At 46.5% G+C, this 130,825-nt stretch overlaps 3 protein-coding genes, 1 long non-coding RNA gene, 1 other non-coding gene and 2 pseudogenes across 5 annotated transcripts; 4 read left to right on the forward strand and 3 right to left on the reverse strand.

Moving 5' to 3' along the window:
• Nucleotides 1-9,658: 9,658 nt before the first annotated feature.
• On the reverse strand, nt 9,659-9,844 carry LOC112131274 (U2 spliceosomal RNA). The gene has a single exon (XR_002913378.3). It is a non-coding gene; the product is annotated as a U2 spliceosomal RNA (small nuclear RNA).
• A 10,410-nt stretch (nt 9,845-20,254) lies between these two features.
• On the forward strand, nt 20,255-22,143 carry LOC100433611 (serine/threonine-protein phosphatase 4 regulatory subunit 2-like; annotated as a pseudogene).
• A 1,752-nt stretch (nt 22,144-23,895) lies between these two features.
• On the forward strand, nt 23,896-30,866 carry LOC134761100 (uncharacterized). Its single transcript, XM_063722435.1, has 3 exons — nt 23,896-24,684; nt 24,796-24,836; nt 24,926-30,866. The coding sequence occupies exons 1-3, from the start codon at nt 23,930-23,932 to the stop codon at nt 25,207-25,209; spliced, it is 1,080 nt and encodes a 359-aa protein (XP_063578505.1). The 5' UTR covers nt 23,896-23,929; the 3' UTR covers nt 25,210-30,866.
• A 271-nt stretch (nt 30,867-31,137) lies between these two features.
• Nucleotides 31,138-74,762, reverse strand: LOC100446843 (succinate dehydrogenase [ubiquinone] flavoprotein subunit, mitochondrial-like; annotated as a pseudogene).
• A 1,110-nt stretch (nt 74,763-75,872) lies between these two features.
• Nucleotides 75,873-79,908, forward strand: LOC112132608 (serine/threonine-protein phosphatase 4 regulatory subunit 2-like). The gene is given in 6 exon segments (XM_063722436.1): nt 75,873-75,879; nt 77,940-78,012; nt 78,095-78,448; nt 78,450-79,218; nt 79,221-79,260; nt 79,514-79,908. Coding segments are annotated over 6 exon segments (1,638 nt in total).
• On the forward strand, nt 77,615-82,671 carry LOC134761101 (uncharacterized; the record flags this gene model as incomplete). Its single annotated transcript, XM_063722437.1, is given in 4 exon segments — nt 77,615-78,012; nt 80,479-81,147; nt 81,647-82,061; nt 82,063-82,671. Coding segments are annotated over 3 exon segments (1,431 nt in total), but the record flags the coding sequence as incomplete, so codon positions are not given.
• A 12,191-nt stretch (nt 82,672-94,862) lies between these two features.
• Nucleotides 94,863-107,071, reverse strand: LOC129058301 (uncharacterized). Its single transcript, XR_008523388.2, has 3 exons — nt 106,814-107,071; nt 104,273-104,364; nt 94,863-97,069 (listed from the first exon to the last, which is right to left on the reverse strand). It is a non-coding gene; the product is annotated as an uncharacterized LOC129058301 (long non-coding RNA).
• Nucleotides 107,072-130,825: the final 23,754 nt, after the last annotated feature.

Here is a 130,825-nt window from a genome sequence, read left to right on the forward strand (position 1 = left end):
CCTCGTTCCCCGTAGGTGTAAGTGTTCTACAAATCACGGCAGCCCTTAGGGGATGATTCATCACAGTAGCAGAGTGGGAAGTTGGGTCTAGAAGGGCCAAAAAGCCAAAACACACAAAAAGCCACAGCGAAGATAGGTCTGTGGGTTAAAACTCAAGGAAATTCCATGTCTAGAAGACAAGGCAGTCAGTATGACAGAAATCAGGGAAGCAGGTGAAGCTGCAGATACAAGTCACCCTCAGCAAGGATGCTAATCTGTAACTTCTGCAGAGACGGGCTTGTCTATAGAAAAAAGGCATCTTCCTGGAACATTCACTGTAGTTATCCAAGACACCTCACTATCAGCAGACCCAAAAAAGGTGACCGGGTGGTTAGGCCCAGAGGGACACTCGCAGGGGAACGCAGGGCATCTACAGGATAAGTACAGCTTCTACGGTCTCACCAACAGCACTTCTTTGTTACTGGGATGCAGAGGAAATGATTATAAAAGAATAAATTTAGGCCGGGTGCAGTGGCTCACGCCTGTAATCCCAGCACTTTGGGAGGCTGAGATGGGCGGATCACCTGAGGTCAGGAGTTTGAGACCTGCCTGGCCAACATGGTGAAACCTCATCTCTACTAAAAATACAAAAATTAGCTGGATGTGGTGGCGGGCGCCTGTAGTCCCAGCTACTCGGGAGGCTGAGGCCTGAGAATCACTTGAACCCTGGAGGCAGAGGTTGCGGTGAGCCGAGTTCGCACCATTGCACTCCAGCCTGGGCGACGGAGCGAGACTCCGTCTCAAAAATAAATAAATAAATAAATAAATAAATAAATAAATAAATAGAAGGGTAGAATTGAATCTGGGTGTGAAGTTTGAAGGAGGGAATGTACATTCTCAATGGAGAGGGATTTTATGTTAGAGCTGAAAAGACCCTAGAGAACATCAAGTCTAACACTCACTTAGCAGTGAGGACACAGGCTCTGAGAGGTAGAGCGGGTGACCCATGAACACACAGCAATTGAAGGATACAGCGGGTGACCCATGAACACACAGCAATTGAAGGATAGAGCGGGTGACCCACGGACTCACAGCAATTGAAGGGTAGAGCGGGTGACCCACGGATTCACAGCAATTGAAGGGTAGAGCGGGTGACCCACAGACTCACAGCAATTGAAGGGTAGAGCGGGTGACCCACGGACTCACAGCAATTGAAGGGCAGAGCGGGTGACCCACGGACTCACAGCAATTGAAGGGCAGAGCGGGTGACCCACGGATTCACAGCAATTGAAGGGTAGAGCGGGTGATCCACGGACTCACAGCAATTGAAGGGTAGAGCGGGCGACCCACGGACTCACAGCAATTGAAGGGTAGAGCGGGTGACCCACGGACTCACAGCAATTGAAGGGTAGAGCGGGCGACCCACGGACTCACAGCAATTGAAGGATACAGCGGGTGACCCACGGACTCACAGCAATTGAAGGGTAGAGCGGGTGATCCACGGACATACAGCAATTGAAGGGTAGAGCGGGTGACCCACAGACATACAGCAATTGAAGGGTAGAGCGGGCGACCCACGGACTCACAGCAATTGAATGATAGAGCGGGTGACCCACGGACTCACAGCAATTGAAGGGTAGAGCGGGTGACCCACGGACACACAGCAATTGAAGGGTAGAGCGGGCGACCCACGGACTCACAGCAATTGAAGGGTAGAGCGGGCGACCCACGGACTCGCAGCAATTGAAGGGTAGAGCGGGTGACCCACGGACACACAGCAATTGAAGGGTAGAGCGGGTGACCCACGGACTCACAGCAATTGAAGGGTAGAGCGGGCGACCCACGGACTCACAGCAATTGAAGGATAGAGCGGGTGATCCACGGACTCACAGCAATTGAAGGGTACAGTGGGCGACCCACGGACTCACAGCAATTGAAGGATACAGCGGGCGACCCACGGACTCACAGCAATTGAAGGGTAGTGACTGCAATTGGATTAGAATCTCCATAACCAACATACAAATCCAGGGCGGCTACTCTACTCTCTCTCCCCCAACTCCCTAACCCTCTAATATACACGTAAATACCATGCCGAAGCTGTGCTGCAACAAACCCAGACGTGAGAAAAGTATGTTATTGAATCTTGGGAATTTACATATGGGGATTGTATATGGCCCTGTCTTGATTTGCCTGGTTACAGGTGTTGAAAAAGTACTTTGGCCAGGCACAGTGGCTCATGCCTGTAATCTCAACATTTTGGGAGGCTAAGGCAGGAAGATTGCTTGAGGCCAGGAGTTGAAGACCAGTCTGGTCGGCACCCCATCTCTACAAAAATAAAAGACAAAATTAGCTGGGTGTGGTGGCACACGCCTGTAGTCCCAGCTACTCGGGAGGCTGAAGCGGGAAGATTGCTTGAGCCCAGGAGTTTATGGTTACAGTGAGCTATGATCCTGTCACTGTACCTCAGCTTGGGCAACATAAACAAGACCCCTACTCAAGAAATAAAAGAAGCCGGGCGCAGTGGCTCACGCCTGTAATCCCAGCACTTTGGGAGGCCGAGACGGATGGATCACTTGACCTCAGGAGTTTGAGACCAGCCTCGCCAACATGGTGACACCCCATTTCTACCAAAAATACAAAATTTAGCCAGGCGAGGTGGTGCATGCCTATAATCCCAGCTACTCGGGAGGCTGAGGCAGGAGGCTGAGGCTTGAGCCCAGGAGGTGAAGGTTGCAGTGAGCCAAGATTGTGCTACTGCTCTCCAGCCTGGTTGACAGAGTGAGACCTTGTCTCAAAAAATAAAACATAAAAAATAATGCTGCTTTCTGCCTGCATACTGAGTCCTTCTGATTTAAAAACCACTTATATATAACTATGAATATATGACACTCTTTTTACATGTTCTATCATGCAAATGGATTTTTAATTTGGCATGTTGACATCTATCATTGCTGAAACATACAGTTCATTTTAACCTTCAGATATACACGATTGCATGAATATACAATTTTTCTCAATCGTCTTTCAGGGACATTTTGAGTGTTTCCAATTTTTTGCTATTACAAACACTTCTGTGGTGAACATCTTGTATACACGTCTCCTTGTGAGAACACGGACGGACCTCCCTTCCAGTTCAACCAGGTCACAGGCATAATGTGCATTTTCAGATATCGTCTGCAATGCCAAATTCTTTTTCCAAAATGCGTATATCAGTTTTCACTCTCACCATCAGCGTTTATGAGTTTGTGGGAGATTCTTACCTTCTTTTTCTTACATTGATTAAATTTATTATGATGATTTTTTTAGAAACGGAGTCTATGTTGCCCAGGCTGGAGTGCAGTGGCTATTCACAGATGCGATCCCACTACAGTTAGTTTTGACCTGCTCCATTTCTGACCTGGGCCATTTCACCCACTTTAGGCAACCTGGTGGTCCCCCCGTCCTTAGAGGTCACCATATTGATGCTGAACTTAGTGCAGACACCCAATCAAAGTAGGACACAGCTGCCTAGAGCTCCTGGGCTCAAGCCACCCTCCTCCTCAGCCTCCCAAGTAGCTGGGATTACAGGTGTGCACCACCACACCTGGCAAGATTCTCAGCTTCTTTGAGACCATATGAGATTGGTGTTTTTCCTTCAGAGCTATTAAAGGCGGCTGTGCTTCCTGTTTTATAGACATTTTTCCTGCAGCCTGAGGCTATTGAATTGGCACTGAGAGTCTGATGCCATCCTTGGGCCTGGTCCTCACTGGTAAAGGGTTTTTCCCAGAGTTTATGCCACCCGGTAAGAGATGGGGTGGTGGGAATCCACGCCCATGGGGTGATACCCTCGGGCCTCTAAGCCTCCCGCGTGCAGTGACAGACAGCATTTCTGACATTCAGCTCTATTGTTCCCTATTCCTGTTTCTCATTAGTTTCCTAGAAGGGAGAAAAGGTTGCCCTTCTCCAATAGGAACACTCAGCATTTTGATGACTCATCATTTTGCCTTTCATGGGCGTAAGGGCACAACCTCTTTGCTACACTGCATTCATCTCCAGAATTTTTTGTTCCTTTCCTTGAAGGCCACTCTGGAAAGCTTCCAGCATGAAGTTGGACCTGCTCGTGTGATTGGTTCTGATGCTGCTCCTCTGCTGGGCGCCACCCACCTCCTCATCCCGGTCAATTTCTCGGGTTGGAAGGGAGCTCGCCTTTCAGCCCTCCACCTTACCCTGGAAGCATTCTGCATGTTAATTATGTACCCAGACACTTAACAAATCCTTCCTTCTACAAAGTGTATGCAAAACACTTCATCCACACCCGGAAGCACTTGCCACACGTAACAGAGGGAGCGCTTCTCTCACCCAGGAACACAACTCTGCATCAAGGAGTTCAAGAACCCAACAGAAAAATACAGAACAGAAAATACTGTGATAAAGCTCTAATACCTTGATTTGAGTGACAGTTACTCTTACATTTTTCAAAATTCATAAAGTTTACATTTATGTTTAAAATTGTTACATTTATGTTAAAAATTAAACATAAAAACTTTATGTTTAATGTAAACATAAAGTTTACATTATGTTGCCGGGGGAGGGGGCGAAGGGAGGGAGAGCATCGGGACAAATAGCTAAGGCATGCGGGGCTTAACACCTAGGAGATGGGTTGATGGGTGCAGCAAACCACCATGGCACACATTTGCCTGTGTAACAAAACTGCGTGTTCTGCACATGTATCCCAGAACTTTAAAAAAAACCAAAACTGTTCATTTTGTTGTATGTAAAATATACTTTAATTTTTTTCTTAATGCAGTAAGGTAAAAGTAGGCAGCCCTAGTAGTGGCCGTAGTATAAAACGATGAATAACTGTCAATTTCCTTTCTTCCAGGTGTAGGAAGGTACATAAACACAATCAAAGATACAGGAGAATCCTAGGCATTGGAGGAATAGCAAGTAAAAACAATAGTTATAATTTGAAAATGTTATATAGATCAGGCATTATAATAATGCTTTTTACCTGCATTATTTCAATGAATCCTTGAAACAGTTTTTTGAAGTAGATACTTCTCATTCAATACATATTGACTTTCTTCTATGCACTCAGTATTGGGCTGGCTGGAAATCCAGGAGTGAGCAAGTCAGATATGGTAGCGGCTTCTTTTTTACAAAAAGTTTTGAAATGGAGTCTCGCTCTGTCACCCAGGCTGGAGTGCAGTGGTGCGATCTTGGCTCGCTGCAGCCTCCCCCAAGTTCAAGCAATTCCCCTGCCTCAGCCTCCTGAGTAGCTGAGACTACAGGTACACCACCACACCTGGCTAATTTTTGTATTTTTTTTTTTAGTAGAGATGGGGTTTCACCATGTTGGCCAGGTTGGTCTTGAACTCCCAGCCTCAAGTGATCCACTCGCCTCAGCCTCCCAAAGTGCTGGGATTACAGGTGTAAGCCACCATGCCTGGCCTATAGGAGCTGTTTCTAGGAAGCTTAAATTGTTTATTTTATAAAAGAAGAAACTGGCTGGGTGTAGTGGTTCATGCCTGCAATCCTAACACTTCGGGAAGCCAAGGCGGAGGATTGCTTGAGTTCAGAAGTTTGAGGCTAGTTAGCCTGGGAGACATAGTGAGACCACATCTCTATAAAAAAGAAAATTAGCCAGGTGTGGAGGTGCATTCCTGTAGTCCTAGCTCTCGGGAGGCTGAGGTAGGAGGATTGCTTGATCCCGGGAGGTGGAGGCTGCAGTGAGTTGTGATCGTGCCACTGCACTCATCCTGGGTGACAGAGTGAGACCCTGTCTCAAAAAAAGACAGAAGAAACCATGAGAACCTAAGTAAGTTGCCCAAGGACACACCAGGAGTTGATGGCAAAGTCTTTTTTTTTTTTAAGACAGAGTCTCACTCTGTCACTCAGGCTGGAGTGCAGTGGCGCCATCTCAGCTCACTGCAACCTCTGCCTCCCGGGTTCAAACGATTCTCCTGACTCAGTCTCACGAGTAGCTGGGACTATAGGCATGTGCCACCACACCCGGTTAATTTTTTTTTTTTTTTTTTTTTTATAGTAGAGACAGGGTTTCACCATGTTGGCCAGGCTGGTCTTGAACTCCTGGCCTCAAGTGATCTGCCTGCCTCAGCCTCCCAAAGTGCTGGAATTACAGGCATGAGCCACCGCGCCTATCTGCAAAGTCATTATTTTTTGAACCAACCTCCTTATAACTTCAAATACTTTACTCTTAACCACTGTATTAAAGCAGTGGTATTTAAATATCCAATATTCCGTCTGCTCCTCCACGTTTTCCAGCTCCCCTGCAGTTAGACAGGGCCACAGGCCTAGTTCTGGCCAATGAATCATGAGACATGACATATGTCACTTATTTGGCTGAGGCAATAAAGAGCTCTGGGTGATTCTCCAATCTCTTTTTCTCATGTGATGACGGAGAGTGCTGCATATTCTAGATGTTGCTGTCACAAAACGTGGGAAGTTCAGTCGTCAATGACCCCGCTTGACAACGTAGACAAGAACTCCTGCCAGCTCCAGGAGGAGGAGGTAGCATGAATGAAAAACAAGCTTCCGTTCTGTTTGGCCACACAGTTCATTGATGAGCCTGGGGAAGAAATGGAAATGTATTCATACATTGCTGATGGGAGTATAAGTTGGTCCAACATCTTTGGGGGTCAACCTAAAAGTTACCTAACAAAATTATAATGCATAAGCCATTTGATCTAAGAAATTCTATTTCTAGGTATTTGTCCTATGGAAAAACCCTTTACTTGTGCACAAAGATAGATAAATAAATAGATAGAAACATACACATACATATACACACAAATCACAGGTACTCTGTTAAATGTAACATGCAGTAGCAAAATAGTTCAACCTACTTAGATGTTCTTTAAAAGGGGAATGATTTTTAAAAAGATATGGCATATCTATGTAATGTCTAATATCCAGTATTTTTAAAGAATAGATTTATTCGTCTAGATATGAATCAGTCAAGATCTGTAATTAAGTGAACAAAGCAAGATGCTATGGTGTATATGTACACTTTTAATTTTACTATTTTATTGAGGTATAATTGATGTGCAGTGCACTACACAATTTAAAATAGATAACTTGATGGATTCGAGAGAAGCGCACACTGTGACACCAGATAACTTGATGGATTCGAGAGGGGCGCACGCTGTGACACCATCCCATCCCCACTATCACGTGTCCATCACCTGCAAAAGTTTCTTTGTCCATCTTGGGCGTCTCTCCCTTCCACCACTGCTCACATCCTCCAGTGCCGCTACCTGTCACCAGGCAACCGGCAATTTTCTGTCACTATCAATTAACTTGCATTTTCAAGAATTTTATATAAATGGAACGAATAGTTCATTTTCATAGCTAAGTAGTAGTCTATTGTATAGCTATAATACATTCTGATAGCTATCTGGGTTGTTTCCACTTTTTAAAATATATATATTTAGAGGGTACAAGTGTAGGCTTCTTACGTGCACACATTGCATAGTGGTGACGTCTGGGCTGTAGTGCTCCCATCACCTGAATAATGAACATTCTACCCAAGAGGTGGTTTTCCAGCCCTCACCGGCCTCCCACCCTCTCATCTTTTGGAGTCTCCAGAGTCTGTTATTCCATCTGTATGACCATATGTGCCCACTGTTTAGCTCCCACTTACAAGTGAGAACATGCAGTATTGGACTCCCTCCCTCCCACCCTCCCATCCTTCCTCCCTTCCTCCCTCCCTTCTTCTCTTCCTCCTCCTCCTCTTCTTCTTTTTCTATCTTCTTTCTTCTTCCTCTTGTCTCCTCTCTTTCTTCTTTTCTTTGCCTGAGTCTCACTCTGTCACCCAGGCTGGAGTGCTATGGTGCAATCTCAGCTCACTGCAACCTCCGCCTCCTGGGTTCAAGCGATCCTCTCGCCTCAGCCTCCTGAGTAGCTGAGATTACAGGTGCACACCACCGCTCCTGGATCATTTTTTTATTTTTTGTAGGGACGGGTTTTTGCTATGTTGGCCAGGCTGGTCTTGAACTCCTAACCTTAAGTGATCTGCCCGCCTCATGACTTTCTGTTTCTAAATTAGCTCATTGTTCCCACTTTTGAGCTATCGCAAATAAAGCTTCCATGATCCCCTGAGCACAGCGTTTGTGTGGATGCAAGCTTTCGTTTCTCATGGACAGCCCGAGACATAGAATGGCTGGTCACATATTGGGTATTTATTTAACTTTTAAGGAAACTACCAAATTGTATTCTAAAGTAGTAGCAACAGTTTATATTCCCATCAGCAGCATGTAAAATTCCAGTGGCTCAACATCCTAATGCTTAGTATAGTCTGTCTCTTAAATTCTGGCCCTTTCAATGAGCACAGAGCTGCATCTCGCTGACCACTAACGACGCTGAACATCTTCCATGCACTTAGTGCTCATTTGTGCATCTTTTATTAAGTCTTTATTCAAATATTTTGCCCTTTTTCAAAAATTTCGCTTGTCTTATTATCGAGTTATAAGAGATCTTTATCTATTCTGGATATACATTATTAGATATATGATTTGCAAATATTTTCTTCCCATCTGTGGTTTGCCTTTTCATTTTTTAAATAGTATCTTTTGAAAAGCAAGTTTTTCATTTTGATGAAGGTCTAACCTTTTCTTTTCTTTTTTTTTTTTTTTGAGATGGAGTCTCGCTCTGCTGCCCAGGCTGGAGTGCAGTGGTGCAATCTCGGCTCACTGCAACCTCCGCCTCCCGGGTTCCCGCCATCCTCCTGCCTCAGCCTCCCCAGTAGCTGGGACTAAAGGCGCCCGCCACCACGCCCGGCTAATTTTTTGTATTTTTAGTAGAGACGGGGTTTCACGGTGTTGGCCAGGATGGTCTCGATCTCCTGACCTCGTGATCCACCTACCTCGGCCTCCCAAAGTGCTGGGATGACAGGCGTGAGCCACCGCGTCCGGCCGAAGTCTAACCTTTTCTTTCTTTTGTATTCTACCTAAGAAAGTTTTGCCTACCCTAAAGATTTTCTCCTATGTGTTTTTAATGGAAATTTCATAATTTTAGATTTTACATGTAGGTCTAGGCCTTTTTGAGTTAGTTTTTGTGGATGGTGTGGGGTAAGGGTCAATGTTTACTTTTTTGCCCCTATAGATATCCAGTTGATCCAGCACCATTTGTTACAAAAACTTGTCTTTCCCCATTGAATTGCCATGGCACGTTTGTCAAAAATCAATTGGCCATATACAAATGGGTTTATACCTGGACTCTGTTATGTCAATCTATATATCTATTTTTTTTTTTATTTTTATTTTTGAGGTGGAGTCTTGCTCTTTCGCCCAGGCTGGAGTGCAGTGGCGTGATCTCGGTTCACTGCAACCTCCACCTCCTCAGGTCAAGTGATTCTCCTGTCTCAGCCTCCCGAGTAGCTGGGACTACAGGTGCAAGCCACCACGCCCAGCTAATTTTTGTATTTTGTTTTGTATTTTTGTTTTACCGTGTTGCCCAGGCTGGTCTCGAACTCCTGACCTCAGGTGATCTACCCGCCTTGGCCTCCGGAAGTGCTGGGATTATAGGCATGAGCCACCGCACCCAGCCTATATATCTATTTTTTTGCCTGTACCAAACTGTCTTGGTTCCTGTGAGTTTATAAGCTTTGAAATCAGGTAGGGTAATACCTCTAGCTTTGTTCTTCTTCTCTTTCTTCTCCTTCTTCTACTCCTACTTCTCCATCTCCTTCTCCAGGCACCAGATACTGCAACACCAGATTAATGAGTGGAATGGACAGAACAAGCTCCTATTCTATTTGCTTGCTCTAGACACCCATTTATATATTGTCTTCAGATAGAGGACATATCAAATACTAAACTAATAATATGGACTACACTTAATCTTTGCCAAAAGGCTGAGAAAGAATTGTTCTTCTCTAAAAAAACTGCTTCTGGCCAGGCGCGGTGGCTCACGCCTGTAATCTCAGCACTTTGGGAGGTTCAGGCGGGCAGATCACTTGAGGTCAGGCGTTCAAGGCCAGCCTGGCCAACGTGGCAAAACCCCATCTCTACTAAACATACAAAAATTATCTGAGTATGGTGTCAGACACCTGTAATTCCAGCTACTCGGGAGGCTGAGGCAGGAGAATCATTTGAACCTGGGAGGTGGAGGTTCCCGTGAGACTGTGTCACTGCACTCCAGCCTGGGCAACAGAGAAAGACTCCATCTCAAAAATAAATAAACAAACAAACAATACAAAATAAAATTAAAAATTGCAACCGAGCGCAGTGGCTCATGCCTGTAATCTCAGCACTTTGGGAGGCTGAGGTGGGTGGATCACCTGATGTCAGGAGTTGAAGACCAGCCTGGCCAACATGGCAAAACCCTGTTTCTACTAAAAATACAAAAATTAGGTGTGGTGGCAGGCACCTTTTATCCCAGCTACTGGGGAGGCTGAGGTGGGAGAATCCCTTGAACCCAGGAGGCGGAGGTTGCAGTGAGCTGGGATCACGCCACTGCACTTCAGCCTGGGTGACAAAGCAAGACTCCATCTCAAAAAATAAAAGCTTCTCTAGGCCCTCCATATTTCCATATAACTTTTAGTATCACATTGTCAATTTATGTAAAAAAAGCCTTGAATTTTGTTTGGGGTTGTGTTAACTCTATAGATCAATTTGGGAAATTTTGACATCTTAGCAATTGCTATTGATTGAACGTCTTTGCCCGCCTCCCAAATTTCCATGTTGAAACCTGATACCCAATGTGGTGGTATTTGGACGAGGGGACTTTGGGAGATGATAAGGTCATGAGGATAGAGCCCACATAAATGGGATTCGTGTCCTTACAACAGAGACCCAAGAGAGCTCCCTCACTCCCTCTGCCATGTGAAGACACAATAAGAAGACAGCTGTCTATCAACCGGGAAGCCAGTCCTCACGAGATACCAAATCTTCTGCTGCCTCAATCTTACACTTACCAGCCTCCAGAACATGAGAAATAAATGTTTGCTGTGTAAGCTACCTAATCTATATTGCTGTAGCAGCCCAAACAGATTAAGACAATCATACTGAATCTTCCAATTCATAAATGACATATATTTTTGCCAATTCAGAAATGTGGTATATTAATTGAAATCTTTAATTTCTCTCAGTAACATTTTGTAGCTTTCAGCATTAAAAATTTGAACATCTTTTGTTAAATTTTTTCCTGAGAATTCCATGTTCTTTAGCACTATTGTAAATTAATTTTTAATAATTATTTGATACCATTACATTATACAAATGATTTTATTTATTTATTTTTTTTGTAGAGACAGGGTTTCGCCACATTGTTCAGGCTGGTCTTGAACTTGTGAGCTCAGGCATTCTTCCCGCCTCTGTCTCCCAAAGTTCTGGGATTACAGGCATGAGCCACGGCTCCCAACCAAGAATACAAATCATTTTAATATAGCAATCTTGCATCCCGTGACGTTGACAAATTCATTTATTCGTTCTAGAAGTTTTTGTAAATTTCTTGGGATATTATACAGAAGCAATCATAAACTTTGCAAGTAAAGATAATTGTACTTATTTCTTTTTAAAAAAATTTTACTTTAAGTTCTGGGACACACGTGCAGAGCATGCAGGTTTGTTACATAGGTATACACGTGCCATGGTGGTTTGCTGCACCCATCAACCCATCATCGAGGTCTTAAGCCCTGCATGCATGAGGTATTTGTCCTAATGCTCTCCCTCCCCTTGCCCCCACCCCCCGACAGGCCCCGGTGTGTGATGTTCCTTCCCTGTGTCCATGTGTTCTCACTGTTCAACTCCCACTTAGGAGTGAGAACATGCAGTGTTTGGTTTTCTGTTCCTGTGTTAGTTTGCTGAGAACGATGGGTTCCAGCTTCACCCATGTCCCTGCAAAGGACATGAACTCATTGTTTTTCATGGCTGCATTTATTTTATTTATTTATTTATTTATTGAGACAGAGTCTCCCTTTGTCACCCAGGCTGGAGTGCAGTGGCACAATCTTGGCTCACTGCAACCTCTGCCTCCTGGGTTCAAGTGATTCTCCTGCCTCAGCCTCCCGAGTAGCTGGGATTACAGGTGCCCACCACCAAGCCTGGCTAATTTTTGTAATTTTAGTAGAGACGGGGTTTCACCGTGTTGGCCAGGCTAGTCTCAAACTCCTGACCTCAATGATCCCCCCGCCATGGCCTCCCAAAGTGCTGAGATTACAGGCGTGAGCCACTGCACCTGGCCCAATTATAACTATTTGTGATCATTATACCTTTTCTTTCTTTTTCTAATCTTATCGCTTGGCTAGGGCTTTCCCAACAATGTTGAAAAGGTGGTGAGAGGAAAGTGGAACATGATGCTCAAGTAGGGCCCTCCAGCAATCACCCCTCACCCCCCCACCCCCCCGCCAACCCCCACCTCCCGCTGCCCAGGACCACTAAACCGAAAACTCTCAAGATGAGAAAGCACCTGCATAAGAACCGAAAATCAGATGAACAATTGCAGTATCTGGTTTTCATATCATCTCAAGAAAAGAGGCACTGAAGAGGACAGGAAAGACGATCTTGAAATGCTAACATCACCCATCTCCTATCCCACGGCAGTAGTCCCACGGCACGGAGAGAATCCGTGTGCTCGGGGAGGTAGAGGACAATGATAATAGGACTTTGCACAGCACGGAGAGAATCCGTGTGCTCGGGGAGGTAGAGGACAATGATAATAGGACTTTGCACGGCACGGAGAGAATCCGTGTGCTCGGGGAGGTAGAGGACAATGATAATAGGACTTTGCACGGCACGGAGAGAATCCGTGTGCTCGGGGAGGTAGAGGACAGCGATGATAGGACTTTGCACGGCACGGAGAGAATCCGTGTGCTCGGGGAGGTAGAGGACAGCGATGATAGGACTTTGCACGGCACGGAGAGAATCCGTGTGCTCGGGGAGGTAGAGGACAATGATAATAGGACTTTGCACGGCACGGAGAGAATCCGTGTGCTCGGGGAGGTAGAGGACAGCGATGATAGGACTTTGCACGGCACGGAGAGAATCCGTGTGCTCGGGGAGGTAGAGGACAGCGATGATAGGACTTTGCACGGCACGGAGAGAATCCGTGTGCTCGGGGAGGTAGAGGACAGCGATGATAGGACTTTGCACGGCACGGAGAGAATCCGTGTGCTCGGGGAGGTAGAGGACAGCGATGATAGGACTTTGCACGGCACGGAGAGAATCCGTGTGCTCGGGGAGGTAGAGGACAGCGATGATAGGACTTTGCACGGCACGGAGAGAATCCGTGTGCTCGGGGAGGTAGAGGACAATGATAATAGGACTTTGCACGGCACGGAGAGAGAATCCGTGTGCTCGGGGAGGTAGAGGACAGCGATGATAGGACTTTGCACGGCACGGAGAGAATCCGTGTGCTCGGGGAGGTAGAGGACAATGATAATAGGACTTTGCACGGCACGGAGAGAGAATCCGTGCGCTGCGGGAGGCAGAGGACAGCGATGATAGGACTTTGCACGGCACGGAGAGAATCCGTGTGCTCGGGGAGGTAGAGGACAGCGATGATAGGACTTTGCACGGCACGGAGAGAATCCGTGTGCTCGGGGAGGTAGAGGACAGCGATGATAGGACTTTGCACGGCACGGAGAGAATCCGTGTGCTCGGGGAGGTAGAGGACAATGATAATAGGACTTTGCACGGCACGGAGAGAATCCGTGTGCTCGGGGAGGTAGAGGACAGCGATGATAGGACTTTGCACGGCACGGAGAGAATCCGTGTGCTCGGGGAGGTAGAGGACAGCGATGATAGGACTTTGCACGGCACGGAGAGAATCCGTGTGCTCGGGGAGGTAGAGGACAATGATAATAGGACTTTGCACGGCACGGAGAGAGAATCCGTGCGCTGCGGAAGGCAGAGGACAGCGATGATAGGACTTTGCACGGCACGGAGAGAATCCGTGTGCTCGGGGAGGTAGAGGACAGTGATGATAGGACTTTGCACGGCACGGAGAGAATCCGTGTGCTCGGGGAGGTAGAGGACAGCGATGATAGGACTTTGCACGGCACGGAGAGAATCCGTGTGCTCGGGGAGGTAGAGGACAGCGATGATAGGACTTTGCACGGCACGGAGAGAATCCGTGTGCTCGGGGAGGTAGAGGACAATGATAATAGGACTTTGCACAGCACGGAGAGAGAATCCGTGCGCTGCGGGAGGCAGAGGACAATGATAATAGGACTTTGCACGGCATGGAGAGAGAATCCGTGCGCTGCGGGAGGCAGAGGACAGCGATGATAGGACTTTGCACGGCACGGAGAGAATCCGTGTGCTCGGGGAGGTAGAGGACAGCGATGATAGGACTTTGCACGGCACGGAGAGAATCCGTGTGCTCGGGGAGGTAGAGGACAGCGATGATAGGACTTTGCACGGCACGGAGAGAATCCGTGTGCTCGGGGAGGTAGAGGACAATGATAATAGGACTTTGCACGGCACGGAGAGAATCCGTGCGCTGCGGGAGGCAGAGGACAGCGATGATAGGACTTCGCACGGCACGGAGAGAGAATCCGTGCGCTGCGGGAGGCAGAGGACAGCGATGATAGGCCTTTGCATTGGCACTCAGTGCTGCCCAGTCACAGTGGAAAACAACACAGGGCAGCACTCACAGACACAGCATTTACACCAGCCCTAGCAAAGGCAAATCCTCAATCTCAGTGGTGTGAACCTGAATTCTAGCAAGCCACACACTGCCAGCTAAAGGGCTCTGCGGTCCTAAATAAACTTGAAAGGCAGCCTAGGCCACAGGGACTGCAATTCCTGGAAACACCCTGGAGCCGGTGGACTTGGGGTGCACATGACCTAGTGAGACACCAGCGGGGGGAGCCAGTGGACTTGTGGTGCACATGACCTAGTGAGACACCAGCGGGGGGAGCCAGTGGACTTGGGGTGCACATGACCTAGTGAGACACCAGCGGGGGGAGCCAGTGGACTTGGGGTGCACATGACCTAGTGAGACACCAGCGGGGGGAGCCAGTGGACTTGGGGTGCACATGACCTAGTGAGACACCAGCGGGGGGAGCCAGTGGACTTGGGGTGCACATGACCTAGTGAGACACCAGCGGGGGGAGCCAGTGGACTTGGGGTGCACATGACCTAGTGAGACACCAGCGGGGGGAGCCAGTGGACTTGGGGTGCACATGACCTAGTGAGACACCAGCGGGGGCAGCCCAGGGAGTGCTTGTGTCAACCCTCACCCACCCCCAGGCTGTGCAGCTCACAGCACTGGGAGAGACTCCCTCCTTCTCCCGGATGAGAGGAGGGAGGGGGACACAGAGGACTTTGTCACTTGAGTACCAGCTCAGCCACAGTAAAATAACTCACCCAGCAGAGTCCTGAAGCTCCCCTGTTCTAGGCCCCAGCTACTGGACAACATTTCTAGACACATACTGGGCCAGAAGGAAACCTGCCGCCTGGAAGGAAAGGGTCCATCCCGGCAGCCTTCTTCACCTCCTGACTAAATAGCCCTTGGGCCTTAAATAAGTATCAGCAGTAGCCAGGCAGGCAGCACTCGCCACAAGCCTTGGGGGAGACTCAGAGCCTTACTGGCTTTAAGTGTGACCCAGCACATCTCCAGCTGTGGTGGCCACAGAGAGAGGCTCCTTCTCCTTGAAAAAAAGGGAGAGAAGAGTAAAGAGGACTTTGTCTTGCACTGGGGGTACCAGCTCAGCCATAGTAAATAAAGCAGCAAGCAGACTCCTGAAGTCCCAGATTCCCGGCCTTAGTTCCTGGATGGCATTTCGGCACCTGCTGTGGGCTGGAAGGGAATCTGCCACCCTGAAAAGAAAGACACAAGCCTGGCTGCATTTGCCACCTGCTGACTGAAGAGCCCCTGGGGCTTGAAGAAACATCAGTGGTCGCCAAGCCATTCTCGCCACGGGCCTGGGGTGGTAGCAGCCACAGGGAGAGACTCCTGCTTGGGGAGAGGAGAGGGAAGAGTGAAAATGACGCTGTCTTTAACTCGGGTGTCAGCACACCTACAGTAAAATCAAGCATCAAGCAGATTCCAAAAATCCCCAATTCTAGGCCCTAGGTCCCAAAAAGCATTTTGATATTCACCCTGATTTCTAGACCCACTCTGGGCCAGAAGGGAACCTGCCACCCTGAAAGGAACAAGACAAGCCTGGCTGCATTCACCTCCTGCTCACCAAAGAGTACTTGGGCTTTAAATAAACATCAGTGGAAGTGAAGCCATAGTTACCGCAGGCTATGGGAGAGACCCAGTGCTGGGCTGGCTTCAGGTCTGACCCAGCATGGTCCTGAGGAGAGAGGTCATTTCTTTTACTGTCTCCTGTCTCTGAAGAGAAGGAGGAAGTAAAAGCTTAAAAACAACAGGAATGAAGTCAGTGGCAAGACCAGCTGGCACACTGATGACCAGGCCTGAGGTTAAAGATTAACCCCCAACTCTAACCACATGTGCTCTCTATAGGTCTCAACCTATCACAACCCTTTCAGATGGATGCCTTAGAGTTGTAAGCCCTTAAAAGGGCCAGGAACACTTTCTTCGAGGAGCTTCATTCTTGAGAAGCAAGTCTGCCGATGCTCCCAGCAGAATAAAGCCTTTTCCTTCTTTAAACCGGTGTCTGGGGGGTTTTGTCTGCAGCTCATCCTGCTACAGTCCCAGTGCTGGTGGCCACAGGAGTGCTTGTGTCACCCCTCCCCTAACTCCAGACAGCTCGGCATGAAGAGAAAGACTCCATTTGTTTGGGGGAAAGTGAAGGAAAAGAAGAAGAGGCTCTGCCTGGTAATCCAGGGAATTCTCCCAGATCTTACTTAAGACCACCAAGGTGGTCCCTCTAAGAGTCTGCAAGAGTCATAATATTACTGGGCTTGAGGTGCCTCTAATGCAGATGTGACTGCAGTGACCAAAGACTTAGATCACAACCCTCAGTTCCCTTTGAATACCAGGAAAGCCTTCTCAAGAAGGACGGGAGGCCGGGTGCGGTGGCTCATGCCTGTAATCCCAGCATTTTGGGAGGCTGAGGTGGGTGGATCACCTGAAGTCGGGAGTTCGAGACCAGCCTGACCAACATGGAGAAACCCCATCTCTACTAAAAATACAAAATTAGCCGGGTGTGGTGGTACATGCCTGTAATCCCAGCTACTCAGGAGGCTGAGGCAGGAGAACCACTTGAACCTGGGAGGTGAAGGCTGCAGTGAGCTGAGATTGCACCACTGCACTCCAGCCTGGGCAACAAGAGTGGAACTCCATCAAAAAAGAATAAGAAGAAGAAGGAGGAGGAGGAGGAGGAGGAGAAATAAGAAGAAAGAGGAAGAAAGAAGAAGAAGAAGGAAAGAAGAAGAAGAAGAAAGGAAGAAGCAGCAGCAGCTCAGACGTGGTGGCTCATGCCTATAATTCCAGCACTTTGGGAAGCCAAGCAGGGAGGATCACTGGAATCCATGAGATCAAGACCAGCCTGAGCAACATACTGAGGCCCTGTGTCTACAAAAAATACAAAAATCAGCTGGACATGGTGGCATGTGCCTGTAGTCCCAGCTACTTGGGAGGCTGAGGTGAGAGGATCGCTTGAGCCCAGGAGGCTGAGGTTGCAGTGAGCCATGATCATGCCATTGCACTCCAGCCTGAGTGGCAGAGTGGGACTCTGTCTCAGAAAAAACAAACAAACAAAGAAAGATGGGTACACACAAGCACAGACTGTGGAGATTACAATAAATAACTAATTCTTTAATGCCCAGGCATTGACCAACATCCACAAGCATCAAGAGCACTCAGGAAAACACGACCTCACAAGATGAACTAAAGAAGGCAGGAGTGACCAATCTCAGAGTGATGGACATGTGAACTTTCAGAGAAAACACTCAAAATGGCTGTTTAGAGGAAGCTCAGTGAAACTCAAGACAACACAGAGAAGGAATTCAGAATCCTATCAAATATATTTCACGAAGAGATTGAAATAATTTTAAAAAATCAAGCAGAAATTCTTGACCTGAAAAATGTAATTGACATCTGAAGAATGCATGAGATCTCTTACCAGCACAACTGATCAAATAGAAGAAAGAATTAGTGAGGTTGAAGACAGGCTATTTGAAAACACACAGTCAGAGAAGACAAAAGAAAAAAGAATAAAAAACTATAAAGTGAGAAATAAAATAAAAACAATGAAGCACACCTACAAGATCTAGAAAATAGCCTCAAAAGAACAAATCTAAGCATTAGAGGAGGTAGAGAGAGAGAGATCAGCATAGAAAATCTGTTCAAAGAGATAGTAACAGCTTCTCAAACCTACAGAACTATACCAATATTCAAATGCAAGAAGATTATAGAACACCAAGTAGATTTAACCCAAAGGAGATGACCTCAAAGGCATTTAATAATCAAACTCCCAAAAGTCAAGGATGAAGAAAAAATTCTGAAGGCAGAAGGAGAAAAGAAACAAATAACATATAAGGAGCTCCTGTATATCTTGGAGCAGACATTTCAGTGGAAACCTTATAAACCAGTAGAGAGGGGCATGGCATATTTAAAGAACTGAAGGAAAAAAAATTTTCATCCTAGAATAGTATATCCAGTGAAAATATTCTGAGGACAGGAGTTTCAGACCAGCCTGGCCAACATGGAGAAAACCCATCACTAGTAAAAATACAAAAATTGCTTGGGTGTTGTGGCGTGCATCTGTAATCCCAGCTACTCAGGAGGCTGAGGCAGGAGAATCACTTGACCCAAAAGGTGGAGGTTGCAGTGAGCAGAGATTGCGCCACTGCACTCCAGCCTGGGTGACAAAGTGAGACTCTGTCTCAAAAACATAATAATAGGAATAATAAAGGAAAAGTGCAAAAATTCAAACAACTTAACAGAAACTGGGCAAAAGAGGTGAACCGGCCCTCCACAGAAGAGGAAATGTGGAGGAATGGCTAATGAAAACATGAAGAGGGGCTCAGCCTAACAGGGGGAGATATCACGTGACACCCACCAGACGGGCAAAAATCCCACAATCCAAGCCATGCCAGTGTTGGGGAGAATGGAGAGAAGAAGGAACACCAGGCACTGCTAAGAATGGTTGTGAAATATATTTTTGTTATGTTTGCATATGAAAGGGTGAGTGTTGTGGGTTATGAGGAAAATTACATTTCTTACCTGGGATGAAACGTTAAAACTTGAAAGCTAATGACCAGAAGAAACTTGCACTTGTGTACAAAAGAAATGCTCAAGAACGTTCCCAACAAAACACAGTCCTAAGGGCTCCCACCTGGCCAAACACTCATCCACAGGGAGATGAAGACATTCCCCGTGTTCCCCTCAGATGACGGGAGATCACGCAGCAATGGAAATGAACCATGTCAGTGTGGGTGGGTCTCAGGGAGGGAATGGAGGACAAAAATAGATATAGAGCAGATGCTCAGAGCCTTGCAGTGTAGGAGCAGCCACGCAGGAGAATTTCCTCACATCAAAGTTCAAAACTACAGCCGAGGCAACAGAGCAAGACCCTGCCTCAAAAACAAAACAAAGTTCCAAAATGAAATGGCATATTTTTTAGGGATGTAAACATACGGTGAAAGAAACGTACTATGAAGGAAAGTGTGGGAATAATACAGACCAAAGCAGGAAGTGATTCCCTCCGTAGGAGAAGGGAAGGGACTGGGACTCAGGCAGGGCCTCCAGGGAGCATCCAAAGTTATGTCTCTTCAGATTCTACTCCCTACACCTGGTGGAGGTCCTCTGTGTCCAATGTGTCAATATTCTTAATACCTTACCCATACTGTACAAATGCTTTATTTCTATTCAATATTTGGAAGACAATTATAAACAAGATGCATTAAATAGCAAGGTGGCAGATGAACATCAGGAAGGAACATCCATGAGCTTCCATCCACGGAACCTCACCATGGATACGCTTGTGATCAAGGGCCTGGTCTCCCCTCAAGACACGGTCACAGATCAGAGGCCACACCATCATAGCAGTGGAGCAGGACCAGCTGGGACAGGGTCCTTCTGTGACACCTGCTGCATCACCAGGCTGTGGGAAAGGACTCAATTGCCAGAACTCACAGAATAGCAGTATCAGCACCAAAACCTCACAGGAAAAATGGTAAGTTCTAAGTTTCTCCATTAATAGTAACTCTCAGATTAATCTCTGTCATCCGTCACTTCTCCAAGAAATAACTTTTTAGGGTGACGTGCCAGGCGCCATGTTGGAGGGTTGGTGGTAGTGGCTTGGGGAGGTGCTCGCTCTGTCGGTCTCCCTCTCTCACATGTTTCCCTGGCTCCCTTCGTTCCCCCCCACCCCACTTGGCCTGCGAGCTGGAGTGTGTGCGAGGGAGTGGGAGGACGTGGGGGCGTGGGGGGAGGAGTTCCGGTCCCCAAGAGACCCGCGGAGGGAGGTGGAGGCTGTGAGGGACTCCGGGAAGCCATAGACGTTGACAGGCTCCAGGAGGCGCTGGAAGATTTTGAGAAGAGGGGGAAAAAGAAAGTCTGTCCTGTCCTGGATAAGTTTCTTTGTCATGTAGCCAAGACTGGAGAAACAGATTCAGTGGTCCCAATTTAAAGGCTATTTTATTTTCAAACTGGAGAAAGTGATGGATGATTTCAGAACTTCAGTTCCTGAGCCAAGAGGTCCTCCCAACCCTAATGTCGAATATATTCCCTTTGATGAAACAAAGGAAAGAATACTGAAAATTGTCACTGGATTTAACGGTATCCCTTTTACTATTCAGCAACTATGTGAATTGTTAACAGATCCAAGGAGAAACTATACAGGAACAGACAAATTTCTCAGAGGAGTAGAAAAGAACGTGATGGTTGTTAGCTGTGTTTATCCTCCTGCAGAAAAAAAACAATTCCAATAGTATAAATCGAATGAATGGTGTTATGTTTCCTGGAAATGCACCAAGCTATACTGAGAGGTCTAATATAAATGGGCCTGGGACACCCAGGCCACTTAATCGACCAAAGCTTTCTTTGTCAGCCCCTGTGACAACAAATGGGTCGCCTGAGAGCACAGACAGCAAAAAGGCACATTTGCAGCAAAATGAAGAGAAAAATCACAGTGACTCTTCAACATCTGAATCAGAAGTCTCCTCAGTGAGCCCTTTGAAAAATAAACATCCAGATGAAGATGCTGTGGAAGCTGAGGGGCATGAGGTAAAAAGACTCAGGTTTGACAAAAAAGGCAAAGTCAGAGAAACAGCCAGTCAAAGGACTTGCAGCGAAGTTTCCTCAGTTATGGTAGAAGAAACAGAAGCATCATCTTCATCTCAGGATAAAGATAAACAAAGCTGTTGTACCCAGCAGCAGGTACAGAAGAGGATGAAGAAGAGGATGAAGAGGAAGAAGAAGGTATTGAGAGACCATCCGTAAAAGGGAGGAGTAAGGAGATCCTCAAATTCTTGCATTCATTGTTTTCATGAAAGAATTGTACATCATGGAACTCCTTTTAATGCCGACGCTGGGCTTCTCTCCCACCTGTATGTAGCTGCCACTGAATTTCAGGGGATGTGATTTGAACCATAGAACATCCGAATCATGAAACTTAACTGTGGAGGAATTTTGAAAATAAAATTTAAGTACAACATTTGCTTATTTTTAGAGTCTTTTATGACATCAAGAGAAATGATCCCAGAAAGAAAAAATCAAGAAAAAGAATCTGATGATGCCTCAACTGTGAATGAAGAGACTTCTGAGGAAAATAATCAGATGGAGGAATGTGATGTGTCTCAAGCTCGGAAATATTTACTACATTCTGAAGGTAATGAAAACGAAGGCCCTGAAAGTAGTGGTTCTTCTGACTGCCGTGAAACAGAAGAATTAGCAGGATCCAGTTCCAGTGAAACTGGAGAGATTCTTTCAGAATCATCCATGGAAAATGATGACGAACCCGCGGAAGTCACCGATGAACCAATGGAACAAGATTATTTAGAAACATTTAGATGCAGTATTTTACATACAGTTCTGGTTTTAACACTGTATAAAACTTTTATGTAAAAAAGTAGACCTTCACTTTTACAAGAAAAGCAGGTTGTAAAATAAAGTACTTTATGGATACTTCCTGAAAGAGTTGTACATGTAAGAACTGTGAATACCAGCTCCTCTGGGTCCTGCTTACCTTACCGCTGATTTTTCTTTCTTTCTTTCTTTCTTTGGTCTGGGCAAATCAGTGGTTTGTGTATAGATTTTTTTTTTTTAATTTAGGATTGAAGTTTTTAAACTAGAAAGTAATTATAATTTTGAACAGTTTTTTGAGATTATCACATTTACTTTATACATATGCAAGAAGCTTTTTGTCGTGTGTCTTTCTGATAGCTCAGGCAGTTTTCATATTTTGGTCATAGTTTCAACATTTTAACATGTGAATAATGGGGTTTCATGCTGGTTTCCAGATTTTATTGTTAGGCTACATACGATGGAACTTTAAGTTATATATATATACATTATTCTAAGGGGGGAAATGTTATATTTTTCTGTTTCAATAAGAGATGAATACAGTGGATACTTTTCCTATTGGTAATGATTAGTTCACCTCTTTCAGAAGACATTTTCTTTCTCTTCTAAGTAACTGAAATAAAATCTGGCCTTTGTGAAACCCTGGAAATACCACGACTCTCAACTAGAAACACCAATACCAGCTCCTCCGCGAGTTTCCAGCTCCACAACCTAACACATCAGAGGCAGCATTGGCTCCTCACGTAGATTCCAGCTCCGGGACCCTCATATTTGAACCGCAGGACCATCTCATCCCTGGATCTCCAGCTGCACCACACTCAAATTAGAACAACATCAGCTCCTCCCCAGGTCTCCACCTGCACAGCCCTCGAACGGGAACGTCAGCTACTCCCCGGGTCTCCAGCTGCACGGCCCTAAAACTAGAACATCAGCTCCCGCCTGGGTCGCCAGCTGCACCACGCTCAACTGGAACATCAGATCCCCACGGGTCTCCAGATGCAGGGCCCTCAAACTGGAACATCAGCTCCCCACCAGATCTCCAGCTGCACGGCCCTCAAACTGGAACATCAGCTCCCCACCAGATCTCCAGCTGCACGGCCCTCAAACTGGAACATCAGCTCCCCGCTGGGTCTCCAGCTGCATGGCCTGCAAACTGGAACATGAGCTCCCCGCCGGGTCTCCAGCTGCATGGCCCTCAAAACTGGAACATCAGCTCCCCACCAAATCTCCAGCTGCACGGCCCTCAAACTGGAATATCAGCTCCACCCCGGGGCTCCAGGTGCACAGCCCTCAAACTGCAACTTCAGCTCCCAGCCAGGTATCCAGCTGCATGGCCCTCAAACTGCAACATCAGTTCCACCCCGGGTCTCCAGCTTCACAGCCCTCAAACTGGAACATCAGCTCCCCGCCCAGGTCTCCAGCTCCATGGCCCTCAACCTGCGACATCAGCTCCCAACCAGGTCTCCAGATGCATGGCCCTCAAACTGAAACATCGGCTCCCCACCGGGTCTCCAGCTGGATGGCCTTAAACTGCAACATCAGCTCCCAGGCCCTCAAACAGGAACATCAGCTCCCCACAGGGTCTCCAGCTGCACGGCCCTCAAATTGCAACATCAGCTCCCCACCAGGTCTCCAGCTGCATGGCCCTCAAACTGGAACATCAGCTGCCTGCCGGGTATTGAGCTGCACGGCCCTCAAATTCAGACATGACCTCCTTCCCCAGGTCTCCAGCTGCATGGCCCTCAAACCAGAACATCAGCTCCCCGCCAGGTCTCCAGCTGCATGGCCCTCAAACTGGAACATCAGCTCCCCGCCAGATCTCCAGCTGCACGGCTCTCAAACAGTAACATCAGCTCCCCACAGGGTCTCCAGCTGCATGGCCCTCAAACTGGAACATCAGCTCCCCACCGGGTATCCAACTGCATGGCCCTCAAACTGGAACATCAGCTCCCCACCGGGTATCCGGCTGCACGGCACTCGAATTCGGACATGACCTGCTTCCCCGGGTCTCCAGCTACATGGCCCTCAAACTGGAACATCGGCTCCCCGCCGGGTATCCAGCTGCATGGCCCTCAAACTGGAACATCAGCTCCCCACCAGATCTCTAGCTGCACGGCTCTCAAACAGGAACATCAGCTCCCCACAGGGTATCCAGCTGCACGGCCCTCAAACTGCAACATCAGTTCCCCCCTGGGTCTCCAGCTGCACCGCCTCAACCTGGAACATCAGCTCCCCCCCAGGTCTCCAGCTCCACGGCCCTCAACCTGCAACACCATCTCCCCACCGGGTCCCCAGATGCACGGCCCTCAAACTGGAACATCAACTCCCCACCGGGTATCCAGCTGCACAGTCCTCAAACTGGAACATCGGCTCCCTGCCAGGTCTCCAGGTGCACACCCCTCAAACTGGAACATCAGCTCCCCGCCAGGTCATCAGCTGCACGGCCCTCAAACTGGAACATCAGCTCCCCACCGGGTCTCCAGCTGCATGGCCCTCAAATTGCAACATCGGCTCCCAACAGAGTCTCCAGCTGCACGGCCATCAAACTGGAACATCAGCTCCCCCGCGGGTCTCCAGCTGCACAGACCTCAAACTTGAACATCAGCTCCCTGCCAGATCATCAACTGCACGGCCCTCAAACTGGAACATTAGCTCCACCCCTGGGTCTCCAGCAGCATGGCCCTACAACTGGAAAATCAGCTTCCCCCCGGGTCTCCAGCTGCACAGCCCTCAAATGGGAACATCAGCTCCCTGCCGGGTCTCCAGCTGCACGGCCCTCAAACTGGAACATCAGCTCCCCGCTGGGTTCAAACTGTTCCAGTTTGAGGGCCATGCAGCTGGAGACCCGGTGGGGACCTGATGTTCCAGTCTGAGGGCCGTGCAGCCGGATACCCGGTGGGGAGCTGAAGTTCCAGTTTGAGGGCTGTGCAGCTGGATACCCGGTGGGGAGCTGAAGTTCCAGTTTGAGGGCCGTGAAGCTGGAGACCCGGTGGGGAGCTGATGTTCCAGTTTCAGGGCCGTGCAGCTGGAGACTCGGGGGTAGCCGATGGTGCAGTTTGAGGGCCATGCAGCTGGAGACCCGGGTGGGAACAGATGTTCCAGTTTGGGAGCCATGCAGCTGGAGGCACTGCGGGGAGCAGATGTTCCAGTTTCATGTCCCTCCCTGGGTCTCCAGGTGCACGGCCATCAAACTGGAAAATCAGCTCCCCAGCACACAAACCGGAACATCAGCTCCCCGCCAGATCTCCAGCTGCACAGCCCTCAACATCAGCTCCTCCTCGAGTCCTGAACTGCACGACCCTCAAACTAAAACATCAGATCCTCCCCGAGTCTTCAGCTGCATGATCCTCAATCTAGAACATCAGCTCCTCACGGTGTCTGCAGCTGCAAGAACCTAAAACTAGAACATCACCTCCTCTCTGGGTCTGAAGCTGGAAGATCCACTAACTAGAACATCAGCTCCTGTCCCGGTCCCCAGCTCCATGTCCTTAAATCAAGATTATCATCTCCCCCTGAGTCTCCATCTGAAAGACCCTCAACGCCAACAACATCAGCTCCTCCCCAAGTCCTCAACTGCATGAACCTCTAACTACAACACCAGCTCCTCCCCGAGTCTTCAGCTGCACGACCCTCAATCTAGAACATCAGCTCCTCTCCGGGTATGCAGCTGCAAGAACCTAACAGTAGGACACCAGCTCCTCCCCGAGTCTTCAGCTGCATAACCCTCAATCTACAATATCAGCTCCTCTCCAGGTCTGCAGCTGGAAGATCCACTACCTAGAACATCAGCTCCTGTCCGGCTCTCCAGCTCCATGACCCTCAATCAAGAATATCAGCTCCTCCCTGAGTCTCTAGGTGAAAGACTCTCAACGCGAACAACATCAACTCCTCCCCGAGTCCTCAACTGCACGACCCTCAAACTACAACATCAGTAACTCCTCGAGTCTTAAGCTGCATGACCCTCAATCTAGAAGATCACCTCCTCTTCGGGTCTGCAGCTGCAAGAACCAAACAGTAGAACATCAGCTCCACTGTGGGTCTGCAGCTGGAAGATCCACTGACTAGAACATCAGCTCCTGTCCGGCTCTCCAGCTCCATGACCCTCAATCAAGATTATCAGCTCCTCCCTGAGTCTCCAGCTGAAAGACCCTCAATGCCAACAACATCAGCTCCTCCCTGAGTCCTCAACTGCATGACCCTCAAAATACAACATCAGCTCCTCCCCGAGTCTTCAGCTGCATGACCCTCAATCTAGAACATCAGCTCCTCTGCGGGTGGGCAGCTGAAAGAACCTAACAGTAGAACATCAGATCCTCCTTAGGTCTGCAGCTGGAAGATCCACTGACTAGAACATCAGCTCCTGTCCGGGTCTCCAGCTCCATGAACTTCAATCAAGATTATCAGCTCCTCTCTGAGTCTCCAGCTGAAAGACCCTCAATGCCAACAACATCAGCTCCTCCCCAAGTCCTCAACTGTACGACACTCAAACTACAACATCAGCTCCTCCTTGTCTTCAGCTGCACGACCATCAATCAAGAACATCAGCACCTCTCTGGGTCTGCAGCTGCAAGAACCTAAAACTAGACCATCAGCTCCTCTCTGGGTCTGCAGCTGGAAGATCCACTAACTAGAACATCAGCTCCTGTCCCGGTCTGCAGCTCCATGTCGGTCAATCAAGATTATCATCTCCCCCTGAGTCTCCATCTGAAAGACTCTCAACGTCAACAACATCAGCTCCTCCCCGAGTCCTCAACTGCACGAACCTCTAACTACAACACCAGCTCCTCCCCAAGTCTTCAGCTGCACGACCCTCAATCTAGAACATCAGCTCCTCTCCGGGTATGCAGCTGCAAGAACCTAACAGTAGGACACCAGCTCCTCCCCGAGTCTTCAGCTGCATAACCCTCAATCTACAATATCAGCTCCTCTCCAGGTCTGCAGCTGGAAGATCCACTACCTAGAACATCAGCTCCTGTCCGGCTCTCCAGCTCCATGACCCTCAATCAAGAATATCAGCTCCTCCCTGAGTCTCTAGGTGAAAGACTCTCAACGCGAACAACATCAACTCCTCCCCGAGTCCTCAACTGCACGACCCTCAAACTACAACATCAGTAACTCCTCGAGTCTTAAGCTGCATGACCCTCAATCTAGAAGATCACCTCCTCTTTGGGTCTGCAGCTGCAAGAACCAAACAGTAGAACATCAGCTCCACCGTGGGTCTGCAGCTGGAAGATCCACTGACTAGAATATCAGCTCCTGTCCGGCTCTCCAGCTCCATGACCCTCAATCAAGATTATCAGCTCCTCCCTGAGTCTCCAGCTGAAAGACCCTCAATGCCAACATCAGCTCCTCCCTGAGTCCTCAACTGCACGACCCTCAAAATACAACATCAGCTCCTCCCCAAGTCTTCAGCTGCATGACCCTCAACCTAGAACATCAGCTCCTCTGCGGGTGGGCAGCTGAAAGAACCTAACAGTAGAACATCAGATCCTCCTTAGGTCCGCAGCTGGAAGATCCACTGACTAGAACATCAGCTCCTGTCCGGGTCTCCAGCTCCATGAACTTCAATCAAGATTATCATCTCCCCCTGAGTCTCCAGCTGAAAGACCCTCAATGTCAACAACATCAGCTCCTCCCCGAGTCCTCAACTGCACGAACCTCTAACTACAACACCAGCTCCTCCCCGAGACTTCAGCTGCACGACCCTCAATCTACAATATCAGCTCCTCTCCAGGTCTGCAGCTGGAAGATCCACTACCTAGAACATCAGCTCCTGTCCGGCTCTCCAGCTCCATGACCCTCAATCAAGAATATCAGCTCCTCCCTGAGTCTCCAGCTGAAAGACCCTCAACGCGAACAACATCAGCTCCTCCCCGAGTCCTCAACTGCAGGACCCTCAAACTACAACATCAGCTCCTCCCTGAGTCTCCAGCTGAAAGACCCTCAACGCGAACAACATCAGCTCCTCCCCGAGTCCTCAACTGCATGACCCTCAAACTACAACATCAGCTCCTCCCTGAGTCTTCAGCTGCATGACCCTCAATCTAGAACATCAGCTCCTCTCCGGGTATGCAGCTGCAAGAACCTAACAGTAGAACATCAGATCCTCCCTGGGTCTGCAATTGGAACATCCACTGACTAGAACATCAGCTCCTGTCCGGGTTTCCAGCTCCATGACCCTCAATCAAGATTATCAGCTCCTCCCTGAGTCTCCTGCTGACAGACCCTCTAAGGGAACAAAATCAGCTCCTCCCCGAGTCCTCAAATGCACGAATCACTAACTACAAACATCAGGTCCTCTCCGAATCCACAACTGCACGAACCTCTAACTACAAGATCAGCTCCTCCCCGAATCTTCAGCTGCATGACCCTCAATCTAGAACATTAGCTCCTCTCCGGGTCTTCAGTTGAAAGAACCTAACAGTAGAACATCAGCTCCTCCTTGGGTCTGCAGCTGGAAGATCCACTGACTAGAACATCAGCTCCTGTCTGGGTCACCAGCTCCATGACCCTCAATCAAGATTATCAGCTCCTCCCTGAGTCTCCAGCTGAAAGACCCTCTACGCGAACAACATCAGCTCCTCCACGAGTCCTCAACAGCACAAAACTCTAACTAGAACATCAGCCCCTCCCCGAGCCTTCAGCTGCATGACCCTCAATCTAGAACATCAGCTCCTCTCCGAGTCTGCAGCTGCAAGAACCTAACAGTAGAACCTCAGCTCCTCCCGGGGTCTGCAGCTGGAAGATCCACTGACTAGAATATCAGCTCCTGTCTGGCTCTCCAGCTCCATGACACTCAATCAAGATCATCAGCTCCTCCCTGAGTCTCCAGCTGAAAGACCATCAACTCGAGCAACATCAACTCCTCCCCGAGTCCTCAACTGCAGGAACCTCTAACTACAACATCAGCTCCTCCATGAGTCTTCAGCTGCATGAATCTCAATCTAGAACATCAGCTCCTCTCCGGGTCTGCAGCTGCAAGAACCTAACAGTAGAACATCAGCTCCTCCCTGGGTCTGCAGCTGGAAGATCCACTGACTAGAAGATCAGCTCCTGTCCGGGTCTCCAGCTCCAGACCCTCAATCAACTTTATCAGCTCCTCCCTGAGTCTCCAACTGAAAGACCCTCAACAGGAACAACATCAGCTCCTCCCAAAGTCCTTAACTGCATGAACATCTAAATACAACATCAGTTCCTCCCCGAATCTTCAGCTGCATGACCCTCAATCTACAACATCACCTCCTCTCCGGGTCTGCAGCTGCAAGAACCTAACAGTAGAACATCAGCTCCTCTCTGGGTCTACAGCTGGAAGATCCACTGACTAGAACATCAGCTCCTGTCCTGGTCTCCAGCTCCATGACCCTCAATCAAGATTATCAGCTCCTCCTTGAGTCTCCAGCTGAAAGACCCTCAACGCGAACTACATGAGCTCCTCCCGAGTCCTCAACTGCTGGACTCTCAAAGTACAACATCAGCTCCTCCCCGAGTCTTCAGCTGCATGACCCTCCATGTAGATCCTCAGCTCCTCTCCGGGTCTGCAGCTGCAAAAACCTAACAGCAGAACATCAGCTCCTCCCTGGCTCTGCAGCTGGAAGATCCAGTAACTAGAACATCAGCTCCTGTACACTTCTACAGCTCCATCACTCTCAATCAAGATTATCAGCTCCTCCCTGAGCCTAAGAGCTGAAAGACCCTCAACGCGAACATTAGCTCCTCCCCGAGTCCTCAACTGCATGACCCTCAAACTACAACATCAGCTCCTCTCTGAGTCTTCAGCTACATGACTCTCAATCTAGAACATCCGCTCCTCTCCGGGTCTGCAGCTGCAAGAACCTAACAGTAGAACATCAGCTCCTCCCTGGGTCTGCAGCTGGAAGATCCACTAACTAGAACATCATCTCCTGTCCAGGTCTCCAGCTCCATGACCCTCAATCAATATTATCAGCTCCTCCCTGAGTCTCCACCTGAAAGACCCTCAACGCGAACATCAGCTCCTTCCCAAGTCTTCAGCTGCACGACCCTGAATCTAGAACATCAGCTCCCTTCCAGGTCTGCAGCAGCACGACCCGCGAATTAGAACATCAGCTCCTCTCCAGCTCTGCAGCTGCAAGACCCTCAAACTAGAACATCAGCTCCTCTCTGGGTCTGCAGCTGCAAGACTCTAAAACTAGAACATCACCTTCTCTCCAGGTCTTCAGTTCTGTGACCCTAAATGTAGAACATCAGCTCCTCCCTGAGTGTCCAACTGAAAGACCCTCAAGGCGAACAACATCAGCTCCTCCTCAAGTCTTCAACTGCAAGACCCTCAATCTAGAACATCAGCTCCTCTCCAGGTCTGCAGCTGCACGACCCTCAAACAAGAACATCAGCTCCTCTCCAGGTATGCAGCTGCAAAACCTTCAATCTAGTACATCAGTTCCTCTCCAGGTCTGCAGCTGCTCGACCCTCAAACTAGAACGTCAGCTCCTCTCCAGGTCTGCAGTTGCAAGACCCTCAAACTAGAACATAAGCTCCTCTCCGGCTCTCCAGCTGCACGACCCTCAATCTAGAACATCAGCTCCTCCTCAAGTCTTCAGGTGCAAGACCCTCAATCTAAAACATCAGCTCCTCTCCGGGTCTGCAGCTGCAGGGCCCTCAAGGTAGAACATCAGCTCCTCCCCGAGCTAGAACACCTCTCCCACCTGGATCTCCAGCTCCACGACTCTCACAGAACAGCCACACTGGCTCCTTCATTGTCTTCAGCTCCACAACCTAAGACATCAGTGGGAGCACCGGCTCCTTCCTGGACGTCCACCTCAACGACTCTCATAGACTTAAAAGGCAGCACCTGCTCCTCCCCAAGGCTCCATCTCCACCACCCTCAGATTTGAACAGCGGTAGCACCAGCTACTCTCCAGGTCTTCAGCCCCACGACCCTCCCTGAACAATCCCTTCTCATGAAATTCAGCAGTCAAGAAATCTGCAGCAGAAGTAAATGAATAAATGTTTTGTTTTCAAATCCATATCTCTTTTATGTTCAGGAGTTAACTTTTCTACTTTCCATTAGCCTTGCAATCTACTTATGTCCAATGTGAAACAGAACACACCATTTGAAATCACGTTTAAAAACAGTAATATTTTTAAATAAAATCATCACACAGCTGTAGTCACGATCTTATTTCTCTCTGCCTTTGCAGAAGTCTTATGAAAATTCCAACTATGAATTTACTTTGTTGAGACTCCCAGAATACACATTCATCCCAACTCTTACTCCCCTCCTTAAAATCTTTTCACATATTCCCATCACCTGAGCATAAATGCCAGCTCCCATCCACAGCCCGAAGTGCCCAGCACGGCCCTGCCCTCTGCCCTGGTCTATGGTCTCCCCTCTTAAATGCCAGCACCATCCACAGCCCACAGTGCCCAGCACAGCCCTGCCCTCTGCCCTGCCCTCAGCTCTGGCCTAAGGTCTCTCCCCTGTGCTGTTCCCTTCCTGCCGGACAGGCCTCTGTCCGTTCCTCAAAACACACAGGCTCAGGCCTGACTCCAGGCCTTTGCCCTGCTGTGCTCTCTGCCTAGGGTGCCTTTCCCAGGCTCTGCATCCTCCTCTCAACCCACTGAGCTCCAGCCTGCTGGTCGCCCCTCAGGTGGATGAACACACGGTGTCCTCTTGTCCCGCCAGCTTTTGCACAGGCTCTTCTCTGTGACAGACACACACCCTCTCTATCGGGGTTTACTCTCTGAATACCATTCATCCTTGGAGTCTCCACTGAAATATCGCTCCCTGCCCACACCCCTCACTTGGGCTTCACCTTGGTTAGGTTGCCAACCCCCGTCTCCTGACTCCGGGAAGCTAGATGCTCTCCTAGCACTCGGAACTCGCCCATCGCCACATTTTGCACACCCGTGGTTACTGTGTTAGCTTGGTGCACAAGTCATCGCGGTTTTTGCCATTACTATTAATGAACTGCAGCACTGGCTCCTCCCCATTTCTTTTTTTTTTTTTTGCCATTACTTTTAATGACTGCTGCACCAACCTATTAGAATCATTTATAGTTATCCATCCATCATCTGCCTTCCCCTCTAGAAAGGATTTTCATGAGAATAGAGGCCAAATCTACTCAAATCACTCCACCTTCCCAGCACATGGTTTGTCAATAATCATTTACCAACTGACTGATAGAGCAATGCCTTCTCTGTTGCTGGGATGAGGCATATGACACGCCCCTTTGAAAGTCAATTCCATGGACAGTTGGCATTTGCTCTTCACTCCTGCACCCGTGGCGTGGCTGGCCTTAGGCTGATCTAGTCTGGCCTTGACTCCACGCTGACGATGGGAACCATGTCTGCTCCACACACCTCTCATCATGCAGCCAGAGCCGCCGTTCCCTGGGGCACGCGCATCTCATGGGGTAAATCAAGAGCCTTAGAGGGCAGGCCTGGCAGTGCCCACACATTCCAGGTTTCTGCTTGTGCCGTGTCTGTGAAAATCTCGTTGGCAGAAGAAAGTCACCCAACCACGAGCAACACCTATGGGATGGATAAGTCCATCCACCCTCCCTTGGGCCCTGGCAAGGTTGTGGCTATGTCATACTCTTACGGGGGGAGTGAAAAATTGAGGCCCAACATTAAATCACCCACGCAAGAAATGTCAGCCTCTGTCCCCACGCTGGAATCATTCTTCACCAGCGGGTTTGCCTCAATTCCCTTTGCAATGGTGTCTGCAGGTTTAGGCCAATGCTGTTCCCCGTGGAGGACAGAGAAGCCTCCATGGGCCTCCGTCTGTTGGGAAGAACAAGATATTAGCTTGGTGCAAAACCACCGCAAGCCCCAGGGGGCCCTTGCACCATGAGACAGGAGAGGGGCAGAGAACTGTGGGAAGTCAGGAAAGCTTGCATCCCCAGCCCCTCCCGTGCATCCCCAGCCCCTCCCCTGTGACCCCAGCACCAGCCCTCTCCCCTGCTTGCCCCATCTCTGCTTTCTTTTTTTCATGTTCTTTCTTTTTTTTGAGACAGGGTCTGGCTCTGTCACCCAGGCTGGAGTGCAATGGCACGATCTCGGCTTACTGCAACCTTCACCACCTGGGCTGAAGCAATTCTCCCTCCTCAGCCTCCCCAGTGGCTGGGACTATAGGTGCATGCCACCACACCCAGCTAATTTTTTTGTTAATTTTATTTATTTATTTATTTATTTATTTATTTTGTAGAGACAGGATTTGCCATGTTGCCCAGGCTGGTCTCAAATTCCTGAGCTCAAGTAATCCTCCCAACTCAGCCTCCCAAAGTGCTGGGATTACAGGCGTGAGCCACCGAGTCCAACCTACTTTATTTTTCTCTACAGTACTTGGAACCTTCTAATGTACTAAGGACACGTGTATTTTCTTTCTTTTTTGTCTTCCCTAGAACAGGAGCTTAATGTGGGCAGGTATTTTTGTTGATCTCATTTATCACCCTATCCCCAGTGCCTGGAACAGGGTCTGGCACATGAATGGTGTGTTCTAAATAAATATTTTTAATAGATAAATAAATGAAATATCCCACAAGAGAAAGCTAGTATCTGGAACTCACCCATCAACAGAACCTAACAGCCAAAGACCTTTAGCCTGTCTCTGCCTCTGAACACACCCAACCCCGGAGGAGCCAGCAGAGGAAAAACAGGAACAAAGGTGGGGAAGGGAGTGGGTGATGCCCACCAAGTAAGGAACCCTGAGGCTTAGGCCGAACCTGAGCTGGAGAAGGGACTAATCTAGGAACTGGGTGTGAGATTAAAGTTTAGATTTGTCTGGCCTGGATTTTGTAACACCTAAACAAGAGTTATTCTATGTTTTTTTTTTTTTTTTTTGAGATGGAGTCTCACTGTCCCCCAGGCTGGAGTGCAGTGGCGCTATCTCAGCTCACTGTAACCTCTGCCTCCTGGGTTCAAGTGATTCTCATGCCTCAGCCTCCCGAGTAGCTGGGATTACAGGCGCACACCACTATTCCCAGTTAATTTTGTATTTTTAGTAGAGATAGGGTTTCACCATGTTGGCTTCCTGGCTCACGCCTGTAATCCCAGCACTTTGGGAGGCCGAGCTGGGTGGATCATGAGGTCAGGACTTTGAGACCATCCTGGCAAACACGGTGAAACCCCGTCTCTACTAAAAATACAAAAAATTAGCTGGGCGTGTGGCAGGTGCCTGTAGTCCCGGCTACTCAGGAGGCTGAGGCAGGAGAATCGCTTGAACTCCAGATGCAGAGGTTACAGTGAGCCAAGATCAATGCCACTGCACTCCAGCCTGGGTGACAGAGCGAGCCTCCATCTCAAAAACAAACAAACAAACAAAAAACCTTCAAACGAATGTAACAATTATTATTTTTTTAAAGTACAGCTTTAAAAATGCCCCTTACAAATACATCAGTGTTATATTAAGGCAAACCTGCTTCAGAAGCACAAAGTTAATTTCTTATAATTCCAAGAAATATGTGAACGTTAAAAAAAATCCAAACACCCAAAAAGGGATCAAACTCAAGATACTTTGTAACATTTTATTGCAAAAAGAAGGGCAGAGAACAGTCTTCTTCTTCATACCTGTTCACCGCAGTAATTTTTGCAACTCTCCTTTGCAAAGAAATCTAATGAATGAATCAGCGTACAGCCACAAATACTATCTCAGTGCGGATTCACCTAGAATACAAGCACTCACAACCACAAATTTAACTGAAGTGACAAACCAGGCCATTTTGTAGCTTCAGTATTTCTATCAGTAATATATTAATTTCTTCAAATAGCCTAATAATTTAGTTCTACTATCAAAACAGAAGCCAATCTGGGAGAACATTATAGAAGTCAAACTAATTTGAATCATATTAGTATAGGAATTCATATTAGTATAGGCTAATAATTCATATTAGCAGAGGCGGGAGGATCGCTTGAAACTAGGAGTTTGAGACCAGCCTGGGCAAGACAGTGAGACTCCATTTCTAATTTTTTTTTTTAAATAAAGAAATTTAGAGAGGAGAAGGAAGCAGATTGATATGTGTCTATCCAAGGACAAATTTTGTGTGCCTGTACAGACAACGCAACTATGAACCTTCCTTCACGCAGCTCACAATCTAGCAGCGAGAGGAAACTACGAAAACATGAGCCCCCACGGTGAGGAAAAAGGCGCACATCAGAGAAAAGAAAAATGCTGCGATGATCCAATGGCAGGAGCAGCGCGCGTCCACTTTCTTTGTTTTTTTTTGAGATATGGTTTCCCTCTGTCTCCCAGGCTGGAGTGCAGTGGCTTGGTCTCAGCTCAATGCAGCCTCAACCTCCCAGGCTCAAGTGATCTTCCCATCTCAGCCTCCAAAGTAGCTGGGACTACAGGCAGGCATCACCACACTTGTTTAGTTTTTGTAGAAACAGGGTCTCACAATGTTGCCAAGGCTGGCATCCTGAAGGGTGGGTGCGGCTTCATCCTTCAGAGATGAAAGGCAGAAGAAGCTCAGAGCCCAACGCAAAGGGGTGGAGGACAATGGCGCCTTCAGAACAGAGTGGCTCAGCTGAGACATCCAGTAGGATGCCACCAGGCAGAGGTGTGGTGCAAAAAAACAGGGTCACAGGGTGAATGCTCACATGTGAGGAGCAAACCACCACAGAACACGACAGAAACACGGTGTACTAAATCAGGCTTCAAATCGCAGCCCTGCAACTTCAGACCTACCACAGGTAACCCAGAAAGGGAGCACGGACAGCACCGCCCACTGCCTGAGGCTATGAGATGGACCAGAAACCTGTGCTTACTAACAACCTGCCTTATCCTAGAAGGAATTCAGGAAACACAAAGACACTCACAGTACAGCAAAATAAAGTAAATGTGAATCATGATGGCTGAGGAGAAAGTGAAGAGTCTAAGACTATGTCATAAAGTTTACCTCTACTCTAAACTCTCATTACTGGTGAGCCAACAATCTGACTTTAAGTTTTCTAGCAGCTAAATTGAAGAGGAAAATGTAATCAGGTAAAGGTTTATAAGATGCAAACAAAACAGAACAGCCACCACAGTTGCTGAGAACACACGCAGCTCCAGCTCCAGGAGAAACAGGGTGGCCATCTCCTGGGGCTGCCCCACAGCAGGCGTGTGAGCCCCAAAGCCAGCATGTCTCAGGGTGAACGGTGACTACGGGCTTCATGGGACCACATGCCTCCAGCACAAGCTGAGGAAATCTCCCAGGGCAATTCAAGGAACAGGGTCTCACAATGTTGCCCAGGCTGGTCTGAAACTCCTGGGCTCAAGCGATACCCCTGCCTCAGCCTCCCAAAGTGTTGGGAGGTCAGATGTGAGCCACTGCATCTGGCCCCGCATGCACTTTATAAAGAGGAGGGGCCAGATGCATCCTGAAGGGCGGGTGGGGCTTCATCCTGCAGAGATGAAAGGCAGAGGAGGCTCAGAGCCCAAGGTGAAGGGGGGCGTCTAAGAAAATGACTCCATTGGGACCACGGTGAGAGGGTCCCGATACACAGCTTGGGTTAAGCCAGACACTGATTTCAAAATATCTCAGGAATGGTGGACTCGGCACCTGTCAGGCAGTTCTCTCTCTCAAGCAGGCTCCTGGTAGATATTTAGTAGCAGCTGAAATCAAGATTATGTTCTGACTGACACTTGCTGATGGTTAAAGAGCTATATATGCTTTGAGGACCAGATGAACTGGGGCAGGACTAACGCCCTCTGGTGAAAATAATACGGGAACCCAAACACACAAGTCAGAGCGGGAGGTGTCTCCCCCATCCCCAAACAATAATGCTGACCTTGGATTTGGGTTAAGTGCCTAGCCCAGCGTGTGAGTGTTCAGTAAGTGGAAACCATCAACACCGTCATCAGGTAATGGAAAACCATCAAAGCTTTGAGCTGGCTTGTTAGCCAACAACAGTAGTAGTGTATCAGCTACTACTAATATTCACAGCTGACAATTACTGAGCACTTGCTCTGTGCCAGGAATCACGGGAAGCACCTCACATGCATTTCCTCAATACTCCCTCCCAGTAACGGCGAGGACACAAAACTGGTAGAGCCAGGACTGGAATCCAGGCAGACCACAAAGCACTCCAGTGGAGCCTGCCAAGGTGGGCAGGCTATCATGCTAATGAGGTCCAGTATTTGACCACCACTCCTAGTTCAGCAAGTTTAACAGAAAACCTAAAACTAAACCTAAAATCTAAAAATTTCAGCAAATGCATAAAAAGCAGGCTGTTAAAATGGATCATAAATCTTGCATCACTCACTGGAAACCCACTCAAAATAAACGTCTCTGAGACATGGCCTCTGAGGAGGGCACTCCGTGTGGCTCGTATCACCCTGGTGACAAACCACTTGCATCTGACCATATTTAACAGATGATGCACGGAGCCATTTGCATCCACTGTGGTCAACATTTAGGAAGTTTTAAGCTAAGATTTGCCAAACTGTAGCCTACTGGATTCCAGGTTCTCTTGACATCTCTTTCTAGTAGCCATGTCTTGCACTTCCCGAGCATAAATGAACTGAGATGCAAATTAAAAAAGGAGAATTTAAGAATAATGAAAAGAGAAAAATCAAGAAAGCACAATCACTAGTGTAGAGATAACAGAATTTCTGAATTTCCTGAAAACAATCTATATAAATGCATGTGAAATAATACACCGGCATCCGTGGCCCACACGTCACATATTAGGAACTGATGTCATAATATAAGGTAAACATGTTACTCTGAAAACACAAATCCTCACAAATCATTAGGCAGTAAGGCTGAATCCAGCACCCCCCACCCACAGTGCAGTGAGATAGTGTCTAGCAGCCATAGTGCTCCCCGCACCACAGTTCAGTCTCTGGCAACATCAGATACTTCCCACTAATAACGAGGAGGCTTTCAACATTTTCACAACATCTCAAAACTGACCCCTTTTCTAGCTTAAATGGCACGGATCTGGAAAGGCAAACTATACACAGCATCAGAAAAGATGACTGCCCCTGAGGGATTACAGAAAAAGCAGCAGTCAGGTGTTCAATGAAGTAAAATGTATCCAATGACAGCTCAGGGGAGGGGGATCAGTTGAGCTGAAACTGGCAAGAACGTAACTCCAGGGAGCTCACAACACGCAAGGACCCGGATTTCCCGCTGCCTGAACGCCAAGTATTCGCACACTGGTAAGAACACCTCCCCATAACTCCCCTGCCAGCGCCTCCAAAACCCCCAATCCTTTCCCCAGGAACCCAGTCCCAGTTTCTGCAGTTCCTGTAACAGCCACGTTCCCACACAAGTGCTGCCTGAGCTTCCCAAGCCCTCCAACAATCACCCTCCAGTGCCCTCGAAGGTCTATTCAGAGAAGTCACCAAGATGCAGTCACCGAGGAAATTCAAGGACGTCCAACTTACCAAAAGGCTTTCGGCTGTACAGAGCTAACCTTCCTATTCCCCTCCTAAACCTACAACCTAGTTTTCATTTCTCAAGAAGCCTTTCCCTGTGCTCACGCACGCAGTTGTTAGCTGGCTCGGTGAGGCACTCCAAGCAGTAACAGCGGTAGCCACAAAATAAACCAGAAGCATCTCCACCATGAAGCAGTAATAATAATTTGTCCTAATGATTCCTTTGTCCTTGGAAAATCAACTTCAGAAAGAAAGTTATCCACTGTGAGCAGGGCAGACTAGCGGCTTCTTGGTCTGGAGGCCCAGGTCCCACTGGCCCACTCACCGCTGGAGACAGCTTGCTAAAGCTCGGTGTCTGATATCACTCCACTCCTGTCTTTATCAACCCTACAACATCAAGAAGACCAAATAAGCTGGCAATCGAAACTTCAGGAAAAGCAAAACAAACATCTCCTGTCAACCCTGCACCAACTCTGGAAGGCTCCCTCCTGGAACCTCCGCCTCTCCCATCCCGCTGAGGAGTACAGGGGAATCAAGGAAGTGCCCCAGGAGCTGACGTCCAAGTGTGGTCTTCGCCTAAGACGACAATCATCTTTCTCTTTTTCCACCTCAATCCTTCCCTTCCTTCTCCTCCTGGCCTGTCTGAATTCGCATTTGCACCAGTTTCCCTTTCTCACAAACAAGAAAATATTCCCTCAGATAACTAAGCCATTCCCTGGCCATGAGTCACTACAGTTTCGGTCATTCATTCAGTGGAAAAGCGATCAGGGACAGAAGGCACCGCCATAAAGGTCACCTGGCCTGACCAGACGCCAGGTCGCTGCTTCTTCCTTGGCTGCTGACATTTTAACAGTGGTCCAGGCAGTCTGTTTCCGCTTTCCCCAAACAAGCACCCTGGAGAACCACCCCGACGGCTCCTGAGGCGAGAAAAAGGGCCTAGCCCACTGCAACCTCGTCTCCCGGGTTCAAGCGACTCTCCTGCCTCAGCCTCCTGAGTAACTGGGATTACAGGCATCCACCATCATGCCTGGCTAATTTTTATGATCTTTAGAGATGGGGTTTCACTATGTTGGCCAGGCTGGGACAATTCTTAAACTGTCATTCTTTACTCACTTATTTGCAGGAATTCTTCGTAAAGAACTTTCCCTAATCAACAAGGTTTCCCTGAATTGCCATTTGTAGAGAGAAGGCAGGATAATCGCTGATCTTCCTTCAAGTGTCCATTCCCAGTGTTAGGAGTTAGTGCCCTGGGTACCTCCAAGAGTGACCAATTACACGTGTTTGTTTGGTTGGTTTTGGCTTTGAAACCATCACTATGAATTCATGGTTTTCATGTATTAGAGACCACTTTCTAGGTGCTTGATGTGTCTACTGCTACTGGGGCAGAGCTAGGAAATGTGTCTACTGTAAAAGAACAACAAATGAGTTCACGCTTATATTTCTATTTCGAATTTAGTATATGGTTTTACACCTTTTTCTCAGAAAAATCTTGTTTTATTTTTTGACATAGAGTTTTGTTCCTGTTGCCCAGGCTGAAGTGCATGGCACAATCTCGGCTCACTGCAATCTCCGCCTCCTGATTCAAGCGATTCTCCTGCCTCAGCCTCCCGAATAGCTGGGATTACAGGCACCTGCCACCATGCCCAGCTAATTTTTCAATTTTAATAGAGATGGGGTTTCACCATGTTGGCCAGGCTGGTCTCAAACTCCTGGCCTCAGGTGATCTGCCCGCCTCGGCCTCCCAAAGTGCTGGGATTACAGGCGTGAGCCACCGCACGTGGCCAGAAAAATCTTCATTTTACCATTAACATAATTAATTAGCTTTAACTGCCACCCCACATAATTTCAAAGGATTAATACCAATAAGACGAGTGACAAGGAGATGACTGATTGAAATTTAGGATTTAGTGGCTCTATTTGTCTTTAGACTATGGCTCACTAAATCTGCACACTTGAAGTGCTGTGTTCTAGCGATGCTCTGACAACACACGAAGTAATAGGCTGCGTGACCGTCACCAGCCTGATGTGCAGTTGGGCTGCAGAAACCCGTGATGCTGCCTAGCCCAGCCAGCCCCACGTACTCCTCAGACTCAAACTCCATTCTGACACCACCAGCACCTGGGACGCTGCCTAGGGGCTTCTCCGGTGGCAGGAACACGTCCTGGAGCAGGCCAGGGGTTCCCGGAATTGACCATCCTGAACCTGTGCAGCGTGGGCTGTTGAAGGAACACACCAGCTCCCACAGTGAGCACAGGCCCAGCTGCCCATGTGGGACCCGGCTCCTGGATACCCCATGCCTCCGCCTCTTTCCTCTCTCACCTCCCACTTCCCTTCAGCTGCTGCTCAGGGCCACCTTGCAAATTTTGGTCTCAGGGTTGGTGCCTGTAGAATGCAATCCAAGGAATTTAGATTCATTCATTTCAGATACTATTCTTTCAATTTTAGGGACTATCTTAAAAACTTAGTTTGGTAATATGTAAAACACTTACAATTTCAAAGTCCAGATATTACTTCAGAGTCTATTTCGGTCTCACTTCCACCACTGACCCCTGTCCTCCACAGCAACCACTTTAGATTTTTATCTTTGTACTGTTTTAAGAAAAAGCAAATATATATTTGCATTATATGATATGTACTCTGCCCCTTATCCATAGGCCTTCCTCATTCCTCCTTCTGGTACTGAGTTCCCCACTGCACGAATTAATGTTCCTAATCCCCTACTGATGGACATTTTGATTGTTTCCAGTTTTACAAAGGCCACAGTGAAGAACTTGGTTGCAAACACATTCAGGCTGTGAAAAGAACTCTGTGTGTAAACTCCTTTCATTTCTTTGCCAGAGTTTTTTTTGAGGCAGGTTCTAGAATTGCTGAGTCAAAGGGCAAATGTCAGGTAGTTTTGTTAGACGCTGCCAAATCCTCTTCCATGAGGCTGCAACGTTCTGCATTCCACAGTGACGTATGAGAGTCCCTGTAACCCACAGCTTCACAAACAAAGCATGACAGCAAACCTGCACGTTTACCCATCACACAGTTGAGTAATTTTATCCTAGTTTCACTTTTTTTTTTTGGTTAGCATTTTTATTACCAGCTTTTTCGTGGCGTAATGCGCAGAAGGTAATGAACACATTCTACCTGCAAGCTTCTTCCCGTGCCTTTGGAATCTGCTCCTGCCGGTCTGCAGGGAACCACGGATCTGCTTTCCGTCACGTAGGAGGCATTCTCGACACCTTCTGTACACAGCCTCTACTTTATTTGGCTTCTCTTATGCAGCGTAGTGACTTTCAGATTTATTCAAGCTGCTGCGTGTGCCAACAGTCCACTCCTTCCTAGTGCTGAGGCCCCCATCACATGAGCACAACTGTTTTCTGTGTGTGATGTGTTGTTCTCTGGCTGTGCACTGCCAAAAGAGACATCATTAAAAAAAAAATCTAAATATAATGTAAACCCTGCCTTGTCTTAAGAAAAGTTTTTCTGGCAGTGGCTCACACCTATAATCCCAATACTCTGGGAGGCTGAGGCAGGAGGACTCCTTGAGCCCAGGAGTTTAAGACCAGCCTGGGCAAGATGGTGAAACCCTGTCTCTAAAAATTAGCCAGGCATGGTGGCTCACACCTGTAGTCTCAGCTCCTAGGGAGGTTGAGGTGGGAAGATTGCTGGAGCCCAGGAGGTGGAGGTTGCAGTGAGCTGAGATCACACCACTGCAGTCCAGCCTGGGCAGCATGGCAAGACTCTGTCTCTACCAAGAAAAAAAAAAATTAAGAGAAGGAAAAACAAAAGGTTTTTCTTACCAAAAATACACTTTAAGGAACAAATTTATCATATTAAGTTGGTGCAAAAGTAATTCTGGCTTTTACCATTGAAAGCAATAGCAAAAACCGCAATTACGTTTGCTCCAACCTAATATTATTTTCTAATGACAAACTTGGAAATAACTATCATTGTTCTCTAAAGACAACAGCCTAAAAATAAAGCAGCAGCCCATTTACTTCTATGCCAGTTCTTTCAGCATTTGGTTATTTAAACTGGCGGTCCCTAACCTTTTTGGCACGAGGGACTGGTTTCATGGAAGACACTTTTTCCACTGACAAGTGTGGGGATGGTTTGGAGATGAAACGGTTCCACCTCAGATCATCAGCATTAGATTCTCCTAAGTGGGGCATAACCTAGATCCTTCGCATGCACAGTTCACAATAGGGTTCCACTCCTGAGAATCTAATGCCACCACTTATCTGACACGGGGCGGAGCTCACACAGTAATGATCTGACAGGGGGCGGAGCTCACACACTAATGCTCTGACAGGAGGCGGAGCTCAGACAGTAATGATGTAACAGGGGCGGAGCTCACACAGTAATGATCTGACAGGGGGCGGAGCTCACACACTAATGCTCTGACAGGAGGCAGAGCTCAGACAGTAATGATGTAATGGGGGCGGGGCTCACACAGTAATGCTCTGACAGGGGGCGGAGCTCAGACAGTAATGATGTAACAGGGGCGGAGCTCACACAGTAATGCTCTGACAGGAGGTGGAGCTCACACAGTAATGCTCTCACGGGGGGTGGAGCTCACACAGTAATACTCTGTCAGGGGGCAGAGCTCACACAGTAATGCTCTGACAGGAGGTGGAGCTCAGACAGTAATGCTCTGACAGGGAGCGGAGCTCAGACAGTAATGCTCTGACAGGGGGCGGAGCTCACACAGTAATGCTCTGGCAGGGGACAGAGCTCACACAGTAATACTCTGTCAGGGGGCGGAGCTCACACAGTAATACTCTGTCAGGGGGTGGAGCTCACACAGTAATACTCTGTCAGGGGGAGGAGCTCACACAGTAATGCTCTGGCAGGGGACAGAGCTCACACAGTAATACTCTGTCAGGGGGTGGAGCTCACACAGTAATGCTCTGTCAGGGGGCGGAGCTCACACAGTAATGCTCTGGCAGGGGGCGGAGCTCACACAGTAATGCTCTGTCAGGGGGCGGAGCTCACACAGTAATGCTCTGGCAGGGGGCGGAGCTCACACAGTAATGCTCTGTCAGGGGGCGGAGCTCACACAGTAATGCTCTGGCAGGGGGCGGAGCTCACACAGTAATGCTCTGGCAGGGGGCGGAGCTCACACAGTAATGCTCTGGCAGGGGGCGGAGCTCACACATTAATGCTCACTGGCCGGCTGCTCACCTCCTACTGTGTGGCCTGGTTCCTAACAGGCCATGGACTGGTAACAATCTGTGGCCTGGGGATTGGGGACCCCTGATTTAAATAATCGAGGACACACTCACCTAGTAAACCATCTGCCAACAAAAAGGAGGAAAGGCACCAACATTAATTTGAACTTAGAAATAAACTACAAGGCCAGGCATGGTGGTTCACACCTATAATTCTAGCACTTCAGGAGGCCAAGGAGGGACGATCACTTCAGCCCAGCAGTTTGAGACCAGCCTAGGCAACACAGTGAGACCCTGTCCCTACAATTACAAAATAAATGAGCTGAGCATGGTGGCGCACACCTGTAGCCCCAACTACTCAGAAGGCTGAGTTGGAAAGATCACCTGACTGCCCAGGAGTTTGACGCTGCAGTGAGCTGAGACTGCACCACTACATCGATCCTGTCTCAAAACAACAAAAAAACAAACTACAACAAAATATCTGGATTTTGATGTCACAGAATACAAAGATAATTACATTTGATTTTTAGGTCAACAAATATGACTAAAGTCACAACAGTAAAATATTTTAAATGGATTTGGAAATAAAAGAAAGTTTGTTTGTTTCTATTTTATTTAAGAGCTGTGCCCAGTTTTATCGTGTCACAAGAATGAAGCAGGGACAAAGCTAAGTGCCACGCTCCCTGGCCACTGGGTTCCTGGCAAGCTCCCGGCCACCGGGTGTCAATCTCCCCTCAATGTACTCCTTCTTCCCCAGAGTGCAGAAGTGTATAAAGACAGTTATGACATGGACACATCCATGAGCTATTATACATAATTAGAAAAGCTGATTCTGTCATCACCGCATCTTGTCTCATCAGTAGGAGCGAATGGCCGGGGGGACGGTGGCACAGTCAGCCTCATTCAAAGTTTTGTCGATTACGGGTCTATATTCCAGGGTGACCTTGAAAAGAAGAGTCAGTGGTAAGTTAAGCACAAAAATGTACAAAAAGCCATCTCTTGTGTTCCTTTTGAAAAATTTTAACTATAAAAGTAGATTTACAGCATGTGAACTTTAAGGTATTTGCTGCAGTATTTTCCAATAACAAATTCAAAAATGATCTACATGCGCAACAGGGGACAGTAAATGACGGCAGATCCGTAGAGTGGAACGGAGCAATGAAAATGACACTGTACCAGACTCTCAGTGCTTTACAAAAATGCTCCCATCATGTAAAGTGGGAGAACCCTTGTCTATATGAAGACACTTGATGTTTAAATTATCTACTTCCAGTTTCTCTACTTCAAAGTAAATACTTATATAGGTAGAACATCCCTAATCCAAACATCTGAAATTCTCCCAAATCTGAAACTTTCTGAACACCAACATGACATTCAAAAGAAATGTGCTATGGAGTCAGATCTTCCGATTAGGGATGCTCAGACAGTAAGTATAATGCAAACATTCCAAAGTCTGAACAAGCCTGAAATCCAAAACACTTCTGGTCCCAACGGTTTCAGAGAAGGAATACTCAAGCCGTGTATTAAATATGCACACACAGGAAAAGGTAGGCACATATACAAAGAAATTTAAACCATAATGGGTCATCTCTGGTTAGTGAGCTCTTATTTCAATCTCTTTGTACTTTCTAAAATGAGTATGTATTTCTCGAAAAATCACTGAAACTGGCTGGGCGTGTTGGTTTGTGCCTGTTGGGGAGGCCAAGACACGTGGATCACTTGAGACTAGCCTGGGCAACGCAACAAAACCCCGTCTCTACCAAACATACAAAAACTAGCCAGGCATGGTGGCATGGTGGCATGTGCCCGGGAGGCTGAGGTGGGAGGATCACCTGAGCCCAGGGGAGGTTGAGGTTGCAGTGAGACGAGATCGAGCCACCACATTTCAGCCTGGGCAACAGAGACGAGACTCTATCTCAGAAAAACAAAAACAAAACAAAAAACCCGAACCCGGAAACATTAAAAATAGACTTGTGCTAAGCGAGTGAAGTGTGATTTCTATACACTATCAGGAAACGGTCTTCATGATAAATCCTGAAAATGACCTACTGCCTGAGTCACAGACACACTAGATGATAGTGAGGGTCCAAAGGTAACTTCCACAGACACAGCTAAGTGATTATACGACTATCTCTTTCAAGATACGAAAAGCTTCAGGGTAAAAGCTTTCTATCTTTGTTATTTCTGAATCTCAATGCCCAGCGGAAATGCGACACGGGTGAACTGCGCCTGTGTGGAACAAGGCTGCAACTCCCCTACCAAACCCTCAGCTGGCTGTTCCCAGGATGCTGCTTACCCCAACCCCCTCCTCAATTTCTTTTTTTAGAGACGGAGTCTCGCTCAGTCGCCCAGGCTGGAGTGTGGTGGCGCAATCTCGGCTCACTGCAAGCTCCGCCTCCTGGGTTCACGCCATTCTCCCGCTTCAGCCTCCAGAGTAGCTGGGACTACAGGCGCCCACCACTACACCTGGCTGATTTTTTTCTATTTTTAGTAGAGACAGGGTTCCCCTCCTCCATTTCTGCCCTTCTCTGCTTGCTCAGTGCCCAAGGGATGCTAAGGGCTGCACCACATCCCCTCAGCTCCCCTGCAGACACTTCCAGTTGGCCCAGCCCATGGGAGGAGAGGGGAGGGGTCTCTTCTGGGTTCCCTTGGCTTGGGACTGGTTTCTGGTAGTGGCTGTGTCCCCACCCCACAGATGCTGACTTTCTCGCCAGGTCCACAATCATCATCTCTTCCCCTGCCACCAGGCCTTGGACACTTGCTCCTGCCCAGTGACTTCCATCTGGCCCACACCATGGAGCAACCCTTCCTTAAGGCTCCTCTGAACCACCTGCAGGCACTGGATTCTGTTTCCAGCCCGAAGCCTGACTGCTGTCAGAGTGCCTTTTTCAGTGGTGCCTCAAATCTGTCAGGAGTTGATTTAAATCTGGCCTGCTCCTCTCCGTTCACCATCAGCAAGGCCAGCCCGCAGAACTGGGCGGGGCCGTGTGGGTGCTGGGCTGTGGTGAGAACGAGCTCCACACTGACCTTCCCAGTGCTGACGTCCACATAGGACAGGGTGTGCTTCCTCCAGTGCTCCTCAAAGGGCTTCTTCTGTTGCCCCTGGATGGGCTTGGAGTGATCGAACTCATTAATCCACACCTGAGGCCAGAAACACCATCACATTTCTCATTACTCTAACAGAGCAATACAGAAAAAACACAGGAAACATTAAAATGATCTAAGAGACAAATGCCCTAGAACTCATTCCATTTCCACTTCAGCCCAGGAGGTTGGCGCCATCAACACGTTCAGAACCCACAGAGGCCACATGGCTGGCCAGGGGTGTGCAGCCAGCAGTGAGTCCAGAGTAATCCACGTCCGCGTGTTCCCTTAGACATCCTTTATGTACCTAGGAGTTTATCAAATACTTCGTCTTTTTGCTCCATGCACTAGGAGACTACCTCAATCCTTTCTTTCAGCCTGTTTGTATTTAAAAATTTTGTTTTTCTTTTGAGACAGGGTCTCGCTATGTCATCTGGGCTGGAGTGCAATGGTGTGATCACAGCTCACCAGAGCCTTGACTTCCCGGGCTCAATCATCCTGCCTCAGCCTCCTGGGCAGCTGGTACTTCAGGCATGTACCACCACGCCTGGCTAATTTTTTAATTTTCGTAGAGACAGTTTTCGCCATGTTGCCCAGGCTGGTCTAGAATTCTGGGGCTCAAGTGACCTGCCTGCCTCAGCCTCCCAAATGCTGGGATTACAGGTGGGAGCCACTGCACCTGGCTTCTATTCTAATTAAAACTCGTCACCAACTAAATTTATGCTCCTGGTCAGGGACAGTGGCTCATGCCTGTATTCCTAGCACTTTGGGAGGCCAATGTGGGTGGTTCACTTGAGATCAGGAGTTCGAGACCAGCCCGGCCAACATGGTGAAACCCTGTCTCTACTGAAAATACAAAATTAGCCAGGCATGATGGCATGCGTCTGTAATCCCAGCTACTTGGGAGGCTGAGGCAGGAGAATCACTTGAACCCGGGAGGCAGAGGTTGCAGTGAGCTGAGATGGCACCGCTGCACTCCAGCCTGGGGGACAGTGAGACTCCATCTCAAAAAAATAAAAATAAAAATAATAAATTTATTATTATTCTGTATTCTGGCAAACACGGATTCATATACTTTGCAGGAAAGACTCTTAATACGTATAATGAGACGAGCAAGTTCTGAGCAGTGATCACAGCCATCAGCATATTCTAGTGGAGGGTAAATCAGTAAAATTTCATGGTGAATAAAAATGATTTTCCCATTCACCGTGTTCGGCTGACTGGAAAGGCTGACAGCCGCCCACACACCGTCCTGAACCAGCCTGTGTGCCTGCCTTGTGGAGCCTTTGTCCTTTTGCTGATGTGGTTTGTCCTGAACTTGCATTTGCACCGTAAGCTTCCCTTTCTGTGGTTTTTTGCTATCATATGTGAAAAACTCTTACCAGGCAGAATCCAACATGTGTGCTCTGCACAAAAATCAGTTCATCTGAAGAACAAGTGACCACAGGGCAGGCTCTATAATCAAACCACAGGGCAGGCTCTATAATACCTCTTCCAAACCACAAGACAGGTTTGAAACAGTGGCTTACTCCTTATTTAGTAAACTGGCATTTCCTCCACAGGGCACGTCTAAAACGGTGACTTACTCTTTATTTAATAAACTGGCATTTATTTCCTGGTCATGCCACTCTGGCTGCACTTCTAACCTTGGCCTTCTAACAGCAAAGCACATTGGCTTGGAGATGCCACTGCTGGCATCAGTGGATGCCGACCAAAAGCAAGGAAAAGGTCACAGTGATCCAGAAGATGGCAAGAACCCAGGGATCAAAGTTACCAGGGGGAAAAAGGCATATTTTGGATTTACTTTCTGGGAAACGAAATAAAATGCAGAGAAAATGCAGGGGTGGGGCTGAGTCCCACCAGGCGGGAGGAAAAGGCAGGTGCAGGTGGGCGTGACGAGAAGGCACACCTTGTATTCTTCCCCGGCGTGCGCGCCCCGTGACTCCTTCCGCGCCTCTAATCCATTGATGGTCTGCAGCGCACACAGCATCAGGTTCTGCAGCTCCAGGGTCTCCACCAGGTCCGTGTTCCAGACCATTCCTGGGGACACAAAAAGTTCCATCAGGGGCAGGCAGGGACCCAGTCACATGGGCCCTCCGAGCTGTCAGCCTAGGCCTGCTAGTCCATGGAGTCACTGGTTGTGGCTTTACAGCTGAGGGCCAGGACCCATCCAGACAGCAAGCATGGAACTAAGTCAGCACTGACGGGACAGACACCAGCCCACCCTGCAGAAGGCAGGGCCCAACAGTGTGCACACAGCCCGCTGTCTGCTCACCCCGGTCAAACGTCTTCAGGTGCTTCAGGTCTCCGTAGAGCTTGCTGATTTTCCCACAACCTTCTTGCAACACGCTTCCCACACGGAACATGGCAGCATGATTTTGCATTGACTGTGGCACAAAATATTATTTGTAAACTTTTAATCCATAGAAGCAGCCGTACCAAGAACTGCTTAACTTTTAGACCTGTTGTTTTGCATTTCATTTTATTTATGTAAATTAAACAGAAAAATTAGGAAATGTAGACTATGAGTTTATTACTCTGAACTTAAAAATGAAGTTTTGACTAAAGCTTCTGAATAAACAAATGTTTCTATTACATACATATCTTAGACCCACACACATCCTTTCCAGCGGGATACAGCCAGGGTCCAGGACTCCAAGCAGACTGCCTGTGAGGCACCACGTTCCATACGGCTCCACAGCTAACCAGGCAGCACTGCCTCCCCACACCCCTAGCGGGACTCCTGACGTGGGGTCTGGTGGTCAACGTGACACGAGCCAGCAGCCCTGTGGTGACACACACAAGGAGGAACTGAACAGAGCCCTGCTGGTGGTGGGGTTGGAACCGAAGGTCTTCAAGGAGAGGGAGGGCGTTGGTGGCTGGGGCCCTTGGCCCATCTGGCTACTGTCTTCTGCCTATTTTGTAGAAGCTCCTTGTACACTGAGTTCCTTCATAGTTTTACTATGACTAGAAACGTGCTATACAGTGGACCTGAAGTTTACTGTAGGTATGCTGGGAAACGGGCATCAGCTTTTGCTTCCTGTGGGACAGACAGGCACCACCTCCATGATCCCTCCTCCTCCTTGCTTCTCCCTCTAACTGTGCTTTGCTCCACTGACCCTAATTGTCTCTTCCTCTACCAATGCACCTGCATGGTTTAATTTGGACATTTCGTCTGATTTTCCTTAGACTCATACACAATCGTAACACTGTAATGCACATCAACCTAATGCTTTTTCAGGAAGAACAAATGAAAAAAATTGCATCTCAGAATCTAGTATTACATTCTTTCATGTCCTTTAGCAGCCACGTTTTCATATCCTTTATTCATATTTCTGGTTACATTATTTCAAGGCATTTTTAATTTTTTGTTTGAAATGTGAACGAGATATTTACTGATGTCTGAGCAGATTACTGCTGGCACATTGCAAAGCTACTGATTTTTACATACAAATCTCTTATCCAGACACCTTACTACATTCTTGTTTTGTTTCTGTTAGTTTTTCAGTTTCTTCTCTGGAAGTTTTTTGGAAATTATATCTGTAAATAATGGCAACTGTATCTATTCCTTTTCAATATTTACTGCCAAGACCAGCTGGGTCATGGAAACCCTAACCCAGCGGCACTAGAGGAATTAAAGACACACACAGAAATATAGAGTATGGAGTGGGAAATCAGGGTCTCACAGCCTTCAGGGCCGAGAGCCTCGAACAGAGATTTACCCACTTATTTATCGACAGCAAGCCAGTGATAAGACTTACTAAAAGTATTGCTTACGGGAAATAAAGGGATGGTTCTGGCTAGTTATCTGCAGCAGGAGCATGTCCTTAAGGCACAGATCGCTCATGCCATTGTTTGTGGTTTAAGAACGCCTTAAGAGGTTTTCCACTCTGGGTGGGCCAGGTGTTCCTTGCTCTCATTCCAGTAAACCCTCAGCCTTCCGGCGTGGGTGTCATGGCCACCACGAGCATGTCACATGCTGCAGAGATTTTGTTTATGGCCAGTTTTGGGGCCAGGTTATGGCCACATTTGGGGGCCTGTTCCCAGAAATTTACTTCATTTCTTTTTTTGATTGTTACTATTAATAGCCAGAATCAGCAGAAAAATCCCTTCCCCCAAGGAAACGCATTTCCACAGGCATAGGAAGCTCTGTTTGTTCAGTGCTGACTCCAGCAACTCACGGAGTCTGGGATACAGCAGGCACCAAGACACACCTTGTTTGGTGGGGACACTTCTAGTATTCTCACTTCAAACTATCTCAGATTTGCCATTTCTATATCCGAAGGCGTGTTCCCATTCTCTAATGCACTGGTTCCTTCTTTCCCAGCTGCCCTCCCACCCTACAAAACCACTGCAGGGCATCACTCAGCCTTCTGTGCCTTAGTCACGCTGTTCTTCTCACCGTTCCACAAAGCCTCCCTCAAGCCCAGCCTCACCTGAAGACTGAAGGGCACAGGCCTCTGAAAATGTCGGCAGGGAACCTGTTCTCTCGTGTCTAACACCAAATGCCTTTCAGAATAGGACTAAAGCAGTGGACTTCTTTTTAGAAAATACACAGAAATTCTTGCAAATAGTAGACAAGAGATCTCATTCTTGGACAAGAATCCTTGTTATTAGAGGAATTCAGTTTCTTAGACTGACGATATATCAGGTTCTCCACAGCCTCCGTGGCTAATGGCTGCCATACTGGACAGCAAACACTCAACATTTCCATCATCACGGACGGTCCTACTGGACCGACTCCCAGCAGCACAGACCGCACAGATCACTTTCCACCCACCGCCCACTCTCCCTCTCTTCTGAGTATATTTAGGGGCCGCAACAGGTCCAGCTTAAAGACATTTCCGAGCTGCTGGAAGCCAGGCGTGATGACATGATCAGTATCTGGGCCTGAGATGTAAGCACCAGTGCTGTGTTGAACTCCAGGAAACCTCTAAGAGAAAGCGGCCCTGCTGGGGACTGAGCTTCTCTGGTGGTCCACGCTGTGACTCATCCATGACAGGCAGCGACGGTCAGGGCACGGAGGTCACGCCCAAGCACACACGAGTGAACCACAGAAGGCTGTCCTGGATGCTAAGCAGTCACTAATTCTGCCCTAGCCTGCTGACCTTCTATGTGGAAAACAAGTGCACTTCTGGCCTCTTTCATGTTCTTGATACAGTGAGGAGTAGGTCCCACTGCTGTTCACCTCCAGATACTGGTGCAGCCTCGTATGTTTATCGCAGCACTAGTCACAATAGCAAAATCATGGAATCAACCTAAGTGCCCATCAACGGACGACCAGATGAAGAAAATGTGGTACCTATATACCATGAAATACTACTCAGCTATAAAAAAAGAACATAATCATGTCTTCTGCAGCCACACGGATGCAACGGGAGGTCACTATCCTAAGTGAAGTGACTCAGAAGGTCAAGTGCCACACATTCTCACTTGGAAGTGGGCGCTGAACCGTGAGTACACATGGACACACGGAATGGACTAACAGAGACTGGGGGCTCCAAAAAGTGGGAGGGGTGGGGATGAGCGATTACCTGCGGAGTACAACACACACGACTTGGGTGACGGGTACATGAAAAGCCCAGACTCCACCACCTCACAGTACATCCACACAAAACTGCACCTGCATCCCCCTAGATCTATTTTTAAAAAAACAAAACCAGTGCAGGGCCAGGTATGCAGCCAGCCTGCTCACTCCAGAGCGAGTCCAGGCCATTACCTTCTGCATGCTGAGTCACAGTTCCCATGTTCTTATGCTTCTTCCATCAGCAAATCTCAATTTGTCAAGATTCGTGAGATTCTTCCCCAGCATTTGGTTTAATTGGAGAGACTTTATCTCCTAAAACAACAACAAAAAAAGCTAGAATTTAACTTCTAAAAACCGTTTTAAAAAACCAAATGGATTTAGAACGACACAAAAATATGTAGCACAGCCGCTCAAGGAGCCTGGAAACTGTGTAAGCCTCCTGAGCTAACACACTGCCAGCCCACCCTATATCTGAGGCCATCTGTTGAGTTGGGGCCAATTTTAAAGAACAAACATAGAAGGCAAAACTGTTGGCACACAGTAGATATCCATTAAGTGATCTTAGAGTGAATAAACTAGAAATCATCTCTAAAATTAAAAAATTAAATGTAGGCCGGGTGCGGTGGCTCACGCCTGTAATCCCAGCACTTTAGGAGGCCGAGGTAGGTGGATCACTTGAGGTCAGGAGTTCAAGAGCAGCCTGGCCAACGTAGCAAAACCTCATTTTTACTAAAAACACAAAAATTATCTGGCATGAGAACTGCTTGAACCCGAAAGGTGGAGGTTGCAGTGAGCCGAGATCGCGCCACTGCACTCCAGCCTGGGCAACAGAATGAGAGCCTGTCTTAAAAAAAAAACTAAATGTATACAAATTTATATACATTAAGTGTATATAAATGTCACTCCAATAAGGGAAAAAGAAGACACCTTCTAGATGGTGGTCCCGAGGGACCGGCCACCCCACTGTCCTTCACATCAGGGGGAGGAAGGTGGCTGCTGTGTGCTTGAAAGTCACCTGCTGATTTGGACTCTTATGTGCTCTCACCTATACTTCAAGATTTGCAATTTCTTTTTTTTTGAGATGGAATTTTGCTCTGTAGCCCAGGCTGGAGTGCAGTGACACCATCTCAGCTCACTGCAACCTCCACCTCCTGGTTCAACCAATCCTCCTGCCTCAGCCTCTGGAGTAGCTGGGACTACAGGAGTATGCCACCATACCTGGCTAATTTTTGTAGTTTCAGTAGAGATGGGGTTTCACCATGTTGGCCAGGCTGGTCTCGAACTCCTGACCTCAGGTGAGCCACCAGCCTTGGCCTCCCAAAGTGCTGGGATCACGTGTGAGCCACTGTACACAGCCAAGATTTGCAACTCTTGTGTTTCCAAGATGTCATGAAAAAAGTTTTAAAGTTTTTTTTTAATAACATTATATATATATTTTCTTCAACAGGTAACACATGCAGGAGACAGGAGGTATGAAACGCAGGAGTCAAACAGGCCCTGCCCCGCCCACCGCCTCTCCACGGGACCAGGCTGTGGGTCTCTTGAGGGTCTGCTCAAATGCTTCTAGGCTTGCTGGTGTTGCTTTTCCTTTTGTTTATAATGCTTTAAAAATTGATCTTTCAGTAGAATTGACTTTTTTCTTTCGGTGGACAGTTCTATGATTTATTTTTTCTTTTTTTTTGAGACAGTGTCTCCTCCCTCTGTTGCCCAGGCTGGAGTGCAGTGGTGTGATCTCGGCTCACTGTAACCTCCGCCTTCCAGGCTCCAGCAATCCTCCCACCTCAGCCTCCCAAGTAGCTGGGACTACCCAAGTGTGAGCCACCATGCCCAGCTAATTTTTGTATTTTTGGTAGAGATGGGGTTTCACCACCTTGCCCAAGCTGGTCTCGAACTCCTGAGCTCAAGTAATCTGCCTGCCTTGGCCTCCCAAAGTGCTGGGATTATAGGCATGAGCCACTGCACCCAGCCTCAGTTCTACCAATTTTAACACACGTATAGATGCATGTAACCACTTTGGGAGGCTGAGACAGGAGGAACACTTGAGGTCAGGAGTTCAAGACCATCCTGGGCAACACGGGGAGACCCTGTCCCTAGAAAACATTTTTAAAAATTAGCCAGATGTGGTGGCGTGCACCTGATAGTACCACTGCACTCCAGCCTGGGTGACAGAGGCAGACTATGTCTAAAAATATATATATATATGTATTTTTTTGGGGGGAGGGGTGGGGGAGAAGTAGTGATGCTACAAGCATTTTTCTTTCCTTTTCATTTTTAAAAATTAAAGCATAAAGATACAGTAAAATAAACTCAATATTTTTAATGTAGGGTTTTTCAAATTTTGACACACACAGAGCTGTGTCTCTAAGTCTCAGCACAATCAGGAAACAGCCTCTGGCAACCACCAATCCCTTTTCTTCCCGAGATGTGCCTTTTCCAGAATGTCCTATCAATAGAACCACAGGTGTGCAGCCTTTCGAGTCTGACTCCACAGCATTCTGTGTGAGATGCTGCATGTGTGAGCGGTTTCTCAGATATAAAGTATAGGGTATTCTTACAAAATGTTCTTTTCTGCATTTTCAAAGAAAGAGAAGCTCAAAATTTCTACATTGCTCTGAGAGAAGTGGTATCAGTCCTCACTGCTACAAAGTGCAGGGCTATGGAATGAGACAAGCACAACCTGTGGCGTCAGGAACGATGGACCTGAACTCCGCCTTCGCGGATGATCAGCAACGGCTTGGGATAAGACGCCAGCTCTGCGTGTGCTGGCCTCCCGAGCTGTGGTCAGATCCACAGAGACACAGTGTCTGAAGTAAGCTACCCTTTTAATACTATTTGTACCTTTCTAACTACAGATATAAAAGGGGGCATGTTTATAAGTTACAGCAGTGCTAGTTTTTATTTCACTTGAGTCGATACAAAAAGCAAAAAGCACCTGTTCTATAAAAACAGCAGAAATGATGCTAAACAGTTAATGCCAGAGAAAGTTAACGGGAAGAACGTGGGCCTGGGGTCCCACCGTCCTTGCCACACAAACATCCACCAGTGCCTCATCCACCTCACAGTGTTCTGAGCACACGAGGCTGGATAACCACCGTGAAGATCTCTGGAGGTGGGAGTGATGCTAACTGTCCTGTTCTTAGTGCACGTAAGACTCACACTCCCACACACGGTATTTCTTTTCCTGCACATTATTTGACGCTATCAAGAAAAGAAAACCAGCAAGTGAAATCCAATCTGTCCATAGAGGGTGGGAATCCTGCTCACTCTAAGTCAGCCCTTCTCCTCTAATGGAGGTTCGTTGTACTTTGTTTTTAGAATGGCCTAGATTATTTTTCTAAGTACCAAGAAGTTACACATTCATTCATGCCAACTATTTTAAATATTTCATTGCAAATAAGTGATTTTTATCAGGCAAGTAATAGGTAATGAACTTCCCCTAAAAATAACAACTTCCTAATAGTGCTTTTTCTAAGCAGAAAATAATGACTGCAAAGTAATTAAACAAAAAAAAGTTTAACCCCAGAAATGTCACCTTAACTGTTAAGATCCCCAACCAGCCTCTATCTAGTCTCAACATTACCACCATATAATCTCTGGATTTCTCAGTTTAATCACTTCTAGGGGAAAAAACCCAGACTACCTCTATATGATCACTAAGCAAATTTCTAGTAACAAATCAAAGCTTTGTAACCTGGCTGGGTGCAGTGGCTCATGCCTGTAATCCCAATACTTTGGGAAGCTGAGGCAGAAGGACTGTTTGAGTCTAGGAGTTCAAGACCAGCCTAGGCAATATTGTGAGACCTTGACTCTACAAAATAATTTTTTTTTACAATTAGTCAGGTGTGGTGGTACACATCTGTAGTCCCAGCTACTTGGGACTCTGAAGGTTGAGGTGTTGAGGACTGCTTGAGCTCGGGAGGTTGAGGCTGCTATGACTGTGCCACTGCACTCCAGCCTGGGCTGACCCTGTCTCAAAAAAAAGAAAAAAGACTGTAACCTCCTGCGCCTTCTCAAATAGGCCAGGCACGGTGGCTCATGCCTGTAATCCCAGCACTTTGGGAGGCTGAGGCGGGTGCATCACCTGAGTTCAGGGGTTCAAGACCTGTCTGGCTAACACGGTGAAACCCCGTCTCAACTAAAAATACAAAAATTAGCCAGGCATGATGGCGGGTGCCTGTAATCCCAGCTACTCGGGAGGCTGAGGCAGAAGAATCGCTTGAACCTGGGAGGCGGAGGTTGCAGTGAGCTGAGATTGCACCAGTGCACTCCAGCCTAAGTGACAGAGCGAGTCTTCACGTCCAAGAAAAAAAGAGAGGGAAGTAAAGACCATATCTAAGAAGGAAGTAAGGACCATAGCTACTCTTCTTCAGAGGGAAACTTCCGAATGTACCCCGAGTTTTCCCTCTGCCCCTGAGCACCTGCTGTTACAAGCAGGTCAGAGGACCTCCAATGTCAGCATCTGCGACTGTCCCCCGTGTCCCATGTTCCCGAGGCCCTCACCACCTGTGCTCCGGCTCAGACCCAGGAGCACGGCAGGTGGAGGAACACCAGCAGGGGAGACTGATGTTCCAGACTCTTCTACCCCCTGTTCACCTCTTCATCTACGCAGGGAAAGTAGCGGCTTCCACCCACCTCACCCAACAAGGAGGCTAAGTGACTGACAAGCTCTGTGTGAACCGCAAACCACTCAAAGGTATGAATTATAAAGATCCCTCGATGTACAAGATCATTAGAAATAGGAATTATAAAGATCCCTCGATGTACAAGATCATTAGAAATAACACAAGATCATATAGGAAAGTAATTATAAAATGGAAAAAGCTGCAAATGATGTATCTATGACAGTTTACTAAGGAGGAATAAATTATTAAGCCCCTTCCATCCTCCAGCAATAGAAATTTAAAGTGCGATCTAGAAAACAATACAGTACTTTCTTGAAGAAAACATCTGTCTTTTCCTCTAAGATCTAAAGAGACAACTGCGAGGTGGGCCCCGTCGTCCCAGCCTTCTTTCCAGCTGTGGGAGAGGAGCCAGCACCATCACCTGCCCCTTGTAGCTGGTGGGAATGCCGTCCACGTTATAATGCACGGTGGGGAGGACAGGGATCGGCTCCTTCGTGACATCCACACCAGCGAAGATCATGGCTGTCTCTGAAATGCCGGGCAGGCACGTGGCCGGCTGCTCTGGAGGTAGGCGATGCAGCTGCAGGTAGACGTGATCTTTCTCAGGGCCACAGCCTCTGGTAAGACAGGACACCATCACATAAGGCAGAGAACGGCAACGGCAGGAGACCTGAGAATACGTCATCTTGGAAGAGTGTGAGTTTCAACATGTTTTGATACTGAGCAAAATTTCCCCTCATGTATGGTCACCCTGTCATCAAATCTTTTCTAAGCATCTACTGTGTGCCAGGGACAATCCTAGGTGCTGGGACACAGCTGAGAACCAGAACAAAAACTCTGCCCTCACTGAACTCACACTCGTCTCAGGGATCACAGCCTGCTGCGGCTGTCCTTGGTAAGAGCATTAGAAAGGCCTCTATGCCAAATACAGTCGTCCCTGCGTATCCGTGCCAGGACCCCCACGGATACCAAAATCCGTGGATGCTCAAGTCCCTAATATGAAATGGGAGAGAATTTGCATATAACCTATGCACATCCTCCTCTATACTTTAAATCATCCTTATTTAAAGTTTTACATTTACGTTTTACAGCAACTCCAGGATTACTCATAGTACCTAATACAATGTAAATGCTACATAAATAGCTGTTACACTGTGTTGTTTAGGGAACAATGACCAAGAAAAAAAGTCTGCATATTTGTAAGGATGCAATTTTATTTTCAATACATAGTTGGCTGAAACCACACATGTGGAACCGATGGATACGGAGGGCCACCATATTCCAAAAAACCATCTGACTTCTTTTTTTTTTTTAATATAAAAATGTAAAACCCCTAAAGGCCATACCAGCAGATATTTAGTAAGTGTCATTACATTAAAGAACACGGTCAGGTAATGAAAGAGCTGCAAATTGTCTTACTGAAAGCCAAATAACCCACACACTTTGAAAGCTGCCGAAAAACATCTGTGGGTATCAGACACAACACCCAAGGCTCACACACTGACTTCAGGTTGGGTGTGTGTCTCTCTCTCCCATACTCCATCACATACTCACACACACGAAGAGACACTCTGTTCCACAGATTTGAGAAAGAAACTGGCTAAAATTTTCAAAATGTAGGTCTTTAGGAAAATATCACAGACTAACAGACGCCTGCCTGCAGCTGAGAGAGGTGGCTGTGCACGTGTGCCTGCACCCGAAGGTGAGGGCGAGCGGTGCTGAAACTCACAGAAGCAACCCCAGCCCGTGTGCCCACTCAGACAATGCTGGTGGTAAATCACACACACCTTCCTTCACGGATCTCCAGAGTCATCGACCGACACACCACAACTCTAGACGCCAGGTCCTTCGCGACGGGGGCGTATTGCTCCATAAACCTTTCGCCTTGACTGTTAATCAGAATGCCTCCCTCTCCACGACATCGTTCTGTAATGAGACGACCAGCACCATATGTGCCTGCAAAAACCACACACATTTATAACCTAACAATTGCTAGGTCTCTATTTCAAATGCATTATTTTTTTTAAGATTTTTTTGGGGCAGAGAGGAAAAAGATATGCAGAAGGCAGTATATGCAAAACTGAATAGACAGAACAGTTAAGATACAGTAGAAAGTCTGGATAACAAAAAGCACTGACAAGGCTGACAGCTGCAGCACAGGCTGGGGCAGAGTGGCGTCCCCAGAGAGGAGAAAGGCCGGCCCACAGACCTCTGGCCAATACTCTGATTACAGCCCGGTGTACGCTGGATGCCTCAAATTTTGTTTTAATTTTTGAACATTCTTTTGCACTATGATACTGGGGTGACTAGTTAAGAATACTAGCTTGGAGAATTCATATCTAAATTACTCAAACAGTAGCAAGGACAGTAATAATGATTATTTTAGTTAATATTTACACTGCACTTGCTATGGGCAGTTCTAGCTGCTTTCCACATATTAAACTCATTTAAGTCTTACAACAACTCTGGGTAGTATGACCCCCTTTCTCAGTGACAAGCAAATTAATGCTTGGTAACATCCAGTCATGCAGCTGAGGACAGAGCTCAAACCCAAACCTGGGCAGTCCGGCGGTCTGTGCTCCAAACAGCGGCTCTGTGACTCCTCAGTGTGATGAGAAAGAGGGCGTGCCAAGCTCTCGAATTTTAACAAAGGAGATCAAAAACGCTAAACTAAATGTATTCCAAAAGCTACAATTTTTATTAGCATACAAAAAGGGCAATCTTGCTTTCAAAACAAGAATGTGATTCTTGCATCTCACCTGCCTTTTGATTTTCTAAGTTTCAATCTTCTTTTTTCTGTGGATTACTTCTCACATATTGAAGACAAAGCATGAGAAGTGGAGCTCTAAGCAAATTACAGAGGGAATTCAGGGGCTCAGTGACATTTTATTGATTAAAAACAGTAATAAAAAATACAACAGGCCGGGTGCAGTGGCTCATGACTATAATCCCACCACCCTGAGGGGCCAAGGCAGGAGGATCGCCTAAACCCTGGAGTTTGAGACCAGCCTGGGCTTAAAATGGTGATACCCCGTCTCTACCAAAAACAAAAAAACCCTCAAAAATTAGCTGGAGATGGTAGCACATGCCTGTAGTCCCAGCTGTTTGGGAGGCTGAGGTGGAAGGATCGTTTGAGCCTGGGAGACAAAGGCTGCAGTGAGTCAAGATTGCTCCACTGCACTCCAGCCTGCGTAACAGAGCAAGACCCCATCTCTAAACAAATTTTAAAAAAACAAACCTACAACAAATTCATTTCTTATTTTCATCCCTTCCAGGGATCAGAAAGCTGACACTGACAAGAGAATCAGAAGACACAGGTCTGGTTCTTTACCACCACTTCAGGGGTCTCCATCGTCCACAGGTCAGAAAAGCAACCCAGAAAAGTCCAGGATGAGTCACCTCAAACGAGAGGCAGATGTGTGTGTGTCTCTCTCTGACTCATTTTGAAGAACCACCCCCAAACTCAAGGCTTCAACTGTCATTTCTGTGTTAATGTCTCCAAATCGCACATTCGTAACCTCAACTGTCAGATGTCCCCAAGACGAGCTCATCTTCCCCAAGACAAGCTCCCTCAGTGGTCATGTGGGCTGAGCCCAACGCTGAACGTCACATGGGGTTCTGTCACGGCTGTGTCCTAACTTCACATCCCATTATCGTGGAAGCTCCATGTTCTCCTACAAAGCTATAATCTGCCTGTGCTGCTTCTTGATTCCACGGCATTCACCCAGCTCTCAGAATGCTCACTCAGTAAACCCTGATGGAGACCCTACCATGTGCTGGGCACGGAGCACCCCAGTTAATGAGAAGACCTGCCTGCCCGAGGAGCTGCTGACCTCCCTGCAAAGAGGGACACTGAACAATCCCTGCTTTACCTTTTTTTTTTTTTTTTTTTTGAGACGGGGTCTTACTCTGTTGCCCAGGCTGGAGCGCAGTGGTGCCATCTCAGCTCACTGCAACCTCTGCCTCCCAGGTTCAAGCATTCCTCCCGCCTCGGCCTCCCAAGTAGCTGGGATTACCGGTGCATGCCACCACACCCAGCTGACTTTTGTATTTTTAGTAGAGATGAGGTTTCACCATGTTGCGCAGGCTGGTCTCGAACTCCTGACCTCAGGTGATCCACCTGCCTCGGCCTCCCAAAGTGCTGGGATTACAGGTGTGAGCCACCACGCCTGGCCTCAATCCCTGCTTTACTGCTGGCATTAAGTATCACCAAGGCAGGGTTCAGGGCTCTTGAGAAATGCATAAGAGTGGCCCAAACTGCCTTAGGAGAAAGGGAATGTGGGAAAAGTCTCCTTAAGGAAACGACATTGAAGTTAGGACCTGAGAGCTGAGGAAGCTGATCTTCAAAACCATGTTATCACATAAAACTATGGAAGAGCAATGAGTAGGCACCACACACTTACAAGACACACATGAGCTGAACGCCTGCCGGGCAAGGCGTCCTGCCCTACCTGTGGGGTGGAACTGAACAAACTCGAGGTCCTGGCAAGGAAGGCCTGCCCTGGTGATCATGGCCGTGCCGTCGCCGGTGCTGGTGTGGGGAGACGTGCAGCTGAAGCAGGTGCGCCCGCAGCCTCTGGAAACCACAGAGGGCAGTGACTGCACACAGCGGCCCACGTCCAGCCTCTGGAAACCACAGAGGGAAGTGACTGCATACAGCAGCCCACGTCCACAGGGAGCAGTGACCGCACACAGCGTCCCACGTCCACAGAGGGCAGTGACCGCACACAGCGTCCCACGTCCACAGAGGGCAGTGACCGCACACAGCGTCCCACGTCCACAGAGGGCAGTGACCGCACACAGCGTCCCACGTCCACAGAGGGCAGTGACCGCACACAGCGTCCCACGTCCACAGGGAGCAGTGACCGCACACAGCGTCCCACGTCCAGCCTCTGGAAACCACAGAGGGAAGTGACTGCATACAGCAGCCCACGTCCACAGGGAGCAGTGACCGCACACAGCGTCCCACGTCCACAGAGAGCAGTGACCGCACACAGCGTCCCACGTCCACAGAGGGCAGTGACCGCACACAGCAGCCCACGTCCACAGAGGGCAGTGACCGCACACAGCGTCCCACGTCCACAGGGGGCAGTGACCGCACACAGCGTCCCACGTCCACAGAGAGCAGTGACCGCACACAGCGTCCCACGTCCACAGAGAGCAGTGACCGCACACAGCGTCCCACGTCCACAGAGAGCAGTGACCGCACACAGCGTCCCACGTCCACAGGGAGCAGTGACCGCACACAGCGTCCCACGTCCACAGGGAGCAGTGACCGCACACAGCGTCCCACGTCCACAGGGAGCAGTGACCGCACACAGCGTCCCACGTCCACAGGGAGCAGTGACCGCACACAGCGTCCCACGTCCACAGGGAGCAGTGACCGCACACAGCGTCCCACGTCCACAGGGAGCAGTGACCGCACACAGCGTCCCACGTCCACAGGGAGCAGTGACCGCACACAGCGTCCCACGTCCACAGGGAGCAGTGACCGCACACAGCGTCCCACGTCCACAGGGAGCAGTGACCGCACACAGCGTCCCACGTCCACAGGGAGCAGTGACCGCACACAGCGTCCCACGTCCACAGGGAGCAGTGACCGCACACAGCGTCCCACGTCCACAGGGAGCAGTGACCGCACACAGCGTCCCACGTCCACAGGGAGCAGTGACCGCACACAGCGTCCCACGTCCACAGGGAGCAGTGACCGCACACAGGGTCCCACGTCCACAGGGAGCAGTGACCGCACACAGGGTCCCACGTCCACAGGGAGCAGTGACTGCACACAGCGTCCCACGTCCACAGAGAGCAGTGACGGCACACAGCGGCCCACGTCCACAGAGAGCAGTGACCGCACACAGCGTCCCACGTCCGGACATCCTGTCTAGCGAGATCATAGAATCGACAGGGCAGCCCCGGGAACCATCTTCTCAGAGCTGTGTGCACACAGCCCCCTACTCACGCACACCCCACACACATCACTGGGGGCCACGCCAGTGGTGCTGCTACCCTGCGCAGGTAGGAGAGAAGCCTGGGATCAGAGAAGGGACTTCCATTTGTATTTTATTTTATTTATTTATTTTGAGATGGGGTCTAACCCTATTGCCCAGGCTGGAGTACAGTGGCGCAATCTCGGCTAATGGCAACCTCCAGCTCCCAGGTTCAAGTGATTCTTCTGCCTCAGCCTCCCGAGTAGCTGGGATTACAGGTGTGCACCACCACGCCCAATTAATTTTTGTATTTTTAGTAGAGATTGGGTTTTGCCATGTTGGCCAGGCTGGTCTTGAACTCCTGACCTCAAGTGATCCTCCCACTTCAGCCTCCCAAAGTGCTCGGATTACAGGCATGAGCCACTGTGTGTCTGACCCTATTTGTATTTTAGCTTTGTGCTGTTCAGAAGGTTTCCCCAATAAGCATATACTACTTTTATAATGAAAATTTTAAAATTTTTATGGATATTTCCCCCAGATTTACTGAGGTATGACTGATGAATTAAACAAAAAAAAAAAAAACTGTGTATATTTAAGGTGTATGACATAATGATTTATTTTGTGAACTGATGACACAATCAAGTTAATACACATCTATCACCTCATACAATTATCCTTTTTTTGGAGATACAGATGCGTAAGGTCTACTCTCTTTGCAAATTTCAAGTTATAACACAACGATAGCCACCGTACTGTATAATATTAACTCTAGCCACCATGCTGTATAATGTTAACTCTGGCCAACACTGCTGTATACTATTAACTCTAGCCACCATGTTGTATATTAGACCTTCAGAACTTCACCTTGTAATGCAAAGTTATACCTTTAATCACCATCGCCACAGTCTGCACTTCCCCAGCGCCTGGCAACCACTGTCTTATTCTGTTTCTATGAGTTGTGACTGTTTTAGATCCACATATGAGTGACATGCAGTATCTGTCTTTCTGTGCCCAGCTCGTTTCACTTAACATAATGACTGTGGGTTCATCCACGTTGTCACACATGACAAGATTTCCTTTGTTTTCATAGCTGAATATTCAGTTGTGTATACACACCACATTTTCATAAAACACCAACAGATATTTAGGTTGTTTCCATATCCCAGGTATTGTCAATAATGCTGCAATGAACATGGGGGTCCAGGTGTCTCTTTGAGCTTCTGATTTCATGCCCTTTGGATATACACCCAGAAACTGGGTTGCTGGAGCACATGGTAGTCCTGTGAATTTTGAGGAACCTCCAGAGTTTTCCATAATAGTTCTACTAATTTACATTCTCACCAACAGCACACAGGGTTCCCTTTTCTCCACATCCTCACCAACACTTGCTATCTTTTATCCTCTTGGTAACAGCCATTCTAATTGGAGCAAGATGAGATGATATCTCATTGGGGATTTAATTTGCATTTCTCTGGTGCTTAGTGATATTGAGCATTTTTTCATACATCAATTGGCCATTTGTATGTCTTCTCTGGAAAACTGTCTATTCAAGTCCTTTGCCCATTTTTAGTAGGGTTGTTTTTTAGTAGGATTTAGTAGGTTGTTTTGAGTGGGACTTTTTTTTGCTATTTTAGATACTAACATATCATTAGATATATGTTTTGGAAAATATTTTTTCCCGACCTGTAGTTTCGCTGATTTTTTTTCTTGGCTGTACTGACACTTTTTAACTTTTAAAGTGGTTAAAGTAACTGACAGTGTATAAAATTAAAGTTATTTATTTTCATTATGTGGAGCAGACAGACTTATCTATCCCAGGAATCAGTATAAACACAGAACCCACTAAAACAAGAGAGATTTTGCCAGAAAACCCCATGTGACTCTTCGGGCCGCAGTTTCCTCATCTAAAATCGGGAGAGGTAAGCTGTGAACCTGATGGCAGCCACTACCGACTACTGAGGGCCATGCGTTCTCACCCCCTGAGGCAGGTGCTGCTGTCCTCACCCTTTACAGGTGAGGAACGACGGCTGGGAAAGGCCATCACCCTCACACGGTTATATCAAGGCCTGTGTCTGAACCGTTATTCTACAATGCCTCTATTTTCCTTAAAATAAACAAACTCTAAATGAAATTTATTCATTTTTACAAAGGAAATAAAGTAGAAATTAGATTCCTACCCTGTGGCAACAACAGTGTTCTTTGCTCTTATGCGATGGATGGAGCCGTCCTCTATGCACAGTGCAATGACACCACGGCACTCCCCGTTCTCCATCAGGAGATCCAAGGCAAAATACTCCACAAAACAGCTGGTATCACATCACAGAGACTAAAAGAAAGAAAAAAAAAGGGCAAGAAGTGTTAAGCCAACCTTTAAGGTTTTAAGGTGCTATCTGCTCATGCGAACAGGTGAAAGAACTTGATCCAAATGGACCAGGTGAATCCAAGGAGATCAGCAACAGTGTCAATGACACTGTAGGAGCCCAAGAGGCATTCCATGCTGAGCAGTACAAACAAGGCAGGTGTGCTAGAGAACGCGGCAGCAACAGCTCCTATTCTGGTGACACATTTCCTACTTCTACACAACCCGAAGAGGCACTCCACACTGTCCGGTGGCAGCATGTAGCTCCGCTCAGAATCTGGTGCCAGAGTGAGGTCCACAGACCACGGGGTCACAGCCCAGATGGGAGCTGCTGGCAACACATAACCACTTAATTAATTAAAATAAATCAAAACATTCAGCTCTTCAGCTACACCAGCCACATTAGCAACAGCCCCATGTGGCTGGCAGCTACCAAAGCGGACGGTTGCAGACGAGCAGATTCCAGCGCCGCAGAAAGACAGGCACCGGACAACCCTGCCCGCCTGGACCTGCTGTTCCCTCAGCCAGCGCAAGTTGCTCTCGTAAGCCTGGGCCAGCTCCCCACGTGACAGCTCCTGCTCCGGACGGAGCCACTGTCTCCTCCCACCACACACTTCTCGATGCACTCAGCCACACAGAAGTCACTGGTGTTCTAACAACCTGCAAATTAATGATCCGTCCCCATTCATCAGAAAACAACATAGTTCGGAATATTGATTACTCTGAATCAATACTGTTCAGAATATTATTTGGCCATGCCAAAGTTGACCCTGATTACCCAGCAACTATCCTCACCTCAAGTCTTTGTCCAGTGATAAGTTAATATTAAAACAATCCATGGCCGGGTGTGGTGGCTCACGCCTATAATCCCAGCACTTCGGGAGGCCGAGGCGGGTGGACTGCCTGAGCTCAGGAGCTCGGGACCAGCCTGGGCAACATAGGAAACCCTGTCTCTACTAAAATACAAAAAATCAGCAAGGCATGGCGGCATGCACCTGTAGTCCCATGGAGGCTGAGGCAGGAGAATCGCTTGAACCCGAGAGGCACAGGTTGCAGTGAGCAGAGATCGCGCCACTGCACTCCAGCCTCGGTGACAGAGTGAGACTCTGTCTCAAAAACAAAGCAAAACAAAACAAACAAACAAAACCAATCCATTCAGGAACTCAGAGGTGGTAAAAGAGCCTTAAAATACTTGTTCTTTTTCTTTTTTTGAGACAGGTCTCCTGTTGCCCAGGCTGGAGTGCTATGAACACAGCTCACTGTCTCAAGTGATCCTCCTGCCTCAGCCTCCTGAGGAACTGGGATTACAAGCATGTACCACCATGCTCAGCTACTTTTTAAACTTTTTGTAGAGACAGGGTCTTGCTATGTTCTCCAGACTGGCCTCAAAATTCTGGTCTCAAGTGATCCTCCTGCCTTGGCCTCCTAAAGTGCTGGGATTACAGACGTGGGCCACTGTGCCTGGCCTGCCTGCTCTGTTCTTATATGCTGAGTGTCACATATCCCAAGTTAAAACCTGGTATATAAGATTACCAATTCAACTTTCCAAAATAGATGCAAGAAGTCACACATTGTCTTAGGGGCAGCTCCTCAAGGCACATGTCTGGTCCTGTCACATCAACAGTCGCTGCATGTGCCACACACCGCTGTTCTCTGTTGCTTTATTACGTAATCTCTGGCTGACTCACTGGGCACGCTAACCCATTCCCCGCTGTCACCATAAGCCCCAGCACTACATGTCCTGTCTCAGGTGGACCGGGGGTGGCCTTACCCTCCCATATAAGGTGTGCAATATTCAGTGGCTGGTCCAATCAGCCACACAGCAGCACCGATGGGCCTGCCCGCCCTTTCTGAACCTGAGGCTCTGTCCACCAAATGCATGCTAACAAATCTTCCCATCTTCAGTTCTGTTAAACGGCATGCCATAATTTTCTAGCTCTGAAAGATAAAAACAAACAAAAACCGTATTACCTTAAAGGAATCAAGATATTCACAGGTAATCTACACTAAACAACTTTAATACAAATTTGCAAACCCGAAGTAACCTATTTTATGAATATGTCAACACTTCATCAAAGACAAGTTTTTTTTGTTACATGTAATGCATAGTTCATGACAGACAAAGACTTCTCTTGTGAGCTTTTCTCATCACTGTTCTTTTGGCTGCCACATCTGCCTCCATTGCTTACATTTTTTCCAGGACTCTTGTACTAGAAACAGACCACGAGAGCACCCAGAGCCTCCCGCCCATCACCTCGACCATGGCAGTGGGGGCCTGCTCCGTCATGTAGTGGATGGCATCCTGGTCCCCCAGCCAGTCGGAGCCCTTCACGGTGTCGTAGAAATGCCACCTCCAGTTGTCCCCCTCCATGTTCCCCAGAGCAGCATTGATTCCAACCTGGAAACACCAACCACTCCTTACAAGCCACAAACAGGAGCCCCAACTTTGTCTTCCAGGCCCAAATCCACCCGCTGGGGGACTCAGAGAAAGCCAACTACTCACGCGGTGACTCCCAGTGAGGGCTGACCTCAGCAGAGGAGCAGCGAGGCCTGACAGATTCCAGATCACAACCCCTTCCCAGCTCACCCAGTGATTCCATCCCTTAGCCTCAGTCTCCTCATCTGTGTGGTGGAGACAGAGGGAGCTCCAGGAAGGGCTGACTGGAGCAGTGAGTGACAGGCTACCTGTAATATGCTTATTACCTAACATATCTGGCACAGAAAAGGTACTCCACAAATCTTTCCAGATAATTTCATTAACAAATCTTCCCAACGGCATTTACGGGCATGTGTTAAAGATTACAAGTGCTTCCTGCCAAGTAATAAACTCCATACTCAGAGTCGCACTCCCCTGTACCCCTACTTCCTTTGGTTGTGTGTGCCCATTGCCGTCTTACCCCTCAGAGAGTCCCAGAAGACAGCAGCACAGGGACAAATGAAACCCTTGCCCTTTTCTTCCCCAGCCTAAATTCTGATTCCTCCTTTTTAGATGATCTCCTTTCCTTAAGGAGTTGGGGCGGCAGGGGTGGGTGGGGAGGCAGGGGTGGGTGGGGAGGCAGGGGTGGGTGGGGAGGGTAGCAGGTGATATGGTCAGAGAAGGTGTTGGGGAGGCAGGGGTGGGTGGGGCGGCAGGGGTGGGCGGGGAGGGTAGCAGGTGAGATGGTCAGAGAAAACCCAAGTGTGACTGGAGTCTGAATTAAATGACAACAAGGCTCCCGCCCTTCAAAGTCCTCAGGGAAGAGGCTCCAGGGAGAGACCCCTGAGAGGGTGAGCTGAGTGAGTGAGGCACAGCAAGAGGCCATGTGGCTGGAGCACGGGGAGGAGGCAGGAGGCTGCCCAGGTAGAAAGTGCGAGGCTGCGCAGGACCTGCACAGAGTGGGAGCACAGTGGGGCACCTTTCTCTTACCTGCGCTGCAACAGTGTGTGACCTGGTAGGAAACAGCTTTGTAACACATGCTGTATTAAACCCTGCCTCGGAAAGGCCAAATGCAGCTCGCAAGCCTGCCCCTCCAGTGCCTACCACCGCTGCATCAAATTCATGATCCACTACTGGATACTGAGCAGAAATCTGGAAAAGAAAAATGCACCTGTCAATCACATGTTCCACTATGACAAACATGCAGACTCTTGTGACAGTGAAAGAGCTTGACAAAGATAAAACGAGCAACTGCTGGGCACACAGGGCCTCCATCCTGTCCTGGGGCTGAGCCCTGAGCAGTGCAGGGAGAAGTGGGCACATTTGCACCTGGAGAAGGGACTGACAATCAGATTCTATGAATGGTAGAGGGTTTATTCCATGGGATCAGACTGAGGACCACAACTCTACTTCAGGGCCTTGCCTATGCTTATGCCTGAGAAGGTGCCAAGGAGTATTCAGTCGCTATTGTGAGCTTATGAGAAAAGAACTTCGCAGCAAGTTACACTTTTCCAACAGAGAGAGAACAGGCACACTCAATACCAAGGAACCCACACCGGAATGGCCCCACGGTCCTATTTTCAGTAGGATTTTATCATCTACCACAGCACATACTGTTCATTTTAATTTATTGCTTTATTTGACCTAAATTTAAATCTAGTTTATAGATACATAAGAGATACAAGTAAAAATGTTCACATCTATGTTTATATTTGGACTTGCAATTAAGTAGTATTACACTGAAAATAATTTCAGCATGCATTGGATACCTATGAGAAATTGTTCTCTTATGTCTGTGACTCATATGAAAACAAACTGTATAGATCCTTACCCCCAAGCCAAAAAAATCATTTATAATGAAACAAAAAGCATGAACTTACGGAATCTGAAACTTTAGCAGATGCCCTCTTGTTCCTTCAACAGTGAAGTGAAAACCTCGGGTTCCTGTTTGCAACACTGTTGGCCACTGGAGATACAGAAGACACAGATCCAGAGGGTTAGTGTCCTGAAGGAACAAATGCTGTGGGGGACAGTAATTCAAATTTCCCCTTGCAAACTGTTCACCTTCTGATGTATCCAGGTGCTCCTGTGCATCCAGAGAGCTCAGCTGGGACCCTCTACTTAACCCTGAAGGGCAGCCCAAGGGGCAAGGAACGACTGAGCCCCCAGGTGCTCCTTTCCACCCTGACTTGGCACTCTAGAAAACCAGGATGAAGCTTGTTTCCAAACAGGATACTCACTGACTCAGATACGAAATGAAAAAGGCACACTTCCTCTGTGAAGTCTTAATTTATGCTACTTAGTGGAGAAGGGGAAAGACATCTAGATCGTATTACTGTATGTGGTATTTTGCAAATAATGAAGCATTTTAACTGGCTCCATCAGAGCCCTTTCCACATTATACTTCCAATCGTCCATGAGAGCTTGCGGTCAGTTCAAAAGGCACTGGACACTGAATCAGGACATCTGTATCCTGGAACAGTAAAAGCTGACAGCCCAGAGGGAAGACGTGTCATCCCTTCATCACACAGGAGGATGTCAGATGCATACTCTCCCCTGCCTGGCTGCTGCTGGCTTTTCCCTGGCCAACGTCTACAACTTGACATATCTCGCTGCTTAAATTTTCCATCTTAGAAACCTTTACTCAAGAAAACTGGTTTTAGTGTTTAGTTTTTAGTGGCTCTGTGTGAGAGAGGTGACACTGTCCCATATGCTAAGATTGGCCAACCATTTAGGGGATACGTTTTCCATTCTGCTGGCGGCATTTTAGAAGACCACTGAATAGTCTCAGAAATATCATAATAGTTTTAGGGGCTGGGCGCGGTGGCTTATGCCTGTAATCCCAGCATTTTGGGAGGCCAAGGTGGGCGGATCACCTGAAGTCAGGAGTTCGAGACCAGTCTGGCCAACATGGCGAAACCCCCTCTCTACTAAAAATTAGCTGGGTGTGGTGGCGGGCACCTGTAATCCCAGCTATTTGGGAAGCTAAGGCAGGAGAATTCCTTGAACCCGGGAGGCGGAGGTTGCAGTGAGCCTAGACTCTGCCACTGTACTCCAGCCTGGGCGACAGAGCGAGACAATGTCTCCAAAAAACAAAAGAGAAGAAAAAAAAGCTTTAAGAAATTATACACTCAGCAGTCGGAAGAGGGGACGTGAGGGATGTCTTCAAGTATTCAGAAATACTTGCAATTCAGAAATTACTTATTATGTGGGATAAAAAATTATTCTTCATTTCTCCAATTTCTAGTCTCTGTTTTTATTGACATAAGCTAATTTAGTTTTTTCTTTTTTCAGAAAACGAGAAAGAACGAATATTCTTCTACCTCAGTATAATTTTTTACACGGTAAAATCATATTTTAAGAAAGAAGTCTGAAATAATTTTAATACAAACGTTCTTGAAAATTTTGTAAAGTGCCCTATTAACATAGGTAATAGCACCTATAAAAACAGTATATTATACCAAACGTAAGTAGAAACAGTGAGATCACTAAATGTTTATTTGTTCTTTCTAGGATGTTGATGTGGAATACACACGGCCCACCCCTCACCACACACACAGAGCTAGCTTAAAAGGGGCAGCTACTATAACACAATCTTGAACAAATTATCACGCCATCCCCCTGGGGAAAAGGACACTAACCCTCTGCATCTAAATCTAATCTGGGGCAGATTTCTGAATTTGGAAAGCCCAACTTTAAGCCAATGTCAGTCTTTAGATAAAACTCAAAACTAGTTTTGACACAAAACTAGTCTTTTGTGCCAATTATTAATTTTTTTAGGAGAAACTATCAAACATTTCCTCTAAGAAATAAAATGGGGAACATATAACTAAAAGGAATACTTCGACCTTGCTTAACAATACAGAATTTCAGATGACAGAATTAGGAGGTGGAGGGGGAAAAGGAAGAAGTGCAGCGACATTAATATACGAAATCTAGCAAAGTAAGGGGTCCTCATCGAATAAAATGCACCTACAAATCATCAGCAAGAAACTAATCTGCATGTACAACCTACACAATCACAAAGGCAGCCAACGAAGAACCTAAAAACGCACGACTTTCTGTAGGAAAAACTACCTTCATCAAGATTTTTTTGTAAAAAAGACTTTTACAAAACTCAAGACTAAATTTTGGTTCCGTTTTGCTATCTTGCCATCTTGTTTGAGGTGCCTGGGGTCTTAGTCTGCAGAAGGAACACTGGGCACCATCTGGGTTGAGGACAGAGGAACTAGCTCTATCTAACTTTTCTCCAATCACAAGCTACCATTTCCCCTAAAAAGTCCCACTGACCATGGGCGTTACTTCCTGCTTGTGGACGCCCTCCTAGCAGCTCCTAAGAGCCCAAGATACGGTGGGGGTCTCTGCTCAGTCAGCACCAACCACAGCAACACACTAGAACGGTTTACACGCTTTCTGATGTTGACAGGATGGCTGTATGACTAATCCTCACATTTAATTCAAAGAGATTTTTAATAACTATTTCAAAAAGGAGAAAATTGCACAATTACAGGCATAATACACATCAATATTGCTGAATGCCTTGGTTCTTATTGAGATTTTTACTCTGCAATTTAAAATGACTTTGTAATTAAGGAGGTGGGTGGGTAAGTTCATTTAAAAGAACCAAGCAACTAAACCTATCCAATTTAGCTTGATTAAATACAATCCCAGAAGGCCGATTCTGAAGATGCAATCGTAGAGGGCACATTCAGACAAACTCAGAGAGCAAGGGCTCAGGGAAGTATAACCCTGACCATCGTCCTGGCCTAAGCGGAGCCCGGCCCTCCAGGTACTCAGCGCACAGGCAAGCACAGGTCCTGGAGTCCTCACTCGGTCAGTGCCCTGAGCTCTCCGTCTCATTTTTAAAAACTGGCACAGCTGCTTTTAAACACTGGCACGTTTTTGGTGGCACAAGGGCCACCAAACAGGACCCAAAGTAGAGGCCCTTAGCTTACAAGGTCCCGAAGTGGACATGCACAGATTTGCGCTTTCTGGAAACGGGAACTGCAAGCCCAAGCTCGGGCGCGCAGCGCTTCCCACCGGACGCCCACGCGGCCGAGCCCGGCCACTCCTCGCACCCACCCGGGCGGTTTCACCCGCCCCGCCAGCCCCACCCACGGGCTGCGGGCGGCCCCTCAGGACAACCCTCACAGAGGTCCTCAGACTCCCGGCCCAGCCAGGGCTCCACCCCGGTGACCTTCGGCAGACACGACTCCTCCCCGAGTCCACCCGCCAGGCACTGAGGCGAGGGGCTACCTCAGCCCGCGAAGTCGCCGGACCCCAGGCCCGGACCAAAGCGGCGGAGGGGACGCCCAGCAAGCCCGCGGGGTCGTGACCTTCACCGGGACGCGGACTACCTGCTAAGGACCGAGCTCCCCAGGCCCCCGAGTACACCCCGCGGCTCCCCCTCGCACCGGCCCGGGCTCTCCCAGCCCCTTCCCGATCCCCGGGCAGGGGGCGCGGGGACCTAGCGCCCGCTCCGCTCGGACCCGCTGGGGACCGTCCCGCTCCTACCGCCGCCTCGCCCCCCGCCTGCCCTGCCCCGGTCCGCGGCAGGGACTCACCGCGTTGGCCAGCGCCAGGCGCCAAGCGCTCAGCAGCCGCCACAGGCCCCGGACCCCCGAAATGTCTGTAATCGCCGCCGCGCAGTCCCGCCAGTCCCTGCGCAGACTGCGCTTGCGCACCACACGGGGTAGAGCTGGGGGGAAACCCGGCCCGCGCACCACTCCCGGGTCAAAGGGAGACGGTAGTTGGGAACATCGCGCCTGCGCACCACGCCACGCCCGGGCTGGGGCCTAAGGGGCGGGGGCGCCGCACCTGCGCAAAGCGGACCCGCGGACGGTGGCGCTGGGTGGACACGGAGGTCCCGCGCTACCCGACCGAGATGGGGCGGGCCCTATTTCGGGGACGTGTTGGGCACCAACATTTTTTAAAGCCCCGTGGGTGGTTCTCCGGAATCTCCCAGATCGAGAGGGCCTGAACGTCCAGACCGCAGGGAATGGGGTCGAAGGGGCGGCGCTCGTCCGCGGAGGTGGCGGGAGCGGCCCGGGGCCTCCGGCCTCTAGTGAGTGGGAGTGACCCTCGGTTTCCGGCCTCCGAGGGAGGGGGGAGCGATCCTCAGCCATGTCCCCAGCCTCTGGCTTCCGGCTGATTTTTAAATTTTTTGTAGAGGCGGGATCTTGCTCTGTTGCCCAGGCTGGTCTCGAACTTGTGGCCTCAAGCGATCCTCCCTCTTCGGCCTCCCCAAGTGCAGGGATTACAGACATAGCCACTGCGCACGGCCGTGGTCAGCTTTGAAAGCTGGGTAGAGCCCTTTGGCTTATACGCCTTTCTGCTAGCTTACCCTGATTTTGCTTCTGGTTCAGATAGTATTTTAATATTTCTAGTGTGTCTTTTTCTAAGGTATCTGAAACCTTTTTGTGGAATGAAGTGGCATGAAAAATAAACCAATAATCATTAGTAATTATGTTTCCTGTCTTTTCACTTTAAATTATTAAAATCTTCGTCTTGTGCATAATGTTTAACAATTTTGAGTTATTTTAGTAAATTTGCAAGGGTTCAGTCCCATTTTATTGATATTTGGGTTGTTTCCCATTTTTGCTCTTAATAACACCGTACACAACATATTTGTGACCATAACTTTATCTTTAGGATTTTTTTTTAGATGTATGCCCCAGACATGGCCTCTATTGGCGTGCAGGGAATGAACATAATACCTCCTAGACTTTTTTTTTTTTAAGTTACGCTGTTTTAGTCCTGGGTTAGTTACCTAATTTTGTTTGGTTTGAGACGGAGTTTCGCTCTTGTTGCCCAGGCTGGAGTGGAATGGCGCGATCTCGGCTCACTGCAACCTCTGCCTCCAGGGTTCAAGAGATTCTCCCGCGGAGCTGACAGTGAGCGGAGATGGCGCCACTGCACTCCAGCCTGGGCAACAGAGCAAGACTACATTTACTCTGCCCGCTATCTGGAGAAATGCAACCTCATCAGCAGAAATTATTTCCACCCTGCTGCTTTTTAAATGTTATTTCCTATAGCCAGGTACTGAGCCCTTCAACTGAGGTCTAAACCCTCCACCCTCTCACTCCGGGATTGCCAAGCCTGTGGTTTCAGTTCCATGCTCCCAGGTAGATTATGTCAACTCAAAGTCAGTGTGCTTATGAAATACTTTTTGTGCTTTTTTCTTAATTTTAAGAGTTTTTTTTTTAATATGTTTTTGTTTCATGGAGGTGACACCCTCTGTCTTTGAGTTGTGGGAGCCTTCCTCCTTCAGTCTGCCTGTACTGAAGCCAGTGTTTGCTGTGCAGCCCCTCAGCTGCAGCAGCCCACATTGAGGTGCAGGTGCTCACGCCATCACCCCAGAGAGCTCCTCCATTTGCCCCTCCACCCGTAGCCCCTCGAAACCACTGCCCTGCTCCCCAACACGGTACACTGTCTTCTCCAAGATGTCATGTGTTGGCATCCTTCGGCCTCTGCCCACCAAAACTAGCTTCCTTCACCGGGCATGTGGCCTGGGAGACCTGGGGCATTTGGGTGCATCTTTCCACTGCTGGTTGGTGCCCCCTACGTGGAGGCATCTGCGTTGGTTCACGCCTTCTCCTGCTCCTGCCAATGGACATTTTGTTTTCTTCCAGTTATTGGCAATGAGAAATGAAGCCTAAACACTTGTGTGCAGGTTTGTGTGTTCACGTTTAAGTTTTCTCTTGGGGGACATTTCAGGAGCGGGGTTGCTGGATGACGTGGTAAGGATGTGCTTAACTTCATAAGAAACTCCCGGACCACTTTGCAGCATGGCGGGACCCCTCCCATTCCCACTTCAGCTTATGAGGGTCCCAATTCCTCTGCATCATCACTAGAACCTGGGTTGGCCCATGGTTTTTGTCTGTTTTTAGCCATTTTAATAGATTTGCAGAGGTACTGTTGACTGGCATTTCTCCAGCATCTCTATGATGTTGCGCCTCTTTCTCGGGCAATATGCCCTCCTTATACCTTCTTTGATGAGGCCTCCATTCAAATATTTGCCCTCTCTTTAATAATGAGGTTTTTACTTTCTTACGGTTAAGTTTTGATGGTTCTTCATATATTCTGCGTGCCAGTACGTTGTGAGATGCATGATTCACAAATGTTTTTTTCTAGACCATAGTTTGTGTTTCATTCTCTTTAGATTTTTATATTGCTTTATAGAATTATAATTATAAATTTATGACTAAATTGAATTTGTCAATCTTTTATGAATCATGCTTTTGGTGTCATGTCTAAGAACTTTTCGTCTAATCCCAGGCCATACAAATTTTCCCGTGTTTTTACCTAAGGGTTTGATAGCGTTATGTTCTCCATTTAGGCCTTTAATAAATGTTGAGTAACATTTTGTGTCAGCCATGGCCATACCTTTCTCCATCTCTCACAGTATCGTGGGCGTTTGCAGCTCCCAGTGCCCTGTGCTGTTCCCGTCTTCTTGGTCCGCTCTTCCTGTGAGTTTCAGGGCACGTCTTAGTGCTGGCACTGTCCTGGTCCATCAGGGGGTCCCATGAGCTTGTGCGTGTGGGAAGGTCAGGACTGTGATGTTGACGGGATGCCCTGTGAGTCGGGAGGAGGTGTTGACGGGGGTTTCCATGTAGGAGAGAGAGGTGTTTGGTTTTCCGGATGGGGCAGACTTGAGAGGGGACAAACTTGAGAAATGCCACCAATGAGAAGCCCAGGCAGAGCAGGTCTCGGGGCCGCCCAGCCGTGTGGGAGCCAAACGTGGATGTGTCAGTTGCCATGCCAGGAGGTAAACCCTCAACCAAGGGCCTCTGGGTGTCCAAGGCCAAGTCTTGTTCAAGAGGTGCGTTCAGCTGAGCCAACCATGGCAGAAATGCATAAGGGAGATCCCACGGTTCCTCTGTTCAAATCCCCTGCTAATCCCACCCGACTCAGAGAAGGAGCCAAGTCCTCACAGCAGCCTGCAACCCCCGCCTGACTCGGCCTCCTCTTGGCTGTGATGCTCTGTACCCTTCTATCCCTCTCTGTCTCTTCTCCCATCAGAAAGGAAATCTGGCACGTTTATCCTGGTGGATTCAAACCCATCTTTGCCACACATATAGTCACCAGAATGAATAGGTATAATCTAGAAAGAGTCCTTTTGAAAAAGAAAAAGTCAGGCTGGGCATGGTGGCTCATGCCTATAATCCCAGTGCTTTGGGAGGCTGAGGTGGGAGAATCACCTGAGGTCAGGCGTTTCAGACCAGCCTGGACAACATGGTGAAACCCCATCTCTAGTAAAAATATAAAAATTAGCTGGGCATGGTGGTGCGTGCCTGTAATCCCAGCCACTTGGGAGGCTGAGGCAGGAGAATCATTTGAACCCAGAAGATGGAGGTTGCAGTGAGCTGAGATTGTGCCACTGCACTCCAGCCTGGGTGACAGAGTGAGACTCTGTCTGAAAAACATAGTAATAGGAATAATAAAGGAAAAGTGCAAAAATTGAAACAACTTAACAGAAACTGGGCAAAAGAGCTGAACCGGCCCTCCACAGAAGAGGAAATGTGGAGGAATGGCTAATGAAAACATGAAGAGGGGCTCAGCCTAACAGGGGAACATATCACGTGACACCCACCAGACGTGCAAAAATCCCACAACCCAATCCATGCCAGTGTTGGGGAGAATGGAGAGAAGCAGGAATACCAGGCACTGCTAAGAACGGTTGTGAAGTGTATTTCTGTTATGCTTGTATATGAAAGAGTGTGTGTTGTGGGTTATGAGGAAAATTACATTTCTTACCTGGGATGAAATTTTAAAATTTGAAAGCTACTGACCAGAAGAAACTTGCACTTGTGTACAAAAGAAATGCTCAAGAACGTTCCCAACAAAACACAGTCCTAAGGGCTCCAACCTGGCCAAACACTCATCCACAGGAAGATGAAGACATTTCCCACGCTCCCCTCAGACGACGGGAGATCACGCAGCAATGAAAATGAACCATGTCAGTGTGGGTGGGTCTCAGGGAGGGAATGGAGGACAAAACTAGATATAGAGCAGATGCTCAGAGCCTTGCAGTGTAGGAGCAGCCACGCAGGAGAATTTCCTCACATTAAAGTTCAAAACTACAGCCGAGGCAACAGAGCAAGACCCTGCCTCAAAAACAAAACAAAGTTCCAAAATGAAATGGAATATTTTTTAGGGATGTACACATCACGGTGAAAGAAACTTACTAGGAAGGAAAGTGTGGGAATAATACAGACTAAAGCAGGAAGTGATTCCCTCCGTAGGAGAAGGGAAGGGACTGGGACTCAGGCAGGGCCTCCAGGGAGCATCCAAAGTTATGTGTCTTCAGATTCTACTCCCTAAACCTGGTGGAGGTCCTCTGTGTCCAATGTGTCAATATTCTTAATACCTTACCCATACTGTACAAATGCTTTATTTCTATTCAATATTTGGAAGACAATTATAAACAAGATGCATTAAATAGCAAGGTGGCAGATGAACATCAGGAAGGAACATCCATGAGCTTCCATCCACGGAACCTCACCATGGATACGCTTGTGATCAAGGGCCTGGTCTCCCCTCAAGACACGGTCACAGATCAGAGGCCACACCATCATAGCAGTGGAGCAGGACCAGCTGGGACAGGGTCCTTCTGTGACACCTGCTGCATCACCAGGCTGTGGGAAAGGACTCAATTGCCAGAACTCACAGAATAGCAGTATCAGCACCAAAACCTCACAGGAAAAATGGTAAGTTCTAAGTTTCTCCATTAATACTAACTCTCAGATTAATCTCTGTCATCCGTCACTTCTCCAAGAAATAACTTTTTAGGGTGACGTGCCAGGCGCCATGTTGGAGGGCTGGTGGTAGCGGCTTGGGGAGGTGCTCGCTCTGTCGGTCTCCCTCTCTCACACGTTTCCCTGGCTCCCTTCGTTCCCCCCCACCCCACTTGGCCTGCGAGCTGGAGTGTGTGCGAGGGAGTGGGAGGACGTGGGGGGGGGTGGGGGGAGGAGTTCCGGTCCCCAAGAGACCCGCGGAGGGAGGCGGAGGCTGTGAGGGACTCCGGGAAGCCGTGGACATCGAGAGGCTCCAGGAGGCGCTGAAAGATTTTGAGAAGAGGGGGAAAAAGAAAGTTTGTCCTGTCCTGGATAAGTTTCTTTGTCATGTAGTCAAGACTGGAGAAACAGATTCAGTGGTCCCAACTTAAAGGCTATTTTATTTTCAAACTGGAGAAAGTGATGGATGATTTCAGAACTTCAGCTCCTGAGCCAAGAGGTCCTCCCAACCCTAATGTCGAATATATTCCCTTTGATGAAACAAAGGAAAGAATACTGAAAATTGTCACTGGATTTAACGGTATCCCTTTTACTATTCAGCAACTATGTGAATTTTTAACAGATCCAAGGAGAAACTATACAGGAAGAGACAAATTTCTCAGAGGAGTAGAAAAGAACGTGATGGTTGTTAGCTGTGTTTATCCTCCTTCAGAAAAAAACAATTCCAATAGTATAAATCGAATGAATGGTGTTATGTTTCCTGGAAATGCACCAAGCTATACTGAGAGGTCTAATATAAATGGGCCTGGGACACCCAGGCCACTTAATCGACCAAAGGTTTCTTTGTCAGCCCCTGTGACAACAAATGGGTCGCCTGAGAGCACAGACAGCAAAGAGGCACATTTGCAGCAAAATGAAGAGAAAAATCACAGTGACTCTTTGACATCTGAACCAGAAGTCTCCTCAGTGAGCCCTTTGAAAAATAAACATCCAGATGAAGATGCTGTGGAAGCTGAGGGGCATGAGGTAAAAAGACTCAGGTTTGACAAAAAAGACGACGTCAGAGAAACAGCCGGTCAAAGGACTTGCAGCGAAGTTTCCTCAGTTATGGTAGAAGAAACAGAAGCATCATCTTCATCTCAGGAAAAAGATAAAGAAAGTCGTTGTACCCGGCAGTGCATACGGAAGAGGATGAAGAAGAGGATGAAGAGGAAGAAGAAGGTATTGAGAGACCATCCGTAAAAGGGAGGAGTAAGGAGATCCTCAAATTCTTGCTTTCATTGTTTTCATGAAAGAATTGTACATCATGGAACTCCTCGTAATGCCGACGCTGGGCTTCTCTCCCACCTGTATGTAGCTGCCGCTGAATTTCAGGGGATGTGATTTGAACCATAGAACATCCGAATCATGAAACTTAACTGTGGAGGAATTTTGAAAATAAAAATTAAGTACAACAACATTTGCTTATTTTTAGAGTCTTTTATGACATCAAGAGAAATGATCCCAGAAAGAAAAAATCAAGAAAAAGAATCTGATGATGCCTCAACTGTGAATGAAGAGACTTCTGAGGAAAATAATCAGATGGAGGAATGTGATGTGTCTCCAGCTCGGAAAGATTTACTACATTCTGAAGGTAATGAAAACGAAGGCCCTGAAAGTAGTGGTTCTTCTGACTGCCGTGAAACAGAAGAATTAGCAGGATCCAGTTCCAGTGAAACTGGAGAGATTCTTTCAGAATCATCCATGGAAAATGATGACGAACCCACGGAAGTCACCGATGAACCAAGGGAACAAGATTATTTAGAAACATTTAGATGCAGTATTTTACCTACGGTTCTGGTTTTAACACCGTATAAAACTTTTATGTAAAAAAGTAGACCTTCACTTTTACAAGAAAAGCAGGTTGTAAAATAAAGTACTTTATGGATACTTCCTGAAAGAGTTGTACATGTAAGAACTGTGAATACCAGCTCCTCTGGGTCCTGCTTACCTTACCGCTGATTTTTCTTTCTTTCTTTCTTTCTTTGGTCTGGGCAAATCAGTGGTTTGTGTATAGATTTTTTTTTTTTTTAATTTAGGATTGAAGTTTTTAAACTGGAAAGTAATTATAATTTTGAACGGTTTTTTCAGATTATCACATTTACTTTATACATATGCAAGAAGTTTTTGTCTTGTGTCTTTCTGATAGCTCAGGCAGTTTTCATATTTTGGTCATAGTTTCAACATTTTAACATGTGAATAATGGGGTTTCATGCTGGTTTCCAGATTTTATTGTTCGGCTACATACGATGGAACTTTAAGTTATATATATATACATTATTCTAAGGGGGGAAATCTTATATTTTTCTGTTTCAATAAGAGATGAATACAGTGGATACTTTTTCTATTGGTAATGATTGAGTTCACCTCTTTCAGAAGACATTTTCTTTCTCTTCTAAGTAACTGAAATAAAATCTGGCCTTTGTGAAACCCTGGAAATACCACGACCCTCAACTAGAAACACCAATACCAGCTCCTCCACGAGTTTCCAGATCCACAACCTAACACATCAGAGGCAGCATTGGCTCCTCACGTAGATTCCAGCTCCGGGACCCTCATATTTGAACCGCAGGACCATCTCATCCCTGGATCTCCAGCTGCACCACACTCAAATTAGAACAACATCAGCTCCTCCCCAGGTCTCCACCTGCACAGCCCTCGAATGGGAACGTCAGCTACTCCCCGGGTCTCCAGCTGCACGGCCCTAAAACTAGAACATCAGCTCCCGCCCGGGTCGCCAGCTGCACCATGCTCAAACTGGAACATCAGATCCCCACGGGTCTCCAGATGCAGGGCCCTCAAACTGGAACATCAGCTCCCCACCAGATCTCCAGCTGCAGGGCCCTCAAACTGGAACATCAGCTCCCCACCAGATCTCCAGCTGCACGGCCCTCAAACTGGAACATCAGCTCCCCGCTGGGTCTCCAGCTGCATGGCCTGCAAACTGGAACATGAGCTCCCCGCCGGGTCTCCAGCTGCATGGCCCTCAAACTGGAACATCAGCTCCCCACCAAATCTCCAGCTGCATGGCCCTCAAACTGGAATATCAGCTCCACCCCGGGGCTCCAGGTGCACAGCCCTCAAAATGCAACTTCGGCTCCCAGCCAGGTATCCAGCTGCATGGCCCTCAAACTGCAACATCAGTTCCACCCCGGGTCTCCAGCTTCACAGCCCTCAAACTGGAACATCAGCTCCCCACCCAGGTCTCCAGCTCCACGGCCCTCAACCTGCGACATCAGCTCCCAACCAGGTCTCCAGATGCACGGGCCTCAAACTGAAACATCGGCTCCCCACCAGGTCTCCAGCTGGATGGCCTTAAACTGCAACATCAGCTCCCAGGCCCTCAAACAGGAACAGCAGCTCCCCACAGGGTCTCCAGCTGCACGGCCCTCAAATTGCAACATCAGCTCCCCACCAGGTCTCCAGCTGCATGGCCCTCAAACTGGAACATCAGCTGCCTGCCGGGTATCGAGCTGCACGGCCCTCAAATTCAGACATTACCTCCTTCCCCAGGTCTCCAGCTGCTCGGCCCTCAAACCAGAACATCAGCTCCCCGCCGGGTCTCCAGCTGCACGGCCCTCAAACTGGAACATCAGCTCCCCGCCAGATCTCCACCTGCACAGCTCTCAAACAGTAACATCAGCTCCCCACAAGGTCTCCAGCTCCATGGCCCTCAAACTGGAACATCAGCTCCCCACCGGGTATCCAACTGCATGGCCCTCAAACTGGAACATCAGCTCCCCACCAGGTATCCAGCTGCACGGCACTCGAATTCGGACATGACCTCCTTCCCCGGGTCTCCAGCTGCACGGCCCTCAAACTGGAACATCGGCTCCCTGCCGGGTATCCAGCTGCAAGGCCCTCAAACTGGAACATCAGCTCCCCGCCACATCTCCAGCTGCATGGCTCTCAAACAGGAACATCAGCTCCCCACAGGGTCTCCAGCTGCACGGCCCTCAAACTGCAACATCAGTTCCCCCCTGGGTCTCCAGCTGCACCGCCTCAACCTGGAACATCAGCTCCCCCCCGGGTCTCCAGCTCCACGGCCCTCAACCTGCAACACTAGCTCCCCACCGGGTCCCCAGATGCATGGCCCTCAAACTGGAACATCAACTCCCCACCGGGTATCCAGCTGCACAGGCCTCAAACTGGAACATCAGTTCCCTGCCAGGTCTCCAGGTGCACAGCCCTCAAACTGGAACATCATCTCCCCGCCAGGTCACCAGCTGCACAGCCCTCAAACTGGAACATCAGCTTCCCACCGGGTCTCCAGCTGCATGGCCCTCAGATTGCAACATCAGCTCCCAGCAGAGTCTCCAGCTGCACGGCCATCAAACTGGAACATCAGCTCCCCCGCCCGTCTCCAGCTGCACAGACCTCAAACTTGAACATCCGCTCCCCGCCAGGTCATCAACTGCACGGCCCTCAAACTGGAACATTAGCTCCACCCCTGGGTCTCCAGCAGCATGGCCCTACAACTGGAACATCAGCTTCCCCCGGGTCTCCAGCTGCACAGCCCTCAAACTGGAACATCAGCTCCCTGCCGGGTCTCCAGCTGCACAGCCCTCAAACTGGAACATCAGCTCCCCGCTGGGTTCAAACTGTTCCAGTCTGAGGGCCGTGCAGCTGGATACCCGGTGGGGACCTGATGTTCCAGTCTGAGGGCCGTGCAGCCGGATACCCGGTGGGGAGCTGAAGTTCCAGTTTGAGGGCCGTGCAGCTGGATACCCGGTGGGGACCTGATGTTCCAGTCTGAGGGCCGTGCAGCCGGATACCCGGTGGGGAGCTGAAGTTCCAGTTTGAGGGCCGTGCAGCTGGATACCCGGTGGGGAGCTGAAGTTCCAGTTTGAGGGCCGTGAAGCTGAAGACCCAGTGGGGAGCTGATGTTCCACTTTCAGGGCCGTGCAGCTGGAGACTCGCGGGTAGCCGATGGTGCAGTTTGAGGGCCATGCAGCTGGAGACCCGGGTGGGAACAGATGTTCCAGTTTGGGAGCCATGCAGCTGGAGGCACTGCGGGGAGCAGATGTTCCAGTTTCATGTCCCTCCCTGGGTCTTCAGGTGCACGGCCATCAAACTGGAAAATCAGCTCCCCAGCACACAAACCAGAACATCAGCTCCCCACCGGATCTCCAGCTGCACAGCCCTCAGCATCAGCTCCTCCCCGAGTCCTGAATTGCACGACCCTCAAACTACCACATCAGCTCCTCCCCGAGTCTTCAGCTGCATGATCCTCAATCTAGAACATCAGCTCCTCATGGGGTCTGCAGCTGCAAGAACCTAAAACTAGAACATCAGCTCCTCTCTGGGTCTGCAGCTGTAAGATCCACTAACTAGAACATCAGCTCCTGTCCCGGTCCCCAGCTCCATGTCCGTCAATCAAGATTATCATCTCCCCGAGTCTCCATCTGAAAGACCCTCAACGCCAACAACATCAGCTCCTCCCCAAGTCCTCAACTGCAGGAACCTCTAACTACAACACCAGCTCCTCCCCGAGTCTTCAGCTGCACGGCCCTCAATCTAGAACATCAGCTCCTCTCCGGGTATGCAGCTGCAAGAACCTAACAGTAGGACACCAGCTCCTCCCCAAGTCTTCAGCTGCATAACCTTCAATCTACAATATCAGCTCCTCTCCGGGTCTGCAGCTGGAAGATCCACTACCTAGAACATCAGCTTCTGTCTGGCTCTTCAGCTCCATGACCCTCAATCAAGAATATCAGCTCCTCCCTGAGTCTCTAGGCGAAAGACTCTCAACGCAAACAACATCAACTCCTCCCCGAGTCCTCAACTGCACGACCCTCAAACTACAACATCAGTAACTCCTCAAGTCTTAAGCTGCATGACCCTCAATCTAGAAGATCAGCTCCTCTTTGGGTCTGCAGCTTCAAGAACCAAACAGTAGAACATCAGCTCTACCGTGGGTCTGCAGCTGGAAGATCCACTGACTAGAACATCAGCTCCTGTCCGGCTCTCCAGCTCCATGACCCTCAATCAAGATTATCAGCTCCTCCCTGAGTCTCCAGCTGAAAGACCCTCAATGCCAACAACATCAGCTCCTCCCTGAGTCCTCAACTGCACGACCCTCAAAATACAACATCAGCTCCTCCCCGAGTCTTCAGCTGCATAACCCTCAATCTAGAACATCAGCTCCTCTCCAGGTCTGCAGCTGCAAGAACCGAAAACTAGAACATCAGCTCCTCTCTGGGTCTGCAGCTGGAAGATCCACAAACTAGAACATCAGCTCCTGTCCGGGTCTCCAGCTCCATGAACTTCAATCAAGATTATCAGCTCCTCTCTGAGTCTCCTGCTGACAGACCCTCAACGCCAACAACATCAGCTCCTCCCCGAGTCCTCAACTGTACGACACTCAAACTACAACATCAGCTCCTCCTTGTCTTCAGCTGCACGACCATAAATCTAGAACATCAGCTCCTCTCCAGGTCGGCAGCTTCAAGAATCTAACAATAGAACATCAGCTCCTCCCTGGGTCTGCAGCTGGAAGATCCACTGACCAGAACATCAGCTCCTGTCTGGGTCACCAGCTCCATGACCCTCAATCAAGATTATCAGCTCCTCCCTGAGTCTCCAGCTGAAAGATCCTCAATGCGAACAAAATCAGCTTCCCCCTGAGTCCTCAACTGCACGACCCACTAACTACAAACATCAGCTCCTCCCCGAGTCTTCAGCTGCATGACCCTCAATGTAGAACATCAGCTCCTCTCCGGGTCTGCAGCTGCAAGAACCTAAACTAGAACATCAGCTCCTCTCTGAGTCTTCACCTGGAAGATCCACTAACTAGAACATCAGCTCCTGTCCGGGTCTCCAGCTTTATGACCCTAAATCAAGATTATCAGCTCCTCGCTGAGTCTCCAGCTGAAAGACCCTCAACGCAAACAACATCAGCTCATCCCAAAGTCCTCAAGTGCACGAACTCAAACTACAACATCAGCTCCTCCCCGAGTCTTCAGCTGCATAACCCTCAATCTAGAATCTCAGCTCCTCTCCGGGTCTGCAGCTGGAAGATCCACTACCTAGAACATCAGCTCCTGTCGGGGTCTCCAGCTCCATGACCCACAATCAAGATTCTCAGCTCCTCCCTGAGTCTCCAACTGAAAGACGTTCAGTGCGAACAAAATCAGGTCCTCCCTGAGTCCTCAACTGCATGACCCTCACATTACAACATCAGCTCCCCCCGAGTCTTCAGCTGCATGACCCTCAATCTAGAACATCAGCTCCTCTCCGGGTCTGCAGCTGCAACAACCTAAAATTAGAACATCAGCTCCTCTCTGGGTCTGCACCTCGAAGATCCACTGACTAGAATATCAGCTTCTGTCCGGGTCTCCAGATCCATGATTCTTAATCAAGATTATCAGCTCCTCCATGAGTCTCCGGCTGAAAGACTCTCAACGCCAACAACATCAGCTCCTCCCCAAGTCCTCAACTGCACGACCCTCAAACTACAACATCAGCTCCTCCCTGAGTCTTCAGCTGCATGACCATCAATCAAGAACATCAGCTCCTCTCTGAGTCTGCAGCTGCAAGAACCTAAAACTGGAACATCAGCTCCTCTCTGGGTCTGCAGCTGGAAGATCCACTAACTAGAACATCAGCTCCTGTCCAGGTCTGCAGCTCCATGTCGGTCAATCAAGATTATCATCTCCCCCTGAGTCTCCATCTGAAAGACCCTCAACGTCAACAACATCAGCTCCTCCCCGAGTCCTCAACTGCACCAACCTCTAACTACAACACCAGCTCCTCCCTGAGTCTTCAGCTGCACGACCCTCAATCTAGAACATCAGCTCCTCTCCGGATATGCAGCTGCAAGAACCTAACAGTAGGACACCAGCTCCTCCCCGAGTCTTCAGCTGCATAACCCTCAATCTACAATATCAGCTCCTCTCCGGGTCTGCAGCTGGAAGATCCACTACCTAGAACATCAGCTCCTGTCCAGCTCTCCAGCTCCATGACCCTCAATCAAGAATATCAGCTCCTCCCTGAGTCTCCAGCTGAAAGACCCTCAACGTGAACAACATCAGCTCCTCTCCGAGTCCTCAACTGCACGACCCTCAAACTACAACATCAGTAACTCCTCGAGTCTTAAGCTGCATGACCCTCAATCTAGAACATCAGCTCCTCTCCGGGTCTGCAGCTGCAAGAACCAAACAGTAGAGCATCAGCTCCACCGTGGGTCTGCAGCTGGAAGATCCACTGACTAGAACATCAGCTCCTGTCCGGCTCTCCAGCTCCATGACCCTCAATCAAGATTATCAGCTCCTCCCTGAGTCTCCAGCTGAAAGACCCTCAATGCCAACAACATCAGCTCCTCCCTGAGTCCTCAACTGCACGACCCTCAAACTGCAACATCAGCTCCTCCCTGAGTCTTCAGCTGCAGGACCCTCAATCTAGAATATCAGCTCCTCTCCGGGTCTGCACTGCAAGAACCGAAAACTAGAACATCAGCTCCTCTCTGGGTCTGCAGCTGGAAGATCCACAAACTAGAACATCAGCTCCTGTCCGGGTCTCCAGCTCCATGAACTTCAATCAAGATTATCAGCTCCTCTCTGAGTCTCCAGCTGAAAGACCCTCAACACCAACAACATCAGCTCCTCCCCGAGTCCTCAACTGTATGACCCTCAAACTACAACATCAGCTCCTCCTTGTCTTCAGCTGGATGACCCTCAATCTAGAACATCAGCTCCTCTCTGGGTCTGCAGATGCAAGAATCTAACAGTAGAACATCAGCTCCTCCCTGGGTCTGCAGCTGGAAGATCCACTGACTAGAACATCAGCTCCTGTCTGGGTCACCAGCTCCATGACCCTCAATCAAGATTATCAGCTCCTCCCTGAGTCTCCAGCTGGATGACCCTCAAATTAGAACATCAGCTCCTCTCTGGGTCTTCAGCTGCATGACCCTCAAACTGGAACGTCAGCTCCTCTCCGAGTCTTCAGCTGCACGCCCCTCAATCTAGAACATCAGCTCCTCTCCAGGTGTGCAGCTGCATGACCCTCAATATAGAACATCAGCTCCTCTCCAGGTCTGCAGCTGCACAACCCTCAAGCTAGAACATCAGCTCCTCTCCAGGTCTCCAGCTGCACGACACTCAAACTAGAACATCAGCTCCTGTCCGGGTCTGCAGCTACAAGATCCTTAAACTAGAACATCAGCTCCTCTACGGGTCTGCAACTGTAAGATCCACAAACCAGAACATCAGCTCCTCTCCGAGTCTACAGCTGCACGACCCTCAGACTAGAACATCAGCTCCTCTCCAGGTCTTCAGCTGCAAGATCCTCAAACTAGAACATCAGCTCCTCACCGGGTCTGCAGCTGTAAGACCCTCAAACTAGAATATCAGCTCCTCTCTGGGTCTGCAGCTGCACGACCCTCAATTTAAAACATTAGCTCCTCCCCGGGTCTTCAGCTGTACGAAACTCAAACTAGAACATCAGCTCCTACCTGGGTCTGCAGCTGGAAGATCCACTACCTAGAACATCAGCTCCTGTCCGGGTCTCCAGCTCCATGAACCTCAATCAAGATTATCAGCTCCTCCCTGAGTCTCCAGCTGAAAGACCCTCAACACCAACAACATCAGCTCCTCCCCGAGTCCTCAACTGCATGACCCACGAACTACAACATCAGCTCCTCCCTGAGTCTTCAGCTGCATGACCCTCAAACTAGTACATCAGCTCCTCTCCGGGTCTGCAGCTGCAAGAACATAAAACTAGAACATCAGCTCCTCTCTGGGTCTGCAGCTGGAAGATCCACTAACCAGAACATCAGCTCCTGTCTGGCTCTCCAGCTCCATGAGCCTCAATCAAGATTATCAGCTCCTCCCTGAGTCTCCAGCTGAAAGTCCCTCAACGCCAACAATATCAGCTCCTCCCCAAGTCCTCAACTGCACGACCCTCAAACTACAACATCAGCTCCTCCCTGAGTCTTCAGCTGCACGACCTCAATCTACAACATCAGCTCCTCTCTGGGTCTGCAGTTGCAAGAACCCAAAACTAGAACATCAGCTCCTCTCTGGGTCTGCAGCTGGAAGATCCACTGACTAGAACATCAGCTTCTCTCCGCGTCTCCAGCTGCATGACCCTCAATCAAGATTATCAGCTCCTCCCTGAGTCTCCAGCTGAAAGACCTCAATGCGAACAACATCAGCTCCTCCCCGAGTCCTCAGCTACACGACCCTGAAACTACAACATCAGCTCCTCCCCGAGTCTTCAGCTGGATGACCCTCAAATTAGAACATCAGCGCCTCTCCAGGTCTTCAGCTGCATGACCCTCAAACTGGAACCTCAGCTCCTCCCTGAGTCTTCAGCTGCACGCCCTTCAATCTAGAACATCAGCTCCTCTCCAAGTGTGCAGCTGCACAACCCTCAATCTAGAACATCAGCTCCTCTCCAGGTCTGCAGCTGCACAACCCTCAAGCTAGAACATCAGCTCCTTTCCAGGTCTCCAGCTGCACGACACTCAAACTAGAACATCACCTCCTCTACAAGTCTGCAACTGCAAATCCACAAAACAGAACATCAGCTCCTCTCTGTGTCTACAGCTGCACGACCTTCAAACTAGAACATCAGCTCCTCTCCGGGTCTGCAGCTGCAGGGCCCTCAAGGTAGAACATCAGCTCCTCCCCAAGCTAGGACACCTGTCCCACCTGGATCTCCAGCTCCACGACTCTCATAGAACAGCCACACTGGCTCCTTCATTGTCTTCAGGTCCACAACCTAAGACATCAGTGGGAGCACCGGCTCCTCCCTGGAGGTCCAGCTCAACGACTCTCATAGACTTAAAAGGCAGCACCTGCTCCTCCCCAAGGCTCCATATACACCACCCTCAGATTTGAACAGCGGTAGCACCAGCTCCTCTCCAGGTCTTCAGCCCCACAACCCTCCCTGAACAATCCCTTCTCATGAAATTCAGCAGTCAAGAAATCTGCAGCAGAAGTAAATGAATAAATGTTTTGTTTTCAAATCCATATCTCTTTTATGTTCATGAGTTAACTTTTCTACTTTCCATTAGCCTTAAAATCTACTTATGTCCAATGTGAAACAGAAACACACCATTTGAAATCACGCTTAAAAACTTAGTAATATTTTTAAATAAAATCATCACACAGCTGTAGTCACGATCTTATTTCTCTCTGCCTTTGCAGAAGTCTTATGAAAATTCCAACTATGAATTTACTTTGTTGAGATTCCCAGAATACACATTCATCCCAACTCTTACTCCCCTCCTTAAAATCTTTTCACATATTGCCATCACCTGAGCATAAATGCCAGCTCCCATCCACAGCCCAAAGTGCCCAGCATGGCCCTGCCCTCTGCCCAGGTCTATGGTCTCCCCTCTTAAATGCCAGCACCATCCACAGCCCACAGTGCCCAGCACAGCCCTGCCCTCTGCCCTGCCCTCAGCTCTGGCCTAAGGTCTCTCCCCTGTGCCGTTCCCTTCCTGCTGGACAGGCCTCTGTCCGTTCCTCAAAACACACAGACTCAGGCCTGACTCCAGGCCTTTGCCCTGCTGTGCTCTCTGCCTACGGTGCCTTTCCTGGGCTCTGCATCCTCCTCTCAACCCGCTGAGCTGCCGCTGGTCGCCCCTCAGGTGGATGAACACACAGTGTCCTCTCGACCCGCCAGCTTTTGCACAGGCTCTTCTCTGTGACAGACACACACCTTCTCTATCGGGGTTTACTCTCTGAATACCATTCATCCTTGGAGTCTCCACTGAAATATCGCTCCCTGCCCACACCCCTCACTTGGGCTTCACCTTGGTTAGGTTGCCAACCCCCGTCTCCTGACTCCGGGAAGCTAGATGCTCTCCTAGCACTCGGAACTCGCCCATCGCCACATTTTGCACACCCGTGGTTACTGTGTTAGCTTGGTACGCAAGTCATCGCGGTTTTTGCTGTTACTATTAATGAACTGCAACATCGGCTCCTCCCAGTTTCTTTTCTTTACTTTTTTTTTTTTTTTTGCCATTACTTTTAATGACTGCCGCACCTCCCTATTAGAATCATTTATATTTATCCATCCATCATCTGCCTTCCCCTCTAGAAAGGAAGCGCCATGAGAATAGAGGCCAAATCTACTCAAATCACTCCACCTTCCCAGCACATGGTTTGTCAATAATCATTTACCAACTGACTGATAGAGCAATGCCTTCTCTGTTGCTGGGATGAGGCACATGACACGCCCCTTTGAAAGTCAATTCCATGGACAGTTGGCATTTGCTCTTCACTCCTGCACCCGTGGCGTGGCTGGCCTTAGGCTGATCTAGTCTGGCCTTGACTCCACGCTGACGATGGGAACCATGTCTGCTCCACACGCCTCTCATCATGCAGCCAGAGCCGCCGTTCCCTGGGGCACGCGCATCTCATGGGGTAAATCAAGAGCCTTAGAGGGCAGGCCTGGCAGTGCCCACACATTCCAGGATTCTCCTTGTGCCGTATCTGTGAAAATCTCATTGGCAGAAGAAAGTCACCCAGCCACGAGCATCACCTATGGGATGGATAAGTCCATCCACCCTCCCTCGGGCCCTGGCAAGGTTGTGGCTATGTCATACTCTTACGGGGGAGTGAAAAATTGAGGCCCAACATTAAATCACCCACGCAAGAAATGTCAGCCTCTGTCCCCACGCTGGAATCATTCTTCACCAGCGGGTTTGCCTCAATTCCCTTTGCAATGGTGTCTGCAGGTTTAGGCCAATGCTGTTCCCTGTGGAGGACAGAGAAGCCTCCATGGGCCTCCGTCTGTTGGGAAGAACAAGATATTAGCTTGATGCAAAACCACTGCAAGCCCCAGGGGGCCCTTGCACCATGAGACAGGAGAGGGGCAGAGAACTGTGGGAAGTCAGGAAAGCTTGCATCCCCAGCCCCTCCCGTGCATCCCCAGCCCCCTCCCCAGCATGCCCCCATCTCTGCTTCCTTTCTTCCTTTCCTTCTCTTTCTTTCTTTCCTTCTCTTTCTTTCTCCCTTTCTTTCTTTCTCCCTCCCTTTCCTCCTTCCTTCCTTCCTTCTTTCTTTCTTTCTTTTCTTTCTTTTCTTTCTTTCTTTCTTTTTCAGGGTCTGGCTCTGTCATCCAGGCTGGAGTGCAATGGCATGATCTCGGCTTACTGCAACCTTCACCTCCTGGACTCAAGCAATCCCCCCTCCTCAGCCTCCCCAGTGGCTGGGACTACAGGTGCACGCCACCACACCCAGCTAATTTTTTTTTTTTTTAGAGACAGCGTTTTGCTATGTTGCCCAGGCTGGTCTCGAACTCCTGAGCTCAAGCAATCCTCCCACCTCAGCCTCTCAAAGTGTTGGGATTACAGGCATGAGCCACTGAGTCCAGCCTGCTTTATTTTTCTTTACAGTACTTGGAACCTTGGAACTTTTTTTTTTTTTTTTTGAGACAGAGTCTCACTCTGTCTCCCAGGCTGGAGTGCAGTGGCGCAATCTCGGCTCACTGCAACCTCTGCCTCCCTGGTTCAAGCAATTCTCCTGCCTCAGCTTCCTGAGTACTTGGGACTACACGCATGTGCCACCACCTCTGGCTACACCTTGATCTCAGAGACTTCTGGCCTCCAGAACCATGAGACAATAGGTTTCTGCTGTTGAAGCCCCCAGTCTCTGGAACGCTGTTAAGTAGCCCCGGGAAGCTGGCACAGAACCCGGACAGCCCTCGTGGGCGAGCTGCTTTCTGCCAGGCTCTGGGGGTGGCGGGTGGCCTTTCACTGATCTCCTCCAGGGCTTGACCCTGTTCTGACTTGTACTTTGGGACTGTCCTTTGTCTTCCTAATGTCGATAGCCTCACACACGTGGCGTTGTACTGGCACCCGAGAACCAGCACTCACGTATGCAGCACTTTCAAAAATTAGTTATATTTATGCATGCTCATGGTCATACTCATACATCCAATTGGACTTCTTTTTTAAGAAAGTGAAACAAAGCCTGAATTCTCCATTGTTGTGTCAGCCTCAGTTCCCGGAGCTGTCCTGTAAGTTCCTTGAAAACAGGTGCACCCAACCTGTACGTGGGACCTCTCAGCAGCTGCCTCATAGCCTGGGCCCTGGACAGCTCTGAAGTCAGAGGAGTGGGGCTTCAGTAGGTTGCGCTGGGGTGAAATCCTGGCCGTCACCCACGAGGAAAGACCAATGCAGCAGAACCAACCCTGAAGCAGCGAAACGTGGTCAGGAGCCGTCCGTCAGCGAGCCATCCCTTTGGAAGTTCTTCACGGGACAATACATCTTAGAATTTTTAACACATAGTGACGTGCCACGAGATGGCTTTCCCGTCCTGTTCCTACTGACGTACATTTATATTCAAAGTAGAAACAGAAATCGTCTTCTACATAACAAAGTCCTGAAAATCGTCACAGCTCTTAAGCCACATGGTTCCTCAGCACCATATGAGCTGAACCATCCAGCTAATGATCACGTGGACAGACTAAGACATAACTGTAGAAGCCTCGGTATTTTATATGTATCAAATTTCATTTTTAAAAGACATTTTTAGGGGACAGAAACGTTATAGAACAACTTTTAATGCTCCACAAAAGTATAAATAGTAGAAAAGGAAACTAGTGCATGTGAACTAGGACTCCATGTAAAGTACCCAGTAGTTGAAGCTTCATGACTCCGTGGACAGAAGTTTGCACAAATATTTAAGTGATGTTAGTTCCTGAACATCAGGACTGAACATATAAGCAAGCCGTGGCAGGTCTGCAGCCAGAGCCCTCTGGAGTCCTTGCTGGGAAGGCGCAACTCAGGGGGCTCCTGTCACTGGTTGAGGAGGGGAGACATGCCACTCATCTCTCCCAGGGAGCCCCTGGCCACGGACTCTGGCAAGAACAATGGGGCAGAACATGAGGAGCAGTGGCCAGGCAGCAGGTGCACCTGCGTCCCCTCCCACATCCCCCCTGCATCCCCTGCCTGCATCGAGGCAGCAGGGTCCACAAGCTCTCAGGGGCCACGTGCAGGATACTCCAGGAAGGACCACACAGCCTGAGCTGGGGGCCACAGAGAGAGGACCTAAGGGGAAGGGCAGACACCCCACCCCTCCCCACACCCTGCCCCCTGCCCCCTGCCCCCTGCCCTCTGCCCCCTGCCCCCTGCCCTCTGCCCCCTGCCCCCAGCAATCACCTGGGTCTGTGGCAGCAGCTGTGGAGACAATGGCAGAGGGCAGGACCCAGTCCCGCGGGGGAACCTCCTCTCCATGTGGGACTCTAGCAGGATGGGGCCAGCCCCACTGCTTCTTCCTCTCTCATCTTCCCAGCCCTTGGCCCAGGCCTGCCACAGCCGTGGGAGTGCACAGCTCAGCAGGTAACTAAATCCCTGGCTTTCTAGCTAGAGAATGAAAATGAGGGTTCCCAGGGAGAAAGGACATTTTAGGGAGATTCAGGAGAGGGAGAGTCTTGGTAAGTGGCGTGTGGCCTCCTGGGCTGCCCTGAGCTGTTCACATGTGGATTGGAGCTCGTGGGCAGACCTCAGCCTAGACCCTGGTGGTGCACACACAGGGCACATGCAAACAGCATTGAAGGCTTTGAGAAAGGAACTGGCTGTGGAAACCCAGACCACAAAATGTTAGTTGAAACTTGCAGCATGAATTTAATTGGGTTAATGCTCACTGAAACAAACCAATCTTCATTGGAGTAAAATAAGATGCAGAGTCTCCTAACATAATATTCATGGTGTCCAGAATGCAATTCAACCTTACTAGGATATGAAGAACCAGGAAAATCGCAACTCATGCAGGAACCAGCCAGCCCATGCCCATGCCAAGTTGACTGAGATGTGATCTGCTGGCAAAAACATGAAAATAGCTACGATAAAATCACTGCACCCCTAGTCACAAACACTCTTGAAACAAATGAGAAGGGAGAAAATCTCAGGAAGGAACTAGAAGATGTAACTATAAACCAAATGGACATCTTAGAATGGAGGGGCAATAAGTTCTTTTTGAAAAAAACCTCACGGGATGGGATTATAGAAGATAGTAAAGAAATATCAGAATGGAACAAAGAGTCTGTGGATTTGAATATAGATCAATGGAAATTATCCAATCTTAACAACAGGGAAAAACATGAGAAAGGAATGCATTAAATGAGAATATCTTCTCGTGGAGACTCGGCGTGCAGACCTGGCTCGAAACTCTCCTGTCACTGGAGGGGCAGGTGGAGGAGACCTACGTGGAGATGGAGTCACAAATTCCAACTAGCAAATATGGATTCCAGGCAAAGTGTGAAAAGTTAACGATGTACATTTTATTTCCTAGACAGTGATGCACTGTGTAAAATTAAATCACCCCAAAATAATGATAGAGATAGAATGAAAATCAAAAGACAAAAAGTGAAGCAAACGCCATGCAAACCCTCATCGAAGACAGTGGGATAAGCCACGTTAGTATCAGGCAAAGTAGGCTTTGAAGCAAACAAAATCACCAGGGATAAAGAGAAGAAATAAATAATGACAAAAGGGTCAAGAAAACAATAATCCTAAATGTGAATTCACCAAATGCCAGAACTCTAAAATACTTGAAACAAAAATTTAAAAACCCAAAAAGAGAAATAGACAAAGTCCACAGTGAGGAACGGTAACACTGCTGCTCTATTAATAAAGATTATACTAAAAAGATAGAAAGTTCTCAATAATGTAGGTTTCCACTTTTTAAAAGGTAGAAAAAGGAAACCAAAATGAATCAAAACCAAGCAGGAGGAGGGAAATCATAAAGGTAAGATCAAAAAACAACAAAATTATTTTAAAATACAATAGAAAAATGAATGACACCAAACCTAATTCTTTGATTAAATTTGAATAAAATTGATGAACTTCTAACAATACCGTTGAATAAAAAAGGAAGGGAGGGAGACACAGTTTACCAACATTGAAAAAGAAAAATGGGTCATCATTATAGACAGTGCAGACACTAAGGGATAAACAGGGAATAATATGACAACTCCACACACATGAACTCAACACTCAGGTAAAATAGATGGATTCTTCAGAAAACACAAACTCATCCCATGTGAAAGCAATACCCTCAGAGGCTTATTTGTATTCCCAAACCTTTTAACAAAGAAATCTCCAGGCCCATTTTTTTGCTAAGAAATTCTAATAAACATTTCACAAAGAAATGCCATCAGTTCTACATAATGTCTTCAAAAAATAGAAGAGGAGGACTCCCCAAATTATTTAATGAGGGCAAGTCATCAGGATACCAAATCCAGACAAAGAGCATTCAAATAAAGAAAGCTACAGATCAATACTCTTCAAGAACATAGACATAACAGTCCTCATTAAAATGTTACCAAATTAAATCTGGCAATAAACAAAAAGAGTAAAGAGTACCACACTAGAGTCAAGTGGTGCTATTTACTCCAGGAATACAAGGGTGGTTTGATAGCTTAAAAAGTAAAATCAACTAACGCAATATATCATATTAACAGTCTAAAGAATAAAAATGACATGATAATATCAATTGATGCCAAAAGGCAGTTGACAAAGCAATATCAATTTATGATAAAAACTCAGCAACAAAGATTAGAGGAGAACTTCTCCAACCTGAACAGGGCATCAGTAGAAGGTCTATGGCCGGCCTCACACTCGACAGTGAGGGACCCATATGCTTTCTCAGTGAGATCAGGCAGAAGATAGGAATGCCCAGATTTTCTAATCCTATTGGACATCACACTTAAAATCCCAGTCAGTACAATAAGGCAAGAAAAAGAAATAAAATGCATATTGATTGGAGAGAAAACAGCAGTGTGCTTTGTTGTAGATGACATGATTTTACACACAGAAAATCCCAAGAAACACAAAAACTAAATAAATAAACTCCCAGAAATAATGAATTTAGCAAAGTAGAATTTATGATCAACAAATCATATTTCTACATTTACATAGAAAGCCAATCATATTTTTACCTAATAGCAATGTATAATTGGAGATTCAATTTTTTAAAAAATGCCTTTGTATAACAGGTCCAAACAATGAAACATTTAGGTATGAATCTTTCCAAACATGTACAGGATCTCCAAGTACTACAAAAGACCTATGAAGACAATTTTTGCATATATGTATATATGTATAAATAAATGGAGAAACAACATGTTCATAGATTGAAAGACCCAACATGGGAAATACATCAGCTCTCCCCAAACTGATCTGTAGTTTAATGCAATTCCAATTAAAATCCCACAAAAATGTTTAAACCGAGCTGATTCTAAACTTCATATGGAAAAGCAAAAGACAGAGAATATGCAACTTAATACTGAAGAAGAACAAAGTTGGAGAAAACATAAAATTAAAACTACTTTATTTTAAGACTTACTATAAATCTGCAGTCATCAAGACGGTGGCATTTGCAGAGTAGCAAATGTATAGATCCTTGAAACAGAATACAGTGTCCAGAACACAAATATGCCAAATATGCAAAAGGAGTCAATGGAGGGAAGGAGTCTTTCCAACAAACGGTTATGAATCATGTTGACACGCATGTGCAAACATCTGCAATCTAAACCTCACATCTTATGAATACTTAACTGAAATTAATCATAGATCTAAATGAAAACTACAAAAGTATAAACATTTTAGAAGAAAACATAAGGAGAACTCTTCATGACCTGTTATTAGGCAAAGAGTTTACTAAAATCAGGTTAAAAAATTGATGTACTCCACAAAATGTTTAAAATTAAACTTTGTACTAAATGATGTCTCAATTCAATTGCACCCTGGTAAAAAGCCAAGTCTACCTGGACATCTCAGAATCCTCTGCACCAGTGTGGAAGGATGCTGGCTTCCCACACCTGCTGTAGTCAGTTACCAGAAACCCAGGGGCTTAAAGCAATCGAAGTTTCTTCTCTCACAGCTCTGGAGGCATGAAGTCCAAAACCAAGGTATGGGCAGGGCCAGCTCCAGTCAAGGCCTCTCAGGTCTGTGGGATGTGGCGGGCGAAGGAGGCACCTCTGGGACGATTGTCACATCAGTCACAGCAGAAGCGCCCGTGCTTCCCCCAGCATCCTGAAAACAGTTGAGGAGAAGCAGTCAGCAGCTGCGCCCTGTCTGTTTTTGCAGGAGCCTGAATAAAGGCACAGGTGGCTGCAGCTGTGTCCAATGCCACCAAATGGGGCCTTTGTGAGCCACGGACATACCGAAGGACCTCAGCATCTTCAAAGCCCTCAGATGTGGCAGAAAACCAGTTGGGAGGAATATTTGCTCCCACACCGACGCGCAGACAGCCTGACCTGTGTGAATACAGAGACCGGGGGGTTCCTTCCAAAGGCTGTTTAAATTCCCATCGTGTTTTCAACTGGGCATTCATTTAGCGGTCTTGGCTTTATGAATTATAAAAATAAATGCTCTGTTTGTTTTTGTCCCTCAAACGCACTCAGTTAACCTGCTCCTGTCCCCAGAAGGCGATTAACAAACACTTATACTGCTGGTCAGCTTGGTCATTACTCCAACCCTGCATGATGATGGAACCATCAATACAACTTACTTTGATATTTTTTCCTCCCCAAGCACCAGCTCAGAGGAGGCCAGCAGGCCCGGGCCCCAGGAGCTTCACCTCCTCCCGATGTGATGTGCGACTCTGGGGCCTCCTCACACTCCTGGCCCTGCAGCCCCTTTCCCCTGCATGCCGCTTCCTGTGAGAGTCTCAGCGACTGTCCAGGGGCACACCTGGCCTTCTCTCTCCATGACCTTCTCCTGGGCTCAGATCAGCACAACGAGAGCCAGGATGGAGAGTTCAGGCCTCAGCTTGCCCTCAGTGTGGCCCCAGAGCCTGGGGTGGCGATTGCCCAAGGCTCCTCAAGTGTGGTGGGCAGGTATTGCTGCTGGTGTTGTGGTGGGGGGGTGTTGGAGTGGATGGGTGTTGATGGGTGGTGTGGTTGGGGGGTGTTGACTTGGGTGTTGTGGTGGGCAGGTGTTGTGGTGGGCAGGTGTGCACTCAGGTGCTGTGGTGGGCAGGTGTTGTGGTGGGCAGGTGTTGTGGTGGGCAGGTGTGCACTCAGGTGCTGTGGTGGACGGGTGGTGTGGTGGGTGGGTGTTGACTTGGATGTTGTAGTGGGCGGGTATTGTTGTGGGTGGGTGTTGTGGTGGGCAAGTATTGTGGTGGGCAGGTGTACACTTAGGTGTGGTGGGCGGGTGTGGACTCAGGTATTCTGGTGGGTGGGTGTTGACTTGGGTGTTCTGGTAGGTGGGTGTTGTGGTGGGCAGATGTGGACTCAAGTGTTGTGGTGGGGGGGTGTGGACTCAGGTGTTGTGGGCGGGTGTTGTGGTGGGGGGGTGTGGACTCAGGTGTTGTGGGCGGGTGTTGTGGTGGGCGGGTGTGGACTCAGGTGTTGTGGGCAGGTGTTGTGGTGGGTGGGTGTTGTAGTGGGCGGGTGTGGACTCAGGTGTTGTGGTGGGCAGGTGTTGCCATGGGTTTGTCACCTCTTCCTGCCCCAGGAAAGTGCTGGTTCCTAAGAGCACCCCCAGGTGTTGGGTTGAGGTTTTCCACTATGGGCCCCAGCACCAGTTCTGGGCCCCAGGAAATTCTCTGTGGACGCTGTGCTCTTACCCCGTGCATGGACATTGAGCTATTGGTAGGTCTTTACAAACAATCCTGGGTCCACTACTCTGAGAGGAGCTGAACTCCTGTGTGAGATGCCACATCGGAAACGCCAGGGCCAAAAGCACAGATGGAGTCTTCCTTTGCTTCCCCAAAGGAAGAGTGCACAGGAGCCTGGCACTCCTGGACCTGAGGAAACCCTGAAATGTTGGTATCTGCAGATCCTCTCCAAAAAGAGGTCACCAGTCTCCTAACTGCAAGTCTGACCCCAGCATTCTGGGAGCCAAGAGGGAGAAAGAGTCTGCAGATCTCCCTGCTCAGTAAATTGGCTTTCACTAAATACTATCTTTGCATAAGCAGCATTACCCAGTGTCCTGGAGCTTAGAAAAGTCCTGTTTCAATGTCTGAAGAAAATAACTTGTTTCTTTTTCCGATGTCAGGGAGGAGTATTTGACTGCCAGTGTGGACTGAGGGGTCTTGGGATCACACTCTTCCCAATCCAGCTTTGAACCGACCCTGTGCCTGCCTCACCATCTCCTCTGCTTACCTAGTCACGTGGAAACCCTAACCCAAGCCCTTCTAGGAGTCTGTGGTGTGGCTCAGCTGCCTCTGTAGGCATCTCTTGGGGTTACACATTTTCCACTCTGCTAAGGCAGTGCCATCTATTCTTCCGCTTCATCTTCAGAAGACACTGAGCCCTTCCCCACCCTCCCTTCCCCACCCCCCACACCAAGTCCGTGGCGCCCTTGAGGCCACAGGGTTGCTGCCATAAGATTTTTGTACTGAGTGTTCTCTCTCCAAGCAACTGTGAGAGATTTCTATGGGCAAGGCCTCCAGGTTCCTGTTAAATCAAATTGCAGTTGAGTGTTGGGTGCTATTCGAGAAGCATCCACCTTTCTCCTTCCTAACAGAGCCCTGAGCTATTCAGTCGCATGGTTTGAAACATGGGGTGAGTGCTGGTTGACTTAACCTAACCAGCACCGTCTCACCCTATGTCACAGTTACTGGTTCCAAGGTGGATGCATAACTGAGGCTCATGCCAGGTGCCACACAGCACTCCCTTGGTCCCCCTAATGGACTTGGGGATGGGCAAGGGCCTGCGTTGTTCCAATTAGAGTCAAATACAAGTTGTGCTAAGAGTGTGCTTGTTCATGCTCCCTCTTTGATGAAGAATGCAGCCTCAGAAATTGTTCCTGGAGATTTTGCCACACTCAGAATGATTCTGACTTCACTGAAGGCAGAGCAGAAAATTGGGAAGAGACTGAGTCCTGGGTAGCATCCATGAGCTTCTTTTTGCTCAAATTCACCCTGAAGCCTGGTCTGCTTCTGAACTACCCACCTGAGTCAATAAATTGCCTTCTTATTAAAGTCAAATTGAGCTGGATTTTTAGTTACTTGCACCTGCAGGTGTTCTGTGAAGCTGGTACTGTGAGTTTGTATCTGAGAATATTTACAGAGTTTCTCTCATGGTTGAGTCAGTCATTTCAAGGATGCTTTGAGGGTAAAAAGAATGATCAATTGTGAAGCAGTGAATTGTGCTGCCAGGCACAATTCACTGGGCAATAGAAAGCCTCATTTCCTGGGCAGTAGAAAGTTTCATTGTACATTAGTTACATATCTTGTTTCTGTCTCCACCTCCTGTTTTTTCATATGCAAAGGAGGTCAGGAAGTCTACAGAAGTCCAGCAGCTAATATGCCTCTCAGGCATGATCCAAAACAGAATTGAATTATGCAAGCCTTGTTAAAATTCATCGTCATCATTCATATTTCTGAATATTTAAATTAGAAATTCTGAAAAAGTAGTTTGTTTCAGAGGTAGTTTGTGTGTATGTAGGTATTTTTTCAGGATCAAAAGTTTATTTTTTATTGTCTGATTGAGTTTAATTTACATATAATAAAATTTAGTAATTTTAAGTGTACAAATGAATGCATTTTGACAAATATATATAGTCATGTACACAACACTACCATTGAAATACATTTCATTACCCCCAAAATTCCCTTGCATGCATGCTGCTGTAGTCAGTGCCCCCTCCACCACAGCTCCTGGCAGTTGCTTTCTTTCACTCTAGTTTTGTCTGTCTTAGAATTTGATACAGGCCACGCGTGGTGACTCATGTCTGTAATCCTAGCACTAGACTGAGAATATAGGATCACTTGAACAAGGAGTTTGGGTAACATAGCAAAACCTTGTCTCAAAAAAAAATACACACACACAAAAAATTAGCCAGTTGTGGTGGCACACACCTGTGGTCCCAGCTACTCAGGAGGCTGAAGAATCACCTGAGCCTGGGAGGTCAAGGCTGCGGTGATCTGTGGTCACATCACTGCACTCCAGCCTTGGTGACAGAGTGAGATGTTGTCAAAAAAAAAAAAGAAAGAAAGAAAAGCATTTGATATAAATGGAATCATACAGTAAATTATCTTATACATGGTTTCTTTCATATATTTTAATGCCTTTGAGATATATCCATGTGGTTTCCAGGGTGTATCTCATTCTTCTTATGTTGGGCAGTAACCACTGCAGGAATATATTACAGCTTGTTTATCTATTCTGCAGTGATAGACTATTTTTAAAATATTTGGCTATTAAGAAGAAAGTTGTTATGAATACTTATATTCAGGCCTTTGTGTAAACAGATTTTCACTTCTCTTGGTTGAAAACATAGGAGGAATTATTATTTTTTAAGTCATGGATTTTTAAATTATTGTCAGTTACTTTAAAAAATGTAAATTCTTAAATTAAAAAGTTTAGGATGTCTGACAACTCTGACAAAAACAAGCAATGGGGAAAGGATTCCCTATTTAATAAATGGTGTTGGGAAATCTGGCTAGCCACATGCAGAAAACTGAAACTGGATCCCTTCCCTACACCTTACACAAAAATTAACTCAAGATGGATTACAGACTTAAATGTAAGACCTAAAACCATAAAAACCTTGAAGAAAACCTAGGCAATACCATTCAGGACATAGGTATGGGCAAAGACTTCATGACTAAAACACCAAAAGCAATGGCAACAAAAGCCAAAATTGACAAATGGGATCTAATTAAACTAAAGAGCTTCTGCACAGCAAAAGAAACTACCATCAGAGTGAACGGGCAACCTACAGAATGGGAGAAAATTTTTGCAATCTATCCATCTGACAAAGAACTAATATCCAGAATCTACAAGGACCTTAAACAAATTTACAAGAAAAAAACAACCCCATTCAAAAGTGGGTGAAGGATATGAACAGACACTTCTCAGAAGAAGACATTTATGCAGCCGAAAAATACATGAACAAAAGCTCATCATCACTGGTCATTAGAGAAATGCAAATCAAACCCTCAATGAGATACCATCTCACACCAGTTAGAATGACAATCATTAAAAAGTCAGGAAACAACAGATGCTGGAGACGATGTGGAGAAATAGGAATGATTTTACACTGTTGATGGGAGTGTAAATGAGTTCAACCATTGTGGAAGACAGTGTGGTGATTCCTCAAGGATCTAGAACCAGAAATACCATTTGACCCAGCAATCCCGTTACTTGGTATATACCCAAAGGAATACTTTTCTCTACTATAAAGACACATGCACACGTATATTTATTGCAGCACTATTCACAATAGCAAAGAATTGCAACCAACCCAAATGCCCATCAATGATAGACTAGATAAAGAAATGTGGCACATATAAACCATGGAATACTATGCAGCCATAAAAAAGGATGAGTTCATGTCCTTTGCAGGGACATGGATGAAACTGGAAACCATCATTCTCAGCAAACTAACACAGGAACAGAAAACCAAACACCACATGTTCTCACTCATAAGTGGGAATTGAACAATAAGAACACATGGACACAGGAAGGGGAACATCACACACTGGGACCTGTCGGGGGGGTGGGGGCCTAGGAGAGGGATAGCATTAGGAGAAACACCTAATGTAGATGATGGGTTGATGGGTGAAGCAAACTACCATGGCACGTGTATACCTGTGTAACAAACCTGCACGTTCTGCTCGTGTATCCCAGAACTTAAAAGTATAAAAAAAAATAAAAGTCACATGATGTTTGTGATAGTATCTATTACACTGATGTTAACATTACATGGTTGACTATGTGGAGACTTCAAGTGAAATTTCTTGCAGTTCTTAGTGCCAGGAAAATCTGTATTTCTGGATAAAACTCAAAAAATTTAGAAAAACATTCAAGTTTCATAGTCTAGAGGTCTAACACTGGAATCTTTTCCAAATTTAAGGTTTAATGATTTACTGAAATCTAAAAATAGTAGGTTGCAGATGTATTTAAACAGTGTGCCTAGGTATTATGTTTATATATTAGGATGAAAATGGTCTTCTAAAGCTTACTAACTCTAATATAGCCGTTATTGTTTCATGTAGACGTATCTTTCCGATTCCCAGGATAATTTAAACAATTAATTCAAAGCAACTATTGACTTAGTTCTAGAGTGGGATATCTATTTATGCATTTGAAGCTTTAGATATGTATTTCAAATTAGAAACGTGTGCTGGTCATGGAAAGTTGTGACTTACAGTCTCAGGTAAGTTTTGTTTCCATGTGAACACACTGCTTCCAATTAATGTGATGCCCAGAGCAGACAATTAATAAATACCCTTTGAACTGAATGAGTGATTAACTGCAAATATTACAATACATCTTCTTAGTGGGCATGATAATTGGACATATTTAGTCCTTGCTGTGACCTAAGAAAGGAATTGTTTTCATTAAATGTTTAATGTTTCACCCTGTTCATACAGCTGGAGTTACTGATTCAGTTTGATGTGAATTCAGTCTTTTTTTTTTTTTTTTTTTTTGAGACGGAGTCTCGCTCTGTCGCCCAGGCTGGAGTGCAGTGGCGCGATTTCGGCTCACTGCAAGCTCCGCCTCCCGGGTTCACGCCATTCTCCCGCCTCAGTCTCCCAAGTAGCTGGGACTACAGGCGCCCGCCACCACACTGGCTAATTTTTTGTATTTTTAGTAGAGATGGGGTTTCACCATGTTAGCCAGGATGATCTCGATCTCCTGACCTCGTGATCCACCCACCTCAGCCTCCCAAAGTGCTGGGATTACAGGCGTGAGCCACCGCGCTGGGCTGAATTCAGTCTTATAAAAGACCCATCATTATAACCGGCACTTACGCTTCCGCAAAGAAGCATAACCGGCACTTATGATCCGCAAAGAAAAAAATTGGGAAGTTTAATTTCATTAGCATGAAAAACTTTTGTTTTCAAAAGATACTGTTAAGAGAATAAAAAGATAAATCACAGTATCGGAACTTCCAACTTGTAGGCAAAATAGATATGCTTCATAATCTTAAAAACCATAAGAAATCTCCCTTTATTCGGAATAAACATAGAATTAGGTATTCTATTAAACTGAACAATAGGACTCACTGGGAGTGACTGCATACACTATACCACGAATTGCCAAAGTGTCTGAAAAGGTCACTGGACCATTTTGCTCCATGCTGTGCCACGGGCCAACCACGAGGGCTGTCAGTGACTCACTGCGTGGGCCACCCAGGGCATGTGGTGCTGAGGCTGTCGAAGAGCAAGACGACGCTGTATTTAAACTCAGGACTCTGCTAAGTGTCAGAACTTGGGCAAGATGCTAAACACTTTAGAGCCAGTTTCCTTTTCTATAATTGGGTTATAACACTCACCCTGTCAGGTTCTCGTGTACGTTGACAAGGCCGGCATGTGACACACCAGGGGCAGAGCTGGACGGGAACCTTCTTCCTCAGACATCAGGGTCCTCATGAGCATCAACAAAATAAGGAGAGCTGTGTCAGGACTGCAGCAGGGACTCAGCAACAATCATTTTCTTTCTCTTGTTTCATCCAAATCATACATTTAAAAAAATAGGTGGGGTTATCATTGATGTTTATATTGATTCCTGGGATCAGACAAATACACCTTTCCTTGTCATGCTGTTTTCTCTTCCCAGATGGTTTGAACAGCTTCATTTTGGACTTTATACTCCTGGAATGCACATGAGAAACAACAGCCAACGATTTGCACATTTCACAGCAGTGTAGCTCTTCATTCACAAACTCAGATAGGAAAAAAAACAAAAAAAACAAAAAAACTTCTTTTATTTTCTAATGAGTTGAGTCTTGACCCTGAGCCATCACCCTCCAGAATGGCAGGACGTTCCACTCCACCATTGTTGGGGTGCCACAATTTCACTACTGATCAAACGCTCCTTGGTTTCTGAAAAATGGGAGATGTACCTCTAATACCCAGTCTAGATTGTCACTGCTCACTTCCTTATTTTCCAATTCCACAGGGGCCCCTAAAGCCCAGAAGATCTCATTTCCGGGCATCTTCTAGACCATGGGAACCTGTTAACACTGGGAACCCTGGGGCCAGCACCCACCTCATGTTCACCCTGTCTCTGTTTCCATCACCCTGTAGGCACTGCTACAGAGCAGTGTTGGGACCCACCAGAGATCTGACTGCTCCCAGCCTGGGAAACTGCCTTCTCTCTCTCCACTGAGCTCATGATATTTCTGCTTTCCACCCCACAGAAATCCTTGAATGAAGCACAAAAGGGATTGGTAGTTACCTGGTGTGAAGCAGAGCTGAGCCTACCGGAGGAAGCAATATTGCAATGCACTCTGTCACTGATGTCACTAGTGTGCAAATCTGTTACCACTATGGTCAAATTTTCATATTCACTTTAAGATTATAACTCATTCTGCTCATTGTATTCAATGCAACATCTACCCCAAAAGATACTCAGGCTTTAATTTATGCTTTTCTGTTTACAAATGAGAATTCACAAGCAAATTGAGGTAGCAAGTAGATATTTAGATATTTTTTTAAATTGAAGGCAAAACAGAAGACACATACACATACATCAGTGAAACAGAACAGAGAACCCAGAAACAGACTGAAATGCAGCCAACTGATTTCTGACAAAGGAGCAAAAGCAATTCAATGGAGAAAGGAGAGTCTTTTTAACAAATGGTTCTGGAACGAGTGGGCATCCACATGCAAAAACAAAAAAAAAGAATATGTAAACAGACCTTATACTTTTTACAAAAGTTAATGCAAAGTAGATATTAGACCAATATATGAGATGTAAAATTTTCAAACTTCTAGAAGATAACAAAGGAAAAAATCTAGATAACCTTGGATTTGGTGATTTTTTTTCAGATACAACACCAAAAGCATGATCCGCAAAGAAAAAAATTGGGAAGGTGAATTTCATTAACATGAAAAACTTTTGTTTTCAAAAGATACTGTTAAGAGAATAAAAAGATAAATCACAGACTGTGAGAAAATATTTGCAAAATATATCTAAGGATTCATATCTGAAATACACAAAGAACTCTTAAAACTCAACAATAAGAAAACAAACAAAACTGGGCAAAAGCTGAACAGATCTGCAGATGGAAACTAAGTATATGAAAAGATGCTCTGTATAATATGTTATTAGGAATTGCCAATTAAGACACAATAAGATACCACTACACACCTATTAGAATGGCCAAAATCCACAAGAATGAAAGCACCAAATGCTGGTGAGGATGTGGAGCAACGGGAACTCTCATTCATTGCTGTGGGAATGCAAAATGGCACAGCCACTTTGGAAGACAGTTTGGCAGTTTTTACAAAGCTCACATAGTCTTGTCATAAGATTTAGCAATTGTGCTCCTCATTATTTACCCAATGGAGTTGAAGAGTTATGTCCACACACAAATTTGCACAGAAATGTTTATAGAAATGTGGGCGGCAAGCCACCCAGGTGCCGAGGTAAGAAACCAAGGGCACAAGCTGTTCCAGTGTAATAAAATATGCAAAATAACAAGAGTTATACTAGATCTAGATCATAGATATGATTATATATGAATATCATTCATCATTAGTTTGTAGCGATTACTCTTTATTCCAATATTATAATAATCCTCGCTCTATAATCATAACCTAGGAAAGGCCAGGCCATACAGAGATAGGAGGTGAGGGGACATAGTGAGGAGTGACCAGAAGACAAGAGTGCGAGCCTTCTGTCACGCCCGGACAGGGCCACCAGAGGGCTCCTTGGTCTAGCGGTAACGCCAGCGTCTGGGAAGACAACCGTTGCCAAGCGGACTGTGGTCTAGTGGTAGCCTCAGTGTCAAGGAAAAACACCCGCTACTTAGCAGACCGGGAAAGGGAGTTTAGAGAAGACTCTACTCCTCCACCTTTTGTGGGCCCACCTGCAGTTATCCGGAGGCCTAACCGTCTCCCTGTGATGCTGTGCTTCAGTGGTCACGCTCCTAGTCCGCCTTCATGTTCCATCCTGTACACCTGGCTCCGCCCTGTAGATAGCAGTAGCAAATTAGTGAAAGTATTAAAGTCTTTGATGTTTCTGAAAAGAGCATAGAAAAAATAATGGCGTTAGCTGTCCTCTCTGTCTGTCTGACTCGGCTGCCAAACAGGGAAGGGCCCCCTGTCCGGTGGACACGTGACTCACGTGACCTTATCAATCAGTTGGATGACTCACACTCTTTACCCTGCCCCTTTTGCTTTGTATCCAATAAATAACAGCGCAGCCTTCGGGGCCACTACCGGTCTCTGCGTCTTGGTGGTAGTGGTCCTCCGGTCCCAGCTGTCTTTTCTTTTATCTCTTTGTCTTGTGTCTTTTCTTCTACAATCTCTCATCTCTGCACACGGGGAGAAAAAACCCACAGACCCTGTAGGGCTGGCACCTACATAGAAGCTTTATTCAGAATTACCAGAAACTGGAGGTGACCAACATGTCCTTCAGTAGGTGAACGGAGAAATAAATTCTGGTACCTACAGACAACGGAATATCATTCAGTGAGAAAAGAAATGAGCTATCAAGTCATGAAAAGGCATACAGGGACCCAAAATGCACATTACTAAGTGAAAGAAGTCAAAAAGGCTACATACTGTATGATTCCAATTATGTGACATTTTGGAAAAGGAAAAACTACATAGAGAGTAAAATATCTATGTAATTACGTGACATTTTGGAAAAGGGAAAATTACATAGATAGTAAAATAATCAGTGGCCGACAGGGGTTGGGGAGAGGAAAGGATGGATGGGCAGAGAGCCCTGGATGTTTAGGGCAGCGAGACCACTGTGCGCGATTTCACCACAACGGTGGACCCACGACAGTGTGCAGATGCCAACACCCACTGAATGCAGACCACAAAAAGGTATTAATTACATAAACTATGAACTTTCATAATGAAATAAATCATGTTTTAAAAAAGTAGACAGTTTTTTTTCAGTTATTGTCTACTTTCTGAAATGGAGATGGTGGAGTGCTTCCATGGTTGTGAGGATAAAAATAGCTTAGAGAATGTAATAACTAAGATAGGTGTGTAAACATTGTTAAACTATTTTATTCTCATTAAATATATTTGTAATTTTTTACAACTGAGCGAGTAGTGCAAACACATTAACATAATTCTCCTGTAGCTCCACTCAGAAGTCAGGACTGCAGGGCTTCAGTGCAGGACCACACAGCTCCACATGCACCTGCCAAACGCAACAACCTCTTTCAGCGTCATTAAAATATTTCAATAGGAGGATTGAGTTTAGACTCAACCTGTGTTTTCTCCCCCTGGAAAACAAAGGTTTTATGAAACAAGGAAGGTCTTTACCATCCTCATCCGAAATGCTGAGGCATCTGTGATGTCTGCTGTAAGTGCCACCAGGCTCTCCGCTGAAATCTCGCAACGGGAAAATAGAGACCGTAGATTCTGCTTTTAGAAAGGGGAGAATCAGAAGTAATGTGGAAATGCCATGTCCTCGTTCATAAACATCTTCTTTTACATATTCCACACGTTTAGTTACTTTGGGATTAATATGGGCCTATTTTAAAGTGCGTTTATTAATTTAGCGTGAATTGTTCAAATGCATTCTGGATCCTGAGCTGACATCCAGCAATGCTGAGTGTGCCTGTGTGAGTCACCAGCCCTGATGAGCCTCAGGTTATTGTGTTCATAAAATGAAGGGGCTTAGGCTTGCTCCGATTTTTTAAAAACTATTTTTAACAGTAAAAACTTTTTTCTTGCTACATAAAAATGTACAAGAAAAACTCAGACATTAGCAACGATAAATTATAATTTTATTAATATAAATATTTTTGTGAGCTCAATTTATATGACTTAGTTATTATAAAAGAAATAAGCAATATGAGGTGGCCATTACCATCCTTTCCCGTTTTATTTTGTTCATATGCTATTGATAAATCTTGATGTATACAGAAAAGTAGTTTCAAAGAATAACAATTTTAAAAAATGACTTGTAATTTCAAGAGACTTTAAAAAAAATTCCTGCAATTGCTTTTTAAAGGTTCTAAAACAGTTTTCTGTGCCTTAAAGCTAGATAACTACAAAGAGCTCACTCTTCTCACATTCTATATTATAAATATGTAAGTCAGAAAAACAACAGACAAAATCATAAAAACACGTGCATGAACAAATGGGCCTTGGTTTACATTGAATTGGATCTGGCAATGCACATGGGTTATAGTAGTATTTTTGTGTGTAATTTTACATGAGTGGACTGCTGTCAAAATAAAAATTGTCTACAAGCTCTTTTCAGTGGTAAATTTGCACAAATGGTAAACATACACATAGAGATCGTAGGAGACATTTATTTCGTGGCTTGCAAGACGACAGGTTAAGTTGGGACATTTAATTGTTTCATTAATGCTACATTTTCAATGCACTTGTATGGGCATGGTATTTAAATGTATTATTACAACTTTCAAGTGCTCAATGTTACAGATGCAATATTGGAGAAAGTACTAACTTGTGTCTTCTTTGTGTGTGCTTTGGAAGCGTCAGGAAATAATAAAGCAGCCCCTTTCCCTTTTCCCATCTATTTCCTGAAGGCCAAGCTGTGCTTCTGCAAATTACATCTCTCTGTAACACACACACGCGCACGCACGCACACACACGCACGCGCACGCACACACACACAAGCACACACACGCACACACACGCACGCCCGCATGCACACGCGCACACGCACATGCACATGCACACACACACACAATATAGCCTTTAGGGTTTTAAAGGAGGAAAAGAGAATTTGCCTGGATAACTCTCGCCTAGGTATTTTCTGGGGAGATCTAGAATCATCTAAGGGGGTAAGCTGGGCTAGCCAATGGGAAATCAAAACGAAGATACTGGGGAGATGTTCCCAGAAGAGGAGCATTCCTAATGGGCTAGGTCCTAGTCACGTGCAATTCCCCACATGTGGCCACACCCCTTGGTATGGCCAAGGTTCCAGCATTTGTCGGCTGCCTTCTTGGCACTTCCTGTGCTGTCAGGAATATCCCCTCCCCAATGCCAGGGGCAGTGGTCCTCTCACCCCCTTCAGAGTAAAGGGCCAGCAATTGGCAGTCACAGGAAAAGTAGTGAGACGGGAAGGTGCGGAGCATGAAGTCCCGCCATACCAGCCTCCTGTGTCTGGCACAGAATATGACAAGGAACCTCCGTGAATTGGAATCTTCCACATCTTGATATATAGGAGTTTCTGCTAGATACAATTTGACTTATAAAAAGAAAGAAATATGACCTTCTTCACCTAAATATTGTAGAAGAGTTAATGATTGCAACCTGGATGTTTTACATTCTGAGATGCTATTAAACCAATATTCATCACGAATGTATTGATAATTTTTTAGAAGAACAGAAGAGATCTCATTATATTAAATGAAGTGTATCAATTATAAGATGCATGCTAACTCCAGAAAAAGCAAAACACGAAAAAAATCTGTCTTAGAATGGAAAAATACAGTAGTTAAACTGTTTTTAACTGGAATTTAAATGCAACATTTTAGGATATAAAGCCTTCAACTCATTTTGAAAACTGCTGGCTCAGATGACCTCAGCGATAGGAAACTTCTAAAAGATCATGAATCTAATCAGGTAATTTTCTGTGCCTTTGCCTTAGAGTCTACCTGAAAGTGGTGCGGTTTTTACAGAAGAGGAATAACGTGTCCCGAACTGAGAACCCTTCACGGGCCACCATTCTGGGTGGCGCTTCACTGTGGAGTTTCGGTCAGCAGAGGGCTCCAGGGGTTGCTGGGGAAGGCCAGGACATGGAAGAGGGCCTAGAGCCAGGGTTACCCGGGAGAGGGTGGATCCATTTTGCCAAGCACCTGAGGACCATACCATACAGGATCCTCTCAAAACCACTCGCACACTAGGTGGGAATAAAGGATAAGAGAAATTAATGTGTGCTTAGCATGTGAGAACCGACATTCAGAGTCAGCCTGAGCAAAGAGATTTATACAGAAGGATGAAGCGCACATTGTGAGACAAAGAACACCCAATTATAAGATAGAAAACCTCGGTTCCGGGAAATTCCTGAACCTGTTTGCCCATCCATGAAAGAGTAAGAGTGATACTACCATCTCCACCTTTTTCTTGTAACAGAACTGCCCGTTTCTTTCGTGCCCACAGCTAAGTGTTTAATAGGAATAATGTGACATATATAAAGTCATTGCTCTTACACAAAAGGTTCAAGAAAACTGAGAAAGATCTAAAAATTCCCAAAGGAATGATTTTTCAAAGTACAACATCTTAATTTACGTAGAGAGAAATAATACATTTTGTCTCAAATAAAGATTTGGCCACATCCTAAGTACAGCATTGAAGAGCAGTTAAGCTATTTCTTCAAAGAAAATATATCAAAATTAAATCTGTACTTTCTGAGTGTGAATTCTAACACACAAACCTGGTGCAATATATTTAAAACAAAGCAGAGATTAATTAATTAATTAATGATTCCTCATCACCATTTTCAGAAAACCCAGTAACTTAGTGCCTTAAGATGTTCAAATCATCCCAAAAAGTTGAGTTACTAAATATTTTCAAAACCCTTTCTCAAGCTTTGCTATTCTAGCTTTAGTTGGAAGAAGAAGCTTCCAAGTTAAAGATGGTAGATGAAATACTGACCCAGTTGTGTCCTTTCCCTCCTGAGAAACCATGATGGTTATCCACAATGGAGAGAGAGCAGCGGAGACAAAAAGTGATTTGATGGCCTCGCATCCATGAGGAGCATCATCTGTGGACCTTCCTGGGGGTGAGGGGCGGAGAAGTGAGGAAGGTGTTAGAAAACAGGAGGGTCGGTTAAAATCTGTACATCGACAGTCAACCCTCATTCTCCTCCCTCACCGATGCCCGCACCCCACCCCTCAGGTAACCAGTGAGTAGAACACCAACAAGCAACAAGCAAGCACCTGCCTTCCAGAGAGGAGAGGAGAAGGTTTTCTCCAGAGAAAGGAAACCATCCAGACCAAAGGCATCACTTACTAACATGCAGAAACCCCATCGACTCCCCAGAGCAAAACCTCTAGACGAGCCTTTCACTAATGATAACACAGACTCATTCTCCTTCTTCACGTGTCAGTATTAAATGTGAACGGTGAAGAATCACCAGACATTGAAGGGAAACCCATCTCAATGGGAAAAAAGAATGAGGTAAACTGGCAGGCGGAATGATTGTTGAGAACCCAACATCATAGCAAAATAAGAAATAAGGGTTTTATATTATCATTCACTTTAGTGGCACTGTCTGAGGTTTCACTCTACAAATATATTGCTTTGATATGTGTGTATATAGATATATAGATATATATAGATATATATATATTTTTTTTTTTTTTTCTGAGTCTCGCTTTGTTGCCCAGACTGGAGTACAGTGGTGCAATCTTGGTTCACTGCAACCAATGTCTCCCGGGTTCAAGCGATTCTCCTGCCAATTTTCATCTTTTAAGTAGAGACAGGGTTTTGCCATGTTGGCCAGGCTGGTCTCAAACTTCTGACCTCAGGTGATCTGCCCGCCTTGACCTCCCAAAGTGCTGAGATTATAGGCATGATAGAGTTTTAACTATTAGAAGAAGCCAGAGGAAGCTACCATTCAAATAGATGAAACATCAGCAATATATTAAAATATCAGCAATTTCACATGTTTGAGATTATTTTTAAAAAATAAAAAGAGAACAGGATTGATTTAGTTTCTAGGCCAGCAACCAAGGAAAAAGCAAGGAATGGAAGATTTTATAATTGCATAACAATAGCAAGATCTTACATTTCTATTGAGCTTTAAAGATTACAGGCCAGGCGCGGTGGCTCACGCCTGTAATCCCAGCACTTTGGGAGTCTGAGGCGGGCGGATCACAAGGTCAGGAGTTCAAGACCAGCCTGGTCAATATGGTGAAACCCCGTCTCTACTAAAAATACAAAAATTAGCTGGGCGTGGTGGCGGGCGCCTGTAGTCCCAGCTATTCGGGGGGCTGAGGTGGGAGAATTGCTTGAACCCAGGAGGCGGAGGTTGCAGTGAGCTGAGATTGCGCCATTGCACTCCAGCCTGGGTGACAGAGCAAGACTCTGTCTCCTAAATAAATACATAAATAAAAATACAAAAATTAGCAGGGCGGGATGGCACACACCTCTAATCCCAGCTACTCGGGAGGCCAAGACACGAGAATCTCTTGAACCTAGGAGGCAGAGGTTGCAGTGAGCCAAGATTGCACCACTGCACTCCATCCTGGGCAACAGATTGAGACTCTGTCTCAAAAAAAAAAAAAAAGAAAGAAAGTAGAAAAACTTCAAGTAAACAACCTAACAATGCATCTTAAAGAACTAGAAGAGCGAGCCAGGCGCAGTGGCTCATGCCTGTAATCCCAGCACTTTGGGAGGCTGAGACGGGTAGATTGCCTGAGGTCAGGAGTTCAAGACCAGCCTGGCCAACATGGAGAAACCCTGTCTCTACCAAAAATACAAAAAATTAGCTGGGTGTGGTGCCAGGCACCTGTAATCCCAGCTACTCAGGAGGCTGAGGCAGGAGAATTGCTCGAACCCAGGAGGCAGAGGTTGCAGTGAGCTGAGATGGTACCACCGCACTCCAGCCTGGGCGACAGAGTGAGAATCAGTCTCAAAAAAAAAAAAAGAAAGAAAAGAAAGAACGAGAAGAGCAAGAGCAAGTCAAACCCAAAATCAGAAGAAAACAAATATTAAAGATTAGAGCAGAAATAAATGAAATTGAAATGAAAACAAAATCAAAAAAACAAAATTTTGTTTTTTGAAAAGATAAACAAAATTGACAAACCTTTAGCCAGACTAAGAAAAAAAGAAAAAAGACTCAAATAGATAAAATCAGAAATGTAAAAGGAGGCATTACAACTGATACTGCAGAGATGTAAAGGCTCACTAGAGACTTCTATGAAAACTATATGTTGCGCTAATAAATTGGAAAACCTAGAAGTGGATAAATTCCTAGACATATTCAACCTACTGTGATTGAACCATGAAGAAATCCAAAACCTGAACAGACCAATAACAAATAATGAAATCAAAGCCATAATCAAAAGTCTCCCAGCAAAGAAAAGCCCAGGATCGGAAGGCTTCACTGCTGAATTTTACCAAATATTTAAATAACTAATACCAATCCTGTTCAAACTATTCCGAAAAATAGAGGAGGAGGGGATACTTCCAAACTCATCCTACAAGGTCAGTATTACCTTGATACCAAACCAGACAAAGACACATTTTAAAAAAGAACAAAAGAAAGAAAACTTCAGGCCAATATCTTTGATGAACATTTATGCAAAAATCCACAACAAAATACTAGCAAACCTAATTCAGCAACATATTAATAATATCATTCATCACGACCAAGTGGGATTGATACCAGTGATGCAAGGTAGGTTCAACATATGCAGATCAATCAGTGTGCTACATCATATCAACAGAATGAAGGACAGAAACCATATGATGATTTTAATTGATGCCGAAAAAGTATTTGATAAAGTTCAACATCCCTTCATGATAAAAACCCTCAAAAAACTGTGTATAGAAGGAACATACCACAACACAATAAAAGCCATACATAACAGACCCACAGCTAGTCTCATACTGAAGGGGAAAAACTGAAAGTCTTTCCTCTAAGCTCTGGAACACGACAAGGATGCCCACTTTGACCACTGCTATTCAACATAGTGCTGGAAGTCCTAGCCAGAGCAATCAAACAAGAGAAAGAAATAAAGACATGTAAATTGGAAAGAAGGAAGTCAAACTATCTTATTTCCAGATTATATGATCTTTTATTTGTAAAAACCTAAAGATTCCACCAAAAAACTGTCAGAACTGATAAACAAATTCAGTAAAGTTGCAGGATCAACAACTACAACTTTGTTGATAAATGCCGATCAACAAAATCAACATACAAAAATCAGTAGCATTTCTATATGCCAACAGAGCAAGCTGAAAAAGAAATAAAGAAATTAATCCCATTTACAATAACTACAAATAAAATAAAATACCTAGAAATAAACTTAACCAAAGATGTGAAAGATTTCTGCAATGAAAATTGTAAAACAGTGATACAAGAAATCAAAGAGGACACACACAAAATGGAAGGATATTCCATATTCATGGATTGGAAGAATCAATATTGTTAAAATGTCCATACTACCCAAAGCAATCTACAGATTCACTATCAAAATAACAATGACATCCTTCATAGAAATAGAAAAAATAATCCTAAAATTCATATGGAACCACAAATGACAGAGAATAACCAAACTCATCCTGAGCAAAAATAACAAAACTAAAGGAATCACATTACCTGACTTTAAATTATATTACAAAGCTATAGTAAAGAAAACATCATGGTACCCACATAAAACAGATACATAGATTAATGGAACAGAATAGAGAACCCAAAAATAAAGCCATACATCTACAGTGAACTCATTTTTAACAAAGATGCCAAGAACATACATTGGGGAAAAGGCAAGTCTCAATAACTGGTGCTGGGAAAACTGGATATCCATGTAAAGAAGAATGAAACTAGACCCCTGTCTCTTGCCGTATATGAAAATCAAATCAAAATGTATTAAGTTAAATCTAAGACCTGAAACTGGAAGACTACTAAAAAACAAAACAAAACAAAAACACTGGGGAAGTTCTTCAGGACATTGGTCTGGGCCCAGATTTTTGTATTATTATTATTATTACTGAGACAGAGTCTTGCTCTTTCACCCAGGCTGAAGTGCAGTGATGCGATCTCAGCTAACTGCGACCTCCACCTCCCAAGTTAAAGTGATTCTCCTGCCTCAGCCTCCTGACTAGTTGGGATTACAGGCACCCGCCACCACACGTGGCTAATTTTTGTATTTTTAGTAGAAATGGGGTTTCACCATGTTGGCCAGGCTGGTCTCAATCTACTGGCCTCAAGTGATCTGCCTGCCTTGGCCTCCCAAAGTGCTGGGGTTACAGGTAGGGCACAGATTTATTGAGTAATACCCCACAAACACAGGCAACCAAAGCAAAAATGACCAAATGGACTCACATTAAGTTAAAAAGCTTCTGTACAGCAGAAAACAATCAACAAAAATGCACATAAAACCCACAGAATGGGAGAAAATATTTGCAAATGATCCATCTGTCAAGGGATTAATAGAATACACAAGGAGCTTAAACAACTCAACATGAAAAACCTAATTATCTGATATTAATATGGGCAAAAGATCTGAATAGACTTTTCTCAGAAGAAGACCTTCAGATGCAAACAGGTTATATAAAGGTGCTCAACATCATTGATCATCAGGGGAATTAAAATTAAAACTACAGTGAGATATTATCTCACCCCAGTTAAAATGTCTTTTGTGCAAAAGACAAGCAATAACAAATGCTGGCAAAGATGTAGAGAAAGGGGAACCCTCATACACTGTTGGTGGGAATGTAAGTTAGTACAACCTCTATGGAGAAGAGTATTGAGTTGCCTCAAAAAACTAAAAATAGAACTACCATATGATTCAGTGATCATCTGCATATACCCAAAAGAAAGGAAATACCAAAAAGAAAAGAAATCAGTATATTGAAGAGATATCAGTATGCCCATGTTTATTGTAGCACTATTCACAATAGCTGAGATTTAGAATCAACCTAAGTGTCCATCAACAAATGAATAACGAAAATGTGGTGCATATACACAACGGGGCACTATTAGGGCATAAAAAAGTGGCCAGGCACAGTGGCTCATGCCTGTAATCCCAGCACTACGGAGCCTGAGGCAGGTAGATCACCTGAGGTCAGGAGATCAAGACCAGCCTGGCCAACACGGTGAAACCCCATCTCTACTAAAAATACAAAAATTAGCCAGATGTGGTGGCGGGCTCCTGTAATCCCAAGCTATTCAGGAGGCTGAGGTAGAATTGCTTGAACCCGGAAGGCAGAGGTTGCAGTGAGCCGGGATCATGCCACTGCACTCCAGCCTGGGCAACAAGAGTGAGACTCCGTCTCAAAAATAAATAAATAAATAAAATAAAATGAGATCCAGTCATTTGCAACAATATGGATGAAACTGAAGGACATTGTATTGAGTGAAATAAGTGAGGCACAAGAAGACAAACTTCACATATGCTGTCACTTATCTGTGGGAGCTAAAAATTAAAACAATTGAACCCATGGAGATAGAGAGCAGAATCACAGTTACCAAAGGCTGGGAAGAATAGTGGGGGAAGCGGGGAAGAGAATGGGTAAAAAATATAGTTAGATGAATAAGATCTAGTATTTGATAGCACAATAAGGTGACTATAGCCAACAATAATTTATTATACATTAAAAAAACTAAAAGATTATAACTGGAATGGTTATAACACAAAGAAATGAAAAATTATTGAGGTGATAAATTTTTCAAAAAGTGGTGGTGCTGGAACATTGGCTCATGCTTGTAGTCCCCGCACTTTGGGAGGCTGAGGCAGGTGGATCGCTTGAGTTCAAGAGCTGGACAGCCTGGGCAACATGGCGAGACCTCGTCTCTCTCCACAAAAAAATTAAAAAATTAGCCAGGCATGATGGCACGTGCCTGTAGTTCCAACTACTCAGAAGGCTGAGGTGGGAGGACTGCTTGAGCCCAGGAGGTTGAAGTTACAGTGATTGTGCCACTGCACTCCAGCCTGGGGGACAGAGGGAGACACCAGTCTCAAACAAAACAAAACAAACAAACAAAGTAGTAAAAACGGCCATTGTTTCCTTGTTCTTGATTTTATAGATGAACAATTCAGTCTTTTATCATAAATTTTGGATGCTAGCTGTAAGTTTTATTAGGTGCCATTTTATTAATTTGAGAAAGCTTCCTATTATCCCTAGTTTTATAATGAAACGGTGTAAATCTGTACAAGACGCTATTTCTGCATCTATGGCATGATCATGCATTTTCTCCTTTATTCTGTCAATATGGTGAATTACCCCGATTGATTTTTCATGACTTTATTGATATATAATTTACATACAATAAAAATCATCCTTTAAGGCTGGGCACGGTGGCTCATGCCTGTAATTTCAGCACTTTGGAAGGCCAAGATGGGCGGATCGCTTGAGCCCAGGAATTGGAGACCAGCCTGGCAACATGGTGAAATCCTGTCTCTACAAAAAGCACAAAAATTAGCCAGACATGGTGGCATGCACCTCTAATCCCAGCTACTTGGGATGCTGAGGCAGGAGGATCGCTTCAGCCCGGGAGATGAAGGCTGCCGTGAATGGTGATTGCACTACTGCACTCCAGCCTGGACAACAGAGTGAGATCTTGTCTCAAAAAAAATTTTTTAAAGACATTAAATTAAAAATATTAAACAAAGGCTGGGGGCAGTGGCTCACGCCTGTAATCCCAGCACTTTGGGAGGCCAAGGCGGGCAGATCACAAGGTCAGGAGTTCAAGACCAGCCTGGCCAACATAGTGAAAATCCGTCTCTACTAAAAATACAAAAATTAGCCGGGCGCTGTGGCGGGCGCCTGTAGTCCCAGCTACTCGGGAGGCTGAGGCAGGAGAATGGCGTGAACCCGGGAGGCGGAGCTTGCAGTGAGCCGAGATCGCGCCACCGCACTCCAGCCTGGGGGACAGAACGAGACTCCGTCTCCATGAAAAAAAAAAAACGAAGGGCAAAAACCGCCATTACTTTTCCACCAACCCAAATCGTTGGGCGACTCAGCGCATGCGCATTCCTCTGCGGGGCCACCTCTCAAGCCACAGGCTTCCCAGAGCCTATAGGAGAGATCCCACATTAATTTAATTAATTAATTTATTTACTTACTCTTTTTTTTTTGAGACAGGGTCTCTTTCTGTCGCCCAGGCTGGAGTGCACTGGCGCGATCAAGGCTCACTGCAGCCTCGACTTCCCCGGACTTAGGTGATTTTCCCACCTCAGCCTCCCGAGTAGCTGGGACTACAGGCGCATGTAACCCCCAAGCCGGCTAATTTTTGTATTTTTTTGGTACAGACGGGGTTTCGCTATGTTAGCCAGGCTGGTCTCGAACTCCTGGCCTCAGGTGATCCGCCTGCTTCAGCCTCCCAAAGTGCTGGGATTACAGGCCTGAGCCACCATGCGGGGCCTGAATTTCAAATTAGGCTTTTCTATTTCTGCAAAAAACACCCCTGGGATTTTGAAAGGGATTTTTGCATTAACTCTGTAGATAGGCTGGGCAGTATTGTCATCTTAACAATTAGGCCTCCCAATCCTCAACATGGAATATCCTTCCATTTATTTGTCTTCTTTAATTCTTTTGGCAATGTTTTATAGTTTTCAATATATAAGTCTAAGTCTTGTGCCTCCTTCGTTAAATTTATTCCTATGTATTTTTTTATTCTTTTTGATTTTTTTTTTTTTTTTTTTTTTTTTGAGACAGAATCTCACTCTGTCACCCAGGCTGGACTGCAGTGCAGTGGCATGATCTCACTGCAACCTCCGCCTCCCAGGTTCAAAAGATTCTCCTGCCTCAGCCTCCCAAGTAGCTGGGATTACAGCTGTGTGCCACCACACCCGACTGATTTTTGTATTTTTAGTAGAGACGGGGTTTCACCATGTTGGCCTGGCTGGTCTCGAACTCCTGACCTCAGGTGATCCGCCCACCTTGGCCTCCCAAAGTGCTGGGATTACAGGCGTCAGCCACTGCTCCCGGCCACAATTCTTTTCTTAATATCCTTTCGGAATGTCCATTGCTAGTGGATAACAAGGCAGCTGATTTTCGTGTGTTGATTTTGTATCTTGCCATGTCTCTGAACTCCGGAGTGAGATGTAACCATTTTATTGTGGATTCTTTAGAATTTGCTACATGTAAGAGCGTGTTTTCTGTGAACAGAGGTGATTTTACTTCTTCCTTTCCAGTTCAGATGCGATCTATTTTTGGCCGAGTTGCTGTGACTTACAAAGGCTACTACTGTGTTGAATAGAAGTCCTTATCTTCTTTCTGATGTTTGGGGTACAGTTTTAAGAAATTCACCATTGTGTATGATATTAGCTGTGGGTTTTTCAGATATAATCTTTATTATTTTGAAGGAATTCCCGTCCATTCCTAGTTTATTGACTGCTTTATCATGACAGTGTGTTGGATTTTGTCAAATACTTTTTCTCTATCAATTGAGTTGATCACTTGGGGTTTTCCCCTTCATTTTATTAATGTGGTGCATCACCTTGGTTGATTTTCCTATGTTGAACCGTCCTTGCATTTACAGAATAAACCTCACTTAGTAATAGTATATAATTATTTTGATAAGCTGCTAAATTTGGTTTGCTAGTATTAAACATTTTGCATCAATATTCATAATGGCGGATGGGCACAGTGGCTCACGCCTGTAATCCCAGCACTTTGGGAGGCTGAGGCGGGTAGGTCACCAGGTCAGGAGTTCGAGACCAGCCTGGCTAACACAGTGAAACCCCGCCTCTACTAAAAATACAAAAATTAGCTGGGTATGGTGGTGCGCACCTGTAATCCCAGCTACTGGGGAGGGTGAGGCAGGAGAATCGCTTGAACTTGGCAAGCGGAGGTTGCAGTGAGCCGAGATCGTGCCACTGCACTCCAGCCTGGGCGACAGAGCGAGACTGTCTCAAAAAAAAAAAAAAAGGAAGAATTCACCAGTGAAACCATTTGGTGAAGAAAAGGCCAGGGGTCTTACTGATTCAACCTTAGCAGTTCAGAGTCTTTTCAGATTTTTTACTGCTTTATAAGTCATTTTGGTATATTGTGTATTTCTAGGAATATGTTCATCTAATCTAGGTTATCCAGTTTGTTGGTATACAACTGTTTATGCTATTCTTTTATAAACCTTTTACTTTCTGTTAAATTGGTAATAATGTCTCTAATTTCATTTCTGATTTTAGTAAACTGAATCTTCTCTTTTTTCTGAATCCACCTAGTTAAAAGTTTGTCAATTTTGTTGATGTTTGCAAAGAAAAACTGGTTTCATTGATTTTCTCTGTTTTTCTATTCTCTACTTCATTTATCTCAGCTCTGATTCTTTATTATTTCCTTTCTTCTAGCTTTGAGTTTAATTTGCTCTTCTCTTTCTAGTTCTTTGAGGTGTACAGTTAGGTTGTCGATTTTAGATCTTTCTTCTCTTTTTAATATAATTATTATTTGTCAGTTATGCCTCATAAGAAGAAAAGAGTTCTGAGTAAAAAATAATACAGAATTTGTCAGCTACATAAAAAATAAAACACACCCATATTTTATTTACAAAAGAAACATTTTAAGTATGTAGACATACATAGTCTAAAAGTGAAAGGATGAAAATAGATCATGCAAATATTAACCAAGGGAAAAATTATATGGCTATATTAATATCGGACAAAGTAGATCTAAAGTAGAATTACAAGATATAGAGATACACATTTCAAAGTAATAAAAAGATCAATTCCATGGGAAGCTCATAAATTTGTAAATACCTAATAGCATAAATTTCAGTTATGTAAAGCTTACAGAACTGTAAACTATGTTTTATGGTTTATAGCTATAGAAGTAATATACAAGTCCGGCCAGGCATGGTGGCTCATGCCTGTAATCCTAGCACTTTGGGAGGCCGAGGCAGGTGGATCACAAGGTCAACAGATCAAGACCATCCTGGCTAACATGGTGAAACCCCGCGTCTACTAAAAAATACAAAAATTAGCTGGATGTGGTGGTGCGCATCTGTGGTCCCAGATACTAGGGAGGTTGAGGCAGGAGAAATTGCTTGAACCCAGGAGGCAGAGGTTGCAGTGAGCTGAGATCGCACCACTGCACTCCAGCCTGGCGACAGAGTGAGACGCCATCTCAAAAAAAAAAAAAAAAAAAAAGAAGAAGAAGAAGAAGAAAAAGAAGTAATATACAAGTCTGCAATCTTAGGGGACACTAATCCACTGTTTGCAGTATTTTTCTTTCATGTATAGATTTACAACTATAAATTTCCCTCTTAATGCTGCTTTTGCTGCATCTCATAAGTTTTGGTAGGCATATTTTCTTTTATTTATCTTAAGCTATTATCTAATTTCGCTTGTGATTCCTTGTTAGCTCATTTGTATTTAAGAGTGTTAACTTCCTACCGGGCGCGGGGGCTAACGCCTGTAATCCCAGAGCTTTGCAAGGCTGAGGCGGGCAGACCATAAGTTCAGGAGTTCAAGATCAGCCTGGCCAACATGGTGAAACCCCATCTCTACTAAAAATACAAAAATTAGCTGGGCACAGTGGCACGTGCCTGTAATCCCAGCTACTCAGGAGGCTGAGGCAGGAGAATCGCTTGAACCCGGGAGGCAGAGGTTGCAGTGAGCTGAGATTGCGCCACTGCACTCCAGCCTGGGTGACAGGGCGAGACTCCATCTCAAAAAAAAAAAAAAAAAAAAGTGTTAATTTCCATATATGTGCGAATTTTCAAGTTTTCATTGTTATTGATTTCTAGTTTCCTTCCATTGTGATTGGAAAAAATGCCTTGTCTGATTTCAGTCTGTTAAAATGTATTAAAACTTGTTTTTGGCCAGGTGCCAAAAAAAGTTTGTGTCAAATCTTTTATCAATATATAATGCCCTTTGTTGTATCTTGCAATCATTTTAAAGTCTATTTTATCTGATAATAATACAGCCACTCAGCTCTCTTTTAATTACTATTTGGTAAAATACTTTTTTTTCATCATTTTACTTCCAACATTGTGTGCTTATATCTAGAGTGAATCTCTTGTTGACAACATATAGATGGATCTTGTTTTTTTTTTTAAATCCAATCTGCCAATCCCTGCCTTTTTATAGGAGAGTTTAATCCAGTTACATTTAACATTAGTGATAAAACAATATTTTCTTCTGCCACTTATGCATTTGTTTTTGTATGTCTTACATTTTAAAAATTCCTCAATACCTTCATTACTGCCTTTTTGTATTTATTTTTTTTAGGTACTTTTTAAACTCCTTTCTTCATTCCATTTCTGCACATTTTTAAATTATTTTCTTAATGGTTAACATGGGGGCTACAATTCACATCTTAAATGTATAACAACCTAGTTTTGTTTTGTATTGTTTTGTTTTGTTTTGTTTTGTTTTGAGGCAGAGTCTCACTCTGTTGCCCAGGCTGGAGTGCAGTGGAGCAATCTCAGCTCACTGCAGCCTCCGCCTCCTGGGTTCAAGTGATTCTCCTGCCTCAGCCTCCCAAGTAGCTGGGATTACAGGCATCCACCACCACACCCCACTAATTTTTGTATTTTTAGTAAAGACAGGGTTTCACCATGTTGGCCAGGCTGGTCTCAAATACTGGCCTCAAGTGATCCATCTGCCTCAGCCTCCCAAAGTGCTGGGATTACAGGCATGAGTCACCACGCCCAGCCTTAAATTTATAACAACCTAGTTTGAATAATACCAGCTTAGATCCAATAGTATATACTATGCTCCTATAAATCTGTCTTTCCCTCTTTATATGTTATTGTCACAGATTACTTCTTTATACATTGTATACCAATTAACATAGATTTGTAATTATTGTTTTGTGCATTTGCCTATTATATAAGAAAAAGAGAAAAGCCACAAGCCATACCGAAAGTACAATAATACTGGCTTTTATATTTATCCACGTAGTTCCCTTTACCACTGCTCTTTATTTTGGTCTCATGGCTTGAGTCACTGTCCAGTGTCCTTTCATTTCAGCCTTACACCACTTAGCATTTCTTGCAGATTGGTTATACTGGTAATGAGCTCCCTGAGCTGTTGTTCATCTGGAAATGTCTTTATTTTCTCCTTCATTGTTGAAGAACAGCTTTGGCAGATATAGGATTCTTGGTTGCCAGTTTTTTTTTCTTTCAGAACTTCATGTCATCCCCATTGCCTCTGGCCTCCATGGTTTCTAAGAGAAGCAGCTGGTAGTCTTACCCAGGCCCTCTTGAATGCGGCTGGCAATCATCTTAGCAAGGCTCCTCTTCTATGTGATGTGATGTGTCCGTTCTCTTTTGCTGCTTTCAAAATTCTCCTATTCTTCCTTTGGGTTTTGATAACTTGATTATATGTCTCAGTGTGCATTTATTTTAGTATATCCTACCTGAAGTTCACTGAGCTTCTTAGATGTGCGTATTCATGGTTTTCCTCAGATGTGGAAAGTTTTAACCATCATTTCTTCAAATGTTTTTTCTTCCCGTTTAGCTCTGCCTTCTACTGAGATTCCTCCTTCTGGGACTTTTATAATATACATGTTGGCATGTTTAATGGTATCCCACAGGGACCTCAGGCTCTGTTGTTTATTTTTCTTCATTCTTTCTCCACTCTGCTCTTCAGATTGGATAGTTTGTTGTTTTAGAGACAGAGTCTCACCCTGTTGCCCAGGCTAGAGGACAGTGGTGTGATCATAGCTCACTGTAATTCCCAACTCCTGGCTCAAGCAATCCTCCCACCTCCACATTCCAAGTAGCTGAGACTGTGGTACCTGCCACCACACCTGGCTAATTTGGCTAATTTAAAAGAAGAATTTTTTTTTTTTTTTAACAGATGGGATCTTGCCATCTTGCCCAGGTCTCAATTGATCCTCCTGCTCCAACCTCCCAAAGAACAGAGATTACGGGTGTAAACCACTGCACCTGCCAGACTGGGGAGTTTCAATTTTCTTATGTTACAGTTTACTGATCCTTTCTTCTGCCTGCTCAAATGTGAACCCCTAGAGTGACTTTTTCTTTTTTTTTTTTTTTTTTGAGACAGAGTCTCATTCGTCACTCAGGCTGGAGTGCAGTGGCACGAACATGGCTCACTGTAGCCTTGACAAGCGATTCTCCCACCTCCTCAGCCCCCTGAGTAGCTGGGACTATAGGTACGTGCCACCACACCCAGCAACTTTTTGTGTTTTTTGTGGAGCTGGGGTATTGCCGTGTTGCCCAGGCTGGTCTCAAATTCCTGAGCTGAAGTGATCCACGTGCCTCAGCCTCCCGAAGTGCTGAGATTATAGGCATAAGCCACCATGCCCCACCCTATAGCAACTTTTTTATTTCAGTTATTTTATTTTTCAGCTCCAGATTTTCTATTTGGTTCCTTGTAATAATTTCTATCTCTTTATTGATATTCTCATTGGTTCATGTATAGTTTTCTTGATTTCCTTTATTTTTTTTCCATAGTTTCCTTTAGCTCATTGACATATTTAACACAGTTGATTTAACATCTTGGACTAATAATTCCAGTGTCTGGGCTTCCCCAGGGGCTAATTTCTGTCAAATTGGTTTCTCCCCCTCTCCGTGAGTAGGCTACACATTGTTTCTCTGTTTTGTAATTTCTTCATTGAGAACTGGAAATATTTGAACACTATGTTGCAGTAACTCTGGAGATCTAATTGTCTCAGTCCTCAGGGGTTGCAGAACCTTGTTTATTGAGTGTTGGAGCCATCCATTGTGACTTTTCCGAACTATTTTTTGCAAAGCATGCCTTGTTATGTGTGGTCACTAAGGTTTTTGTTCTATTGTCTCAGCAGTCACCTTCCCCAATCAAAAGCAGCAATCAGCCATCAAAATACAGAATCCTGAGGTTTGGAAGACAAGGTTCTTATTGCCCCCTGGCTTCCAGCAGCCACCCCGGAATGGAGCCCACCCTTCTCTCAGCTGCCTGCTGTGGGGCTGGGAAGTGGGGATTTGAGGCACTACCAAAAAAAGCCAAAAATTGAGTTCTCCCCTGTATACTGCACAAGTTCAACTAGACTCGAGTTCCAGAATAATGACTCGAAGCAGTTCCTGACAATGCAATGGTCGTTAAGTGGAAAGATGGCTTCCTGGCACTTCCTGATATACCATCATCTATGACATCACTCCATTTCTTTTCATTGCCAAAGCATATTCCCTTGTGTGCTTACATCATATTCCATTGTGTGCTTACATCATATTCCCTTGTGTGCTTACATCATATTCCCTTGTGTGCTTACATCATATTCCCTTGTGTGCTTACATCATATTTTGTTTATTTGTTTATCCGGTGATAGACTTTTGGGCTGTTTCCAATTTGAGGCTATTATAAATAATGCTGCTATGAACATTCCTGTATACATTTTTATGTGGACATGTTTTCATTTATCTTGGATATATATATAGGCATGGAATTGCCAGATATACTGATTTTTTAATGTTAAACTATACTTGCACTCCCGTAATAAACTCTACTTGGTCATGATATATTGGATTCAATTTGCTCGTATTTTGTGAAGGATTTTTGCATATATGTTCATGAAAATATTGGTCTGTAATTTTTGTTTTTATACTATCTTTGTTAGTTTTGGGCATGTTATGTTGGCCTCATAACAAGTTGGACAATTGTTCCTCTTCTATGTTCTAAAAAAGTTTGTGTAACTGAGTTGTGAGATGGGGTTTCGCTCTTGTTGCCCAGGCTGGAGTGCAGTGGCGCAGTCTCAGTTCACCACAACCTCTGCCTCCCAGGTTCCAGCAATTCTCCTGCCTCAGCCTCTCAAGTAGCTGGGATAACAGGCACGCACCACCACACCCAGGTAATTTTTGTATTTTTAGTAGACATGCAGCTTCACCATGTTGGCCAGGCTGGTCTCGAACTCCTGACCTCAAGTGATCCACCCATCTTGGCCTCCCAAAGTGTTAGGATTACCGGTGTGAGCCACTGCGCCCGGTTTTGAATTACACCTATGTACACCTGTCTTACTGAACACAGGAAAGAGATATTCATCACAAATCTATGATGGTCATTACATTTATTTCCTCAATCAATAAAAGAGAAATAACATGTAGGAAAGATGAGTTATTATTCCCGAGAAACAATCAATCAAGAACATATCGAATCCAAACTAATGATGTGAAATATTAGTTCTCATGTCAGGAATGTGATCCTGCTTTTACTTGAGTGAAATTAAAGTGTGGAAATTGGCCGGGTGCGGTGGCTCACGCCTGTAATACCAGCATTTTGGGAGGGTGAGGCAGGCAGATCACCTGAGGCTGGGAGTTCGAGACCAGCCAGGCCAATATGGTGAAACCTTGTCTCTACTAAAAATACAAAAATTAGCCAGGAATGGTGGCAGGTGCCTGTAATCCCAGCTCCTCGGAGGCTGAGGGAGGAGAATCGCTTAAACCCGGGAGGCGGAGCTTGCAGTGAGCCGAGATGGCGCCACTGCACTCCAGCCCGGACGACAGCGACGAGTCAAGGCTATTGTTTACAGGATAGATGCTGCAGATCGTAAGAAGATAGAAGCTTCCCGAAACGAGCTACATAATCTTCGACAAGAGCAAAACTTCATCTCGAAAAAAAAAAAAAAATTGAGACTTGTTTTACACCCAATGTATTAGTCCATTCTCACATTGCTTTAAAGAACTACCTGAGACTGCGTAATTTATAAAGAAAAGAGGTTTAATTGGCTCATGGTTCCGCCGGCTACAAGGGAAGCACGACTGGGGAGGCCTCAGGAAATGCACCATCATGGCAGAAGGCAAAGGGGAAGCAGACGCATCCCACATGGTTGGAGCAGGAGGAAGACAGCAAAGGCGCTACACACTTTCAAACTACCCGAACTTGTGGGATCTATCATGACAACAAGCAAGGGGTCCATGGTCCAGCCGCCTCCTACCAGGCCCTGTCCTCCAACATCAGGGATTACGACTTGGCGTGAGATTTGGGCAGGGACACAAATCCAAACCGTATCACCCAGTATATGGTCTATCTTGCTGAATATACCACATAGACCTAAAAAAAGTATATTTTGCAGTTGTTGGATGTGGTGTTCTACAAATGTCAATTAGATTGAGGTGGCTGATACAGTGGTTCAAATAATTTGTCCTGATTTTTTGTCTAGTTTATCTATTTACTGCTAAGAAATGGGTGTTAAAATCTATTTTAATGGCAGAATTTTCATTTCTTTTTCATGTATTTTAAGGTGCATAAGTATTTATAAGTGTGCTATCTTCCTGAATGGCTCTCTTTACACTTATAAAATGTTCCTATCTTTATGGTACTATCTGTTCAAAGTCTATTTAATCTGATATTTATATAACAATTCCAGTCATACTATGCTAGTGTACATATTGTATTTTTTCCCCTCTCTTTCAATTCATCTGTCTTTAAAGTTTCTTATAGGCAGCATATAAATGGGCCTTGATCGTTTTTTAATCATCAGTCTTGATTAGAATGTTAACATGTCAATAATATAATTATTGATATGGCTGGACTCAGCATGCCACTTTACCAGGTTTTTGTTTGTTCCTCTTTTGGTTCCTGCCAATTCTTTCCCTTCTGAGGTCACTTCTTCAACTTTTACTCCCCTCCACAGTTTGCTTACCTTTGTTTACATCTCAGGTTTGGGAGAGTTTTCCCCGTCTTACTGAGCTGCTGGCTGTAAGCAGCAGGAGGGACAGGTTGTAGGAGGCTTATGTGGTGACCATGGAACCAGAGCCCCCACATATGCTTTTAGGAAGATCTGGTATAGAATTCTCATTTATGCACCGATAGCTTTGAAAGTGTACATAAGAAATCGGTAAATGGCCAGGCCCAGTGGCTCACACCTGTAATCCCAGCACTTTGGGAGGCTGAGGCAGGTGTATTACTTCAGTCCAGGAGTTTGAGACCAGCCTGGGTGACAAGGCAAAACCCCATCTCTCAAAAAATACAAAAATTAGCTGGGCATGGTGGTGCCTGTCTGTAGTCCCAGCTGCTCTCAGGAGGCTTAGGTAGGAGGATAGCTGGAACCCAGGAGGTGGAGGTTGCAGCAAGCTGCAATCATGCCACTGCAATCCAGCCTGGGTGACAGAAGGAGACCATCTCAAAATAAAAAAAGAAAAATTGGTAATTGTGGAGATTTAGAGGGATGACAACTCTGGAGACTAAGAGGAAAATACTTTTTAATACAGACTTCTCTGCACTTTGACCATATGTGAATATTTTCAAAAAAGGCATTAAAAATTATACAAAGCTGGCCAGGCGCGGTGGCTCACACCTTTAATCCCAGCACTTTGGGAGGCCAAGGCGGGCGGATCACCTGAGGTCAGGAGTTCGAGACCAGCCTGGCCAACATGGTGAAACCCCATCTCTACTAAAAATACAAAAATTAGCCGGGCGTGGTGGCACGTGCCTGTAATCCCAGCTACTGGGGAGGCTGAGGCAGGAGAATTGCTTGAACCTGGAAGGCGGAGGTTGCAGTGAGCTGAGATCACGCCATTGCATTCCAGCCTGGGCAACAAGAATGAAACTCCATTTCAGAAAAAAAAAAAAGAAAGAAAATTATACAAAGCTGTCCATTTGGGGTAGATTAAGCATGAGGCAGCTTAAAGGGCAAATGCAGCAAACTGCAAAGGCTTTATTTAACTCAGCACCTAAACCTGTTGACAGCCACAAGAAAGACACTGGTATGTGATATTGAATTCTAGGCAAAGCTGTCTTGCAGATAACCAGGTGTTTTACAAGTTATTTATTTAGGGCAGCTTCCTAGCCCATGTCCTTCTTTCACATAGGCAGTTTCTCCTGTAGAATACAGCAGTTTAATAATCATCTTGCTTCTCAAGGGTATGAATGTGGCTAATTTGGACAGGGGAAAGCTGGGGCATAGGTGAGGCAATTAGGCTTCCCAATTCTAGGGGCCACAATTTTTGTGGTCATACTTAAGAATCCTGGCTGGCACTTGTAGCAATGAGATTCAGTTGTGTAATGGATTTTTTGGTAACCACATGGTAGAAGGCCAATATAAGAAAACTCTCAACAATTACGCCTTTTGCTATAGAGCTGGTGTCCACTAACCATGTGGCTACTGAGCACCTGAAATGCGGCTAGCCAAAACTGAGATGTGCGTTGCTTGAGGTACAAGGGAGTTTGAAGACGCGGTATGGAGCACGCCTGTAATCCCAGCTTGAACTTGGGAGGTGGAGGTTGCAGTGAGCTGAGATCGTGCCACTACACTCCAGCCTAGGCAATGGAGCGAGACTGTCTCAGAAAAAAAAAAAAAAAAAGGCAGGGTGTGGCGGTGGCTCACACCTGTAATCCCAGCACTTTGGGAGGCCGAGGCGGGCAGATCACTTGAAGTCAGGAGTTCGAGACCAGCCTGGCCAACATGGTGAAACCCCATCTCTACTAAAAATACAAAAATTAACCAGGCATGGTAGCCCACACTTGTAATCCCAGCTGCTCAGGAGGCTGAGGCAGGAGAATCACTTGAACCCAGGAGGTGGGGGTTGCGGGGAGCCGAGATAGCACCACTGCACTCCAGCCTGGATGACAGCAAAGATCCTGTCTCAAAAATAAATAAAATTACATATGTGGTACATGGTGACAATATATTGTATATTTAGAAATTGCCAATAGAGGCCGGGCATGGTGGCTCACGCCTGTAATCCCAACACTTTGGGAGGCTGAGGCAGGTGGATCACCTGAGATCAGGAGTTCAAGACCAGCCCAGCCAACATGGCGAAACCCCACGTCTACTAGAAATATAAAAATTAGCCAGGCGTGGTGGCAGGCACCTGTAATCCCAGCTACTCAGAGGCTGAGGTAGGAGAATTGGTTGAGGTGGAGGCTGCAGTGGGCTGAGATCACCCACTTAGAAGACAGCAGCAATCATGTACCTTGGTATTTACCTAAAGAGCTGAAGACCTATGTTCATAGAAAAAATGTACACACAGGTGCTTATCAGTTTATTCATAACTGCCAAAATTTAGAAGCAAGATTACTTAGTAAGTAGGTGAGCTAGATAAACTATGGTAACTGCAGACAACAGAATATTGTTTTGTGCTAAAAAGAAATGAGGTATCATGTCATGAAGACATGGAGGAAACAAATGCTATTGCTTAGTCAAAGAGGCCAATCTGAAAAGGCTATATTCTGATTCCAACTGTATGACACTCTGGAAAAGGTAAAATCATGGATATAGTCAAGATCTGTGGTTGCCAGGGCCTTACAGAAGAGATGGATGAATGGGCAGAGCACAAGATTTACAGCAATAAAAACTATTCTGTAAGCTACTAGAATGCTATTACACAT

The sequence above is a fragment of the Pongo abelii genome, chromosome 2 (assembly GCF_028885655.2).
Source record: "Pongo abelii isolate AG06213 chromosome 2, NHGRI_mPonAbe1-v2.0_pri, whole genome shotgun sequence".
Taxonomy (NCBI): domain Eukaryota; kingdom Metazoa; phylum Chordata; class Mammalia; order Primates; family Hominidae; genus Pongo; species Pongo abelii.

Bases quoted from the DNA above. Each gene is read 5' to 3' on its own strand.
- LOC134761100 (XM_063722435.1), top strand. From the start codon at position 23,930: ATGGCCCTCAAACTGGAACATCAGCTCCCCACCAGATCTCTAGCTGCA. The intron at 24,685-24,795 runs GTTTGAGGGCCA...AGGGCTGTGCAG, and splicing joins GCTGGGTTCAAACTGTTCCA to CTGGATACCCGGTGGGGAGC. The intron at 24,837-24,925 runs GTGAAGCTGGAG...GTGCAGTTTGAG, and splicing joins GAAGTTCCAGTTTGAGGGCC to GGCCATGCAGCTGGAGACCC.